General features: G+C 51.8%; 6 protein-coding genes and 2 long non-coding RNA genes across 19 annotated transcripts; 3 read left to right on the top strand and 5 right to left on the bottom strand.

Moving 5' to 3' along the window:
- Window positions 1-3,667: 3,667 nt before the first annotated feature.
- LOC107320656 lies at window positions 3,668-6,609 on the bottom strand. Its single transcript, XR_001558340.2, has 2 exons — window positions 5,689-6,609; window positions 3,668-5,097 (listed from the first exon to the last, which is right to left on the bottom strand). It is a non-coding gene; the product is annotated as an uncharacterized LOC107320656 (long non-coding RNA).
- Window positions 6,610-6,798: 189 nt separating this feature from the next.
- On the top strand, window positions 6,799-52,510 carry TNRC18 (trinucleotide repeat containing 18). 6 transcript variants are annotated; one of them, XM_015876742.2, is made up of 29 exons: window positions 6,799-6,996; window positions 8,492-8,924; window positions 17,408-17,533; window positions 17,878-19,683; window positions 21,830-21,932; window positions 22,025-22,230; window positions 22,409-22,555; window positions 22,993-23,177; window positions 23,969-24,392; window positions 24,901-25,848; window positions 26,471-26,643; window positions 27,336-27,472; window positions 27,945-28,073; window positions 29,805-29,979; window positions 31,018-31,381; window positions 33,862-34,140; window positions 40,897-41,136; window positions 42,913-43,355; window positions 43,884-44,045; window positions 44,887-45,028; window positions 45,439-45,556; window positions 45,834-45,909; window positions 46,225-46,333; window positions 47,203-47,319; window positions 47,589-47,753; window positions 47,948-49,236; window positions 49,615-49,851; window positions 50,205-50,279; window positions 50,782-52,510. In XM_015876742.2, exons 2-29 carry the CDS (start codon window positions 8,723-8,725, stop codon window positions 50,986-50,988), a joined length of 8,784 nt encoding a protein of 2,927 aa, XP_015732228.1. In that variant the 5' UTR covers window positions 6,799-6,996; window positions 8,492-8,722; the 3' UTR covers window positions 50,989-52,510. The 6 variants fall into 6 exon arrangements, with proteins under 6 accessions (XP_015732228.1, XP_015732229.1, XP_015732225.1 ...); XM_015876739.2 differs by having other exon boundaries at window positions 6,800-6,996; window positions 26,468-26,643; XM_015876741.2 differs by lacking the exon at window positions 6,799-6,996 and adding an exon at window positions 8,032-8,193 and having other exon boundaries at window positions 26,468-26,643.
- A 1,694-nt stretch (window positions 52,511-54,204) lies between these two features.
- On the bottom strand, window positions 54,205-59,827 carry SLC29A4 (solute carrier family 29 member 4). 3 transcript variants are annotated; one of them, XM_032447669.1, is made up of 11 exons: window positions 58,611-58,631; window positions 58,288-58,457; window positions 57,666-57,797; window positions 57,479-57,592; window positions 57,270-57,398; window positions 57,069-57,143; window positions 56,377-56,642; window positions 56,157-56,292; window positions 55,724-55,911; window positions 55,218-55,458; window positions 54,205-55,144 (listed from the first exon to the last, which is right to left on the bottom strand). In XM_032447669.1, the coding sequence occupies exons 2-11, from the start codon at window positions 58,445-58,447 to the stop codon at window positions 55,002-55,004; spliced, it is 1,584 nt and encodes a 527-aa protein (XP_032303560.1). In that variant the 5' UTR covers window positions 58,448-58,457; window positions 58,611-58,631; the 3' UTR covers window positions 54,205-55,001. The 3 variants fall into 3 exon arrangements, with proteins under 3 accessions (XP_032303560.1, XP_032303561.1, XP_032303559.1); XM_032447670.1 differs by lacking the exon at window positions 58,611-58,631 and adding an exon at window positions 59,675-59,827 and having other exon boundaries at window positions 54,205-55,458; XM_032447668.1 differs by having other exon boundaries at window positions 54,205-55,458.
- A 9,488-nt stretch (window positions 59,828-69,315) lies between these two features.
- Window positions 69,316-90,120, bottom strand: WIPI2 (WD repeat domain, phosphoinositide interacting 2). Of its 2 annotated transcripts, none has more exons than XM_015876855.2 (12): window positions 89,867-90,120; window positions 82,445-82,527; window positions 78,020-78,189; window positions 76,727-76,823; window positions 76,216-76,313; window positions 75,675-75,767; window positions 74,818-74,888; window positions 73,760-73,867; window positions 72,858-73,022; window positions 71,829-71,936; window positions 70,918-71,015; window positions 69,316-70,059 (listed from the first exon to the last, which is right to left on the bottom strand). In XM_015876855.2, the coding sequence occupies exons 1-12, from the start codon at window positions 89,938-89,940 to the stop codon at window positions 69,947-69,949; spliced, it is 1,278 nt and encodes a 425-aa protein (XP_015732341.1). In that variant the 5' UTR covers window positions 89,941-90,120; the 3' UTR covers window positions 69,316-69,946. The 2 variants fall into 2 exon arrangements, with proteins under 2 accessions (XP_015732341.1, XP_015732340.1); XM_015876854.2 differs by having other exon boundaries at window positions 69,320-70,059; window positions 70,885-71,015.
- On the top strand, window positions 89,243-103,297 carry MMD2 (monocyte to macrophage differentiation associated 2). Of its 2 annotated transcripts, XM_032447564.1 has the most exons (9): window positions 89,243-89,342; window positions 91,171-92,826; window positions 94,205-94,318; window positions 99,418-99,499; window positions 99,885-100,045; window positions 100,229-100,303; window positions 100,550-100,651; window positions 101,057-101,126; window positions 101,235-103,297. In XM_032447564.1, exons 2-9 carry the CDS (start codon window positions 92,399-92,401, stop codon window positions 101,436-101,438), a joined length of 1,236 nt encoding a protein of 411 aa, XP_032303455.1. In that variant the 5' UTR covers window positions 89,243-89,342; window positions 91,171-92,398; the 3' UTR covers window positions 101,439-103,297. The 2 variants fall into 2 exon arrangements, with proteins under 2 accessions (XP_032303455.1, XP_015732344.1); XM_015876858.2 differs by lacking the exons at window positions 89,243-89,342; window positions 94,205-94,318 and having other exon boundaries at window positions 92,123-92,826.
- Window positions 94,389-97,941, bottom strand: LOC107320707. The gene is made up of 2 exons (XR_001558351.2): window positions 95,646-97,941; window positions 94,389-94,884 (listed from the first exon to the last, which is right to left on the bottom strand). It is a non-coding gene; the product is annotated as an uncharacterized LOC107320707 (long non-coding RNA).
- A 463-nt stretch (window positions 103,298-103,760) lies between the features above and the next one.
- RADIL (Rap associating with DIL domain) lies at window positions 103,761-122,449 on the top strand. Of its 3 annotated transcripts, none has more exons than XM_015876805.2 (16): window positions 103,761-103,838; window positions 107,486-107,580; window positions 109,279-109,831; window positions 112,927-113,189; window positions 114,134-114,793; window positions 114,912-114,949; window positions 115,564-115,724; window positions 116,012-116,124; window positions 116,543-116,780; window positions 117,604-117,776; window positions 117,854-118,004; window positions 118,271-118,461; window positions 118,747-119,125; window positions 119,347-119,486; window positions 119,833-119,972; window positions 120,190-122,449. In XM_015876805.2, the coding sequence occupies exons 2-16, from the start codon at window positions 107,545-107,547 to the stop codon at window positions 120,293-120,295; spliced, it is 3,342 nt and encodes a 1,113-aa protein (XP_015732291.1). In that variant the 5' UTR covers window positions 103,761-103,838; window positions 107,486-107,544; the 3' UTR covers window positions 120,296-122,449. The 3 variants fall into 3 exon arrangements, with proteins under 3 accessions (XP_015732291.1, XP_032303435.1, XP_032303436.1); XM_032447544.1 differs by having other exon boundaries at window positions 119,830-119,972; XM_032447545.1 differs by lacking the exons at window positions 103,761-103,838; window positions 107,486-107,580; window positions 109,279-109,831 and adding an exon at window positions 111,938-112,724 and having other exon boundaries at window positions 119,830-119,972.
- Window positions 122,450-122,509: 60 nt separating this feature from the next.
- AP5Z1 (adaptor related protein complex 5 subunit zeta 1) lies at window positions 122,510-131,619 on the bottom strand. Its single transcript, XM_015876807.1, has 17 exons — window positions 131,495-131,619; window positions 131,284-131,421; window positions 130,863-131,049; window positions 129,417-129,561; window positions 128,863-128,975; window positions 128,218-128,386; window positions 127,717-127,857; window positions 127,314-127,351; window positions 127,071-127,233; window positions 126,652-126,830; window positions 125,991-126,133; window positions 125,133-125,282; window positions 124,782-124,893; window positions 124,282-124,379; window positions 123,944-124,076; window positions 123,551-123,765; window positions 122,510-123,231 (listed from the first exon to the last, which is right to left on the bottom strand). The coding sequence occupies exons 1-17, from the start codon at window positions 131,533-131,535 to the stop codon at window positions 122,961-122,963; spliced, it is 2,436 nt and encodes an 811-aa protein (XP_015732293.1). The 5' UTR covers window positions 131,536-131,619; the 3' UTR covers window positions 122,510-122,960.
- Window positions 131,620-132,905: the final 1,286 nt, after the last annotated feature.

Raw genomic sequence — 132,905 nt, 5'->3', positions numbered from 1 at the left:
CCTTCACCCCCCCGTCTCCATAACCTCGCCGTGTTCCCCAACATGGAATTGTGTTGGTTCATCTGCTCCCGCACTGGATTTATTGTCCCCAGGACTTCCTGTGCTCGCTTACAACATGCCCTGTTCCTTCTCGTGAGCGATAAATCAGAACTGTTTGTTTGTTTCCAGTGGCTTTTCTTTCTTTTCTTTTTTAACAGTTCTGATGATATTTTCTGTTTCTCCTCCCCAGGGCCTTCCCAGTGCTCTGGGAGCAGCTCGGGGGCAGATGGAGGTGGGAGGAGATGCTGAGAAGTTCTGAGTCCACAGTGATGGCACTCGTTGGGTGTCCATGAGAAACACTCACAGGAGTCAGGCTGGGAAGGGTGGGAAATCCTGCCTTGATGCTCCATCTCCATCACTGCTTCATCTCCATCACTGCTCCATCTCCATCACTGCTCCATCTCCAACACAGCTCCATCTCCATCACTGCTCCATCTCCAACACTGCTCCATCTCCAACACAGCTCCATCTCCAACACAGCTCCATCTCCAACACAGCTCCATCTCCATTGCTGCTCCATCTCCAACACTGCTCCATCTCCATCACTGCTCCAATCTTCCATCACTGCTGCCATCTCCAACACATGCTCCATCTCCATCACTGCTCCATCTCCAAACACTGCTCCATCTCCAACACAGCTCCATCTCCAACACTGCTCCATCTCCATCACTGCTCTATCTCCAACGCTGCTCCATCTCCATTGCTGCTCTATCTCTCTGTTCCTCCTTACTCTCCTCTTTCTTTTTAGTTCTTCAGCAGCACCTTGGCACAAAATCACCCGGTGATGCCGACCTTCCCACAGCACTTTCCTCATCTCAAGGGCTTTTCTTTCTCTCCCCCCACTCTGGCTGTTCAATCCGCTCTGGGACGTGGCTCGATGGAGCTCCAAGGGCTGAATTTGACTTGGGAGTGGATTCTGATTTTCCAGCAGCTCTCACACGGCGGCAGAGGCACCGCGGGGTTCCCACCACCCTGTGCTGCTCCGCGGGCCAGCAGCAGCACGCCAACAACGCGTCCCCTGGGGATGCAACAGCCAAGCGGATCCGCCGGGAGATGTTGGCGCAAACAGCCCCAGATGATGAATGGTGCTGAGCTGTGCTTTCTGCTCTATATTTACCGCCATTGTCTTCTTTTAATTTATATGGTTTGTCTTGGATCTGGGGGGGGAGCAGCGCTCGCTTTTCCCGCGACTTTTCGCGCTCCCGCAGAGCTCTGACCCCTCGGTGCAGCTCTGCAAAGCAAAGCTCCTCTTTGGTTTCGTTTGGATGAAGGGATGGAAAATGATTTCCAAACACCCCAAATTAGAAACAGGGCTTTGTTTTGGTGCTGGGGGCGGTGGAGGGGGGAGGGGCGGAGTGTGTCATCCCGCAGCAATGAGGAGCTGGCTGGGATTGATTTCCGCAGCGCTGCCCCGTAGTTCTGCCCCACAGCGCTGCCCCACGGCTCTGCCCCCAGGGTTTGAGCATTGAGGGGTTGGGTTTGAGCTGTGTAAGTGATGGGAGCGAATGCCTCGCAGTGCTGGGGGGGCACGAGCAGGACGGTGGTTTCTTGCTGGGATTTTATTGCAGTGTGCCCTCACAGCTATTTTGCTGTGGGTTATTCTGTTCCCCACAAAAAAACATCGGGTCCTGTGGGAGATGGGTTGGACTCTTGCAAAAAGGAGCCAGTCCTGCCCGGGACGAGCTTGTCCCCGTCCCTGCAGTGAGAGGTTCTATTGACACACCACCATGGCAGAGGCTTCCTGCTGCCTTCTGCAGCCCCTTGTGGGCCCCCAGCTGCGGGCTGTGGGGGTGCCAGGCCATACCAGGCCAGAACTCCCCATCAAACAGTGCATTAAGAAATCGCAGGGGATGCTCCGTGCGTTCACAAGCAGTGGCTGCACAGGGTGGAGAAAAATTCACCCTCTGCCTTTTTCCCCTGTGAGGCATCTCAGCTCATGCACCCACAGGGCTGGCTGCCCCCCAGCTCAGGCTGCTCAGTGCCCACCTTGGCCTGGAGCATCTCCAGGGCTGGTGACCCCCAAGTCCTGGTGATGCTGGAGCCACGTGTGCTGGGTTTGCTCCCTGCTGGCTGATGCTCAAGGAAGGAGCAGCGATACACCTCGCTCCCTCTGCTCCAGTTCTTCCTCTCTTCCATCTATCCCCCTCCTTTATTGATTCTTTATTTTTCCCAGGCCCCACTTTCCCCCCCCCCCCCATGGAGTGAAATGCTTCACCTAATTAGCAAAACATGTCAAAGAAAAATGATTAATGTCCCGGGAGGAGCTTTAGCCGCCTTTGTGCCCGGTTCGCCTGACTTCTGCTCCTAAAGGTTTATTAAAAGATAAGGCAGCTCGTGACGGACAAGCAAAGCAAAGCGTGCGCTCTGCCCGGTGCTGTGGGGTGGGAGGGGGGGGGATGCAGATCGGGGTCACTTGGGCTCGTGTTTCTGTGCCTCTGCGTGTGACCGTCACCGTGGTGTCGGGCCTTGGCAGGGGGAAAGGCGTAAGCTCTGGCTGAATGCCTCCTTTATTCTTGCAGGGCAGGTAACTCAATCCTGCTGGCCGGGCTGTGAGCGTTGCTGTGATTGAGGGGTGTTTGTACGGGGTGATGCTGTGTGTGGGGGAGGGGTGGGTGCCCCAAATTGGGGTCCTATCCAGCAGCAGGGTGCTGAGGGGACACCAGGTCCCCATCCCAGCCCTCTGCCACAAACCACAGCACGTTTACACTAAAACCTTTGCAACGAGCTCTTGTAAAACTCTGTGCCCGCTTGTTGTGAACACCCTTGGACCAAAGCTGCACCCCGGGATGTGCCCAACTCTCAGCAGAGCTCGAGGAGCTCCAACCGCAGCATTTTTGTCATTGTTATCAAGTTAAACCACGAGAAACTCCCAAACCAGCAACTGGACGGAGGCATCTGTGTGTCAGTGTGTGAGTGAGGAGCTGCGCTGTGGGACGCTCTGTGCTCTGAGGGTTCTCCTCCAGCATCGGCCCCCGGGCTCTGCGGGCTCTGCTCTGCGTAAACAAGGGCTGTGTGTCGGCTGCAGGCAGCCTTGCAGGGCTGTGTGCCGCTGGGTGGGACCTCAGCACTGAAATATTTTCAAGATAAACAGAGGAAAATGAGTGGTGGAGGAGGACGGAGCCGCTGGCAGCGCTCCTCAAGCAGATATTTCGGGGCAGGAACTTGGCGCTCTGCGGGCTGGGGTGGAAAGATGGCTTTTGTGGATTCTTTCTGCTGCAAAGGGAACTTCGAGGGCTGAAAATAAACACAAAGGGCAGCAAAAGCCATCGGGGGAGAGTAGGGATGCCATGGGGGAGAAGAGCCATGGGGACCCACCACAGGCTGCCTGCTGCAGCCCTGCACCCCATGGCCAAACAACACTGATGCTCCAGGTGGAGCATCACCCTGTACCAACCAGGGCTGCCCTTTGGCAATGCTAAATGCCAACTGTGTTCCCCTGTGCTGGGTGCCTGCTTGGGGTGCTGGGATGCTGCATCTCCCCCTTCCTCCCTCCCCACCCTCAGCAAATTTAATTAAAAGTCATTGGGATTCCTTTGAAAGCAAATGTCATCCGGCGACACAATTACACTTTAACTAACCAAAGCTGCTACAGTTCCTATATATATATATTGGAATCAGGCTGTCGTTATTAGTTCTAAGTAAGTAATTTATTCTCATTATTGTGTTCAAATTACAGGATATTACCCCCTGGGGAAATAATCCTGTGATTTGAAACGTAACAAAGAATTCACATGGACAACAATAGGGTTCCTAAATGAAACTCAGAGCGGTCCCGAACGGAGCGCAGCTCCAGCTTTGCCTGGATAGAAAAGCAAACACACCAAGTTGTGTTTAAAAGCTGTTTTCCTTTCTGGTTTTCCTCCTCCAGCCCCAAGAGAGGGGAAAAGGGGCTCCTCCTCTTCACCCGGGGGGTGGTTTGGGGCTGTGGGTCTATGTGCTGTGCGGCTCTGAGGTACATGGAGCTCATGGAGCGCGTCGGACCACCGAGAGGAAAAAAAGGAGAGGGGAAAAACCAGAAAGAAAAAGAGGAGGAAGAGGGAGGGTAGGGAGGAAAATGAGCTACACTTGTAACCTGATTACAGCAGCCAGCTATGTGTGCGAAATCACAATGCGGCTCTATAATTAAATCTCCCTTTCCCCCCCTCCTGCCGCGCTCTTTCCTCCAGCGGGCGCGGTACAAAAGCCGTCGTTAGGACACGGCATTCCAGCTCCGACCGGAGGGGACGGTTTTGTCTACGGCTGCTGGGATCGTCTTGAAGGAAATCGTAATTAGGAGCCGGGCGCTGCTGGCTGGAAGGCTTTGTTGGGCACAGGGGCTCTGCTGGAGGAGCTGCGGGGCTGTGTGTGTGTGGGGGGGGGGGAACAGCCCTAAGAGAGCCACGGGGGGTTGCATTGGATATGGGGACCCTCCTGCAGCCCATGGCACCTGTGGGGTTTGGGGTGAGGTGGTTTCTGCCCCGACAGGTGTTGCTTTAGCACCATTTTGGTACCCGGTGTGAGTCACTGCGGTGCTTTAGTGGGTGCCCAGAGGGATAAGGGAAGCATAAGACCTCCTGTGTGTGGGGAATGCCTTTGCAGTGTGCTTTTACCAAAGGTTTCTTGTAATTTGGCTTCTGGTCCCAGTGGCCCAATGCATGGCCATGTAGGGATACCAACGATGGGCTCAGCTCAGGGCAATCAGCCCCCCGTGGTCACTGCCTTGCCCACTGAGGACATTGGTTTGCTGGGTGTTCCATCCCCACCTGTGTGACACCTGAGCTGGGTGGCAGCTGTGGGTTCAGCCCCTTTCCCCGTGGGCAGGTCAGTGCTTATTGCTTTGGGGTATTTTTGGGGGACAGGCTGTGTCAGACCCACAGAGCGAGGTGTGGGTTCAGGGTATTTCCCATGCATTTCACTGCTAAAACACCACATCTGGCCCTCCAAAAGCTGACGCTGCCTTCTCCTCACCTCGCAGCCCAGTTCTGGTTAGGGCTGGCAGGCACAAATCACAGCCCCGGGACTCACGTTCAGCTCAGAGCATCCCTGCGCCAGCACGGGTGTTTGACTCATCATTTGGCACTTAAAAAAAAAAAGGAAAGAAAGAAGGAAAAAATAAGCTTTTGATTGGGTAAAAGGGGAAAGAAACAAAATAAAACGGGTGAACCAAACAGCCCCAGTAGCCTGCAGCTGGGATTGATGCAAAACGCCATCCCACACTGCTGGGAGTCCCACAGCTCTCCTGCCCCCCAAGAAAGGGGTGTGGAGGACCCCCCTCTGTCTGCAGGGCTGTGTCACAGATCCCCTTTTGCCTTCCATCCCCTGTTTGGTGTTTGATATGGGGGGGAAAAGGGGCCCCCAGCGCCGCGTCGGCGATGAGGAAATGGGGCAGAGCCGTGCCAGCTCCGTCCGTGAGTCCGGCTGATTTATGGCCTCGTTGCTAAATCCGGGCGCTGACTGCGAGCATTAAATATAGCTCCAAACAGCCTGCAAACGTGCGGGCAGCACGGCACGGCACGGCGGGCAACCCCAGCCTCTGCTTTACGTCTGCATATGGAGGGGGGGGGCAGAGGATGAGGGGGGGTCAGAGGGTGGGGGGCAGCCCCATATGAAAGCGGGGCAGGGTGACTGGGGGGGGGTTGGTTGTGTTCCCATCCCACCCCAAAGTCCTACCTGTGTGCTGGGGGGGCTCAGCGCTGCGTCCTGCCTGCTCCCCTCTGCTTCCATTGAGGGGAGTAAAGGGCGATTATAGGATAATAAAGGAGGGGGGAAGGAAAAAGAAGGAAAAAAGGGGAAAAAAGGAACGGGGAAAAAGTCAGTAACGAAGAACGGGGGAAAATTGGAATTAAAATGGAGAAAAAAATAAGGAAAAAAAGGAAATATATATATTTTTTGAGTAAATTAAACGGCGTACAACCCAAAGGGCTGTATGGGAGGGGGGGGCGGACCATCCCGGCGATAGAATTAAATGGATGGCTGTGGGGGGGGCGCAGCGCGGGGCGGCACAAAATGGCGGCGGCTGAGGAGGAGGAGGCGGGGAGGAGAAGGGCGGGTTTTATTTTCCTCGGATTTTTAATTATTATTTTTCCTCCGCCACCATTTTTAAGGACGGCAGCCAAACCCCGCTTTATAAAAAGAAACGGCGTTTGTGTGCGTTTTTAACGATAAAAAGAAAGAATCCTACAACCAACACCCAACCAAACCCGCTCCCCTCCCTCAGCGCTCTGCCTCAGCGCGGCGCTGCTTTTTGGGCTGAAAAAACGCCGCTTTTGGTCACCGCCACCCCCCGCTTCGCCCCTCATTTCAATGTTTGGAGGCAGGAGGGGGCTGTGGGGGGGTGTTGGGGGGTGGGAGTGGAGCCGCTCCCCCTCAAAGGGCGCTTTGTGGCGGCGGGGCCGTGGGAGAGGGCCCGGCGGCCGTTCCCTCCTCAGCGCATTGAGGGCTGTGTGTGTGGGGGGGGGGTGCGGGTTCACTCCCTCAGCGCGCGGGGAGCCTGGAAACGGCGCAGAGCGGCTGATGAGTGCGGGCAGAAAGCGGCGGGGGGAGCCTGGAAACAGCCGCCTGTTTACCCACGGCTGAGCGACGTGGCGGACAACCAATAGGAAGGCGGGAAGCGGCTGCAGTCCCGCCCCTCACGGAGAACAATGCGCGTTTCATGGCGGCGCCGCGCTCCGTCCGTCCCGCCCGCCCGTCCCGCGGGTTCCTTTAGACTTTATCCCTTTATCCCCCTCCCCCTCCCGCAGCCGACTCGTTTTTTCCCCTCGTTGCCGCTCGTGGCCGCTCTCCGTCTGCTCCGCCTCGCTTGTGGAACGCGCCCGATGCCGCTCAGCGGGGCCGGCCCTTCGCTCCATGGCGCGGCCGTCGCGCCGCCGCCGCCCCCCCGTCCGTGATTCCCGGCCCGTAGCGCCGCACTCAGCTCCCGCCGGGCCCCGGCCCGCAGCGCCGCCGCCATGGGCCGCGAGCAGCCGGACTGAGCGCCAGGTACGGACCGACAGACAGACAGACAGACCGACTGACTGACCGACACACCGACAGACAGACCGACACACCGACCGCTCCCCGTTCGTCCCCGTCCGCTCCCCCCGCTGTCCGTCCCGCTCGTTCCTCTCAGTCTCGTTCCCTCCGATCTCATCCCGCCGCTCCTCAGCTCTTTCCCCCCCTTTTCTCTCTTATTTTCCCCTTTTTCCGTTGTTTTCTCCCCCGTTTTTTACCGTTTCTCCCCGTACTTCGCCTCTTTTCCCTTCTAACCCGTTCCTTTTACCCCCCTTTCCATTCCCTTTTTTCTCTTTCCACCCCGTTTTTATTTCTCTCCTTCTCGTTCATTTCTCTGCCTTAATTTCCTTCTCCCCTTTTCCTTCCACGTTTCCCATCTGACTTTTTCCCCTCGTTTCTCTCCCCCTTTTCTCCTATTTCTTCCCTCTTTTCTCCCTGTTTCTTCCCCTATTTCTTCCCCCATTTTCCCCCTTCGCCTTTTTCCTCCCCGCTCTTTTTCCCCTCTTTATTTTCCCCTTTTCCACCCTATTTTCCTTTCGTTCCGTTCCGTTTTTCTCCTTTTTTACCCCCTCCATTTTCTCCTCATTTTTTTCCTTTCCCTGTTTTTTCCCCTTTTATCCCATTTCCTTCCCCCCTTTTTCCCTCTTCTCCCCAATTTCGCCCCTTTCCCCCCTTTTCTTTTCCTCCTTTCCTCCCTTTTCTCCCGTTTTTCCTTTCATTCTCCCTCTGTTTTTCCATAATTCCCCTATTTTTCTCCCCCCTTTTTATCCCTTTTTCTCCTTTCCCCCCCCCCCGCATTTTCCCCCTTTTTTCCTCATTTTTCGCCTTTTTTCCCCTTCGGTTCCATTTTTTTCCACCTTTTTTCCTTTCCCATTTTTTCTCCTTTTTCCTCCCCCTTTTTTCCTCCCTTTTTCCTTTATTTTCCCCTTATTTTCGCTCTCTTTTCCTTGCCCCCTTCCCTTTTTCCCCTCTTATTTTCCACCTCTTTTTTCCTCCCCTCTTTTCCCCCTCGATTCCCCTCCTTTCCCCTCTCATCTTTCACTTTTCCCCTCCTTTTCCATCCCTCCCCCCCTTTATTTCTCTCCATTTCCACCCGCTTTGTTTCCCTCCGATCCCCATCGGATCCGATGGCTCCAGCAGTTCGGACCGACCCGCTCTCGTTGCAGCCCCGCATCGGAGCCGTTCGTACGGAATGATCCGAGATGAGCTGAAAGATTTCTCCGTGCTTTTTCTGTACCTTCTCCTTCCTTTTATCGCTCCCTGCGCCGTTCCCTCTCCTCTCCCCGCCATTATATTTTATCCTCCTTTTGCTTTTTGTCTCTTTTCTCCCCTTTACCCTTCCATCCCCCCCCTTAATTCCTCCCTTACATTCCACGGCTTCTCTTCCCCCGCTATTAAACCCTCCTTCCTCTCCTCTCCGTTCCCCGTGTGTCTCTACCGGCCGCTCTCCCGTTCTGACCCGCCGCCCGTTGTGTCTCCGCAGGCAGCACCGAGCCGGGGGCTGGCACCCTGCACCGCGCCATGGCACGCTCGGACTCGTTGTTCTTGAAAACCATCTGATTTCGTGGGGGGAGGAGAAGCAGCAGAAGAAAAAAAGAGAGGAAAAAAAAAACAAAAAACAAATAGAGGGGGGGGCGGCGGCGGGAGGGAAGGGGGAGAAAACGGCGACGAACGACGACAGCGATCCGGGAGACTCCTGGAAGCCGGCGAGCGGATGATGGATGGCCGAGACTTCGGGCCCCCCCCCCGCTCGGCGCACGGTCCCCCCCCGCCGCTGCTTTCGGGGCTGCCCATGGACGGGCACCGCTTGGCCGCCGGCCGCCTGCCCCCCTCCGCTCCGCTGGCCGCGGGGCTGCCCGCAGCGTTACAGCCCGGAAAGTTCCTGGCGTCCGGCATCGGCCTCCACGCACACCCGGGTAAGAGCGCTGCCAACCGGGTTGGATCCTCGTAAGATTAGATTTAGAGCCGGGTTGGACGTAGCCGTGCTTTAAACCCCGCGTAGATGTGCTTTAAAATCCCGCAGAGCCGCGTTTTGCTGCGCCGACATCGGTGCGTTACAACCCCGACCGTGCTTCCTCCTGAGCCCCGGAGTCCGTGTTTTAGAGCCCCGAACAGAAGGGCTTTGAGCCCCGAATAGAAGGAAGGGCTTTGAGCCCCGAATGCCTGTATTTTAGAGCCTGTATATTCGCGCTCTCCATTCCTTAATACATCTGTTTTACAGCCCCAAATTCTGTGCTGTAAACCCCATTTCTATGCACTCCCAAGTCCCAGATATTCACGGCTCGCAGCCCCACGTATCCGTGCTTTAAATCCCATATTATCCGTGTTTTAGACCCCAAAAATCTGTGCTTTAGAGCACGGATCCCTGAGCTTTTAAACCCCGGACAGATGTGCTTTAAAACCCCAACACCCGCAATCCTGCCCTGCCGATCCCGGTGTTCGGGAGCCACAAATAAATGAGCTTTAAACCCCACGTAGCTGTGCTGCCGAGCCCATATATAAATATCTATTTATATATACATATATATATATATATATATACACACACGCTCCAGAATCGCAGATATCTGTGCTTCAGATCCCAAATATTCCTGCATTAAGCCGCACACAGACACAGTTTAAACCCCGGCTATCTGTGCTTTCAAGCCCCCGAATATTTGTGCTTTTAACCCCAAAAATTCACGCTGCCGAGTCCCGGAGCTCCACGCTTTATATCCCACATACACACACTCTGCAGTCCCAAATCCTAATGGTTTAGACCAGGAATATCTGTGCTTAAAACCCCAATTATAAGTGCTGTAGAGCCCCCAATAGCCGTGCATTGGATCTGTGTGCTCCCCAACCCCGGGCATATGTGTCTGCAAGCCCAGATCTGTGTGCTTTGGAGCCCCGAAAATAGGCATTTTTGTGCCCCAAATATCTGTGCTTTTAAGCCCAAAAACCCACAGTGTTAACATTGTAGTTGAGCGCTCCAGAATATCGAGTGTTTGTGCTTTCAATTCCATACTTTAGTGGTTTAAAGCCCAGCTATCCGTGCTCCGAGTCCCAAATACGGGTGCTCTAAACCCATATATAAGTGTGCTCTGAGCCCCGGCTCGGTGTGATTTGGAGCCCCAGCTCCATGCCCTGCATGTCGTACGGCTTTTCCTAAAGGCTTTGCTTGGGGTGAAGGGGGATTAAAAAACACCCACCGCAACAAACAGGGAATGTAAGAAAGAAAATAGTGGGAATGTGGGGAAAATGGCTGCGATTTATGGCAGCCGTTCGGGGAATCTCAGCCGGGTGGAAAATCCCTGCGTGGCTTTGGGGCCGTCCCTTCTAGAGCCGGGAATGGAGGCTGGGCTGGGGGCAGCGCAGAGGGAAGGCAGCGCTGTGGGGCTGCCCCCAGCCTGTTACCTCCGATTATTATTATTATTTTTGTTACAGTTTGCTTTTATTTTTGCTCTGTGTCCACGGGTGCCCGACATACCCATCCATTTAAAAATACACCCTGTTTCTTCCTTTTTTATTTTGCTTTTTTCCCCAGCTCTGTTTGCCCCATGGGCCGTCGGGCTCCATCTCCCTCTTTCCCCCTTGGCGCGGTGGGACTTTGCCCTTCGGATTTGCTTTACCGCCTTCTTTTCTTTCGTTCCCATTTTCCCCCCCTTTTTCTCCCTCTTTTTCCTCCCCCCTCTCCTCTTCCTTTCTCCCCCCATTTTTTTCCTCTCCCTCCCCCCTTTTTTCCCCATTCTCCTCCCATTTTCACCCCTTTCTCCCCCCCATTCTGACCATAAGGGTGGTTGCTGTGTGCTGCTGATGAGAGCAGCACATTTCCCAACCACAACCCTCTGCTTTTCTCTCGGACCGATCAGCTCCGTATCCGTGAGCACAGTGCCCAGACCTGCAGGGAGAACACCCAAACCAAGTGCTGCACAGCCCAGCAGCAGCCCTGCCTGCTTCCTCCCTTTTGCCCTTTATTTTAACCTCTTTTTAATCCATTTTTATCAATATTTTAGCTCCCTTACGCCGTGTTTTCCCACCCCCCCCGCCTCGCATACAGCAGGACTCAATCTGCGGTGTTCCAGATAGACGCTGTGTGCGTTGGGTCACTTCGTGATGGGGTTTTTTTGTTGCTGTTTCCCCCCAAATCACCATTTCTGCCCCTTTTCCCTCCCTCCACCTGCACAGCTGCAGCTTTGTCCCCCAAGGGAAGCGCTGAGCCCCCATCCCGCTCCCATTGAGCTGCAGGGATTGATCTGTGTATCATTGCAGCATCCCGAACCCATCGCTTTGGCGTTGCTCTGTGTGTGTTCCTCCTTATTCTTTGCTGCTGCTGTTGTTCCATTTGGGTTGTTTTTTTGGATGGGAGCCTTGCGCAAGGGGCGAAGGGCGGCAGGCGGCAGCCAGCGCCTTTAAATAGAGCAGCTCCGGCCCCAGCTGTGACCCCCCTCCATCCGCCGCTGTGTTGGAGCCATCCCAGCTCCCTCCTAAGATAAATACCCACAGAAAGGCTTCGTGTAGGCAACCCCCAGCCTGGGGCTTGGGGGGGGGAGGGCCATTGCTGGGGGTATTTTCCCAGGGATGGGCTGAGGGCAGGGCGATGGCGGCAATGGGATTTGGGCTGTGGATGGAGGAGGGTGCAGCCTATGGAGCTGGGGGAGGGGGTCTGTCCCAGGTCCCCACAGGGGGTGGTGTCCGGCTCTGTCCCTTCCCCGCCCCATCTCCGTGCTGTTCTTGGCAGCCGTTGTGTCTGGGGGGGGTTGTGGAGGGTTGCCTGCAGTCAGGAGCAGAGCGTAGTAATAACAATAAAAATCTGCTTTCCCTGTGGATTTGGGGTGCTCTTCTCGGGTGGGTGGCTGGGCTGTTTGTGTGCTTCCCTGCCTGCGCTGGCGGTGAAGCACGGAGATATATTGGGGTCTGTACAGTGAAACATGGAGATTGATCGGGGCACTCCTGCCTTCTGGTCCAGCTCTGCTATGGGTTTCCCAGCCTAACCTGGAGCATATAGGAGACCCTCCCTCATCCTGCAGGGGAGCATTGCTATGCCAGCAAAGCCCTGCTGGAGCCATCCTGGGAATGGGAGTAGAGCCCTGCTGGGGGTGTGGGTCCACGCGGTGCTTCTGGGGAGTTGTGCTGTGGTTTATGGCCCTGAATGGGGTGCTCACCCTGGGGGTGTGGGAAGTGCTTGGTGATGCTGCTGTGGGTCTCTGTGGTTTGGAGTGAAGCAGGGATGATGTCTTTGGGTTTGCACTGGGATTGAAATGATGGGGATAGGAATTTTGTTGCTGTTTTTGGAGGGGGTCTTCCTGCAATTTCATGCTGTGTGTTGGTGATGGGAGCCTGCCTGCCAAGGTGGGCTGGGCTGTAGGGTGGCATTTCTGTCCCGCAGGAGCTGTGTGCCACCCTCAGCCCCATCCCGAGTGCTTGGTGTGGCTGGGCTGTAGGGCTGCACAGGGCACAAGGGCTCTCCCAGAGCCATGTCCCGTAGCATCCCGCTGTATTTTGGGTTTTTTATTCCTCGAGCTGTGCACTGCTCTGCTTCTGACCCACTGCGTTGGCCGAGATGTGCTTCATTAACACAGCTTCATTACCCTGCTCCTTTAAGCCATTCTCTGCTGCATAGCCGTGCCCTCAGCCCCGAGCTCTTGGCAGAGCCCCAGTGACCCGGTGCTGGGGAAGCCCTGCCCCAGGATGAGGTGTGGGAAGGTCCCGGTGCTGCTCGCGGTGCTGGTGGGATGGGAATGGCCGGGAATTAATCTTGCTGCAGCCGTGGAGAGCAGCAGATCTGCATTCCTTGCTCCTGCCTCCATCCATCTTCCCCTGCTTCGCTCCATCCATCGCTGCCCCCGCGCCGTTCCTTTCAGCACCACCCCCTGTGGTTTGGAATATGCTTTTAATACATTTGGTTTAATTGCTTTTAATTAAAAAAAAAAAAAAAAAAGAAATGCAATAAAATGAAGCGGCTGGTGCGCTTGGGAGGGAGGGACGAAGGGTTTCGGAGGGATTCGGCTCTGGCTGCCTGCAGTGCAATGGCATCAGCTGTGTGTGGATGGAGTGGTGCCTGTATTGTGCTGCCTGGGGTCCGATGTGTGCAGGGCTTAAGGGCTGGGTGCTGTGTGTCCTGCCCAGGCTGCCCGGTGTTGAGAGAAGGGAGAAAACGGTGCTTGTGGGCTGGGAGACTGTTTCTTGTTTGGTTGTATGCACACATAGATGGATGCACACATAGATGGATATACACATAGATGGAAACCCACGTAGTGCTCCAGCGGCATCGGGAGCAGGTTGGAAATCTGTTAAGAGTCCAAAGGCTGAAATCTGAGTATGGATTTGTGGTGTTGGAATTAAAGCACAGCGCTGTGGCGTTTTCCCCTGTACTTATCTCCTGGTGTTGGGATGGGGACCAGGAAAGAGGTGTGGGTGATGCTCAGGAGAATGTGGGAATGGAAAAGGGGCTGAACAAGGGAGAAGGGGAGAGCCTGGGCACAGACAGCATGTTGGAGCCTGGGTTCATAAGGAAAAGCAGCTTATGGGAATGCAGTGTGTCTGCAGGAACAGCAGCACTGGTGCAGCACTGCGTTCCCAGCTCCGCGTTGTCCAGAGCCAGCAGCAGTTACAGGTGGCACTCACCCAGCCCAGGGCTGCCTGCTGCCCAGCTCACAGCGGTGTTGGGTTTCTCAGTGGGAAGGAGGGGCGGATAACGTGGCACGGTCCCATTTAACCTGCTGGTGACCTGGTCTGAAGTCATTGTGGCTGAAAATAGGCTGTGCTGCCTGCAGGGCATGGCTCGTGGCTCTGGGAGCTCTGTGAAGCTGCTGGAATTGCTGCTGGCAGGTGATGTGGGGCTGGTGCTGTGCCGTGCTGCAGTAATGGCCCCCACTGGGTGCCCGTGGATCTCCTGGTGCTGCCTAATGAGCTCTGCTATAACCATCATGCGGGTGTTGCTGGGTTAATTGTGCAGGAGCCCGAGCTCGATGGTTTGCCGCTTCTACACTGGTTTTGAGTAATTAAAGCAAAATGAGAATAACAGGAAGGAATTGGGTGAAGTTTCTTTGCTTAGCACAGATGCAAATTGTGCGTGCACATGGTTGGTGGGACCAGTGCTGGCCTTAGGGTCTCCATACAGGACAGCTACATCCCCAGGGCTCGTGGGGCAGTGGTGGCACCCGGCTGGTCGGAGCTGTCCTGGGCAGGGCAGCTTGTTAGCAGCCAGTGATTCATTGCTGGGGATTTCGAGGAGGAATCTGAGAGTTTGGGTGCAGAACGTGGAGTTGGAGGGTGCGGTTGGAGGGAGACGTTGTGCAGGGAGAGGTTTGATGTGGTGCCCATGGGGGTGTTGGGTTTAATTCAGCAGAAAACAGGAGGCGTGTGGTGCAGCTGGGGATTCGGGCAGGGGACTGCTGTCACCAGTGGTGGTGATGCAGTATTGACACCTCTTGGGCTGTTTTCATGCTTTGGGATTAACATGGGGTGCATGGGATCGGGCTGTCTGTGCCTGTCCAATCCATGGTGATGCCTGCATGCACCCGAGCACACCAGGGCTGCCAGCCCCGGCAGGCACAGAGCTGCGGCGGCACGTTGAGCTGACTGCTGCTTCCCCATGGAGCTGTGCTCATAATACGGCCAGAAAGAACAGAGCCAGCAGCCTGGCTCACAGCTCCTGCCCTCTGCATCCTCCGGGCTGGGTGGGACGTGTGCTGGGAGCAGTGGGTGCTGCCGGGGGGGGTCCGCCTGGTGCTGCGGTGCTGACGCAGCCGCCAGCAGTAGTAAATATTGAGCAAGAGCTGCTTTAAAATAAAACAGCCTGGACAGCGAGGTTCCTACATGGAGTAAAGCGAAGTATAAAGAAATAATAGATGTGGGTGCCAAGCTGGATTTGATTTAAAGAGGTGATTTTGCAGCTGAAGGGAAGCAGCGTGGTGGTGGGAGAGATGTGGGAGTCAGACTTAAAGGGTTGAGCTCCCAAGTCCTTCAGGGGATGGGCAGAATGGAGGCTGTAAATGTGCCTTAGGAGCAGCTGGCACGGTGGGGCTGGGCTTTGGGGCAGGGGGGATGGATGTGGTGGCACAGTGCAGCAGTCTGGGTGCATGTGATGCAGGGCTTTGGTGTCAGCGCCTGGGGGCTCGCATCGCTGCTATCTCGTGCATGGAATGGAGTCAGACCGGCTCTGGTGCCTGGGGTGTCACTGCAGGGAGGAGGTGGCAGAGATTGATGCTGTCAGCGCTGCTGGCTCTCAGCTGTTGGTGAGCTGCAACCCCCGCCGTGCAGCTGTGGGGTGGGGGGTCCCCAAAAGGGTTCATTCCAGCAGGATGCTGCTGCTGGCGCTGGGATCGGGGATGTGCAGTGATTGTAGGCTCAGATCGAGGAGTCCTGGGGACCATGTTGGGCTCAGAAACCTTCTGACCCACAGCCCCTTGCATCACAGCACAGTGCTGGGGGAGGGGGCGAGGTGGTTAGCAATATTTCATCACTGGCAGAAACCCATAACGGACAGATGGGCCCACGGGGGAGAATTACTTCACCTCTTCCAGGGCCTTCTGATGGGGCTGCGGCTTCTCGAGTGAGCAGGGCTTTCCCTTGTGATCACCCCTGGTCAGGGCTGTGTGCTTCCCTCCTGGCCAACAGCAGGGACCAGAGAGCTGAACACGACGGGTGCTTTGGGGATGCAGCTTCTTGGTGGTGCTGCCGGGTGGTTGGAAGCTGGGCAGTGTGGGGCTGAGCTCCCCACAGAGCTGCACCCCAGCAGCACTCCCCCAAGTGAGGCTCTGGTGTGTGGTTGCTGCGGTCGCTGCTATCTCAGCTCCCCATCATCCCATGCCCCGCTCGGCGGTGAGTCACAGGGCCCTGCCTGTTCCCCTCTGCCGCTTTGGAGAACCAAAGACGTTTTCATTGGGGTTGACACATCTGTGCCCACCAGGTTCCTCTAACAGCAGCCCTCAGTGATAGTGATGGATGGCTTCATTGACGGCTCCTGGGTACGTTTTACCACTGGGGAGCTGGGGCATTGGATACCCCAAGGATGTTATTCCCACCTCCCTTTGGCTTCCTCACCCCACGCCTGCCTCTCATTCCATCATCAGGCTGCAGGAGCGTGGCTCAGCCTGCCGAGCCCCTGGGCGCATCCCTGGGCAATAAGCATCTTGTGCCGGTTCAGCGACTGCCCCATCCCCGGGCACATGGCTGTGGTTTCTCCTCCTCCCCTCCCTTCCCCTTGGCAGGAGCCCATGGTTGGGGTGAGTGGTGCGTTGCTCACTGCGGTTGAGTTTCTCCCCTTGGCATCACTTTCTGGCACAGAGATGCAAGGAGGAAGCGGTTTGCCTGCGGCCACTGCTGCGTGCCCGGTGCTGCAGGACGTGCCCGGGGCTGCCAGGCAGCAGGATTTGTGTATGTGTGAAGCTTAGGGCAGCCAGAGGGCTGTGCAGAGGTAGGGATACTCTGCTGATTGTTGGGGGTTGTGTTTGCATTGGGAAGGCTTTGGCAGGGGATGGATGGGTGAATGCAGCCCGGCAGCTTCTCGCCTTGCACTTAGCAAGGGCAAGTGGTGCAGATGAGGCTGTCTAAATAACGTGCGGTATTGACTGGCTCTCACAGATGGTGCCCCACGTGCAGCTTCAGGGGCTGAACTTCTCTCTCTTGGTTTTGGTGTGGTTTTGTTTGGATCCGGCTGAATGCCTGAAGTTTGAAACACGTCATTATTGCCTGTTTGCTGTCAGTGAGACTGTAGGATTTCGGGGTGGTTTGTTGCTGCTGGGGTCTGCAGAAAAGCTTGCAGAGGGCTCCAGTGGCTCCTTCAGACTCCTGATGGCTTTTGTGCAGTTCCTAAATGTTGACACCGACTGGAGAGCTGCTTCCCCTTCTGCCCATTCCTGTTGCAGCGCGGTGCTGGGTTTGCAGTGTTGCCACCATTTGGTGGCAGTGTTGCAGAAGAATTACCTCCTGCAGCCAAGAGCTTGTTTGATTCCCGATTTTATTATGACTATTCATTTATAAAATGCTGCTGATTTCCATGAGGATGCTGGGGGCTCACTCAGTGTCCAGGACAAAAGCCAGACCTGGGAACATGCTGTTCTCTTGCTGGCTGATGGCTGGTCTGACAGCTTTCAGCTCAGTGTTGCCATCCCCTTGGATAAGGTGCTGTTTTGGATAGGTGTGGTGCTGTTTTGTGCCAGCTGATGGGGATGGTGCACTCGTGCTTCTCCCAAAAGCTGGTACCCAGTGTTGGGATGGGCTGTGTGGGCAAAGTGTGGGTTTGCAGCCCACCAGTGGGTGCTCTGTGGGGTGCTGTTGTGCATGGGGGACCTGAGCAGTGCTCCCTGCGCTGCTATGTGTCCCCACAGCTGGCCTGCAGGGGACCAACAGCTGCAACAGACAGTGCTCTGCTTGGGCTGAAACCTTTCCCTCTTCTGTTTCCATCTTCCTGCAGGCTTTTCCCATCTGCCTAATGGGCTCTACCCGTCCTACATTCCCCTGAGCCACCTCGAGCCCCCCAGTGCTGGCAGCCCGCTGCTGGCCCAGCTGGGTCAGCACAGCCTCTTCGAGTCACAGAAAGGTGAGAACATCCCTGCATGTCCGGCCCTTCCTTTGGGGATGGCTCAGCAGCTGGAGCTGCTGGGTGTTGTGACATCCCGGGCTGATAACATGCCTCAGTTTTAGCAATACCAAAGTCTTGAATGACAGTGCTGCCAGGGGGTGTGGGGGTTACTGTCTCTGGACGTGCTGAAGAACCATGTGAATGTGGCACTGGGGAACGTGGTTTGATGTTGTGGTGGGATGGGTTGGGGTTGGACTTGGTGATCTGAGAGGTAACCGTAATGATTCTACGACTGAGCCTGTGTGTAGGGCTGAAGGGGTGGGAGGCTGCTGTCATCCATCCTGTTTGCTTTTGCTTTGCAGATGGGTTCTACCTATCCAGCCACGCAGCTCAGTCGGCCTTACACCCACAGCCACCCCTTGCAAGGAGCACGGGCGGCCACACAGCGGGCGCTCTGCTGCGGGAGAAGGAGCTGGGGCAGCTGCACAAGAGCTCGAAGGAGAGCCTGAAAGATCCCGGTGTGAAGGAGCGGGGCTGCCGGACTGAGCTCTCCCTGCCCTTCGCCAAGAAGGAGGGCAGGCCAAAGGAGGAGCCGCGGCCCCGCAGCGTGGTAGACCTGACGCAGGACACCAAGCCTGACGGCGACCGGAAAGTCAGCGTGGTGGAGAAGGCGGCGAAGGCGGGCGAGCGCCTGTCGCCCTTTCTGGCTGAGCACGTGCCATGTCGGGGAGGGGGCGGCGGGGAGGCGAAATCCAAGAACCCGCTGCAGAGCTCATCCCTCAGCAACTGCAATGGCGGCGGGGATCCCGTGCTGAAGGTGCTGGGCGCCGAGCAGGACCGCTGCAACAAGGACCCCGCGCGGCACGATGAGAACGTGAGGCCTTCCGCGCACGCCCACGCCGAGCGGCTGAAGCGGGGCGAGACCCTGCTGCCCTCTGTGGGTGCCCTGCACGTCTCCTGCAGCTGTCCCTCCCCGCATCCCTCGCAGCCAGGCAAAATGGTGCCCGCTGCCACCTTCCCCCCTCAGCCCGTCCATTCCAGCGTGTACACCATCTTCCCGCCGGCCAAGGAGCTGGGAAGGGAGCACAAAGTCATTGCCCCCACCTTTGTGCCTTCGGTCGAGGCCTACGATGAGAGGAGTGGGCCCATCCAGATCGCCTCGCAGGCCCGCGACAACAAGGCCAAGGAGAAGGAGCTGGGCAAGGCCGGCGTGCTGCAGTCGCCCCCGGAGCGCTGCCTCGCTGACGCCTCCCGCGTGCTCCTCTCCCAGGACTTCTCTTGCCACAGCGATGCCAAAAGGATGGAGGCCCTGAGGGAAAAGGGTTCAGTGATCAGGGCCAACTCCATGGCTCTAAAGAGACAGGTCGCGTCGGAGCCCTTCCTCAACCGGCCGGGGCTGGGCTCTCCGGAGAGCAGGGAGTTCCTGGCCTCCAAGGACTTGCTGAAGTCGAGTCCGGAGGCGGAACACCGTCCCTGCGAGCGAGAGCGCTTCCAGCGATCCAGCTCCAAAGAAGCGACAAAGGTTTACGGCACTTTGGACTCCTCTCGGCAGCACCTGGAGCACAGCCAGCTGAAGCCGCCCGAGCAGAAGTGGAAACCCTTTGAGATGGGCAACTTTGCCACCACGCAGATGGCAGTTCTGGCAGCGCAGCACAACCACGTCACGCGGGCGGAGGAGGAGGCCAAGAAGGTCTACCTGGACCCCAGCGGCCTGCCGCGTTCTTCGGTGGTGGGCTCACGGGGCGCTGCCGATGTCCTGCACCCCACCTCCCACAGCGAAGGCTCGGCCATGCAGAGCCTCATCAAGTACAGCGGCAGCTTTGCCAAGGAGACTGCATCCCGGCAGAGCTGTGGCAAGAAAAGCCCCTTCGGCGGCTTGGGCAACATGAAGTTGGACTCATCGCAGCTGGGCACCTCCAAAGTGCAGCAGCTGCTGACGCAGCAGCCGGCCAAGCAGCTGAAGAGGGACCCCGAAAGACCCGAGAGTGCCAAATCCTTCGGCCGTGAGAGCATCGGCTCGCAGGGTGAGGTGGAGGTGAGGCACCTGCCCGTCGGCATCGCTGTGGCTGTGGCCCGGCAGAAGGACAACAGCAGCAGCAGCAGTGGCAGCAAGCTGGCACCCAGCCTGGCGGACCGGGATCGCTCGCTGTCTCTCAGCAGCATCAAAGGTGGGTTTCCACGCCTGTCCCTAGGGCTTTCTGTGTGGATCTGCAGCAGGTAGATGGGCTGCATTGGGTGTTCTCAGCTCCCTTTGCCTCGTGTTCCCAGCCAAGGTTTTGTTGTAAACGTTGGCAAAGTGAGGACTCTTCCTCCCAGTGCTGTGCTCACCATGGGGGTGTGGTTGCAGCTGCACTGTTCCCACTTTAGTGGGAATGGTGGGACGGTGCTCTGTGTGGTTTTGCTCCACTGTGGGCCATCACCTGCAGCCACGCTGAGCCGAAGCCCAGAGCCCACCAGAGCCTTGTTTGGGGGCTGCTGGCTGAGCCTGGGAGCTCAGCCACCATGTGAGCAGTGAGGAGGAAGAGAACCCATTGCCAGCACCCCATTTCCCTTCTCTGTTTACCTCCTGGCACAGCTCCTTTCCATTGCTTTGACCCCCATGGATGCAGGGAGCAACAGAAACCCCCCATCTCCCCATTCCTGTCACCTCCCTTCGCCATTGGGAGCCGCTTGGGGATGTGGTGGACAGCACAGGGCTCTGCTTGTTCTGCCTTTCCATCGCCCAGACCCTCCCAACTCAACGTTAAATGTAATTTACTGAGCCCAGCTAAAAGGCTGCAAACAAGGGTTGAATTCTGGCCGGCCTGTGGGCCCGTTGCTAAGCGATGCAGTTGGCTTTCAGACAGAAAACAAGACTGCTTTTCTCCTCCTCTCGTCCCCCAAATGCTGCTCCCCCCCCTTTGTGTGCCAGGAGATATTCGTCTAATAACATTAGCTCGCTTGCGCTGAGTGGACGGTGCTTGAATGTTTAGACCTTTTAAGAAGGAGAAAGCAGGCTTTAGTGGGCTAATCTGTAGTATTTGGCAAGTAAAATGCAAGTATTTAGTGCTGGGCATTGGTTGTCAGGGGAACGGACCTGAGCCTTTCCTCTCTGCATAACTGATTGAATTTTTCTATGCGCTCTGTGCGTCATGTTCGTATATATGGACAAAATGATCATTCAGCATCCGAACAATCGTCGGTCTGTACGGCTAAAGGAGCGTCCCATTAGAGAGGCTGGGGAGGAATGGCACAAATTAGAAAGTCTGCGTGTGTGCGTGTGGGGGATGAGAAGAGGGTGGTGGAGCTGGCTGGGAATAGCAGCTCGCAGGTAGTGGGGATGGGGGGGGGGAGATGAGGGGCAGCTGCTGACCTTGGAAGGCCCTTTGGGAGGGAGAGGTGTGCGCCAGCGTTGAGAGCATCTTTGCCTGCAGCCCTTGGAAGGAGCCCAGGGAGAGGAGCTGGGAGAGATGTTGTCTTGTTGCTGCATTCCATCTGACAGTAAAAGCTGAGGGAATTGGAGACCTGACAGCATAAAAAAACACGGGCTGTCTGGGTTTGAGGAAATACACAGCGGGGCCCTCCTTCAAAAAGCTGCTTGTCAGCTGGGTGGACTGGCTGTTAGGGGGTGTCCTTGTGCCCAAACCTTACCCAGACACCAGGGCTGGGATTTAGGGTCACCCAGCTATAACATGGATGGGGGCAGCAGGGAAATGTGGGAAATAATGCATGTGTAAAAATGTAGTTAGGGATAAAGCAGCAGAAAACCATATCCAAAGTCAGGTAGCTGAAGCCTTTAGTTGAATAAGAGTGGCGGGGCTGAGTGTTGCAGTGTTTGCTGCTGTGCAGGTTGCTGCCTTCCCTGCCAGGCTGTGCTTGTGGGAGCTGTTGTGATCTTGAGGAGCTCTCTCTCAGCCCAACAACCAGCCCTTGTTTTGGATTCCTGCCCTCATCTGCCATATGTACCCTCGCCTCACCAGACCCTTTCCTGTTGCATGGCTTGGCAAGAGAGTGCAGGTTCCCTCTAAGGGACTGGGTTGCAGAATGGAGCCTGATGTTTTTATGAGCATCTGCAGGAAGGCAGGGCTTTGGAGCGCACCCAGTGCTCCCAGTTTGTGTGAGCATGAGATGCGCTGAGCACGGCAGTGTGGTTTGGTGCAAGGGTTTAGCTGGATCTTGTTGCCTTCCAAGCGGGTGGTGCTTCCAGGAGCCCCTCTTAGCAAGAATGGGGCCATGCAGACAGCCATACTCTGTCCTCCGGGCCTTGAACTCGGTACTTTGGGCAGACAGCTTTTCCAGGCTTCTCATCCCTGATGGTGCTGGTTTGTCTCTTAGGGCACAGCCGCTCTGAAGATGACTGCGGGGACGAGAGGAGTCGTCACCGGGATGGCCACCTCCTGGCAGGGCGGCTGGAGAGGGACCAGGAGAAGCTGCTCAGGTGAGGGTTGTTCCTGCCCCACGCACTTGTGTTCCCGTCCTCCTGCAGCACTCAGACCCTCTCATTCTCTCCCTTGCCTCCCCCATGACCAGAGAAAGCAAAGAGCTGGTGGATTTCGCTCGGATCCACCCCTCCGGCTGTGCCACGAACGGTTTGAACTCCAACCTGATGGTGACGGGAGGTCCGGCCTTGGCGGGCTCCGGGCGCTGGTCCACAGACCCGGCTTCGCACTTGGCAGCGCACCCCTGGCTCCCCCGAACTGGCAGCCCCTCCATGTGGCTGGCCGGCCACCCCTACGGTGAGTGCCCTAGAGGCACCCCAGGGTGCCCACAGCAATGTAACCCACTGCTGAGTGCCCAGGGAGGCTGCTCTCTGACCACAGGGGAACGGGAACGCGGTGTTTATGAAGCTATCAAACAGCAGATGACTTCTTGTGTGCATCCCCTCAGTCGTGATCATGGTGTTTCTTCTTCCAGGACTTGGCCATCCGTCCCTGCACCAGGGCATGACTCCAGGCTTCCCCCCTGCCATGGGAGGGGCCCTCCCTTCTGCCTACCAGTTTGCCAGAGACCCGCAGTCAGGGCAGCTTGTCGTTATCCCCAGTGAGCACTTGCCGCACTTTGGTAAGGACGTGAGCGTGTCCCTGAGGGGGGGAAGTGGCTTTGGAGTTGGCTCAATGGGGATGTGCATATCCAGGGGGAGCAGAAACCCCAGCTCTAGGTGGCCGTGGGCTTGCTTCTTGTTACACTGCGCTTTGGGAATGAAGATGTGTTATCTGCAGGACCAGTTTCTCACCCTGTAGAAAAGCACATAGAGTTTGGCTCCCCAGTTAGGAGAATTTGCTCTTGGGATCAACCAAGGATGGGCAAGCCAAGGCTGAGAGAGAGCACGGCTAGTCGGATGGCTCCAGAAGTTGGGGAGAAAGATGACATGCTTTCCCCTTTGCATTTCTGGTAGCGTTTTTGCATAGCCTGATGTTTGTCATCCCCTCACCATTGAATTGGGTTAGAGACTCTTGCCCTGAGCAACCTTTAATCCTATAACCTTGCTTGTTTTGCAGCAGAGTTGATGGACCGGGCTCCCCCGCTGTGGCCTGCCATGTACCCCCCGACCAGGAGTTCCCTGCAGCACGCACATCAGCTCCAGCTCCTTTCCCATCAGCAGCTGCTGCGGCAGCATGAGCTGTACATCCTGCAGCAGCAAGCAGCACACGCCATGGAGCTACAGCGGAGTGCTCAGCTTGTGGTACGTCCTGGAGAGCATCTAGCTTAGAGGTGAAAGCCCAAGGTTGGGCTGTCTAGGGGGTTTGTTGTAGAAACCCTGAGTGGTGTCAGGAGAGCTGCTCCTTGGCACGGCTGTGATTCCTTCCCTGGGGATAGCTCTGCTTATTGAGTGCTTTCATTCGTGCTCACCTCCAGGCAGACCTCCTGCAGTGGCTCAGAGGAGCAGCTGCAGTGCTGGCAGTGACTGCTCTGGGTCCTGGAGCCAGCTCCCATTCACCAGAAGGTTTTGGCAACCTTTAGGTTTCATTTGAGTGTGTTTTGCACCCAGTTAATTTTTGTAGTGGTCATCTGTTTTTAGGCCTTAGCTTTACATTTGTGCTTGCCAAACTGGAGGCTTAGAAATAGAAACCTTTTTTTGGGGGGAGGTTGCATTTGAAAGCTGAGACACCCTTCCCATGACTCCTGGATCTGGGGCTTCGTAAGAAAAGCTATTAAAAGCCTTATGATGAGTCCCAAAGGAATCTACATCTGTTTCTGCCAGTGCTTCCTATCAGAACTTTGTTCAGGTCCAAGAGGCCTTTCCTACCTCTGAGCACTTTAACCCTTCTCTATTCCAGCACTCTCCTAGGAGATGTTAGTTTAGGTTCAGTGTCTCCCTCTGTCACATTGGCCTTAAAGTGGTGTTGCAGTTGGTAGCACATGTTTTATTCCAGTTGGTGTTGGATAAAGATATGGTTTCGTTTGGTGGTAGGTCTGTGCTGCTTTCCAGGAGCAGGTGGAGATGTGCTGAGTTCTGCTCTGTTCTTATCACAGGAGAGGTTGAAGGCAAACGAACAGCGTGCGGATATGGAAGAGAAGGTGACGAAACGAAGCCTGGACAGTGCCAAATCGAGCCTGTCCTCCTCTGCCCAGGGACTGGTACACCGAAAGCCACCCGTGCTGTCGCCCAGCGCCTCCACGTCCTACAGCAAGGCTGTGAGTCCACCTCCCCTCTCTCCCAGGGCCTCACCCGTGTCTGTGCTCAAAGCTGAGGTGATCCAAAAGATGGAGGAGCCACCTTCGCAGCCAGCCTACTCCTACCCTGCCACCCCCAGCTCCCACCCCTCCAGCCCGCCCCCTGCCTCTCCACCCCCTGCCCCTGCCATCCCTCCAAAGGAAGAGGCACCTGAGTCTGTGGAGAAGAAAGATCTGGAGTTGGAAAAAGAGGCTGCTGGTCCGTTTCAGGCCTTGTTCCAAGGTAAGAGAGCCCTGCTTTGACAGAGTCCCATTGTGTTTGTGCTTGCCTCCCTTTTTCTCCTCAACTCTTTCCTGCTTCCATCCCTTTCCCTAAAGAAAACCGTGTTGCACCTCTGTAAAAGGCAGGGGAGAGGCAGGCAGCAGGGTGCTGTGGTCGGCTGGGATCGTTGTCTGGGTTCTAGGGGCACCTGGTGCTGTGGGCTTTCTTCTTCCCTTGGGTTGAGCCTGGTTTGGTTCCTCCTGAACTGAAATCTCCATGGGAGGAGGAATGCAGGATGCAGATCCCGCTGTAGTTGCTGGAGATATGCAAGAGGGATGTCTCTGGTGCTGCGGCCTGAGACAGAGGGTGGCAGCTTGGCTGGAAGAGGGATGCCCAAGTAGCCACTGTCTGAGACTAGAAAGAGCTGTGAGTTGATGGAAGTGAAGGGGACCCATCCCTGTGCCTCCATAAGGGAAGCCACATTGGAGAGCTTGCCATTACACAACTTGTCCCTTCCAATGTCTTGCAGAGATCCCCCCTGGATATCCGTTCCAGTCCTTGCCTCCCTCCTTCGGCAGACACTATCCCTACCTCCTTCAGCCCACTGCGGCAGCTGATGCAGACGGCCTGGCTCCCGATGTCCCGCTGCCTGCCGAAGGCTCTGAGCACATGGAGCTTTCCCCTGAGGTCAAACCCATCCACCTGTCTCCGTCCAAAATGCTAGAACCCATCCCAACTGCAGCAGAAGAGGAGTCGTTGGAAGAGAGGGTGAAATCAGAAGTGCAAATGGAGGAAAGCCAAGAGGGCATCTGTGAGCAGGACATGGGGGCTCTGAACATCGGCACCGCTGCGGCTGTCCCAGTGCAGAATGTGGACAGCTGCAATTTGCTGTTGCATCAAGAAGAAACCTTGGGTGCTATGGAGCAGGACCAGGAAGATCTCCAGAGCTGCCCACCTCCTTACCAGGTTGTTGCTTGCCAGGTGGAAGATGAGGCTCAGGCAGAGAACGAGGGTGGAACAGAAACCTGCTCAGTGCACATGGACTATGACAGCTCACTAGTGCACACCGAGAACGAGACACCTGAGATGGACTTGACGCCCCAGCAGGAGGAGGCCTCGGTAGCCATAGATCTGCAGGGTGCTGACGTGCCCCGGGGCAGGGACTTTCCCAGCCTGCCCCCTGAAGAGAGCGAGCAGAGGCCAGAGATGCCCTCCTACCCTGATGAGGCAATCTCTTGCCAAATCCCAACTCTGGACATCAAGCCAGGCGACCCGCTGGCGGGGATGAACGCTTTGGTAGCTGCCACAGAAATGCCTCAGGCTTGTTCTTTGTTGACTACTGCCAGCGTCACTCCATCACAGATGCAGATGGAGGTGTTACCTGACCAGGCCTTGGAGCATTCCTTCCTGCAAGGGATCACTTTGCTGAGTGAGATTGCGGAGATGGAGCTGGAGAAACGGAAGCAAGAAATGCAAAGTAAGTGGTGGGAGCGAGGTCTGGCCTGCTTTGGGCTGAGTCAGGTCTGCTTGTGCTCTGCACGGACAGAGGAGCAGAGGCCCAGCTGAGATCTGTTGTAGGCTCAGCCAGGCAGTAAGGAGTTGTGTCCCAAACTTCAGGCACTTTGGAGGGGCTTGAGGAAGGGGTTTTGTTGTAGCAGGCTGAGCTGCACGTGGCATCCGGACTGCTCCCCCCCTTCCGATGGCCCTCTCCATGTCTAGACAGTTCGTGGTATGCATAGTGGAAATGGAGCCCCACTTGCTGAGGGCTGCCAGGTTAACACCCTTCTGGCAGGGGCTGAGCCTGCAGTCTGTCGGGGTTTGGCACACGAGGCCCTGGGAGCTCCAGATGATGCTTTCCAAGAGCTTGGCAGGTCCTGAAAGGATCTCACCTTCAGGAACTTCCTGAGATGAGACGTGGTGGGAGCTGCAGGCTGTAGCATGGTGGGGTACAACGGGACATTTCAAGTAGGGGTCAGGATGTCCCACAGGCTGCTTGAGCTGTCATGGATTGGGAAGGGACATGAGCCTTTCCTTGTGCCCCCCAGATGAGTAGTATTACGGGACCAACATCTAGCATTTTTTAATGTCCTTCCCAGCAGGTCCAGAGAGTTTCCCTGTCCGGCCAACGCTGGAGAGTTTGCTGGCTGCCAGCACCCACATGCTCATGGAAGTACTTTCCACCCCCTTTATGGAAAGTCTGAAAACCATCCGGCTGCCTCGAGAGCTGAATCCCAACAAAAAGTACAGCTGGATGCAGAAGAAAGATGAGCCTGTGAGTAGCTCTCAGCGTTGCTGAGCCTGAAAAGCCGCAGTGCATCCATTCACCACTGCTTGCACTCCCAGTCGCCGTGTGCCACCCTTCTGCGTTGGGCAGAACTTCCCTCTGTGTTCCTAACAGCACACATGAGTTGGCATGGTGCGATTCAGCGTCCTCTCTTGTTTGTGAATCAACACCATTGATCTCAGTGGGACCCTCCCTAGCCCTAGAAGTGGTGTTTGAAATACAAAGCCAGCAGGAACTCATATGTTACTGCTTTGTTGGGGAGAATAAGTAAAGATAGTGGCAGCAGGGTTTTTCCTTTCTTTTTCTTTCCTTACTCTTCCCTATGGGAGACGCTGACAAATCATTTTGTACCCAGCAAGTAAGTGTTCCAGGAATATTTTGATCTGTGTTTTTAAATAAGGGGTAAGAGACTCCATGGATATATTTCACTCTGCAGGTTATTTCCCAGGGACGTTGCTCTTTCTCAGAGCTGAATCCATGCCCAGCCACTGAGCATCTTTGCTTGGCTGGTTTTGTTCCCATACCAGTCTGGGTCTGTGCTTGGTGGGGGCAAAGAGCGCTCTGCTCCAGTATCCGTGCACAGGGTGTCATGCCAGGATGCACTGTAAAGGCACCGCAGCCTAGAATGGGGACCAGGACGTGCCCTGACCTTCTCCACCCCTCTTGCTTCCTCCCCCCAGATGTACTCTATCAAATCAGCCATCGAGAACATGGATGCGATGGAGCTGGACTACAGGATGAGGCTGGCGGAGCTGCAGCGGCGCTACAAGGAGAAGCAGCGGGAGCTGGTGAAGCTGCAGCGGCGCAGGGACTCTGAGTAAGTGGCAGGCTGTGCACTCGGTCTGTTCTTTTCCAGCTGGGCACCTACCACTGCCTCTCAGTCCAGGAGAGAAAACAGCCTTCCATCCCTCCCTGTCTGCTCTCCTCCTGGTATGGCTCGCCAGAGCTTTGCACAACACACTCCTAGGCTATGTGACACACCACCCCATCACTGGTGAACGCAGCTGGGAGACCATTGTTAGAGACATCCTTGGCTTCAGCAGCTCAGTGTAGCAGTTTGGTGACAGGCGAAGGTTCTGGGTTGGCTCCCGTTCTTGCTTGCTTTCTTTTCATTTTTTTCCCTTTTTCTTCTTTTTGGATTTATTTACTTTATTATTTTTTTCCCTGTTTGCTTTTTTTGGTTGCAAAATTTGATTTTTTTTTTCTTTGCTATTTTTTTCCTTTTTTTTTTTTTTTTTTTTTTTTTTTTGTTGCCTTGGTTAACAGTGAAGCGTGTGGTTTTTTTAAAGGGAAAAGCATGACGAGAAAAGTAGAAGCTTGGCGAGAAGAGGCCCTGGAAGGCCCAGGAAGAGGAAACTTGGATCAAGCGCTCTGTCGCCCATTAAGGAGAGAGGGAAGAGTGACAGCAAGAGTGGAAAGTAAGGCTGGAATTTGGGGAAGATGGGAAAATGGCAGGGTCGCTGCACAGGGTTGTACTCGGGGAAAGCATCTCGGATGCAGTGGGGTCTCGCCGTGGTGATGGTCAGGCAGGATGGTCTCACATCAGTGGTGTGGAAGCATGGCCTCACAGTGGGAAGGCAATGCCAGCTCATGTGTCTGTGTGTTGGCTGTGCGTAGGACAGGCAGAGTTGAGTGGTGTTGAGCCTTCGGTGTCGGGAGTGTGTCTTTGTGCCCTTTTAGGAGGACAGTGCAGTAGGGTGCTGTAGAGCTCATGGCAGGACTGCTGATGAAACTGGAAGGATAGGGCTGGTCCAGGTTTTCTGTTTTCTCGGGCCTTTCTGCTGCGTTTCTTGTGTCTTCACCTCCTGTTCCTCTCATCAGTGGGAGTTGGTTTAGCCTGGCCTCTTTCTTTCCGGTGTCTGGATCATTCTCTTCTCTGCTTTTTTTTCCCTCTTGTGCAAGTCCAACCGATCTCGTTTGGATACCTGGATTTGCAGCTGGCCATCTGACCATCCTTAGATGGCTCAGTCTCTCAAAAGGGAGGGCATCTCCAAGCTGCCTCCCTTTCCAATGTGTAGTTTTTGCTCATACCCTTTTCAATCAGACTCAGGTGCCCAGCTCCCACTGATTGTGTGCTTCTGTGAAGATCTGTCCTCTCGGTGGCTCTGTTTTGCTCCTCGTGTTCGGATGGCTGAGCAGGCTGGAGGCATCCAGAGGTGGCTGGACCTGTGCATGTGTGCATGCATGAGCGTGTTGGTATGCACACCCTTGTGTTACAGGGATGAAGGAGTGACCTGGTCTGGGAGGTGGAGGTGCACCCTCAGTATCCAGGGCAGGAGTTGTTGGTTTAGCTATGTACAGCAGTCAGCAGGGAGAGCAGAGGGGAAGGGAAGTGCTTAGAGGCTGTCGGTGGCTTTGTGGTGGCAGTGTGATGTGGGCCAGCAGGCTTAGCATGGAGGAGGTGGCAGTGAAAGCTTTCAGTGGAGGCTTGGTAGAGCTCTTCAGGTGTTGAACTATCTCAGCATCCATCAAGTAGTTCACGGAGGCAGCTGGGGAGCAGTGTACGACATGCTTCTAGTCTCATATTATTATTATTCTTTTATTATTTATTACCCTCTCCTTTCCCCACAAATCCTGGAGAAACACCAAAAACAGTCTGCCAATGCCGCTTGCAGTGGGGCCAGGCTTGTAAAGCAGATGACCTGCCCTTTTTGCAGGCTGGTCCTCATGGTGCCATTGTCCCTCCTTGCAGCCCTTAGCCCCTCCTTGCTCAGACTGAGCATCCTGGTGCCAGGCATGGTGGTACCTCGCTCAGATCTGTCTCTGCACCTAGTGACCATGAAAACAGAGGTGGGATAAAACCACCACAGCCAGCTCGACTGCCTAACCTTCCTCCTGCTGAGCTGTACCAGGTTGGGTGCTTTTTCAGTGGCTTTAACTCAAGACCCCAAACACTTCCTTTCAGAGACCATCTTCTGGGTCTCTGATCTGTGTACTGGTATCCAAGAAGGGCTCCCTGCCTCTCCTCTTTGATGGAATACGAGAATCAGGCCCTCACTGTGTCCAAACTGCTGTCACTTCATGGTGGACTTGGCTCCCATTAAGGATCCCCACTGTTCTAGGAGGCATTTTACCTCACTTTTGAGCTTGATGGGGATCACAGGGAGGAAAGCCCCCCCACCTTGACCCATCCTGTGCTTGGCTTGCAGACTAAGCAAGTCCTTGTTGCTCTCTGAAGACTCTGAGACTGGCGAGGGCATGAAGAAGAGGCACAAAGGGGCCCTCCCGGAGGAGGATGACGATGTGGAGAGCGGCAGTGGCAAGATGAAAGGGAGGAACCAGAGCTGGGAAGAACACGATGCTGCTCCCAGCTTCTCAAACGAGGTCAGTGCCCTCGTGGGGAATGAGGAGCCACAGGCCAAAAGCAGATCTTTCTCTCACATGGCCCGGTGTCGGCTTGCTTTGAACAACTCCTCCTGATCTTACAGCATCTGCTCTCAGTTCACGTGTGTTCAGCAGCTCCTCATGGGAGGGCTCTGTGCAGCAGAGGGGTGTTTGCAGAAGCTCGTCTTGGCTGATGGAGGTTGGGCCTTTCTGGTAATCAGTAGAGAGGCGAGCCCCTTCGAGCCAGCCAGGGCATTGCAGTGTTGTACTAACTCAGAATCCAGAGCAGTGGTTGTATTACTGCTCTGGCTGTTGAGGCAGAGGTGGGTGACTGACTTTTTGAGGCAAGAGAAGAACAGAGTGCAGTCTCTCTGTTTTAAATGCAGGGTTTTCCTTTGCTCCTATTGAAGCAATGAGATAATTACTGGAGCTTTAAGCTGCAGATGAAATCCAAAACACATACAGTCAAAGTACTGAATTACAGCTGCTGTTCTCTAGCTGTAACACATGTAAAGTAAACTTACTTTCTTTCAAAGCACAAGAAAATACAGAGAGAGAATGTAACAGCCCTGGCTGTAATGCAGTGGTGCTGATGCTCTTGCTGAGAGGTATCTGCCACCGTAGCTGGTTGCTTATATGAAAACCTGTATTTATTTGGCTGGAATTTGGGGTAAAGAAGATTTACAATCTCTGTGATTTAGGGAACAGCTTGTAAACCAAACTCAAACAAATCCTATAAAACAGAAAGTGTTGAGAAGAAAAGAACTCCAAGCTACGTTAATTTGTGAATATATTTATTTTGGAAGAAAACTCAGTCTTTCTGAGTTGTCTTTGACATTATGTATTACTTTATGAGGGTGAAGCTGCAGCATTTGCTACTTCTTTCTCCCTAGTGCCATGATGGGAGCAAGGATCTTCCTTTTGAGGCATTATTAATTGGCAGGCACAAGAGACTGAAATGAGGGTAGTGAAAAACCCTAGGGTCTGCCATGATACGTGCTTTGTATTCACCTGCGTCCCTTCCTTTCACCTTGACAGTTAAAGCTTAAGAAAAAGAAAGTACCATCGGATCAGGAACAGCTGGCCAGCAAGCTCGATAAGGCCCTGTCGCTCACCAAACAAGACAAACTCAAATCCCCCTTCAAGTTTGCTGACAGCTCTGGGGGGAAGCTGAAAGCTGGTGGAGGTGGCAGCAGGTACCTCTCTTCTCATGAGGCTCTGCCAAGTAAGGAGGAGAAGAAGAGCCTGGCCAAAAACCTGGGCCTGTCCTTGAAATCCACCAAGGAAGGTAAAAACAAAGTGTCTGCCAAAATGAAGAAGATGGAGGTGGGATTAAAAGTCAAAAATCAGCTGAAGGTTTCCCATTCACCAGCAATATCTGAAGTTAGCAGCTACTCCTATAGTAAGTAATCCCTCATTTATCTCTTGTTATGGTATAACCTGTTGCTTGGGCTTGTGGCAGGGGTTTCTGGCTACTTGGAAGTGGTCTTAGAGATGGGTCAGGTTTTGCTTGTGGTCGGGAGGTGACCTTCTCCTTGGCTAATCCATGCTGCTGCATCTTTGGGCTGAGTGTGAGATGTCCACCCAGCTTGCCCCCAGGTAGCAGACGTTGCTGTGTCCTTTCCTGGCTTGTCTTGTTCCAATTGGATCTGGGGAAAAACAGATCAAATCATGGCCTTGCTTTCAGTGTGAGTAGACACTCTCCATCTAGCTGCCAGATGAGTTCTCACTGCCTCTCCTCGGGAGGTGGCTAGCAGAGATAACTTGGTGAGTTGGTGAGGTTCAGCTGTGGAGGCAGGTAGGGAAGGCATAGTCTGCAGGGAGAAAACCAATGTCTGAAGGATCCTGCTGCCTTTCTGTGCTGTTGTGGCTTGATTCCTGGGTGGCTGTGTACAGCCTTCCCATTGGAATTAGTCTACTCTGTGCCATCCTGTGTACTGGTGCACTGAAAGTGCACCCAAGGCAAAGATTCCTGCAGACACCATTACAGAAGGAAAAGCCTGAATTGCAGATAGCATTAGGATGACATAGGACCAGCCATTGACAAGTCTTTAATGGCTCAGGCAGACAATGGGGCAGAGAAGCATGTGCAGGACTTGGAGTTTATGGTCTGAGGCTGGGTAGCTCACTTACATACTCATCTTGTCCTTTGCTTGCAGCTAATTAAGTCCCACGTTAAAGCTCTTACGGGGTATTCATATGCATAACAAATGTATGTGGCAGCAGTGCAAGACCAGTTTAGAAATTTCACTAATGGGGAACATGATGAGGTAGTGACTCCACACAAACAGATGTTTGGCGTGAAATCAGCCATTTACGTGGCAAAATAGGAGCCATTGTGTTCGTTGGACTTGAACACAGCCTTTGACTGGTTGTGCTTTACAAACCACCCCGTAGTGCTGCTCTTCAGCATGCTTCGGTCCCAGGAACAGACCCAGGCCTCCTCAGCTGGGAGCTCTGGAGCTGCTGGGGAGGTAAGCAGGGCAGAGGGGAGGCACAGCCCCTTGCTGGGAGATGCTTTCATAGTATTCTCACACTTGGTGCTGTGATTTCAAGATCAAAAACTCCATCCTGGACCCAAAGGGGAGCTGCTGTCCAATTCCCCTCCTTTCCAGCGAGTCTCCTGTTGTAGGACTGTGCCTGTGTCACTGCATGTATCTCAGAGCAGGAGGATTATTGTTACCGAGGAACCGACTGTGGAATGGCTCAGCTTTGATACGCGTCCTTTCAGCTGTGTGCCAAGTTCAAGGAAAGGGCCTCAGGCAGTCATTTGGTCACTCAAGCGTGGTGGATTTGGAGAGGCAGGTCGAGCATATGGCAGCACCTCCTGTGACTGGTGGGCTGCTCTTGTGGAGGAGGAGAGCGGGACCAGTGCCAGATGCTCGTGCCTCCTCCTGACCTCATGGTTCTCTAGCTGGAGTCCTGAAAACCTTGGGCATGTATCCAGAGGGTGAGCTGAGTATCCCATTCCCATCCATGCTCATGGAAGTGAGGTTCACCCCATCTTCTGTGCATTTGGGCTCTGGACCTCCTAAGCTTGCCACCCTTTGTTCCTTCCTCTCCACAACCTACACAATGGAGATGGGGAGCGATGTGCTACTGGGGGTGACAGTGGAGAGCACCTGCTGCTGCCTACATGCTGGGAAGGTCCATGTCCATAGTGTTGTGGAGTCAGCGGTGCATTCGTGAGCTGGTGTGTGACACTTCAAACCTGCTTCTGTCACATCCAGGGGCACCGTGTATTTCTGCTGCACTCATCTGATGCTGCAGAGGGTGGTTGTGTAAAACTCACCGCCTGCAGCTTGGTAAAATGGGTTTGTGGAGCAAGGAGCCTGGTCACTGTTCTGTTTTGGTGTCCTCTGTACTGTTGAATGTTTGGGGTGGTGTGTTTGGAGTTGGACGTGTTGCCCCTTAGCAGCTGGGGTTGCTCTGGCTGTGTCAGAAACCGTTCAAGGGAGTCAGTTTGTGTAGAGATGGGATTTAAGTAGGAGCATAGAACATAACCACGGCTGGGGCTGATTCGGGTTGATTGGCCAGTCGTTGTCATCGCTGTGTTTTTGGTGGCTGTTGTCACGTTGGAAATGTCTGTCTCAGCTTTCTGTTCCTGAGCTGAAAACAGGTCTTGGATGCTGCCATAGGGCAGAAAGGCTTGCTGGGTCTAGACGGAGAGTGTTTATTTCTAACCAAAAGAAGGAGCTGTGTATTTCTGTGTTTACTCAGCTCCCAGCTGAGCCTGTGGCTTGTGGCGGAGGCCTGGCAGGAAGGACACGGCAAAAAGCCCCTTCACCCAGACACACACAAACACAACCCTCTGACCCCCCCTGAAACCCACCCGGACCCCGTTCCCTGAGGTAATGCTCTTCCCACCCGCTTTGACTGCAGATACGGACTCGGAGGAGGAGGAGGGATCCCTGAGGGACGAGTGGCCGGCGCAGCCCCCCTCCGTCCCCAAGCCGCGGCCGCCCGGCCTCTACAGCACAGCAGCCAGGAAGGGCGGCCGGGCGGCCGGCGGCCCCAAGGCGGCCCCGCGTGGTGTGGCGGCCGGGCGGCCGCTGAAGGCCAAGGCGGCGGCGGGCCGCAAGCAGCCCTTCTGCCTGCTGCTGCGGGAGGCCGAGGAGGGATCTTCCTTCAGCGACTCCTCGGAGGACTCGTTCGATCAAGGTTACTAGCTTATAGCAAACGCAGCCCTCCGCCATGGCTGCGTGGGGCGGGCGGGGGGCGAGCAGGGGCCCTCAGGCCGGGGTCAGCCATTTTGATGGTCGCAGCCAGGGCGGCCATCTTTGTTCTTGGCAGCGTAGCCTGCTGTATCAGCCCGACGGTTCTTTTTTATCCTTTTTGTACCTGTATCGTTGTGATATTATTACCGACTGGCTCTTTTAGAGCTTTTATATCCACTGGGTTTTAGAGTTCACCTCCTCCCTACTTTCCTGTTCCCTTTCTCCCTTCAGTTTTTCCCTCACTTTCTTCCTTGCTGCCACCACCACCATTATATTCTTTTTTTATTACTATTATTATTATTTTATTTCTTATTATTTTGGCATGGACCTTGAAGAGGCTTTGGAAGGAGTCTATTTTTTCTTTCCCTTTTTCAGTTGCGTTCCTTCACTTTTTTATTATTACCATTCTTTTTATTTCTTTTACTGCCGGGATACTGTTGTGTGGCCGTGTGACTTGATGTTTGTACTGCGATTTTGGTATACCAAGCTTTATTAAACATATCGAGTTCATTTTTAACTAAACCTGTGTACTTGTCTCTCTTGCTGTGTCTCTTAGCAGGCGATTAGGTTGCCGCTTCACTCCATCCTGCTCTGCATCCCTCTCCTGCTCCCACTCCCCATGAGTAGAACTGGAATTAACCTAGTCTGGGTACTCTCTATTATTCAAATATCCCTGCTAGCAATTGTCGCTCGCTGCCTTTGTCCAAATCAAGGCCTCTCTCCCACCCCCTCTCCTTTTATTTCGTTTTTATTTTGCTCATCCGTTTTCTGTTATGTTGTTTATTTTAATTTACAGCTGTTTTCTTGTGCTCTTAGGCTCTCAAGGCAGGCAGGTAAATCTCAAAGGCTCTCGGTCCTCATTGCTGCTGTGCGTAAGGTCCCCTTTTTTTGACAGACTGACATATTTTTCTTTGCAGAATATACTCAGCAAGTTTTTATGCCTCTTTTGGGTGGTGATGTTTTTTCTGATGCCCGCACGTTAATCCGTAGTGCTCAAGGATGTGGTAATTACTGCATTAAATTTGACTGCAGTTTCCCTCCCCCCCCCTCACCCCAATTTTTTTTTTTGCCTTCCAGCTTCTTTTTGTCAGCCCGTCATTAGTACTTCAGTGGGAAAAGAGATTACTTGAGACTTTTCCTCCAGAGACACAAGGGGTTTCTGTTTTAGAGCGCACTCATTAAATAATAATCATGGGGAAAGGTCATTTTAATGAGCCCTCAGCTCCCAAAAGAAAGTAGCTCGTCTGGGCTGAATGCTAAGCAAGAGCATCCCTGGTTGTTATCGTCTATGTTACAGAGCAGAGCTGCATGCAGCACAGCAAAAGCCTTTTAGCGTCTCACACTGCTCAGACAGTTGTTAATTGAAAATGGGGCTGGGTAGTTTTGCTTTGGTTTTGTTATTCTTAGTTTTTGATCTTAATCTCCTCCACACACCTGTTTTTTCTTCCCTCCAAACCCATCCTCCAAAGAAAGGCAATTTGAGCTAAAAAAAACCAAACCAAACAACCCCAACATATATTTCAAACAGCAGAAAGATACGGAATGCTGATGTAGTTTGATGTGACTCTGGGCTGGACCCACCAGCGCATCTAAAAGAAAACTAAAAAGAAGTCTGGTTCAAAGAGATCAGATTTACTCCTCAGAGAACCCAAACTGTTGTGGGGCAGTGGATGTCGTGTAAGAGCTTGCCATATCTCCATGAAGAGTCTGCGTTACTTCCCTTCAGCTTGACATCTCTGTTTCTTTTTGCATCTTTTTCTTTGTTTTCTTTTGCTGCTGTTGGAAATTTTGAGGCTATCGGTCCCTTTTTGATGTGAAGTTCTTGAGTTTTTGGGGCTTTGCTTTTTGGATGGCAGATGGGTAACTTGGCCCTAGATTAGCTTTGTTAATTTCTTTTTTTCAAGTAACCTTTTTTCAAACACGGCTATCCCGGTTTTATGGGATAAAGTCTGGGGAACGGAGGGGGAAACGGGAGGAGGTTGGGAAGTCAAATGGGGAAAGGCATTGTAAATAAATCCCTCAGAGGTGTCATTTAATGGTGGGGAAACCAAAAGATGCAAAACCTCCGGGGGTGGGAGGTGTGGGCACAGGGGGGCGGTTGGGAGGGATTGCTGCTTACAGTTCTGTTTGTTCCTCAAAACGGTTTTTGATTTTATTATTATTATTTTTGTTTAGTTCTTTGTCAGAAACATTTCTTGAAGGGATATTTGGGTAATAGGGTTTCTAATGGCTTTCCCTGATACTAAACCGATTAATAACCTCAGCTTTTCTAGAAGTGCTCGCTTTCTCCTTGCAGCTGCTTGGCCAACCCTTTCACCCCTGCCCCTATCCATGATGCTTTGAATGTCTGTGTCGGTCTCTTGCATTTGCTCTCACGCTGCACTAAAGAAGCAAAGTGGTTGGCTGGTTGTAGGGCAGACACTTCTCAGCGAGGGTCACTAACCATGAACCTGAACCTTGACCATTGTTATGTAGGTAGGCAAAATAATTTTCTTTATGTCATCTGTCAGCCTCAGATGTTTCGATGTTACCTCCGTGAATAATGACACGTAGATCTTTGCATTCTCTTGGTTTCTTTTTGTTAGAATTTTCAAGATGATCGCTGTCCACTTTTCACTTTCCTCTGTCCATGTAGAGTCTCGCATGGAAGATTTGCTTGAGTGTCTGTGTTTGAGGACTCCAGAAATGCTTTCCTGTTTGCTGTTTGATTTACACATGGAGAACACCTTATCCGAGCAAAAAGGAATAGATTTAGGATAGATCCAAGATGAGAAGGCACAGAATTGCCTGCAAAGGCTCGGTGCAGCTGAAAGATTTCCTGGGCCACGATACAGACTGTTTGCTGCTGGGGTGGTGGGTGTCACAGCCCTGACACTGTGTTCCTCAGATGCAGGACTAGCTGCAGGAGAACTTGTTTTGTCTGCCTTGAGATAGTTGTAGGGACACACAGATTTCTTGCTGACCAGCACTGCTGTTAACGATAATGAGCAAAGCCTCATCCAGTGACCTTGGATAGGAAGCTGCTGGGAGAGGCTGACGCTATAGGGGGACCATAGAGGGGATGCCGTGAAGCTCCCATGGCCAAAGACCCATGTTTTTCTTCTCAATGGACTGTTTCCCTGGGGAGATGAATGCCTTCTTCCCCTCTCCCCCTAACTTAGAGGATGATTTTGCCCCTTTGAAAGAGATGATAGAATGTTTTTCTGCCCTTTTTTTCCAAGCACTGTGGATAACCATTTCCCTGTGCAAGCAATCTCGTGCAGTCATTGTAATATTTGAGCAGTTCTTAATAAGCACTTCTGGAGTCAACAGCGCAGCACACGTGGAGGAAAAAACTCTACAAAAGATGAGAATTGGTTTGTTTGGCATTAAAAATAAAAGTATAAATGAAGGACAATCTTAAATTGGAGATTTGGAAATAGGCAACCTCCAGAGTTCGGACCGATCACACAAATCAGATGTCAATGACCCAGGAGCTGTCTAAAGTCTGCCTGTACTTAGCCTGCTTTGTATGCTGTGGGCCTGCTTGGTGTTATGAAAAGATCATGCTATTTTTGTTTACAATGTGAAATGACTCTTCTAAGTGTCTGTTTTTATCCCCCCCCCTTCCGAAACCTTTCCTTCCCCATCCCTTCCTCAGTCTGTTACATCAGTCTCTACAAACCAAACTGCTTACCTGATCTCCGTTCATCCTCATTTATTCCTCTCCTACAGTAAAAATGCCATAAAAAAGAAAAAAAAAAAAAAAGCAGTGAGAAAGTTCAGTATCTTCAATTGATTTTGGTTCTGAATTTAATGCAGGTGAACATCTTGGGGGGGGGGGAAAAAGGAAACCTTTGACTTGAGCTTATCTGGCTTTACCAGCATCTCAGTATGACTTGTTGTTTGTTTTGGCTGCAGGATTGTATGCGTACGTGTGATTGGGTGTGTGGGTGTGTACACACATATACACGCTCTTCATGATGGCAGGAATGTTTCACTTGATGTGTTTTCTCCTCACCCTTGCTGGGTGTTTACAGAATTACAACCGGAAGAGAAGGGGAGGGGGTAGAAAGAAGAATAGGATATTTCAGTATGTTTTTTTGTCCCTCTGTTCATTCTTGGCAGGTGAAAAGATGAAGGCTTTGCTTGTGCAAAAGCATCTGTGCGTGCTTGGTTTTAAACCCATGGATAGGTTGGCTACAGCAGGAGTGGGACTCAGCCATGGCAGTGAGCTGCAGAGAACCAGCAGGAATATTTTTGCCACCAGGACTATGAATGTGGGGACTCGGTTTCGAAGTGGGTTTGGAGGGAAGCCCCAGCTGTGCTGTTCTGGTTTCATTCTGTCGTTTTTCAGGAGGAAGAGGAGCAGAGTGAGCAAGAGCTGTCCTTGTGGTGGGGAGGGATAGAGCTGTGAGTGAAGGCTGTCAGTGTACCCTAATGTGGGCTCCAGGCTGCGAGTTGAATCTCCTGCAGGTAGAAATAGAAGTGTTTTGCTAATAATGCTGACAAGAGACTGGCTCTGGTGGCCTTTCCATAGCGTGACACCGTATATTTGGAGGAGGTTAGAATAACTGCTGGGTGCGTTATTGCATCGTATGTTTTCTGTGGTGTGAGTAATGGCTGCTTTCAGCCTGCCTTTTAAATCTGCTTCACCTCGGTGCTTTTGAAATACAGGAGCTGCTCGGTGCCCTTGTGCCCTTGTGGTTGCAGAGCCCACGTTGGCTGGGATGGAAGAGGAGTCTTCTTTCTTTACTGCTCAGCTTACCTGGCTCTCTGGCACTAGCAGGAAGGGCTGCATGGGCTGATGTGTCTGATCTTACAGAGAAGTACTGAATTCAGAGCCCAGTTGGATGCATGGATGGAGTCTCAAGTAAGGGGCACTTGTTGGAGTAAGGCGTCCCACTTTGGAGAGCTGATAGAGGAACTCAGGCACTGTTCTGCTCCTTGTGGGCAGGTGGCTTCTGCATCTCAGAATAACAGAGTTCACCTGGATGTGTTTAATTCTTGGCAAAATGTGGTAGAAAAGCAACTCTTATGCCTCTTCTTGTGTTAGGGGAAGGAACCTGACCCTAATTTGTCGTGGATTGGGGTGTTTTTTTGCATGTGGTTTTTGTGCAAGGAGTGAACAGGGCTGTGAGTGTCTTGGTATTCACTGCAAGTTTGTTGGGTTAGCAGCAATTCTCTATCAAAAGGATCATTTGAGCCCCTGAGGTGTGGAAGGGCTTTCTGTGCAGCCAGCAGTTAGTATTCTGCAGCCATCTGATGGATGCTGTTTAAGAAGACGAAAGTGCGACCTGTTACTTCATTGGATAAAACACAATGATGAGAGCCCTGCTTTCTGATATCCTGCTATTTCTGAAGTCAGGAAAAACAACCCAAAGTGGAAAAATAACTCTTGTGTTACTGCATTTTTTTTTAACAACCAAGTGTCAAGAACATTTTTATCTATCCCTGAGGGCACCAGTGCAAAGAAAAGGATTTTCATCTTCGTTGCAGCTGATGTTGAAGGGATCTGGTTTCCTATTTGGGCAGCTGGCAGGGCTGGTGGGCAGCAGAGGCTGTGGGAGCAGAGCAGGGCTCCTGCTAGTGGTGGGAATCTCTCAGCAGCCTCAGGGATCTTATTTAAGCCTTTGTGTTTCCCAGACCTACTTTTTGCAGTTAGAAAGACCACAAACATATATATACAGACATATATATACATGTGTATGTGCTTGTGTGTGTGTGTGTTTGTGTGTGGTGTTTGTGCAGTGACTCCCACCAGCACTAACTGTGGATGAGATGGATTTAAAACTCATTGCCTTTGGGCTGATGGGCAGACCCTTGGGATGTGCTGTTGGGAAGGGAGCAATACCCCTCTCAGAGCATCTGCCCCATGTGCCTGCTGTGCACACAACGTAAAGGATAACCCCAGCCCGGTGCTCTGTGCCAGCCCAGGCTGATTTCTTGGCCATAGTTCCACATGGGGCTGTGGGCAGCTCTCTGCTTTTCCTGAGCTGTAGAGAGGGAAGCAAAAGGCACAGAGAGTTTTGAGGCAGAGCGTTTCAACACTCTCGTTGCCATCTCCAGTGCTAACTGCTGAAGCCCGCTCCCTGTAAATGCCATTTTCGCTCTTTGTGTCCTTTCATCTGCAGATACGATTTTCCTCTTTCTGCATTCCAAATCCATCACTTTCAAATTATTATTTCCCTCCCTCCCCCTCTTGGCACTTTTGCCTCCTGTCCCTTCTCCTCTCCATGTCCTCCTTGCCTCCTGCCGCGATGCAGGCTGATCTCTGGTATTCCCCTTCCATCCTGAGCTCTGGTTCTGATTACACTAATGGATTTTGTTACGGAGGAAGGAGTGGTGGGTGGGAGGGGAATCCCACAGCTTCAGGGTTGGGATTTTCGAAGAAGTTAAGCTTTTAATTCCTCCTGAAAGCTGCAGGGAAGGGGTGCGTGGCTTCCTTTTTGACACCTTGCTTTTCCCTTCCCTGCCTTGGATGAGTCCTTTACCATACCTTGTGTTGCCGTGTCCCCTATGGGTGGTGGTAGGCAGGGTGATGCCAGCTGTATGGCCACAAAGATGTGTGTGTCTGTGGCCAGCACCTTCTGGCTTAGCTCAGGGGTGGCTCAGTGCTGCTTTGGGGAGCTCAGAGCAGAGCTGTTGATTCAGGGTGGGGATGTGGCTGATGCACAGCTCTGCAAGATTTATAACAGGCCTCTTCTTTTCTGCGTGCTAGATTCCAGCTCAGAGGAAGAAGAGGAGGAGGACGAAGAAGAGGAGGAAGAGGTGGAGGACTATGGGACAGACAGCACCGACAGGCTTTCATCACCTGCTCTTGATGAGAGTGGCCTGGGCCTGCTAGCGAGGTTTGCTGCCAGCGCAATGCCCAGCCCCATCGTTCCCCCTCCGCTTTCCATCATCCAGCTGGAGGCCAAGCAGAAGGCGAAGAAGAAGGAGGAGCGACAGAGCCTGATGGGTGAGTCGTGTGCTCAGGGTTTGTGCCAGGGGAGAAGGTGGAAGGTTCAGGATCAGCTGTGCTGCAGGAAAGCAGATTCTTATCCGGACATGTCCTTGCTTTTGGCTACTTAATACTGAAGGCGGGTTCACTGTCTGGCAGGAAAAGAAGAAGCAGTCATGAGAATGGCAGTTGTAGCAGCTGCAGCTGTGGCTTCCCTAGGGGCAGTTGCCTGCGGCTTCCTCAGAGTTTCCTCTTTTCCTGCCTGGCAAACCCTTAACAGTCACGCTAACAGTGGGATGAGGTGTCCCCTTGGACAGAGTGCTGCTGCATTTGGGGGAAGGAAGCACGTGCTAAATGCAGCTGATTTTCAGCGCCCAAGAAAAGCAGAGACATCAAAACAGAAGAAAACTTGATTCTTAAGAATTCTTAACTCTTAAATTTGGTCATCCCATCCATGTCCCCATAGAAACTGGACAGAAGGACTCAAAGCAGGAGTTCCTTTGCTCATCTGTTTGCTGTGCCAGGCTCTGTGCCTCTGTCCCTGTCTCTCAGTTTCAGTGTTAGAAGGAACTGGAGTTTTATTTCATCTCCTTCCCATGCCCTGCTGCACAAATGCCCCTGGGTGACATCGTTCCCAGTCAGACAGATCTATATGGGCTCCATTTATAAATTCTCTATTAATATTTATTAAGTGATAATGGAATTTATAGCATGCCTCAGAATGGAAAATGATGTCTTCTTTGGGAGCCCAGCTTGTTTTAGCACCATTTCCATGCTATATTAGGCTTTTGCCAACTTGTTCCAACAGCCTCGCTTAAGAATTTATCGCCTTGTAACCTGCCCTCCTTGAAACTGGAAACATCTAGAAATTGTCTCAGGCAGCAGTGACGGAGGAGAACGGGTGCTGTAATTTCCAAAGGGCTTTTCATCTTGAGCATTGCCAGCTTTGATTTTGACAGCCTGGCTCTTTTCATGCTGGGGCTGTCTCAGGGGAGACTGTTTGGGTAGAAGAGGTGAGCTGCTTCCTGCAGGCTGCATTTAACCCAGGAAAGTGAGCATATTTAAAAGAGAAGGACTGAAATAAGATGCCGTCTCTCTATGCCTATGCCTTGCACATTTTCTTCTACCCATGCTGTTTAGTTGTGGAATTCCTTTCTTAAGGCTCTCCTGCACATGCTAGTTATCTTATGGAGCTGCTCACTATTGGCTTTTAGAATAACTTCTGTCAGCCTCAGACAGTGTCACACCAACAGTTGGGTGCTGCCTCAGTTTCCCTTCTGTCCCTGTAGCTGTATGATATTACTCTCCTTTATCAGGTTTGGAAGAGGGGAAACACTGTAGGTGGTCAACATCTTGGTGTTACTGCAGTATTTTGGGATGCTGGGTACTGCTGTGCTGAGCAGTGGCCAGTGTGAGGGGATTTCCATCTGCCACAGACAAAAGATCCTTTACCTGTTTTGACTTCATGGCAGTTATTTGAGCCAGTAAATATCTCTGTGGTGTCTATTGGCCAACAGGAGAAAAATAAGCTTGAAAAAGGTAGGGCTGGAGAGAAGCCCTCCCAGGAAGGTAGGAAAGTTCAGTATGTGGGGTTTGTACTTTCCTTAAAGTGAGCAGCTTCTTTTTGTGGAGGGCTAGAGAATGTTTTAAGGGTGCTAGGGTTTGTAAGTGGGATACAAGAGCGCTGTTGAACAGGCTTGACATCTCCTGTGGAGTCCAAAAGCTTCTAGCCATGTTTGGCTCCTCTCGTGCTCAGCCAGAGCATTGACTGATGATTGAATCTTTTGCATCTAGGGACGGAGTTTGAATACACTGACTCAGAGAGTGAGATCAAGATCAGGAAGAAGTCACCCTCGGGATTGCTGCGGGGGAAGAAGGGGTCTCTGGAAACAAGCAGCATCCCATCAAGCCAGACCCCAAGCAGCCTTGAGCCTGGGTCTGGAAGTGCTGACAAAGCCAAGCTTGGGTCTGAGAAAGGCCGCAAGCTGAAGAAGTTCAAGTCCCCCAAGGACTTGAGCTTTGAGTTTGGGCTGGAGGCCAGCGATGACGACCTGTGGAACCGGCGCCGGAGTGAGCGGATCTTCCTCCATGATGCCACCACATCCTCAGCCATGCTGACCCCCACGGCACCTGCCAGCTCCACTCCTGTCTCCAAGCCTGGGCGCTGTGGAAAGGGGGCTCCCATGAGTCCCAAAAAGGAGGGCAGCAAGGGGAAGGACAGGAAGGAGCTAAGCAAGGTGGGGAACATGTTCGCAGCATTGATGTGGGATGCTTGGGAGCTCAGGATGAAGGGAGGGAGGGTGATGGGCTCCACTAGACAAGTGAAGGGTTGAGTACACATTCTGTTTGGCTGCCCATGTCCCCCTTGACATCTTCACGGTGCCTTTGAAGGGCCTTTCTTGGCTGGTAGTGGCAGTGATCTTCTCCTGGTTGCTGACTCTTCCTCTTGGCTGAAAGCTCAACTGCTTTTGGCTCCAGTTCATATAATGATGGATCAGTGATAGTGGGAAAAGTTAGACAGGTTAGTTGTGGCATGAAGCCAGCTGGGATCTTCTTAGAGCTCTTTGAAGGAAGGGCTGATGGGCAGGAATTGCTCTCTGGGGTAATGAGAAACTCTTACTGAAATCTGTGAAGCTTGAATGCAAAGCTGGGAGACATAGAATGTCAGTGAATTGCTGGCTGACTGTGAATGGCCTGCTTTGCTCTACCCGTCTTCTCTATAAGCCTGGTTCTTCACTGATGGTGTTTACTTTTATTTTTGGCAGCGGAAAAAGGGTAAAGAAGCACCCTGCTGCTCCTCTTCCTCGTCCATGTCTCCTCCTGGCATCCCTAGCTCCCCATCTGATGTTCGGGTCAGCCTGGCCAATGCCCTGGGCTCCACCAAGAAGAGCAAAGCCAAGGTGAAAGCCAAGGAGGTTAAAAAGGAGGTGAGTTACTGGTTCTGAACTGCATGAGCTGGAAGGTGGTCGGCAGAGCCCTGCTTTTTCCTTGGACTGCTGCAGTACGAGGCAGGGAAGACACTGAATGCAAGCTCTGTTGGTGCACGACATTTGAGAAGCCTAAATTCCCAGGAAGGCTAGCAGGTAGAACAATGCCTGCTGCTACCATCTAGTGTTCAGTTGGGTTCATGCCCCAAATTAATGAGCAGACAGAATTTCTCTAAGGCATAGAGATGGGGGTGGAGGGAGAGCCTTGGGAAAAAGCAAAGTCCGGGGAGATGGTGATGGAGTTGTGCTCAGCGCTGGGTGAGCCAGGCCACCATTGCTTTCTGCTCACTGCAGCCTATCGTAACACACAGTACTGCATCTTCTCACATGATTTCTGAGTGTAACGCTTATGGTCTGTGTGTAACAGAAAGAAATGAATTGTGAGGCTTTGAGACAAAATAGGAATGGCGTCTGCTGCGTGTTTAGTGAAGACAGGCTCTTTGCAGAGGGGTGGTGAGCACAGAGCAGTGCTACAGCTGTCTGCTCTTTGGCACCTCTCCCAGCCTGCAGGAGTGAGATGTGGCAAGGGTATGTGAAATGGCTTTTGCTCAGCTGTCAGTGATGCTTGGCAGAAAACCCAGTGAAACAAAGATTTTTTTTTTTTTTAGTCAAAAAACAATTTTGGGTCTATCTGTTTGTCTCTCTGTGTGTTTTAATGTCATTGAGGATGGAGACAAGTTTGTCCCAATATCCTCAGGTTGGTTGTTGCTGGGGGAAGGTGAGATGGGATCAGAGTGTTGCTGGTTGGCATCCAGCTGACATGCTGCTTGCTCTCCTGCAGAACCGAGGGAAAGGAGGAGCTGTCAGCAAGCTCATGGAGAGCATGGCAGCGGAGGAGGATTTTGAACCCAACCAAGATAGCAGCTTCTCGGAGGATGAGAACATCCCACTGAGCATGCTTGTCGAGCGGCCACCCACACCAGGTGAGGGCAGGGGGGCTGGGAGGGCTAATTGTACAAGTAGCAGAGCTGGATCAGTTTCCCAGGGCTGCTTGGGGGAGAGCTATGCTGCTCTCATACATTCCTTATCCAAAGCCATGAATCCTTCCTTGAGGTAGAGAAAACACTTTTACAGTCAATTTAGCTTGCCAGGTACAAGCCTCTTCAGAGCTGCCAACTCTGTTTGACATCTAGATGAAGCCCAGACTCTGAGCTGCCCTGTTTTCATTTGCTGACATATTGTTATTACCAGGAAGGGTACATTTCTGTGAAGGGCTTGCTGGTCCTTTCCTAGGGGAGGGTCGTGCTGAGGGAATGAGATTTCCCTCTCCCTTAGCGGTTGCTTTTTCCTCTGTGGTGTTCTCTAATCCCTACCTTGCTTCAACACCTCACAGCTCCCCGCTCCTGCATAATTGACAAGGATGAGCTGAAGGATGGCCTGCGTGTCCTCATCCCCATGGATGACAAGCTGCTGTATGCTGGACATGTCAAGACCGTGCATTCACCTGACATGTGAGTTGTGGGGCTGCTGTATCTGCCTGGGTTCTGCTGATGAAAGGGGAGGTAGCTGATGCAGGGATAGATTTTGGTGCAGAGATGTCTGAAGAGCAACTGACAGAGTCTGGCAGGGAGGGATGGAGAGTTCATTCTGTTTTGTGAGTGCTCAGGAAAATCTAATTACTTTTCATTAAATCTTCACAACTGTCTGGTGGCAGGGCTCAGGGAGGTGTTATCTGATCCAGGTGATCTCTTCCACGTGCTGTGTCTAATTGGGTCCTTTATGTTCCAGATACCGTGTGGTGGTAGAAGGCGAGAGGGGAAACAGACCCCATATCTACTGCCTGGAGCAGCTCTTGCAGGAAGCGGTATGTGAGGCCACTTGGTGCCTGTTCTTGGTGCCTGGGCCTGTTCTGGGGTGGAAGTGGCTAACTGTATTGGGCTGCAGGAGTGCCCTTTTTCTGCCCACATAGACACTCTGGGCAGAGCTCCCACTGGTGTGGAGGTCCCCACTAACAGGAATAGTCCTTCATACTGTCATGTGTGCAGGCAGGAGGCCGTCTCCCAGCGGGGGAACTGTCTCTTGTCTTCTTCAGATCTGGTTTGCTACATGCTGAATGTGATGGGATGATCTGTGCTGGTGCCAAGAGTATCAGTAATCGCTTGCCTTTTGCCCTGAGCAGATCATTGATGTGAAGCCACCTTCAGTGCGATTCCTGCCTGAGGGCACAAGGATTGCAGCCTACTGGAGCCAGCAGTACCGCTGCCTCTACCCAGGGACGGTTGTCCGAGGTAAGGCTGCCCAGCTGCTGTGAGCCAGGGATGTCTCTGTCCTGAATGTCCTGACGGTTGTCAGGCTTGTCTGGAATAGTCCTGAGGTCTGCTGTGAGTGTCAGCGGTTGGCTCATTCTTCCAGGTCATGCCCAACTTGATTGGGATGCTGACTTGGTAGCATCTTATGATCCAGGAGCCATGGGGTAGGAAGGGGTCTGAGTAATTCAGGAGCTTAAAATACTGAGGAAACCTGACACATTTCAGAAAGGCAGAATTATCTCCAGTCGAGGTACCAATTATTGCAGAGGTTGTGGAGGATTTGTATCACTCTGCCATTCACAGCTATGCTTCTGACACTTCCTGATGTCTCCCCCATCTGGCCTGATAGAAAGGCCAATGAAGAAGCCTGGACAATTGTGCCATGACTGGTCTTGTTTTTAGGTTCTTGGTCATGCTTTGTATGTATAAAGGAAGGATTACTTACCAGATACATGGAATGTTGATGTTGTTACAGGAACTCTGCTGTTTGCTGAGAGTAGTTGAAAAATGCAGGTCATAAAAGATACTGCAGTGAAAAAAAAAAACCTTCAGGAAGAGAAGGGAAACAGGGAGGTGATGAGGGATGTCACACTGCAGTAGTTTTTCTCTGTGCTTTTGACAGACAGATTCTGCACTAGGTGGGATGGTTTAGTATTATGAGGGATTTTTCATTGTGGTCTAAATCTTCTGTGCTCTCCCTGGACACAACCATATAGGAAAGGTGGGAAATGGGATGTTTTGGAGTTAGTGTAGGATCTGTGCCTCCCTCTGAGTCTCCACTTTCTTAGCAAGTGTTTTGTGCTCTTGAGTTTGTCTGTTACAGCTTCTTTTTCTCTTGCAACCCACAGGAACCCTGGATCTGGAGGAAGATGGCGATCTCATCACAGTAGAGTTTGATGATGGGGACACAGGACGCATCCCACTGTCTCACATTCGACTTCTCCCACCTGACTACAAGATCCAGTGTGAGTCTTTCTGCTCCGTTTCTTTCTTGACACTTCCCACTATGAAATGTAGGGAGTTTGGAACCACCTTCCTCAGTGATTTTAGGGCAAACTTTCAATCACGAAAGTTGCACCGTCAATTATGGATATGCAAACAGGGGGTGGAACATGACCCACTGGGAAAAAGGCCCGATCTCTATAGCAAAATTGGGAGGGACAGATTTCCCATGTCTTGTCTCTGTTGTGCATGTTGTTCTACTGCTTTTCAACATCTCTTTGATCTATTCCAGGTGCTGAGCCTTCTCCAGCCCTCTTGGTACCCAGCACCAAGCGCCGCAGTCGTAAATCCAGCAAAGATGCTGGAGAAGGAAAAGAAGGGGCTACGCTGGGGTCAGAAGAGCCTGCATCAAAGGGCAAAGGGCGAGGGAGAAAGCCAAGCATCAAGGCAAAAGCTGGTAGGTTGTCATCACTGCCAGGCCTGGAGTTGAGAGAGTCCTTGCATAGTGAGGACCTGTGTGCCTCTGCAGGGAGCCTTAAGCAGTCAGGAACAATTCAGAGACTAATTGGGACTGATGTCTGTGTGTGTCTGACGTACTAGTACCAGTCTCAGTGGGTAACTCCATGCCTGTGTTTTTCTTCCGCTTTGCAGAAGAGGCTTCCCAGCCTGAAGAGAAGGATCAGGCAGAGCCTTCACCTGGTGCTTCTTCAGTCCCTGAGAAGCCAGCCTGCCTGGGCAAATCAAGTGTGAAGGGGTCACGAAAATCTCAGCCACTGCCTGCTGGAGGGTCTCCTGTCCCCACAGAGGAAAAGCGGTCAAAAGCCAGTAAAATGAAGATCTCCACTAAGCTGCATAGCCCCCCACAACCCACTTACCAGCCTGCTGTGTTTGGCAGCATCCTCAGCACAGAGCCCTACAGTGACCTCCCAGGAACACTGGCAGCCTTTGGTTCCAGTGATGCTTCAGCATCGAAAGCCAAGGCCAAGAAAGGGAGGCCCACAGAAGAGGCACAGGAATTTGGCACCATGGTCAAGGCTCAGAGGAAACATGACAATGAAATCCTGATCAAGCTGGACCACGAGGGTGTGATGTCTCCAAAGACAAAGAAGATGAAGGAGGCGATGAGGATGCTGGAGGACTCAAGTCTGGCTGGTCGCAGAGATGGCAAAAGTCTCTTGGGGCTGGGCTATTCACCTGCAGTGGGTGCAGAGGGCAAGCAGAAATCCTCACGAGCCAAAGCAGCTGAAGGAGACCCTGCCAGCTTTGGGGGAAAGTTTGATGGCTCGGCAGAAAGCCTCACTGCCTCAAAGGACCAGGAAGACAAGGCAGCAGCACCAGCAGCTGTAGAGGAGTCTGAGAGCAACAGCAGCGACAGCAGCTCTGAGTCAGAGGGAGAAGAGGAGACTGAGAAAAACCGAGGGGAGGCTCAGGACAGCAGCTCAACCAGCTCAAGAGCATCCACTCCTCTCTCTTCCTCCAACTCCTCCTCCTCTTCCTCTTCTAGCAGCAGCTCCTCTTCCTCCTCCTCTTCCTCCTCTTCCTCTGCCTCATCGACCTCCTCATCATCGAGTTCCAGCTCCTCTTCCTCCTCCACTACAGATGAAGACTCCTCCTGTAGCTCTGATGATGAAGTAGCTGAGGCCCAGCCAAGTTCCTCAGTGCAGCAAACCCTTCCTCCCAAGCAAACCAAACAGACAGGGAAATCCCGGGCATCCTCCCACCCCCAGAGCCAGAAGCAGCCTGCACAGCAGCCGGCACAGCAGCCAGCAGCACAGCAGAGCGGCAACAAGAGCAGGCCCAAAAAGCGAGAGGGCATCCACCTGCCCACCACCAAGGAGCTGGCCAAGCGTCAGCGGCTGCCGTCAGTGGAGAACAGGCCTAAGATCGCTGCTTTCCTCCCGGCACGGCAGCTGTGGAAGTGGTTTGGGAAGCCCACGCAGGTAAGCAAAGTCATTCCCATTAGTCTGGGAAAGGGAGCCTTTCCCTTTGAGGCTGGCGATGCTCTACTGCTGTGATGCGTCTCCTGCTTAGGTAGCAAGGAGGTTGGGGTTGGCCTTCACTGTGTCATGGGGAGCTGTCCCACATGGCCTGTCTCTCTGTCCTGTTTCTTGTGGGAATGCAGTTGACCTGGTGGTTGAAGACCATCATGGGCTCCATCTTTGATTCTCCATTAGTGTGTAGAGCTGAGGCTGTGGAGTGTCCTGGCGAGGTGGTGATTGTGTCATTACCAGGCTGGGTCTGGCTCTGCCAGCAGAAAAGGGCAGGATGTAGGATGTGGGAAACCTGAGATGCTCACCTATGTAATCCTCTCTTGGCAGAGACGAGGAATGAAAGGGAAGGCCAGGAAGCTCTTCTACAAGGCCATTGTCCGGGGCAAGGAGATCATTCGCATTGGAGACTGTGCGGTTTTCCTCTCAGCTGGCCGCCCCAACCTGCCCTACATTGGCCGGATCCAGAGCATGTGGGAGTCATGGGGGAACAACATGGTGGTCCGAGTCAAATGGTTTTATCACCCAGAGGAAACTAACCCTGGGAAGAAACTCAACGAAGGCAAGGTAGGCTTCTCGCCTTTGCTGAGAAGGCTGCAAAGCTGCATGTCTGTGTTCATCCCCTGAGGACAAGGAGAAGTATGGACTGGCTCATTGCTAGAACCCTAATGGGGGCAAAACCATCATTTCATGCTGTGGCTGTAGACAAGCCTGATGTCCCTCGATCCAGGGAAGGGTGTTTGTTATTCCACTTGGAAATAGTCGTGTGTGTCAGTCCAGAAAGAGTTTATCAAGAGTTTGTATTGCCTTTGGGTGGGGCTGAGGTTATAAAGGCACTGTGGTGCACAGTGGATGATAACGTGGAAGATCCAATTAATTTGCTTTCTTATTTCTGTTTTCTCTTTTCCTTCTGGGCGTAGCGCTGGGATCAGAAATCAGGCAGGAGTCTGTCCACAGCTCTGCAGGCATCCAACCAGAGGAAGGACTTCATGGAGGTTGGTGCTGTGACTGCACAACTGATGCTGCTGGGGAAAAGCCTCTGACCTTCTATGGCTTTTACTTTTAGCTCAGTTGTTGAGACTGCAGTTTCCAGGACTTTGGATGGGTGTTATTTAGGAGGATGGGAATAGGTGCTGGGTGTTGGGAGGAGCAGTGCACTCAGCCAGCACTTCTGTCTTTGCATTGCATCCTTGAAATGGAGGTGATAAACTTCAGGCTTCTGTATTGCCCTGTTAGCACACTTTGCATCTGTGGTTCCCTTCTGTGGGAGCTTTGGTTTGGGTTTGGTGTAAAGGACTGATCACGTCCATGCTGCCCTTGGGATCAGCCCCCTGGTGTTCCTAGTACCCCTGCCTGGGGCTGGTTGGGGGTTTCTGCATGAGCACAAGCCCTGGATAGTCTGGTGGATGTTTTTCTTGTGTATTGCAGATGATGCTTCAGTTGCTGAGAGTTCTAATTACTCCTTTCTGTCTGCCTCTTCCCCTTCCTGTAATGCAGCGAGCTCTCTATCAGTCTTCTCACGTGGATGAAAACGATGTCCAGACCATCTCACACAAGTGTCTCGTTGTTGGTCTGGATCAGTATGAGCAGATGCTAAAGACTAAGAAATATCAAGACAGTGAGGACCTCTACTACCTTGCAGGGACCTATGAGCCCACTACGGGCATGATCTTCAACACTGACGGGGTCCCTGTCATCTGCTGACCGCCCAGGGAGCACGTGCCAGCCCTGGGAAAGGGACAGGACAAACCTGAGGACGTGCCTGTTCAGACGACATGATTGTTTCTTTCAAAGCTCATGACTTCCTTGTCACACTACAGACAGGAGAGTGCGAGAGACATGGGGAGGAAGGAGAGGGCTGAAGAAAGGGGTTGGGAAAGCGGTTACAGCAATCATGGAAGATGCCGTGGGTGGTAGCGGCGGTGTGTGAGCCTCGAGAATCTTCAGGAAGTGGCTTTAATTAAGGTGACACTTGACCAACTTCTCCCTTCCTCCTTTTGGTCCTGGAAAGCACATGGGTCTCATGATCATTTCACCAGCGGGACCCCCCCAGCAGGAGGGATCCCTTTTGTGTCATTTGCCCCCATCAGTCACTCAGAAGCTGCCGGTATGTGGAAGGACACCTGCTGACCTTCTGCGTACGCTCCTCTCCGTCCTTATATTCCCTGCTTGTTTCACATGACCCTTTAGGAAGGACAGGGTGAAAGAGAAAGGAGATGAGTCTCTCTCAGCGCCTCGTCTCGATCCTCCCGGCACCTTTTTGCGGTTCCCCTTCCCCGCCCAGCAGTGGAGCACAAAAGGGCAGCGCTGGCCCCGCCATGGAGATGGCAGGAGGTCCTCCAGGCTGGAGGTGCCAGGTGAGCCCCTGTTACACCTGCAGTGCTGCTTTCCCATTGCCCTAGATGGGCTGAGTCCCCCTTCCCACTCTCCTCTCCCAAAAAGGAGATAGAGGAGGAGATGCATGGTGAGAAAAGGGTGATGCTTGCCGAAGAGCTCCATGTGAGAGTGCAGAGAAGCAGGGAAGGAAACGACTGGGAGACGCTGCTTTGGTGCTTGGAGCAGAGGAGGCTGCAGGTCAGGGGGTGCCTCCCGTGGTGGAGTGGATTTTATCACTGCTCACTCAGCTTCACATCTCACGCCTGCATGGAGCAGTCAGCTGGCTGGAAGCCCTCCACCTCTCATTTGAAGGAGCAGGGACAGGATGTGAAGCCGCATTTCCACAGCTGGCCAGCAGCACAGCAAGGTGGGGGGGATGCCGGAGGAGAACAGAACGATGCAACATCCTTGCACTTAAACAAAAACTCCCAAGAGACGCACTGATCTTTGCAACTGTCGACTCGCACTGCAGCGCTGGGATGCGGAGCACAGCTCTGCTCGGCCGGGAGCAGCAGCCCAGGCTCTGGTGGGGAGAGCTTGGACAGCTTGCAAACTATCATCTACCCCAGTACTGCTCCGTACCAGACCCTGGGGGCCTGGGTGTCCCTGCACAGTCACCCCTCAACTTCAGATTGAACCACAATGGTGCTGCGCTGTCCCACCTCTGCCCCGGGCACCGCGGATAGTGACAGTTTGAACCTGTACAGTTTTAATGTACCAAAAGACTCTTTAGCCCTCCTGTATTATAAATCTTTAAATGGATTCAACTTTTTAATTATAAATATAAATATATATATATAAATATAAATATAAACTTTTTAAAACTGTGAGGGGAAAGAAAAAAAAAAAAGACAAAAAAGAAAAACCAAGTTATGAAATTCTAAAAAAAACAAAACAAAGAAAAAAAAAAACAGGAGAAAAAAGAACCATCACCCAACCCACCACTGAACTTCAACCCAAACCACAACCACCAAACCACCACCCAGCCCCAACCTAAACTACCACCCAACCCAAACCACCACCAAACCCAACCCATCACCCAACCCAACCCACCACTACCAAACCACCACTCAACCCTAAACCAAACCTCAATCCTCAACCCAAAACCCAGCCCTGACCCTAAACCCAACCTCAACCCAACACACCACCACCCAACCCCAACCACCATCCAACACCAACCCAACCCACCACCACCACTGAACCCCACCAAACCTTCACCCAATCCACCACCCAACCCAACCCACCACTACCAAACCACCACTCAACCCCAACCCAAACTACAACCATCAAACCACCACCCAGCCCTAAACCACCACCCAACCCCAACCCAACCCACCGCCACCAAACCACCACCCAGGCCCAACCTAAACCACCACCCAAACCCAAACCACCACCCAACCTCAACCCAAACCACCACCACCCAACCCCAACCACCATCCAACACAACCCATCACCACTGAACCCCACCAAACCATCACCCAACCCCAACCCTCCAACGGCAGAAAACGAACACAGTCTGACATTCAGAATCTTATTTTTCACTTCCTGTTGGATTGTGATTGTAAACCATCTGGGAACAGGCACCCTCCCCTCCCCACGCTCAAAGTGTACTGTACCTGTAGAAGCAAATGGTGTGAGCTTATTGTAAAAGAGCGAGAGAGAGCGCGCGAGAGAGATTTTATGCTAATGTTAAATAGAAAGCACTTAATACCCACTGCCTTCTATGGAACACAAGGATATTTCAGACAATCGAGAGGAAAGGAGAGCCAGGTTTTTTTGTCTTTTCGTTTCTGTTTTGTTGAGAACAGTTCCTTTTTGGCATTGTTTGTTGGACAACTCCAGTGTGAGCTTTTTTTTTCATAAAAAATAATTAATTTGAGGGGAAAAAAAAAAAACAAAAAACCACAAAACACGGGAAAAAAAAAACACACAAAAAAAGAAACAACAACCAAAAGCAACCCAATGAAGCATCATCGTTCTTTGTCTCGCTTTTCCTAACTGAGAGTTATTGCCTGGCCCTGGTGATGGGCACCATGCAGCACTTTGTGGGTCCCTTGTGCCCATCCCATGGTGTGGATGGGGTCCCAATGGGGTGGCCCTGAGAGATGGGATGGGAGCCTGGGGCGGATGGTGTGTCTGTATAGAGCAGAGCCCTTCCCTGCGCTCCCCCTGAGCCCTGAAGGATGGATGCTGTGTTGAACTGCTGGCTTTGCTTGTTGTCTTGCCCGGTGCTGTGCTGTGGGCTCAGTTTGGTGGTGGGGGGCATTTGGGGTTCACAGCCTCCAGCCCCCTAGAGATGCCTTCAAAACTCACCCCCAAGGTGACTCCTGCTCCAGTAGCTGCTCCCCTCCTGCTTGCTGTGCTCTGCAGGCTGCCAGGAGCTCCTTTAGGCTCTCCCTGGGCTTCTCTCCAGCCCCTCACCAGCTGCCATAGACTTGTCCTCCCCCACCCCACAGCTGGCCCCAAGGAGCCCAGGGCAGCTGGCACACAGGGCTTCTGCTGGCCCCCAGGTAGCAGAACCGCTGCCTTAAATAAATAGAAGTATAAAGGCAAAACCAAAAAGCTTTTATTGATTAGGAAATGCTAATCCCGGTGGTGCTGGCAAGGAAGGGAGGGGGAACCCTGCAGCAGTGCCTGGCTGGCAGCTGGGCTGTAGGTGCCCTGCAGCCCATGGCTCTTGGTTTTGGGAAGGGGGAGGGCTGGTGTTTTTTGTGGCTCCGCTGCCTGGCTGAGCTGGCACCCACCTACTCCAAAGCCTTTCTCCCAGTGATGTGCCAGGGTTCCCAGCCCAACAGTGTGGCTTAGAGAAGGGATCGTTGCCAAGTATGACATACGATCTGCTTTCAGTTTGATGTACATGATAGAAGTTGAAGCTCAGCAGTCACCCCAGGGCATCACAATCCCCCCCAGCCCAGAGCAGAATTGGGGACAAGAATAGTGGGAAAAAAGAGGAACAAAAAAGCTTCCTAATTCCTTCTTGGGGATTCTACACAGCAGTTGAAATACAGGGAAGGGGTTGGGGTCATGGTTTCAGGCTGTCCTCAGCAGAAAGCTGCAGCACCATCACTAAGAGCCCAGCCCAGAGCCACCTTCCCTCCTCCTCTTCCTCTATTGCTCTCTTCCCCATTCCCTTTGGCAAGGTCTCAAACAAGAGAAGATCCCTCCCACCACCACTGCCCAGGGGGAGTCCCCAGGAACATTGGGACCAACAACATTGGGGGCCATCAGCCCAAGAATCAGCTGTGGACAGTGCCCAGGGACCACCTTGGTGGGCAGTGAGGGCCACTGGCTACAGGAGCAGTGCATGGCCCCATCCCGGCCCCATTGCCCAGCCCTGGGGCTCAGAACCCCCCCAGGAAGGAGCCGTTGGAGGTTTCAGTGTAGAAACAGCTACTGTGGGACGTACTGGTGAGGCTGTAGGCAAAATAAGCCACGGCTGAGCCCAGCGTCAAGCCCGTCATGTAGGACACGGTCATGGTGTTCCCTGCAGAGATGGACAGAGGGTCTCACCCTACATGGCCACCCCACATGGCAGCCCCTGGATGGTGCAGCCCTACCTGCCAGCTCCCGCTGCTCGGGGCTCACTTTGCCAGCAGCCAGGATCATGGGGACGCTGCCGAAGTAGCCGTTGGTGATGCCCATGAGGAGGGAGAAAATGCAGGGCCAGGCGGGGTGGCCAAAGGTGGGCTGGCCATTGGGGTAGACACACATGATGAAGAGAGGGATGAAGATGACGCGGAGGCAGGAGTAGACAAGGAGGTGTGTTCCTCTCCAGTCATAAGGCAGGGCAGCCAGGATCTGTATGAGGGGCAGAGACATGAGGAAGGGGAGAGGAGGGCAATGCAACACCCCAAATGGGGCAGCGGGGAGGAGGTGGGATGGGGGAAGGCTCATAGTTGGGAACCCAACGTTGGCCATGTTGGTGGACAACCTCACGCTGGTTGGACACCCACAGAGTGTGGATGAGTCACAGTAACTCATCCCCTCCTCCTACTAAGGACATGCAAAGGCAATAGGGATGGACAGGGTGAGCCCCCACCGCAGTGGCAGCGATGCCTCCTACCTTGCCAACAAAGTCGGAGAGGTTGAAGATGGCCATGATGAGGATGGGGAGCCATTCCCCCAGCGTGCAGTTGTGGATCTCCGACTCCAGCCCAGGGAAGAGGCACAGGGTGATGAAGTAGGTCATGGCGATGGACAGCATGTAGGCCCAGATGAGCCGCGACACGACATAGCGGTGGAGCAGCATGGCTGGTGGAGATGGGCAGTGAGGCTTAAACCCTCCCACTGCACAGCCCACACTTCTCAGCTGTGGCTGAACGATGGTGAATGCAGGAAGGACTTCCAAAGAAATGTCCCCATACTTCTCAGTGTGTATTTTCTCCCCATGTTTTTGCACACAAAGCCCCACTGATTGCCCCTCCTGCTCCAAAAAACGCTGTTGAAACACCCCATACTGGCCAGCTAGCGTGGTTCACCCCGAGCCCACCACCCACCTCTGAAACTGGGCCAGCTCCTCTTGATTTTGGGCCTGGGGACATCGAAGCGCATGTAGGTACCGCTGCCATCCAGCTCAGCTTCAGGACCCGGGCTGCCACGGGGAGATCCCAGCTGTCCTTGCAGCCGGTCCTCCTGCATGGGGACAGGGGGGGACACAAGTGCTGAGTCCCAGAGAGGGAGGGATACTGGGATCAGTGGGAAGCCCCCCCGGCTTACAAATCTGATGTCCTCGGCAGTGACATCGTGATGGACGCGGTAGCCCGTCCCGTGGTCGCTGGCCCTGCAGGGCTCAGGGTGGCCCTTACGGGGGCAGGAGGTGTAATAACGGACAAAGCGAGTGCGCTTCACCAGGAGGTGAAGGATGAAGCAGGTCAGCTCCATGCCGATGGAGATGAAGAAGAAGATGACCGTGTTCTCCTTCTCGTCCGACAGCAGCAGCTTGGTGAAGATGCGGCTGAGCGAGATGATGACCCCTGCGGTGCCTGGAGGCACAGAAGCGCTGTTGGTGCCGGGTCCCACTGGGCTCTATGGCTTAGGGACCCCCCAGCATTGGGTACAGTGTTCCATGCATAGAGGACCAACCATGGAGGTGCTCAAGAGCCGTGGAGCACTGAGGGATGTGCTCAGTGGGCACAGGATGTGTTGGGGTTAGAGGTCTCTTCTGACCTTAAATAGTTCCACGCACGATTAGACCCCACTGAACATCCTGCTTTGCTCAGGATCAGCCTGAGATGTCTCCAAGCTGCTGACAAGCCCAGAGCTACCAGAACACAGCAGCTCCTCTACTGTGAGCAGGGAGGTGGGACCAGATGGACACAGACATCCCTTCCACCCTCAGCCATGCAGGGGCTCTGTGGCTGTGTGCTGGGGGCAGTGGGTTGCTGCACACACGGGACGGCGATACTCACTCTCTCCTGTCATCACCCCCTGCGTGTAGCGCTTGGGCAGCAGCCCCGTGTAGCCATAGAAGCTGGATTGCTGCACTTCAGGAGAGAGGCACAGAGGGGAGAAGGAGGGAGATTATGGCAGCAGCTGAACCTCTGGGATCAGGGAGGGGGAAAGGGACGTGAGGGGTGGCCGGGAGGTTGTCCCAGGTGACCACAGCATACCTGTGCAGCCAAAGGCCACCACCCCAACGGCCACCAGGTTGATGGCGTAGGCTTGCCGTCGGGTGAAGAGCTCCAGCCAGACGTCGCAGATGCTGACAAAGAGCAGGGGGCCCAGGGCAAAGAGGTAGCCTGGAGGGGAGGGGAGATGGATGTGGGTAGGGGGCAATGGGGAGCCAGCACTGCCCAGGGCCATGGAGATCCCAGCTCACCCACAGAGATGCGGGTGTGCAGGCTCAGCAGCTCCACCAGCGCGTTGTTGAGGATGACAGCCACCAAGGCCACCAGGATGTAGGTGAGGCTCATGTCAAAGACTATGGAGGTCCCTGCAGAGAGGAAGGCAATGGGGCTCTGCCCAGGTTTGGGGAGCAGGAAGGGCTGCAGCTGCCGGAGCCCTACCTGGGTATTTGTGGTGCAGGTAGTCCACATCAGTGATGAAGCTGTTGTATGGCAGGAGAAATCCAACGCCAGCCAGCAGCATGGCAAAGTAGATCCCGTGGTATCGGTCCTGTGGCTCGGGGTCTTCAGAAACTGAGCCAAGAAGGAAAGAAAAAGAAAGGACGTGGCAGCAGCACTGCCACAATCACTGGACTGCACCCAATGAAGCTGTGGGGCAATGAACTCAGCTTCCATATCAGTGGGGCATCAGGGGGTCAAAGAGTCCTGCAAGCAGCCCTGCAGCTCTCGGGAACAAACATCCTCAGCCTGGAGATTGTCCCTCCAGAAATGAAAGTGTTTCAGCAGGAGGCAGAAGAACAGCAGAGCTGAGGGCTCTGAGTGCTGATGGGTTTTTATAGCAGCCCCAAAGCTGCCTGTGTGGGGAGAGACCTGCTGAGTACCCACCACAGAGAACAGTGCTACAGGATGCTGCGGTAGCTGCGATAGCAAGCCCCAAAGAGACATTAGTTGATGTCACTGCATTTCAGACCATTTGTGGCTACGAAACCATCCCAAGATCTCCTAAATGGGTGGGAAAAGCACGGGGGGAGGCAGCTCCCTCCCATCACACCCCGTCCCTCACCGGGCTCCATGAAGGTGAGCACGCCCTTGGCCTGGCTGCCCCGCTGCAGCTCGTCCTCCTCCAGCTGGTAGCTGTCGAAGCTGAAGCTCATCACCACGTTGCCTTCAGGTGTCCCCATCGGGCTCAGCTCCTTGAAGCGCTCCGTTCCCACTGATCCCATCACGGACAGTCTGGGGAGGGAGATCACAGATGAGCGACAACCCTCGTGGGTTTTAGTCCAGACCCCAGGGCTGGAGACCTCACCAAATACCTCCCAAACGCAGCTCCCAGCCCACCAGCACCACCCGAAATGCCCTCCATCGCCCGGCCCTGCTCTGCATTACCGGTGCCAGTCGCTAGATGCCAGCCTGCCCCGTGCCCGCTGCCCACCGACCGACCGCCCTGCGGAGAGAAACCTCGGAGGAGGCAGCAGGACGAGGGAGGAAAAATCAATTAAAGTGATTTGTCTGATCTCGCCCGCGAGATGCAGCGTTTGCACGGACATGGAGGTTTTGCAGCCTTTCCCGGCTGCCAGGATGGGGCGGGCTGCAAACAGAGCCTGCAAGTGAGAGCTTAAATAGCTGAAATGCTAAAACGCATCAGGCAGAGCAGCGATGCCATGGCCCTGAGGCCATGCAGGAGCCACAGCGCTGGGGGAGCACATCAGGGTCCCCAGCATAGCCAGGCTGGAGGCAGAACTCACCCTGGAGCCCCAATGGGGCACATTTCAAGTGGGAGCATCGCTTCATCTCATGGTTTATAGGGGAGCTGGATGACCCCATCCACTGGTGCTACCCCAGGAGATGATAAAACCCAACGGGGAGCAGCTCCCAGAGTGCTGGCAGAGCCCAGTGTGGGGCTTTTACCATCAAAGAGCCCCTGTCTGGGGATCACACCGGCTGGGAACACCCCATGGATGCGGTGCTGCCCCAAACTTCTCCGCGGTGCGGGATGTGCTGCACAGCCGCCCCCTGCATCCACACCCTGGGATCAATCCGTCTGATTTCCCCTTCTGGGTTTACAGGGAGCAGAGCCAGGGCCTGTCGCCTCTCTGGGTGGGTGCAGAGTGAGGGACAAAGCAGAGGATGCTCCCATAGGGGATGAGAGACAATTATAAACCATTATTTCTAATTGGGAAAAGGGCCCTTGCCAAAAGGAGCTGCTTCCGTGGAGGATGAAATTATTACCGTGATTATTTTGCGCTGGCAAGAAAAGGGTCCCCATCTTGGGAATTCATCAACCCCCACCGGGGCGAGGATGGAAACGAGGAGCGGGGGGTCTGGGGATGGGGGTGGTCTCTCCCCCAACCCCTCCCGCTCCATTCCCTCCCCCCCCGCCCAGCCCCGTTTCCCCCAGCCCCAGACAAAGCCGGTCCCGTTCTCGCCCAACAGGTCCACACGGCTCTTACCTCCCTCCTCCGCGCCAGCTCTGCGGCACCGGCCCTTCCAGCTGCCTCAACCCCCGGCGGATCCCCCCGGCCCCGCCATCGCTGAGCTCCGTTCTCGGGGTGGGGGCACCGGCAGAGGCGAACGCGGCGGCGGCTCCGAGCGGGGGCGGCTCCGTCCCCACCTCCCGCCCCTCCCCACCCCTCCGCCGCCCCTCCCCGGCAGCGATGTCCCCGAGGCACAGAAATGGCTTTTTCCCCCGAACGGAGCGTGTTCACGGCCCTGCATATAGACACAGCCCTATAGACACAGCCCTATAGACACAGCCATATAGACACAGCCCTATAGACACAGCCCTATAGACACAGCCCTATAGACACATTGCCATATTAGACACAGCCCTATATGTGACATTCAGCCATGCATTTTTAAATCAGTTACACAGCCCCTATAGTACATTTTCAGCCCTATAGACACAGCCATATAGACACAGCCCTGCCTATAGACACAGCCCTATAGACACAGCCCATAGGGGACCGCCTGTAGGCGCTGCCCGCCCAGAGGTGCGGAGCCGCAAGCAGATCATTCATCAACATGCAAAACGTACCTCGTTTCATTTAGGACACAAGCTTTTCTCCCATTGCAGGTTCTATTCTCCTCCAAACATGAGATGGGCTGAGGGGTCCAGCATTGGTTGTTCTAAAGATGGTTGGATGCAGGGATGGGATGGATGGATGATCACAGAATCAACAAGGCTGGAAAAGACTTCAGCATATTCACTACCATCCAATCCAACAGCCCATCCATCACCAGTTTTGCCCACTAAATCCTCCCTACAACATCTACATGTTCCTTGAACACCTCCAGCAAAAATTCTGCACGGTGAACAGCTGGATGGATGGGTGGGATAAATGGGTGAGTGTGCAGACAGGAGGGATGGACAGAAGTGCAGGTAGAAGGGATGGATGGAGGGATGTACAGTTATGGTGGATGGCTGGAGAGAACAACAAGTGGATCACAAAGTGGCTGAGGTTGGGAGGGGACATTAAAAATCACCCAGTTCCAACTCCCACGTTGTGGGTCGGTTGCCCCCCACATCCAACCTGGCTAAAAACGCCTCCAAAGATGGGCAGGATGGATGCAATGCAGCTCTGGTTTGCAGTGTGCAGAAAACAGAAGGGCTGTGGGGACAGTGAATGGGCAAGTCCCTTCTCCTCCCCATCACTGGGGATGGGAGTGAGGAACCAGCAGCATGGAGTGGTGGGGACACCTGCATGGTCCCAAGGAAGGTGCTGTAGACAGGGACACCACGAGTGTCCCACCCTCCTGAGCAGGGCAGGAGCCCTCAGCCCCAACTGGGTTGTAAAGATGAGGGAGGGGGGACCCCCACGGCCCCACCACCATGGCAGGGATGGAGCAGTGATGTCCCTATGAGACACCAAAGAATCCCAGCTTGGCGTCACCACAGAGTGAGAGCGGCACAAAAAGAGCAGGGCGAGATGCAGCATCTGTGCACGGCTTTTCCCTGCTGCCTCCGCACTCCCGGCAGCGTTACTCACCCAGCAGCAATTGCAGCCCTTCTGCCAAGCAGCTGAGCTGGAGGTCCTGTCAAAGCTGTGGGTCCTATAGAAGCCCCTGAGCTCACGTTGGCATCCTGATCACCCTAGAGAGCATTTGGGGCTCTGGGACGTGCTGTGAGTGCACACCAGGGCAGCACCAGACCCCCTGCCCTCCCATGGTGCCCCATCCTGCTATGGGGCTGAGTGCTGCCCCATCCTGCTATGGGGCTGAGTGCTGCCCCATCCTGCTATGGGGCTGAGTGCTGCAGATCCCGAGCTGGATGTTCCCACTGAGCTCTGCCACTCTTCAATTTTTCAGCTGGACCTGAATAATTCAGCTGTGCTGGAGCTGGTGTGAGGGCTGTGAGCTTGGATGCTCCCTGAGTTTCCGCTTGACCCACTTTACAGGCCCAAAGTCCCACCAGCTGCAGTGCTCTGCATGCACAGGGGCGATGCTGGACCGGTCCCAATGGCACTGGGAATATCCCAAGCTCAGCTCCAGCCCTGGGCCTCCCCTGGGCCATCAAACTGCAGAGCATCCTTCACCAAACGTCAGTGCTTTGGGCTGCAAAGCACAGAGGGTTGGAATAGGGAGAAAATGGAGGGCCTCACCTCACTGCTCAGAGCACTGATTAATTCCATGGGAAGCAATGAGGTGATGCCATCTCATTTGGCCGTGGAGATGCTGGATTGGGGCAGCCTCCAAAAATCCCCCATAGGGCTCTTTTCCTTCCAGCAGAGTTGGGTTTTATCAGCTGTCATCACTGCAGAGGTGAGAGAAAGGAGAGGCCTTTCAATACATCCCACAGACCCCACTGACAGAGCACACAGCCCAGTCCAGTGCTCCAGGCAGCGCAATGCTTCCATCTCTTCCACTCCATAGGACCAGGACAGTGCTTTCCCCATGCAATCCCCTCCTAAAAACCTTTATTTCACCAACTCTGCAGCCTCCGCATCCAGGGCTGCTCTAAAATACACACTGACCCCCCAGCATCACCTTTGCACAGAGACATCAGGGCTGAAGGGCAGCACTGCACTGTGCCATTATGGCACGTCCCTCTGCCCACACCGCTGCACTGTGAGCACTGCAGGAACCAGGGGGCCCCCACCTCCCCCCTTTTCCTCTTTCCTTGTTAGAACAAATTTGCATCCCTTGCTAATTAATCCAAGATGAGCTGCTAATTCAGCTCCTTGATTGCAACTCTGCATAATCGCCGCATGCACACGCAGCACAGGGGGGATGTGAAGGAGACAATCAGCACTGGGTGTGCAGGGGGGCCCCTCCAGCAGCTCCCACTCATCCCAGCTCCTTACAGAGCAGGTGGGAAGCAGAGATTCTCCTCTAAAGGGAGAAAATAGCGACAACCCCCCCAGGATCCACCTTTGAGTTGCTTTTTTCCCCCCATGCTGGGCTCCAAAGGACCTACACAGTGACCTGAGCACCTCTGGATATGGGGCAGCCACGGCACCAGAGTGCAGTGCAGAGCTCCTGAAGAGCTGCACGCTCTGCCCTCCCATCTCCACGATGCCCCACGTTGCTCCAGACTGAACCCTCTGCTGTAAGGATGATGGCAATCACACCCCGTGGCTGCTCAGCCACACACCGACTGCATCCAACACCAACCCAAAGGCCCCCAACCCAAGTGCTGTGGGGCAGCGTAAAAGATCTGAGCCCCAGTGGCACCATTTGGGGGAAAAACCGCTTTTCCTGCCACCACAGCCCATACAGAAAGCACAGCCTTGATGTTGTTGACACATTGTGCCCCACTCCACATCTCCCACCCCAACACAGACCCCCACCCATTCTGGCACTACACCCCCATCCCAGGGCTGGGCCATAGGCTCCCCATAGAGCATCAGAGCCACTTCCAGCCCCACAACCAGGGCACCCGCCCTCCACAAACCTCAGCATGGGCTCCATTGGCACACACTGCACGTTACAGCCTCACGGGGGGGGGATTTGCATTGGCTTTGGGGAGGGGGAGCGCTGCGAATAGAGGGGACAATGGGGAAGTCAATGCATTAAAGTGCTTAGGGGGGAAAAAAATCTGATAAAGGAATAAACCGGTTAAGGGAATACATAATTCGCAGCCCGGTTATTCAAATCCTGCCTTAGAGGAAATCCTCTTAGAGCGATCACCTGATTGTGTGCTAAAATCCTAATTGAATAAGAACAGAATTATGGATTTATGGCATCAGCTGCACAACCACGGCGCACACGAGGCTGTTTGCAGCCAAACCTGGGGGCGGGGGGGGCTGTATTTCTTCCCATCCATCACATCCCCTATAAACGCAGCCATTTATTCCTCTGTTTCTCCCCTCTTTTCCCACTCCGTGGCACTGCTCTGCCCGGCCCCAGCTCCATTTAAAAGCTGTTTAAAAAACCCGAAGGCACAAAACCAACCTCCCAGATCCTCAGTCCAGCCCCCTCCCCCGACTCAAATCTCTCCAACACGAGCTGGCATCGCTGACAGCGCTTCGGACGTAATTGAATATCCCAGAGTGCAGCAGCTCGCTCAGCTCCAACACAAACAAGCGGAGTGTGGGGCCGTGATCTGTGCAGCTGGGGGGGGCTGATGGGGATGGGGGGGCGAGTCCAGCTGAGACAACACAGTGAGAGCACAGCACGGCACAGCACGGCACGGCACGGCACAGCATAAAGCTTGGCTTCCTACTACACTGCACCGCCTGAAATCAGTTACTGAAAGAGAAATCGCCTTGTCCCAACCGCCTGAAATGCAAATGGAGACATGAAAGGCCGTTCCACACCTGAATGGTGAAGAAGGAAAGGGACGAGGCTCCCGTCTCCGCCTCCCTGCTCCGGGTTTTGAAGTTATTTTGGGTTAAAAGGGGAAGGAGCTGCTCGGTGCCGCCCGATGGGGGCACGGGGCGCTGAAGGGCTGCGGGGCATCGCTGGGGTTCGGAGCAGAGACCCCCGCGTCCCAGTGTCACAGCCCCCAGCTGTGCCGGACCTGCCGCATCCCTCGTTGTTCGCCAGCCCTTCTGCTTTAACCCGGGGCCGGGCCAAACACGGGGCGATGTCCCCCATCCTGTTCATGGTGCTGGGAAGGGGATCTGAGCACTAAGGGAGCAGCAGGGCTGGGATGGATGGGGAGCAAAGAGAGGTGGATGGGGGGGAGGACGGGATGCAGAAGTAGGGATGGATGCGATGGATGCGATGGATGCGATGGATGCGATGGACGCTCCCTGTGCAATGAGCCGGGCTGCTCCGGGCCGCGCAGCGCACCCCATCTAGCGGCTGCTGGGAGACAGAGCCCGGCTCCCCCCGACCCCCGGCACAGCCCCCATCGCATTCACGGTTCTCAGCGCTGCCCTCCGGGTGGGGGCACCCAAAGGTGGCAGCCTCCGCACCGTGCAGGGCTGTTGCTCTGCATCACTCATGAGACCACCAGTCTGAACACAACTGCAGCTGTTTGCTTCAATGATACGAGCCTATTATTAGCAGCATTCTGGCCTTAAGCCTCACCTTTATTGATGCTTTGCCATCTGCACGCAGGGCAGCAGCTGATCTCCTGTGGCACCAATGGGTCCAGGTGAGCACCCCCCAACCTGGATGTCACTCACTGAATGCAAACAGAGCCCTGTGCTCGGCACCTTGCTCCAGGCAGAGGAAGGGAAACGTCATCAGCAGCTGAACGAACAGTTTAGAATCACTCATCTGTGCTAACACAGCTGATTGTGCCTGCAGCAAGGGACCAAATAAACGGCACCAGCAGGAAAACATCGCTCTGCAGAGCTGGATCAGGAGAGGAAACGTCTGCAGCTTCACTGAGTTCATTGCACGACAGTCATGCAGGAGATTAAAGTCCTCCCATCACCGTGTGCTCCTCCACCAGCAGACACAGCTCCCTCTGCCCCCTGCCCTGCTTGGAAAAACCACAAACCCAAGTGTCTCAAGAAGAGCTTTAAGGAGGAGGATGGGCAAAAATGTGGTTGCAAGTGAAAGAGACCAGGAGCTGCTCAGCTGCTCCTTCCCCAGCCTCAGCTAAGCTGAGTTTGAGAGCTGCTTTGCTTTACTACTGCTGGCACTTGGGTTGTGGTCACAGCATCCAGCACCCACAGCATCACCCTCAGCTCATCCAGCGCCACGAAAGGAAGAAGACACGGAATCCTTATCACAACACATTTAATTCCTCACGCAGGTATAAAATTACAAAGAGCGACGGGGCAGCAGCGAGAGCCGCACACCTGGGGGCAGGGGGGTGGAATGTTAGGCAGGTTTTATCCACTTATTGACAGAGATATTGAACAGCGAGAGCTGCAGGACAAGGGGGTTTGGTGGGGGTTTATTGGGTGCAGAAGCAAAAGCAAACAGATCCAAGTACAGGGTTGAGCTGATGCCCCACAGGAACCCAGAAATGGGCAGGTTTGGGAACAGCGAGTTGTTCCCACTCCTCAGAAGTGAGTTGGACGCATGCAGAGGCAGCGGGGAAGGCAGCACACAACGCTGCAGCCACAGCAGCAGCACAACTGGCAACGAGCACAGCTGCAGCTATTTGCAAGCCAGGATGCAAACTTCTCACCCATTAATTTCAAGGCAGTATAAGATGGGGGTTGGTCAGTCTGAAGTGTGGTAAGAACAAAGGCATGTTACGGTTCAAAACAATTGGAATTAGCTCAGTTCCTTTGGTTGTGCAACTGGAATCTGAAAGGATTTGCTTACAGTCCGAGCTGTGCTTCCTTCACTGCCAGCCTCAATTTGTGCTGCAAGGATTCCAGAAAGACCAAGGGCTGCTCTGCACATGTGGAGATGCCCCTCGCTTTGCTCTCAGATGTTCACATGTCAAACCAAGGCGGCTGTCAGCCAGGACATCTGCAGCACAGGACAAGACTGCAGTGGTTAATCCCCAGCAATGCTTTGGACAAAGCCTCCTGTTGCTCTGCAAACAGCAGCAGAACAACTGCATGGCTAATGGTACATGGAGCAGCTTAGAGAGCTACAAGGAAGGAAATTCTACAGCCTTACTGCACGTTGCTTTGGTGTTAATGCCATTATTAGAGCCAAGAGAGCACAGCGTGGGACATAACAAAGCTCATCAAGTCTCTGCACTAACATACCCAGAGCTGGGGGCTCCTCAGTGCATCCCTCCCTCTTACTGTTACACACAATCAGACACACATTTGCTTTGTGGGGACACCCGTCCCTGCATTCAGAGCTCTGCACTGAGGCAGACACAGACAGTCCCCTCCCCTCCATAGAAACAGGTGCAAGGAACTCACCAAGCAACAGAGGCAAAGCGGTGCCAGAGGGAGCTGCTCACACAACTGGTCCTGCTGAACAGAGCAGCTGAAGAAACAGCTCTTGCTAATCTCATTGCACTTAGAACTTCCTGCTCCTCCGCCAGGCCCAGCCTTGTAGCTGCTAGATGTGTATCTGTCGCTCGTGCTTTGGAAACTCGGACATAAGATGAGTCCTGAGCAGATAAAAGCTGTCTGCCTCTGAACATGAAAGATAAGCACACAGATGTGGACATGCACACTTGCTGCCTATTAACACATCAAGTGAAATGGCTCTTTCCCGACAGTACTCACAGATCCCACTGCAATTTAAGACCTGAGTTTCAGGTTCCAAGTTTAAAAGCATTCCCCCCCCACCCCCCAACTTTCCCCAGCTTTGGTTGTTTGTTGTCCATTTCTGTCCCTAACACTCTATGAGGGTCAAGAGGTTCAGTCCATATCCAGAGAGTGATGCTCAGACACAAAATGAGCACTGTCCTTCCAAAGAAGGGCAGCCTAAAATGAGAGGTTGTGCAGCTGTTCCCACACCATAGGGCTGCCCCACACAGCCACCTCCAGGCTGCCCTGCAGTATCTGGGGCTGGAGGACCATCAGAATAGAAATGCTTGGCACCGCCTGGTTCACAGAGCAGTAGAGCTCAGCTCCACACCCAGGTGAGGGAACAGCTGCAAACAACATTTCTGGTTTATGTTTAAAGGGGAAAAACCCAAACGTATGTATTTGTGCCATTGGGATGAAACCCCATCCTGAAGGGATGGAAACTTTGGTAGCACAGCACAGCAGGGTAGTCACTGAGGGCTTAAGGCCATAGAGGGAAATGAGATCAGCTGTGTTTATCCAAGAAATAAATACATATCCTCATATAATAAACTTGAACAACACGACTGACCACCACCACCTCACTAAATACACCATCAGCTGGGACCAGACACCTCCTGCTCCATCCTACCTCCATGCTGCTCACTCACCCCAAACATTTCTACCTTCCTTATGAAAACAGGAAACAAAACCAAACCCACAACTTGAACAGGCTTCCAATTAGGAGCAAAACAAACAGGGCTCAGAGCATCACCAGTCAGTCTGTAACACAGGAGCTGGATGCTGCAGCACACAGAAGAAAACCACAGTGAACACAGAATCTCCCAACTCACCAATGGAAAATATCCAGGTGTGAGAACTAAGACAGGATTAATATCTGTATAAGCATCTCGATTTCTGGCAGTAAAAGACAGTAAACGTATTAAAGGCAATAGCAGTGTCTTGCTATGTAATATGGCCTTTGATACAACTCAGTTTGTGCTTAGTAGACCTGTGTTGCTCATGTATGCTGACTGCTTAACTCTGCTTGTAGTGCCAGGCCTCCAGGTACGTGATCAGGAATGGCACCAGCCTTAGTCTGGAACAAGCAGAAATCTGACAGCTCCCGTGAGGTTCAGTCTGCCAGCAAAGCTCACCGAGCTTATGTTTACTTGAAGACTTTTATTTTATTCGGCAGTTTGGGGCTTTGCAGCAAAGCTGATAGCACTAGCAAAAAAAAAACAACATGTAATTCCAGAGCATGGGATTCAGCTGTCAACCAGAGCTTAAAGTCAAGAGACTGTATGAGACTGCAACATGGCTCTGGATTCTGGAGAGGATGCCACAAACTGATGGAGTCGACTGTTTAGGACAGCCAAGGGTTTTCAGTAATACACAGCCCTGATCCCTTACTACTCACTGTAAGAAAGGCAACAGCAGCCTCGCTGATACAGGTAGCTCCCTTAGGCAGGGGCTATCACTGTCTTCTGTTCTAAAATGAAAAGGGAGCCCACCTAAACACAGTGCTCTGGGAAGAACAGCCACCAACTGACATGAGTTGACAGAAGACCTGTTAATGGTACCAGATCCTAACAGCACGTCACCATTTAGTTGTGGTAGGACGTTCACACACGCAGTTAAGTCCAGGTTCTGTCCCGCCCTCAAGATCTGCAGTTTCCTTGTCTACTTCTATTTTCACTGCTTTGCAAACAGTCAGCAGAGCGAAAGGCAGCATCCCGCATTGCTACACAAAAGGCAGAGCAGGTTCATTTTGGCAAAGGAAAATAACGCTCACCAAGTGCTCTGCTAATCGTTTGTTCACTAACTGTTATCCAAGACTTAAGAGAAGGCACATTACAACCCTAAAAATAGACTGCAGTGCTGCTCAGCCTTGGACAGCCCCAGTCAGGGTCAGGGCTGTTAAGGATTTATTCCAAAATTGCCAGAGACAGCCAGTCCTTGGAGAGTAACACAGGAGGAACTCTGACAGGAGGGAAATAAGAACAAGAGCACGGTTATCCGACAGAAGAAAATTCATCTTTCAAAATCATTTATATTTACAGCAGTATCTGGAAAAAAGCCCCGAACCTTCGCTATTAGAGCAGAACAGCCAGCCCTATACTGAAGAGAAACAAGGATTGAGAGTGCTGCCTTCCAGCTGAAAAACTTAAAGCTGTTTAAATAATAGGGCTGCCATACCCTGCAGGAACCTCCATCCAGGCCGGCAGAATCATTGCTTTTGATACTTAATAAAAGTATACTAAAAAAAATAAGATTATTGCTACTCTGCCAAAGAAACAGAACAACCTACAGGAGAGAAAGTGCATCCCAAGTCCTTAAAAAAGACAAAGACAAACACATCAGCCACAGTGGGCTACAGATGCTCAACCAGAGGTGACCTAACAAGCCTCAAGCAATTCCTCCTTCCTTCTAGTTTTCTTCCTGCAGCAATTCTCTTCCTCCCTGTAAAGGCACTTTCTAGATTCTATATCCTTACGCAGGGAAACATTTCCAGTTTTCAGTGCCAACAAACAGAACACTCCCACAAATACACAACATTCAGAAGGAATTTTAATTAACAAAATGGTCCAGGAAAGGGGAGGGAGAACCCAAAAAATAAAAATAACCCAACAAAAAAAACAGGCCGTTGCGTTTGAAAGATTGCATGTCAGTCACTAGGTATGCCTGCAAGCCCATGCACAGGAAACCATTTGGACCTTTGTCAGTGCAGAACTAGTCTCAGCTTCCAAAACCACTTCTCTGCTCCTTCCTCGTATAAGCTAAGTATTATATACATATGTAAAAAAAATACAAACTTGGGTTTGTTATAAAGTGGCTTCTCTCTCTCTCTCCCCCTCCTATGCTTGCTTGGCACATGAACGCATGCAAAGCTAGTAGGCTCCGAGGGCTGCACAAACAGCAGGTTTTGGCAATGAAAAAAAACAAAACAAAAAACACAGCTAAAATAGATAAGCAAGATTAAAAGCCACTGAATTGAAAACCATATATTTTTTTTTTCCAATGGTATAGAATTAGAACTACAGCTACGACTTAAAACTGTAAGAGTCTGTCATCCTCTCTCCCAACTCATGTCAAAGTTCATAGCAGCATAACACGAGATTCCTCAAGAAACATCAAGCCAGTGTTCTCTGCTTCAGGAGTGAGTTCACAGGTCAAAGTTTAATCTGTCCGAAGGATCATGGGGGGATGCTCACTGTCTTCATCCAATCTGAGTGAGTTGGTTTCGTCTTCCAGGCAAGCTCCACCCACAGCTCCCAGGTCCTCTGTATAAGCTGCAGAAAAAGGAAGAAGCAGTTCAATGATCAGCAGCATAAACTAAGGCTTGGATCCAACAAAGCAGCGATTCCAGCTGAAGTACCAGACGTTATTTGCAACAGTTTCACTGCCACCCTATGTTTGCCTTCATTATGACCACGTTTCTCCAAGCCAAGAGCAGTTTGTGATTACTCTGCATGCGTGCCATGAATATTGTTGCTTCAGGGCAGCTGATGTTTTTATACTCTCTACCCATCCATTACAGCTGCAACTGCAGCACTGATGCTGTATGTGCAGCCTGTGCTTCCTCTGCAGCTGAAGCATTAACCCAAGCGCTATACAAAGATGTTAAGAGCCTTATACACAAGCTCTACTCACTTGGGAACTCCAGCATAAACTAAATTCTCATCCACTCAACTTAACAGAGCAGCAAATCAGGCTCAAAGGTCGGAACTGCCATAAGGAACTACAGGAACACAGCATCACACACACACACACTGAGAAGTGCTACAAATTCAGATGCTCTGCTGAAGGTCTGGGTTCAGAACTCCTTCATAGAATGGTTACAGCATCTCAAGAACCATTTGACAAGTACCGCAACTATTACTGAAGTAACTGAACGCAACTCAAGACAATGCTCTACCCAGAAACTAGCAAAGATGAGAGGTCCATCTACAGAAAGCTGCCATACATTGCAAGTGCTCTTTTACCACTCACCAGTGCTTCACATCACACTCTTAGCCATGAAAAGCTCAGTGTTGAAGCAGACGAGCTCATGCAGCCATCTAGAATGAAGCAGCATGCAGAGGCACTCCCTGCCCTGTTTCCAGCCCTCTCCTTACCATGCCTTGTGGGTGAGGAAGGCACGTATGTACCTTTAGTCACAGCAGCACTGTATGTCTGTGCTACCAACGGCCGGTCGTGGGATGCAGACTCCAGGATCTCGTTGGCTGGCTCCATGCTGCCATCCAGCCTACCAAGAAGAGAAGTGTTAGTTTGAGAGGTGATCTGCCCAGACATAACACAGCTTTAGCTGACAGCTACACAAGAATATCTCATTAGATGTGCAAGAATACAACAGGAAGCATGTGGTCTCTTCTGGGAAGGCAGTTATCATTTCCAATTCCATGTGCTTCTGTCACAATGCAAGGGATACGTAGCCTCACACCATGATTTAATTTTATGATAGATCATGTAAGTAAAGCAATTACATCAGTCTATCTGTTCCCTTCAAATCTTAGAATGAAATAGCAAGGCCTCGTCATATTTCCTTAAGTATTCTGCAGTACTGCTACAAAACACTATTTGGCCTGTCTCCACACAAGGAATTTTAATAAGGACACCAAGAGAGTGAGTACACAGATAAAATTTCATAAGCCAGATTTCCCTCTATGAAGTTTGAGCAACGCTTTCTCATTTCTATAACTACTTGATTTATTGATGAAGAGAACGGTGTCAGATGGTTCAGGTTCCTGTCAAAGTAACTTAACTCAAACTGCAGAGAAAGAGGAAACAGGATCACACAGCTAACAGCAATTGATTCTTCACTGCAATTGGACAGCGTTAAGTTTCTGCTGGTAAAGCAGTGCTTAATGTAGAAGATACAAGGAAGGGTGGCACAAGGGGGTTCTCGAGTTACTCATTCATGTCAGAGGTCTGACAAAAAGCTGGTTTAAAAAAAAATGAGCTGCTTTAAGTTAGACCTCTGCAGCGTGGGCTGAACAACTGAATTCTGTGAAGCAATAAGAGGTAACAGTCACCAACAGTCACAGTAATGTGAACTTACTTGTGCTGCTTCATTAGTGTGCACTCTCCTCCTTCTTGGGGGTCTAGGTTGTACATGTAGAGATACCCATCAGCAGCTCCCACCAATAAACGAGGGATCTTCTGAATTCTAGGAACGTTCAGAGGAGATTAATAAGAACTCGAGTTCCTATCAGCACCCTGCCCTCTTCTCCTGTGATTTCAAGCCATTATTTTTCACACTTACTTCACCTAGATAGGCAATGCTGCTAACAGGTGCATAGACAGAACACCCAGGAAACAACTATGTGCAAAAATAAGGCATAACCTCAATGGGGCTAATAGGATGCCCTGGGAATCAAGCAGTTTACACATAACTCAAGAAAGCAACCTGAGAAGTTACCATCCTGCGCAATAGGTCACAGTATTTGTCTCTGGAGAAGTATTTACTTTCTTCAGAAATGTTATGAAGTTTAATTATTGCTTAAAGGGTGCTTTGAGATCACAGGAGAGAAACACAGGCATGAAGCAAACCAAGCATACCAAGCACACAACCCCCATAAAATGCATTTACTGCTGCTCAGCTTATTGCTTTGGTAGATGTGCCAAATGGGTACTGACTTTGGAAATGACAAGAAAAATTATGCTGAGGTCTCAAAATTAACTCTAATGAACACTATGCAGTTTTAGAGACAAGAACAACACGGACTTGCTTTCAAGGACTTCTTTAACCGCTAGTCCAAATTGCTTTACTTTGCAGCAAAGTAAATGCCTTAAGCCCACAGATCTGTTCTCAACAGACTTCTCTGAGAACTAAAAGACATCTTTAAACAACACTTTAGATAGTCTACTGCTTATCCAAACACTGCGTCTTTCCCTCACTGTCTCTCACAGGACCATGAGACATTAGCTCCAACACACAGCTCATAAGCCAGAAGAGGCTCTGAAAGCACTACAGCGATCCATTCCTCTGTGTACTATCTACTCAGCTGGAGATGAGGTACACCCTACAGTGCCTGCTCCATGTGGCAACCCAGCGGGTGGTGAATGCAAGCTCCATTTCTTTACTCACGTGGCAAGTGCACAGATATTTTTGTGCCCACAGAATGGCAGGCGGACTGTAGCAAAGGCTCTACCCTGGTTGAACATTTCTGTTACTTGAGAGGGCAGATAACTTGTTGAGGCCATCAGCACTTTTCCAAAGTAACCAGTCCAGGTTGTAGGCTCTTCCTGAGGTCTGCAAGTTGGGAGAAACAAGAAAGATGCGTCCAACTTTGACTTCAAAATGGAGAAAAAGGTGCGTCAACACTTCAAAACCTCTTTTCATTTTGAAAGAGATGAAGCAGTTATTTGTTTTCCTTTGGGGATTACTGACAGCCTTGAGAACTCAATGCACTCAATTTACACTGCAGGGCACAGTATGTCCTATAATACCCTCGGCCTGTTGCTAAAGCATGATCTATTGTAAATTGATACTTCTGTTTATACAGCTGCATTTCATAAAGGTTGTCATACAAAAATAAGACCTACTGCAAAGAGCTACGCTTCAAGATATTATTCACCTGTTTAATCAATAACCAAACCACTGTCTCCAACAAAAGGTATAAATAAAACTGTCTTCTCAAACTGTAAGTAGAAACATTTTACAACATGGTGCCTTTTAGAATCATGTAGGCAGCTGGAAGGTAATGCTGAGATGGAGCTTTCCTTATGGAAAATATAGGTGGGATAATATAAGTAAAAACAAAGTACCCTCACATTCCTCTGCCAAGGATGTCCAATTCCTCTTTGGCAACAACACTTATCCTATTAATTACAACAACAATATGCAGACCAGGGACAGCTGCTGATTCATTACTGATCTGTCACATCCTTTATTTTACAGAGTGTTCAAATGAAGCCTGTTCACTCTTTGATGAGCTCATCCTGTTTTCTTCGTTTCCTTGAAAAGTCTAAGGCATCTCTGAAACTTACTTTTCTTTCACAGTCTCAAGTTTGAAGATATGCACTGTCTCCGTGTTGCTGGATGCAGACAGAAACATGCCATCCATGCTGAAAGCCAATGAACAGATGCTCACACACCTGGTGGGAGGACATAAAAAGGAAAAAAAAAATCACCAAAGCATTATTTTTGACATTCTAATGCAAAAGCACCTGGTATTACAAAAAGCTGGTGTTAAGTGACTCGTTGGAATTGACTTAAATGAGAATATTTCTTCTCCACACTGGTAGGTAGGAGTCTTTCTGGACATTCACCACTAAGAAGCTCCATAGCATTCACATGAGATGTGCTGCGATAGCTGGAAGGAACTGTGGCTCTACAGCAAAATCACACGCTCCTTTTCCTCTGCCAGAAGTTACAGGTGACTTGCAGTTTACCCAAAATGACTGGCTTGATTAAAGAGATTTCTCAGTCAACACTGATTTGTAAATAATAAGGAAAAAAAAACAAAACACTTCCATAGTAAAGCGTTCCGAATCTCCCAGTACCTTCTTAGAGCTGCTCAAGAGCAAGAGCCCCATTAAGAACGTTTAAAATGACATTTAACTCTGACAAATACCAGATATGGGGGGCCCAACCAGGAACAACCTGAACTCAGTCTTACCTCTACACAAATTACAGTACAGCTAGAGTTACTACCACCACAAACTGTAGTACAATGTCAAATTGACTTTCAATGGCCATGGCATAAGCAGGGTTTAAAAGATGGAGAAAATTAGATGTATTGCTTCCATTTGCCTTAAGAATATCATATATCTTCTAAGGCTTGATCCACTTTAAACAAGTTTCCTTGCCAATGAATTTTTAAAATGCAAGAGGAAGTAAAATCCTGACAGGATTGATTTGTAGAATAGTCAAGTCTTAAGAAGGGAAGTTGGAAGACATTCAAACTGAAAACGTGGTAAGCACACAGGCAGGGTTGGAGGAATGCGACAACAGGCAATAATTAGGAAGCTAGCTCAAGAGCTGAGCACACTAGAGATCTACTATAAAGAAGGAGCTTCAGATAACTAGTTCGGATCAGCTTTACCTCTTCACTCCCCTCCGGAATTCAAAGAGTTTCTGTCCCTCTGGAATGGAAAACACTCTTATCACCGTCCCCTACAAAGAAAAAATGTCACCTTCCATTATCATTTCAAGATCTCACACGGTATATTAGCCCTGGTGAGCAGAGTACAACAAACCATTTTGCTGTTAACTTAGCACAGCTGATGCACACCACACACTAGCATGAAATATTTATGGATCTTGTTTGTAAGATGTGTTTGAAGAATGGAGAAACAACAAAGTGGGAGCTACTAATGGAGGGTACAAGCTGTGCATCAAGAACAGCTCCTCTTATTACATTTGATCATGAAAACAACCATGTTTGTTATCTGTAAGTATACTCATCTGGATGTCTTTTTGCCTTTAACAGGTGCAATCATGCTGCATCTTTATACTCTAAGCTTATTACCCAGACAGCAAAGTCTTCATGCTTTTGAATTTATACAGTTCAGACAGACCATTTGCCATCATGTGCCAAAAGCAGGCAAGACAACTCTCTCTTTTGACTTTAACTGTGTGGCTTTCATTAGGAAGACAGCATCAAAGCAATACCATCTGATTTCTAGTAGGCACCCTGCACTAACAGCAGAAACACTTAGAGGACTGCTCTGATTACAGCACGATTAAAATGTACTTATTCAAATAACCTTATTATCCAACACGTCACAGCTTGGAAGTTTAGTCAAATATAATTAACAGTTCTTAACTTAAGACTCGTTGTTATAACTCTAGGCCTTCTTTTTTGGCACTGCAAGCATAATTGTGCACGCTTGAACACAAGATTTGTTTCAGGCCACTTAAGTTGATCATTGCAGGCAAGTCAATAAAAAGACACCTTACCTTTTCTGAGGCAGTGGCAAGTTTAGTACCACTTGCATCAAAAGCCAAAGCAGCCAAGGGACTGTCATGAGCTGGGATCATATTAGCAGCTCTCTGCAGGAGTGAATCAATAAAACAGAACCTTAGTACAGCACACATTAAACACTACACATTCACAGCTTAAATCTTTGTGTGTAAGAGTATTCAAGCTAAATACAAGCCTTACTTACGGACAACAATTTCAACAACTATTTCAGTAACTGCTATGTGAAAGCACACAAAATTACTGAAGCCCATACATAGAGAATACAAGCAGAAGAAAGCTACTTAAAGACAACTCTACTAGAAGTAACTGTACTTCTATTTCATCAATTCGCCCAGCTCTCCTCAATGGTCTTACTTCTCTCTGTCAACATTCTATAATGCCTAAGTATAAAGGACACTGCCAGTTTTTTTGTGGTTGGAATTACTGGAATGTCCAGTAATTCCTCTTTGAGCAATTAGAGTCATTTCCAAAAACTGCATCTTTAGAAAGGGAAACAGTCTTCACAAATACCCTTACCAGATTGATGGTGTCAAAGACTTGTACTTCTCCAATAGTTGCACTCCCTGGATAGGCCAGATAGCAGTTGTCATTGTTTATTGATAAAGCACACAACCCTAAAATGTATTTAGAAGTAGAAAACAACAAAGCACAGTCAGAAAAAAGCAAACTCTAAACCTTAAAAGGAAAAGCTTTCTGACTCTACATTCAAATATTGCAAATGTCAACTCAATCGCTCTCACAAGGTATCAATAGACACAGAACAATAATAAGAAATCTCAAGTCAATCTGCAAGAATACTTGTCTAACATAATTACTAATAAAGTTTAGAACAAAGTAAAATACTGTCAGAGCTACACTACCCAACAAAGTACAAGGAATTTCTAAAGCAGTAACTTGACATATTTGTACCAAGTGCTGGAGAGATCTAACTCGTAAGCATCTCTATTGCTTCTTTCTGATCTAACAATCCAACACATCTGCATGGGGAGACTAGAATATAGAGGAGGCAGTTGAACAACAAACTTACCTGCTGGATTGGGTGGTGTCTCCCTGATTGTATGTAATACCTTCATGTCTCGTATATTGTGTATATAAAGAGACTCTTCCAGACATACTATCAGCCTCTAGACATGGGACAGATCAAATAGTGATATGAAAAGAGAGTTTACATGAAGTTATCAATTCTAAAAACCAGCATCCAAGTGCAGCTGGTACCTTCCAGTTTCCAGAAAAGTTTGTACCAACCTGATGGGAAGACATGAGTCTGATACAAGACACACAAGATAAACCTCTTGACAAGGGTTCAATACTGCAATACTACTCTCATACACTTCAACTGACCAGTATACTTGACTTCTTTCAACCATGCCATTGTAAATTGATTTAAATGAAAATGGTTTACTCCACTAGATTGAGTAAGCAAGACAGAAACCTTTATCTCTACCTATTTCACCCTTATTCTCTGCCTGCCCATGTGTATTTCTCTCCCTCTAGAGGCCAATTCACACGTGGGCCCCATTTCCTGCTGTGATTAGAAAGAAAAATATACAAGACTTTTAAAAACTGTTTACAGAGCCTATTACTTATTCATACTCATTGGTGAGGTACTTCAAAAACAAACAAACAATTAAGTTCTTCAACACCTCATTTGCCCTTTGGTGACTATCTGGAGACCTTACACACCTCACCGTGTCAGAAATAACACCAGTCACTGTATCCCTCACAATTTTAAACAGGAATCACATTATCTCTCATCTGATTTTGAGGGTAGACATGGACACTAAGATGAGTTCATCATTCAGATGTTATTTTCTCCACTTCGAATGAAATGGCTGAAGACAGAAAACCATATCTGTAAAAGAACCTGCCAATGACTTCGTACTACAAGTACCCAACTTCAAGACTACCCTGTATCAGTGACAGCATGTGAAGAATTCAAGCTGTTTTTAAAAATATTAAAAACAACTTGAAGTTTAAATTTTGGCCCAAGTAGAAATTGTTGCCCCCACGTACTTTCAATCAGAATCATCTTGTGATCCAAAACACCAAAGGGACCATGGCAGGTCTCCAGTCCAACCTCCCACTCAAAGCTGGGTCAGCAATGTGGTCAGATCAGCCTGCTCAAGACATTCTAACAAAACATATAAACACAGAACCAGAAATTCTTAACCAAATAGAGCTGCTCAGATGCCATAAAATGTTACAGAAGCTACATAAGGAAACAAATTAATTTCTGTCACCAAAGGAAAAACCACCCACCAGAGAAACCACTGGAATAAGCTCTGCAAGCCCACTTGTTTTCACTAAAATTACTACTCACCTGTCTATTGAGTTTGACAGCCAAGATGGTGTTGGAGTAACTGTAGTTGCAAATCTCTGTCCCCTTCTTAAAGTGACAAACCTTCAGCTTGCGTGGAGCTTTAAGGCTGACTATGGCCACCAAACTGCTGGAGAACAGCCTCTCCACGATGCACACATCTTCAGTGTCAGCTGAGGAACCACAGCAAGGGAGGGGAAACAAAACACAGAGGAGACTTCAGGGAAGGAGAATGATGTGTATTAACAGGAAATACTGTTCAAGGTAATGCAGTCTAAGAACACAAACATTCTGGCACAATGGCTGAGTTAAGTTAGGATGGATAGTTAAGTTCCAGAAACTTAGGATTTTGTTCTCTCTGTAGAAATTTAGGAAAGCAAACGTGTGTTCTTTGTTGCTTTCTCTCCTCTAAAGCAATGCTATGAGCCTGCACATTTCCCCATAAAGGAACAGAAAAAGTTGATGTAAAGAAGCTGGTGAACTCATTTGTCTTAACACTGTTTCAGCCACTGACTTATGTATTTTTTTAAATACACAACATCTTTCACCTGATACTACCTAAAACCAATTAAAACAGGGAATCCCTGGACCACAGCATGTATGCATCGCCATAAGACAGCTTTAATTTTGTCACATATTTTACTATGAGAGATACAAAGGAGGAACCCAAGTCATCATTCAAGACCTGGATATGACAGAAGGAGCAGAGCCTGGGATCTCCAGCAAAGCAGTACTGCCAGAGTAGCTGCTGTACTGGACCAAAGTGTCCAAAATCCCACTAGTAGATACCCTGGCACTTTTCTTTCTTATTCTCATGAGGTTTTGGACATAGCCTTCACAGCAGCTTTTAAGCTACCAACAGAAACACACTTCAAAACAACATGAGGGCACTTAACACTCATAGAAGACAGCCTACTCCCTTGCTGGATCATCTGCACTCAGAAACAAAGCCAGCTGCACAGATGCTTTTGAAACTAAAGCAGAATGAATTAAAAAGCTATTCCATGTCAAGAAAAAGCAGGAGTTTTCCCCATCCCACAGGCTCTCCTGTGGCTGTTGGCTATGTCTGCCCTTCCATTACAGGAAGGAATCAAGACAAGCAATGTGAGCCTCTGGCACCTCTCCAATGGAAATGACCACACTTTTCAGAAATGGGGATCTGGATGAAGTCAATGCTTAACATGTTTTAAACGACTGAACTGCCAGAAGACAAAAGCAAACAGCCAGCTTACTTCCGAAGGCTTCTGTTTTAACCAAAAGGCTTATCAAACAACTGGCAAAAACGTTCTGACATTCTCAGTGCACTACAATGCCATGGCAGTGCAATGTATCAGCTCTGAAAGTGCCTTCTCTGGGCAGTTATTTCAAGAAAAAGAACAGAAAACATTTAATTCGGTACATGAGAGCAAGAAAGCAGGAGCCTCCCCGCAGGAAAGAAGGGGGTTTATAATGAGCATTTTCAGCCTTCGTGCAAAATAATTGACTTTTATCCAAACCTAATAAGCAAGATGGTATTTTTCCAGAGAAGACAAAAGTGTTCACAGAGGCTCTGAAAATTCAATTTCCTCACTTTTGCAAAAGGGGTAATGTGCTTTAGAAATGAGTTTATTTTCAAGGAATTTCTCTCTGTTTTCCAGATGCCACAAACAACACAATGCTTGAAAAAGATGAACACAAAAATCTGTTTCAATAATCTCATGCACAGATTTCCAGATGCAGAAAAGTGACATAAAAAGATTTCCAAACATTTCACAGTATGGGTTATCAGCTTTCCATCCAAACCCACGGCCCTCCACAATAACAGCATCCTTTTAGAAGAGCCAGAGAGGACTGGTGCACAAAGACCCCAAACTACAGCCTGGTTGCCCCCAGCTCCTTGAGGCTGGGAAGGGAAAACTCAGCTTCTTTCCCCATCCAAGGGCAGCTGTGTTAAGGCAGCTGCTGGGACTTGTTCTGCTCCCAGGAAGGCGGGAGAACTGGTATTTCAGAACAGGAACAGCAGCAGAGAACAAATGAAGTGCTGTCCTACCCTGCACTGATGCAGATTAGCTAGCAGGAATCCAGTTGCTATGGGCAAGGGAAAGAAATAAAACAACAAACCTCCAAAAATGAAAGTGCCTAAAAAGTATAAACGCTCTCAGATTGTTACCACAAGGAGACTTCCCATGCTACGATACAGTAACCATTCCAGAGCAAAGCTTTGTAAGAGTCTTTTAAAGTCACTTCAAAAATACAGCATGCACCTCTGTTCCTTTGCCTTCTCCTAACAGAAAGAGATGAGAAATCTCTTCACAGCTGCCAAGTCACTTATGCTTCCTTATGAGTAACCATTCAGGAGAAGTACCAGGATATACTGCACGTCCTACACCCAGCTGACCCGAATTAATCATATTTTTAATAGATCCAGTTAAATCCTATAGCAATGCTGTTAATCAGTTTGGTTTCTTTTCCTATTTGTATCTGTGTTCTATCCGCTGTGAGTACCACCTGCAAGTCAGATTGAAAATACAGTTAAAAAACAAAGAGCTACAAAATGGTGTTAGCATCAGCAATGAGGGAAAAACAGGCAAACGTAACAAAAATATAGTTTCACACACACAACCATGCACAAGAGCTTGTTAGAAGCAGTTAGATTACTATCAGATGTGCTTTTATTCTCTTTCTAGTCCAGGTGCATGAAGAAGTTCTAAATATTCATTAGGCCTCAAAGAACCCTCCAATACAATACTCATTTTTTACAGATGGATCCACTGAGCAGGGAGCTGGGTGATCTGCACAGTCATGGTGATGTAATAGGGACAATGAAACCTTCCATTCCTTTTAGTTACACTATCAAGTAAGGGACAGCCAGACTACATGCTGTAATTTACCTCAGACATCTACATAAGAACATGCAGATCACCCAAAGAGTGAGGTCCTTACTTACAAGTGCTCACCCAAAATGACAATCTTTAGAACCATTTAATTCTAGGATTCTATGTACAAACTAAGTTGGAGGCAGGGGCCATGTGTGATGGTGAGGCCTCAAAATACCTTTCCTTTCTAAAGGGAAGTACCAGATACTGCATGCCCTATGAGCAGAGGCCAAGTCAGACTGGCTCACACAGGACAACCAGCAGGTTTTCTATTAAAAGCCACCTTGCATTCTGTGCTCCACGTCTACAGACCTAAGGGTCACAGAGGAAAATTTCTGATATGAAAGGTTAAACTAACACAGGCAGCCCAGAATAGTTTGAAGACAGGACCTGAATCAGCAGGTCTAAATTCTAATCCCAGCTGCTCCACTGCAATATTCTGAATAAAGCACTTTATCCTGTCTATACTTTTTCTTTCAAGGACTACCTCCAGACAGTTCTGCAAGTTCAGCTCAACCTCTCCCAGTATGTTTATTCAGTGTCTCATGTAACAGGAGTCCTCTCCACTGAGTCTCTTCGGGTCGTATCAGGCCAGATACTGTAAGTGCCTAACATACTACAGAAGTCAGGTACCTAATTTCAACAGCATAACATGGAATTCAAGGCACCCATTAACCAGTACAACCAGGCCATGACTCAGTTGGGCAGATGTAGCTGCAACACAATTCATCTGACCACAAGAGCCTAATTTAAACATCACAATTACTTCTTTCCATTGACTGTACAGAGAAGCAGGCTGTAACCACAGATAATAGGTGATCTGAATCATACACCATTCCCAAACTTATGATGACATAAAGTCAGGTCACTTTGGGAATGGAGTCCAAAGACAATCCTGTTGTGCAGCATGATACACCAGGATTCTTGTGTACAGGCCAACATCCTGGCTATTGGCACTATCTGCTTGCACATGGCTTATAAGAAAGGGAAGATTGCTTGCACATAGCATTCACTGAATCCTTATATCCTCAAAAAGAGGATGGAAGTTGGGAAAGAAGGAGTTACTGCTTCTCCTCCAGGCATGCCTCCATTTTATCTCACATCCCACTTAACTGTGACCCATACTTAAAAAATTACCAGCCTTTTAAATGAGTAAAGCTGCAGCTATTGTCTTTCACAGCAAAGATTAGGATTCAAAAATGATGACTTGTGTGATAGAAGTATAAGAGTGGTGGCTTGCCCCAATAGAGCCAGTATAGAGACCCCAAAGACACCCTCCAACAGGGTTTTTATATACCCAGATGCTATGTTACTTGGCTACTGGTCATAAAAATTAGAAAAGCAAAGAGAAGTTCTCTTGGCAATTAGCAAATTTCACAGCCTACCTCCTAAGTTTAAATATATAACACTGATATGGGTCTACCCTGATAGCAATCAATTGTTTTGTATCCGTGTGCTATTCCATCACAGGCTTAAGGTTCCACCCACATGACATTCAAACAACCAGTGAAAAAATTATTCTTCCTGAAGTCAACTAATGGAACAAAAAACAAACAATAAAAAAGATACTCACTGCATTCATAGATCTGTTCTAATTTGTCCACGGAAGAAAGAGAGAAGAATTTGTAGCCTGATTTACTGCCAACTGCAAGGGATCTGAAAGAGAAACCAAGTTCATCAAGAACATAAAAGACATTGGCTGTGAATTACCCTTGGAGAGATTCTTACCCCATCTCACACCTTGGGTTAACCCAGTAAGAAAAGTGATAAGGTTTGACCAAGGATAGTCATCATACACAGAATTTCCTGAACTCTTAAAAGGCCAAAGAGTTTCGGAATTACCCGAGGCGTGGAGTCCTGCTCCACATTTGCTGAGATCACCACTCACAGCTTACAGCCCAATGGATACTGATCATTTATCCAATTCCTCAGAAACAAAAAGCTTTAGTGTGGAGGGAAGATGACTTGAATAATGTAACACAAACCAGTCCCGTCATTTCCTCATCGTGAGAGGTGACCCATAGGACCTTTTAAACGGAGTTTATCTGGGGACTTTTTTGCTCTTTATACTGTAACCTTCCCCAAGCTTTCATATAAAGAAATGAAAAAGAATTAAGTACTGCCAACTCTAATTTCCTCTAGTGTCACTTGATGATCCTCTAGTATCCCCACAGAACACCATTAAGTCTCAGTTGTACAAATACTCGTGCTGAATCTTTCATCAGAGGTGCTCCCAAAAACGCTCCTCTCTGATGTTAAACAGATTTTAACAACAGCAGAACATTAAAGATGAACGACAAACCATTCTTTCCATCATCACTCAGTTTTCACTCTTTGCCCACAGAATGACTGCTTTTCCAGTAAAGACAGGTGTTACATCCTGAGCTCGAAAACCTTTAGGCTCATCTGGCAGCTCTTCTTACACCAAAGCAGCTAAAGAAAATTAACAGTAAATACATCCGTATGGAAGTATATTATTGTACTTACAGTTCATCTATTTATTACTGTCAGGACACATGGAAACTAACAGATGAACATAGAGCACAATGCATTTCAACGTGCCAAGCTGTAGAAGCCATTCAATAAAGGGCTCAGCCCCAATCCCATCACCCTATGCCAAACTGCCCTCCTGAACCCTGCAAGATGCTTCAGTGCCATTCTGAAGCACTGACAATTAGTTCCGTGGTTAGAATACAACACGGATTCATGGATTTTGTTTTTTCCCCTGTATTCTCTCTCACATTTCCAATGTCAGTCCTCTTTAGACTTCAAGGTCCTAAAACTTCTTATCCTCCTGAATTAAGATTCCAAGCTACCAAAGCAATTTCTTCACGATGGTATGATGTCTTCTCCTAGGAAAAAAACACAGCTGGAACAGTCTGCTTAAGAAATTATATTTAAGAAGACTGAAACCCTCTAATTAAAAGATTTGCCATCTAGGCAAGAGAAATGAGCCTCTCCAGAAGCAATAACCATGATATTAAAAAAAAAAGAAAAAGATATTAGGCTTGGAGACAGAGAAGCTATAAAACCAAATTTTGTTGCTGCTCTTCTAAGCCACTCCAGAAATACCAGATTTAATTTCATTCCAGGCAGAATTGCTATGTTCAGCAGACTGCATCTGATTATTTGCTGAGGACTCTTCATTGTTCCTCCTGACTTTTGTACAACTCAATGAAAATCCCAATGTCGTAGAAACACGGAACTATTATTTGGTCTAACAGAAGCTAAAGGAGAACTTTTTTTTTCATTGTTTCTCTCAAAAGAAAGGGCAATGCAGAATGGCATGAAAACTGTCACATCACAATGCAGACGAGCATTCAACTCAGCTAAAAATAAAGGAGTCACAAGACTCCTTGCAATATAAAAGAAATCCGCATAAGACATCGGATGAGTCCCTCAGTGAGAACTGCCTTTTACCAAAGAGCACGCTGATATTGCTGCATCACTGACACCAGAAAGAAAACCCATTGTTCTTACCCTGCTGACCACCTATCCTTCATCTAAGTGAGCCCTAAGCAATGGCTGAAGCGAGCTGCATCCAAGCTAAAAATCATTCAATTGAGTAGAAGCCAAAAGGAAGGCAGCATGGAACAGATCTTCCCATCCATTGGCAGCTGCTTTTTCTTACTTCTTCCTGGATCAAGGTCGTGATGAAGTCACAAAACATTTGCATACAAAGTTTCAGCTCATGTCAGCATAATTAAATTCATTTCAGTATATGAGGGTAGCCCCAAATTAACAATTTTTCTACTGGAAGAGCAATGCTGAATTTTGGAGGGTCCATTTCCTTTTTAAGTCACTCTTGAATTACTTGTTATGAAATGACTGGAAAAAGGCTTTTTAAGTGTAATAAGAGAATCCAGGAGGCTAATTTACACTGGTACCATCACAATGACTTGAATTCCCCATCCTCCATCACAGCAACATTACACTTAAGCCCTGAAGACACTCAATAGCTATCGAAATGACCAAATCCCAAAGAACGAGGATCTTGGCCTCACCTCCTGAAAATGTGCTGCCATATGGGAAGAAATACGATCAATAAACCATTCAACCGGCGCTCAAATGGGCAGTGGCCAACACGAAGATACCGCAGTTTATCATCGGAAGCTCCTTTAACATTGTGGCTGTTATGCTTTATTATCACCCATTTTCAAAAGCTGATGAGAGACTGGAATTGAAAAAAGATCAATATCCAAAAAATAGCCATTTTTTTTTCCTAACATCACTCCACACACAGGTGTTCATTCAACCCTCTGTGAGCAGCCTCTATTACAAGCCTCATATTGCACACTTTGAGCTATTTCACCATCAAGGTTTCCACTCGGTACAAAACTACCAACGCGGCTGTGATTTATGAAACTGCGTTTAGCCACTTATTTGTTTTCCTCCAACGATAATACCGGGGTTTGATTCAAGACTACCTAAATCTTGAAAGCATTTTCAAGAGCAGCTGTCATAAATAATTAAAACTAACCTCATCAAGCAAGCAGTGCTTATATTTCACACGCTCCTTTCGAGATGCTGACACTCCCTGTAAGGGCACTCACCTACAGTGGGAAATCAGCTGGGTCAATCTCTGGATAGTTTAGAACAAGCTTTTTCAGATGGGTTAGGAACTGGTATGGGTTTTCTTTTGCTCTCTTAATATGAATATAGAAGAAAGAAAACCAGTTTTGCCCTTTTCCATTATCATAGAGGGCCTGCAATAGAAACACAACTCCAGAAGTCATCACTATTTTAAATAACTGGTTAATTAAACCTCCTTTCATTACAATACAGTCTCATTATACTAATGTTCCAATTCATTTAAAATCCAATGTAAATTTCTAAGGAGAAAACATTTTGTGAACAAATGCTTATGATGAAAGAGAGGGGGAAAATAAACAAGAAAATGGAATGCTGATAGAATTACTGGAAAAGCTGACTTGGCTCCGCTTTCACCTTGTCTGCCAACATCCAAGCTGTAACATTTTCTAGACACATCTTAATAGAAAGGTCAGCAACGTTGGTGTTTTGGTGAAAGTTAATGCAGAAAGCTCATACGCTCCAAAGATTTATCAGCAGCACTAAAAACTAAAAAGGTTTTCACGTTGCTCATATATTAGAAAAGGAATTATCACAAATTTAAGTCTGCTAAAGCCAGAGAAAACCTCCCCTGCCCATCACTTAACGTGCAGCAATAAGATGGGACAACAGAAGGTTCAGAATTCAAGCACACATCACTGCTCTCAGGCCAAATTCCCATGCAAACTCACACACTGTGGAATTGCTTCTCTCATCCAGGACCATTAAGCAAGCCCACCCGAGCTGCTATCTCTCTCCACTGCAGTAAAAGCAAGCAACAAGACAAGTGGCTGCTTCTCTCAGCTCTCTCCTGAATATGAGAGCCACCTGATCTCCTTCCTTCTTTCCTCTTCAGCTCAGCTTTAAAGCCTCCTTAGCATAAAGACTCTCCTGTCCTCAAGAACCATAGATGACACCTATGAGAGAGGCAGAGAAGTGAATGCTGAGTGCCCAACACTCTGTCCCCTTAGCACAAGCAGTTCAGCAGCAGAATCAAGCAAAGACAGCTTTAACACAGAGATTCCAGCATCACAAGGTAAGGGAATAACAACACAACTCCCCTGACAAAAAGCATATTCTACAACTTCAGAACTATAAATATTTACTAAGAACGTAGAATCAAGGTGGACTGATACCCGCCACATGAACTCCATACATAATGAAGGCAGAGGCTGTGCTAATCAGGCTTCCTGATGTTTCCATTAGAAATCCAAAGGCAAGGCTTTGTTTTGTCCTCTCAGTAGCACTGTTTTCAAAACTACTGTGACTATTTGGTTTTCAAGTGTTGTTACTTAATTACTTACTGAAGTTTGCTGACTTCTGTTAGACCATAAGTTACCGATATACAGCTTGTAAATAGGTCCTGAAGACCACTTAAGTTGAACAAGTTCTCTCAAAGGAACATTTGCGTAACAGTTTAGAGACTGAGAGTTTTACCTATTTTACAGGTGTATGTAAACTTTCAGATCTTCAAGTCTTGCCTTAAAAGCCACTCGCTTCTACTAAGAGCAGGCACGGATACTTCTACAAAATATTAAGCTCCCATCTCTTATAAGCTTTAAACTTCATAAAGGAAACGTGCCATACAACAGCCCTCCCAGAGGGAACACAAACAGAGCTCAAGAGCTCTTAAATGGTGCTCTTATTGAGCATCTGTCATTAAAGATTTGCAGCTGCTAAAACATACCGATAGCACCATGATCACCGAGAGCCTTCTGCTGCTCGCTTCTGACTTCTGGTTGGTCAGCTTGCTTATCTGTAAGCTGGAGCTTCTGCCTCTCGGTCAGAGAATGCCAGTCAGGCCAAGTTGTGCAATGATTGATTCACACAGGGAGAAGGGCCAGGGCCAAACAAGCACGTTAACATCATCTGAAAGTGACCTCTGTTTTTCTTTAATGAAAATATACGATATCAAAGGGAAGCCACAAACCACCTGCTCCTGCTGCTTCATAGGTGGAGCTTTTTCAGGCAGTTCCACTCCCTGCCAATAACCCCAAACCCTGATGTAAATAAAGCTTAGGGAAATACGGAATAAATAAGCAAGACAACCCATGTAATAATGTAGATGTTATTTCAAGAGACAAGACAGCATTGCTACACAAACAAACATGAAATAGCATCCACAAATGAACATTAGGAAACAATGGAAACTGGAAAAAGCTGCAGCAACAATTATATTGACAATGTTCCTTTAAGTACCAGCAGTCCAATTTCTCAAGAGTAAAAACCATCACTAAGCACCTCTCTTTCCTATGGGAGGCAGACATTAATTACCAAACCTCCCACAAAGACTAAAAAAACACTTATTCTTACCATCTAAGTATCTTGTTCTGATGTGCAGCAATTGGCTTTGCTGTCCAGGTAAGCCAGACCAATTAGAGCATGCACGGAACTGACACTGTGATGAAGGTAAAAGCTTTAACATGAAGACAACACACTCACATCATTTATTTCCCAGTTTTGTCTGCCAGCAGTTTTTCTAATTATAAAGCACACCTTAAAATACGACGTGAGCTTTGCTAACTGGAAGGATATAAGCAAAGCTTGTCTTTCACATGCTGGCTGAAAGAACTGCACTTGCTCACTCTGCCCCTCTCAAAAAGGACTTACTCCTTATAATGCAAGTTTTAAATAAGCAAGGTTTTGGAGGCCCTGTATGGGAAAGTGTAATGCATCCCTAGTAAGAGCTCTTCACCTCTCCTCACCTGCTGAATGGTAATCTTCTAGTTGCCTAGAGGAACATACCAATAAACCCAGACAGCTGGCCTCTTGTTTCTCTATTCAAACAAGAAATTAACACATATCATAAGCAGAAAAAGATTATTTTAAAGCTCAGATCATCAGCCTGGCCAGCACAGCTTAACTTCAAGAACTCATATAAGGACTTTTATAAATTACAACAGAAACAGGTGACAGACCTCCCACTTACTGCGACTTATCTGGTAATGGGTAAAAAATGGGTGGTATCTGAGTACAACACGGGCATGCTTTATAGGCACAATGACAGAGCAAGCTCTGTATTGTACTTGATGAAAAATAGTTGCAGAAGTCTCTAGTGTGGATCAATACACTGAATGGATTACTTACAAATGATTGGAGACTCCCCCACCACTCAGTCTCTTATAAGCTCTCCTGCCTTGTGTCTATCCAACTCCACTTTATCTCCACCCCAGAACCCCCAACATAACCTAAGAAGCAAACAGAGCATTTCCTTCATGGACGTGACCCTTCTCCTCAGTTCTGGCAGCTGCCATAAGCAATCTTCTTGCCTTCAAAAATCCCCATGTGCTACAATATATGAGGAAAAGTGTTAAAGTCGCTGTGAGAGAGCCAAGCAAGCTGCTTAAAAAACACACCAACGACAAAACCTCACGACACACACGGATTACATCCAGTGATGCCAACCTGAAATCATTTCCTCTGACTCACTTCCTAAAATCAAACTCCTCCTTTCACATGCTCTTTCAGCTATTTCCCACCAGTTTCATTTCCTAAGTATTTCAAACAGGCAGATCCTTCATTAGTGTTCCAGCTCCAGCCATCAGCATTACTTTAACAGAAAGATACTGCTCTTCAACGCTCCACATAACATTAATGTCTCCTACTCCAAGAGCACTGCAATTATCAGTAATTATGGGATGTGTGGATGAGGTACCTGCCCCTTTTCAGAATTTAAATCAACTATAGAAAACAAAGTTCAAGGACCACATGAGAAGTATTTATACCAAAACCTGAGGTGTTCTGCTTCACACAGACAGCATGAGAAAATAAGAGTTGGACTGAAAGGACCACAGTGAGTATTTGGACTGGAAGATTTGGGTCTCTCCTACAGACTGGGCAGCATCAAGGAGCACACAGCCCCATCTATTCATCCCAGAGAAGTGAAGGCTGAGATGCACCAGGTCAGCATCCTAGGGACAGAGGGGGCAAGAGGACATGGGTGGTCCCCATGAGATCACCGTGTACTCCGCAGCTCCCGCACAGCCCAGCCCTGTGGGGGGATGGAACACGACCCTTCACCGAAACGATGAGGGGAACCAAGGCTCTGCATCGCAGTGCGGAGGGAGGTTACAATGGGAGAGCTTATAGGCGCAGGGGTGGAAGGAGAAAGGGGGGAGAGGAGTCCCATAAAACATACAGGGATGAAAGCCCTGCTTCAGGGCTCCCCTTCACCTCAGAACCGCCCGGTCCCATGGCCCTTTCAGCCTCCCAGGTCCATCCAGGCCCCACAGGCCCCCGCTTCTCAACACCCCTCCTGCAGGCCCAGCTCCTCCCAGACCCCTCAGACCCCCCCCAGACCCCTCACCCCCCCAGGCCCCTCAGATCCAACCCAACCCCTCAGCCCCCCCCAGGCCCCCCCAACCCCTCAGATCCCCCCCAGGCCTCTCACCCCCCTCATCCCCCCACTCCAGCACCGCCCCCTTACGTGTTGTCCTGGTTGAAGTTAGCGAAGAGCAGATGGCCGTTACCGGCGTCACCGCTCTGCCCGGCCAAGTTCATGGCGGGACAACCCTCAACCACCCCCGTCCGGCGGGGGGACACGTCCAGCAGTCAGCACAACTCAGTCCCGGCGGTCCCGGTCCGCTCCACACGCCCGCGGCCTCATCATCGCCGCCAGCGCCTTGTTTACGCTGCGGGCTGCGGACAGGCCTCGCGCAGGCGCCGTCCCACCCCCGCCCCATCATTGCGCATGCGCCACTCAGCTCCGCCCGCCCTCTCGGCCACCGTCTTGCCACCGCGCATGCGCCCGCCCACCGGCGTGGGAGGAGCTGCGCATGCGCACTGGAGGTGGCGCCGAACTCAGTTGGGAGAAGGGGGGGGAGGTGTTCGACAGGCGGATGGGGAGTGGGGGGGGTCGGGGGGGGATATGGGGTGTCGGTATAGAAGATGGCGGTGTCACTGTGCAAGTGGGGTGTCACCGCATTGTGGGCTGCCCGAGCCCTGCCCGAGCCCTGCAGTTCTGCTCCGTGCCGCGGGGGGTCCTCAGGGCACAGCCGTGATATGGGGGGGGGCTGCCATCAATTGTAGGCGATGCCCATTGTATATGGGATATTGCCATGAACCTGCCAGGACCCAGCACAGGGACCAGCACAGTGCGGGGCTTCATGTGTTTCTAGGGGGGGTTTCCTGACCTCTGTCTTAATGACCAACAATCAGTGCCTTTGGGGCACCCCAGCATCTCAGAAGCCCTCACTGTGAGCCATTATTCAGGCTCTATGCACTGCTTTAAAACGTATTTTCAATAGTGTTCTTTTCCCCCCAATATCAGAAGCAAAGCATTCACTGTATCATCTATACCCTTCCTCAGGTTTGCTTTCAGCTGCCTGGAGTGCTTCAATAATAGCCAGTGCAAGATCCATGTGTCTATCTATCTAAAAAAGCAATGCATGATGCAAGATCGTTTGCTAATTGGTAGGAAACCTCATTTAAAACTATCAAGCAGCACGTAAAGATCTGTGGGCTTGGGGGATGTGGGGCTGCTGCCGTTCATTCCCCTGCAGGATTTCGTGAGGCTTTTGTTGCCATAACAACTGGAGCCGGGCTTCAAAAATAGTAACTTATTTTTCATTCCATTCGCCTTTTGCCCTCTGAGACGGACCTATTTCGGGAGCGATGGTTCCATTGAGGTGCCCTCCGCCACTGCCCCTGGCTATGGGCTTCAGGTGGGGTTATGTGGGTAAAAAGGGGATTTCACAGTATCACAGTATCACAGTCTGTTTTCTCTTCCAGCCAAGAGCAGAGAAAGGTAAAGCGGGGAGCAGGCATCACAAAACAGGCTTTGCTGAAGCCTTGTCATCCTGAAGGTGGGGAAGGAACTTGGAAAAAACAAACCTCAAAATATAGGAGAGGGCTTGGGAGTGATCTCTGAACTTGTCACCCACAGCAAGGGCTGGCCCAGATACACTTTGAAGTCCCTCTGGAGCAGGAACACATTCATTCCTTTGTCCCCTGCTTGGTCCCAGCACTGGAAAACATGCAAAGAGGCTGAGCCCAATGGATCCCATCACATGGAGCATCCCCCTCCCACGCGTCCCATGGAGGGGCTGAAGCTGCATTTGGAGGTGGTTGCACAGAGTTAATTCATGCCTTGAGTTATGTAGCACACTCTGCCCCTCTGCTGCGGGGATTTAGTGTTCACTTGGATGCAAAAAGGAGCTTCAAAGCATGATTTGGAAAACGATGTTCTCAAGGAAGAGCTTTGGCTCTGTGGAGCTGCATGTGATTGAACAACCATATGAGTATACCCTGCAGGAGATGTTCTCCTTTCCTCCCACCACCCTTGTTACAGCATCAGTAGGGTCAAACTGTTGGGGACATGTGGGCTCTCCTCCTCCAGGTGCTGTTATCCCTATGGCCCCTTCCTTGTCCCTCACCTGCAAGCCTGAAGGCACCCTTGTCATTAAGGTTGGAGAAGACCTCCAAGGTAACCAAGTCCAACTCAAACCTGTTCCCACCACGACACCAAACCGTGTCCCTCAGCACCACATCTCCATGGTTCATGAGCACCTCCAGGGACAGTGACCCCGCTGCCTCCCTGGCATGGGGTGGACACGCTGCTGACCAGCTGCTCACAGACCTCATGTGGATATCAACCCCTCAACAACCAACCCCTGGGACTGGGAGATGATAGGGAGGATGGAGGCTTTGGATGGAGGCTCGTGGGTCCTGCACACCCCGTTGTGACAGCTGGAGCAGAGCCATCAGCCCTGCAGAGAGCTGTGGGACAGAATGAACAAAATCCTCCCGATAAAAGAAAGAAAAGCAAAACCAAAGCCAAACGTCTCCCTCGGGGGACTGGGGGCAGGAAGAGGCACCTCAAAAGGCACCCAGAGTCACCACCGCGCTCGCTGCTCCTTCCATCCCCCCCGTCCCCCGCTTTAATTACATTTTCAATTCAAATCTGCTGCTATTTGATCCGCCGGGGGTGTGTGTCTATGCGCGGGGGGTATTTTTAGCTATGCTTAAAGCTGCCTGGGTGGATAAGAGAGATTGTGCAGGTTGCCGCGACCAGGCGGAGCGGGACGGGATTTGTCCCCCCTCCTCTTCTCCTCCCCATCTTTACCCATTTGCTGGCTGTGAGCGGGGCTGGCTGCCTCTCCAGCTGCCTCCCTTTCTGTCGCCTTTGTTTTTTCCCCGGATTCTTCTCTTGTGCAACAGGGGGGCGAGGCTGCCCTCTGCTTCTCCTCCTCCCCGGCATTTCAGCCCCGACGGAACCGATGAAGTCTCTGCGGGTCCTCAGGGCACCGCCAGCCTTGCGGGGTTCGGGGTCCCCCGGGCTCCTCACCTTACACTGAATCGCCCGTGGCCGCGTCCCGGGACGCCCCATGGCACCGCCGAGATGTTGGCGTCCAGAGCTCTGGATTTCCAGAAGACGCGCTACGCCAGGTAAAGCCCTCGGCTCCGGGATTGCTTTGCTTTGTGCCCCAGCCCCTTGGATCAAGCCAGAGCCCAAATCGAGCCCTGAGAGACCTTCAAAAGGTGCTGAGTGCCTCAAAGCACAGGGCAGGTGCAGGCTGTTCCCCTCACCTGCAGGCACACGTTGTCTTTCAGGACAAGGATTCCTGTTCCTTTTTGCATCCGTAAGGGATTCAGGGCATCGCTCCATGGTAGCAGGGATGGGGTTTGCTGCCATTCGGACCTACCAACCCCATATGCCACACCAGCCTAAGGCACGCAGACCGAATAGATGTTTGAGGGGGTGCTGGGTCTAAGGACTGGTCTTGGAATTCCCTACTGGGTTTAACTTCACTCTCCTCCCACTGCTGGGGCACTGGCAGCCCAGTTCTCAGCTGGCACAGACCTGCTGCTGGGTGCTGACTCCCATGGGAATTACCAGCTTATGGGGATCCTAAGGGCTGTGTAATGCTTGGCCATAGGATGCCGGGGAAGTCCCAGGACAGGTGTTGTCCTCTGCTCCCTGTCTGGGGATGTTTCCATCGCTGTACAGAACCCCATAGACAGTGCAGTCCTGAGGGGCACCAAGGTCTGTTTCTGCCCCAAAAAAGTCCTGGTAGTGCTGTTAGGGGCAGACATCCCCCTCAGAAAGAAATGAGAAGGAAGGGTGGTGGCATTCTCACACCAAGCAGGAGAAATCATTCACTGAGGGGGACGTAGAGGAAGCCAGCACCACACACCTGGCCCCAAAAACTCCTCCTGAGAACAGAATTCAAACATTATTTTTCCCCAGCCAGCTTGTAAAGGTCCACTGGGAAATGGAGCCAAGCCAAGTTCAGTGCACCCAGAACAGGGAGAAAACAGTGCATTTGTTCCATGGTAGCCATGCTTTGAAGACTGGAAGCAAAGCACAGCTCCCCCCCCATCACAATCCATCTGCTGTCCTGGTCCCTTGATCTCACCCAAAATCAGCATCCTTAAGGTTTGCTGTGGTCCTTATGGAAACAGCTTGTTAAAGGAGTGTGTTGGACAGGACACTGCACAAGAATGGGACTATAGGGCATGGGAAGGGTCAGACCTTTGGGGTGTTCTCGATCCATCACTGCATGTAAGAGTTTGGATGAGGAGTGGGGTGAGATAAATGCTCCCCCAGCTCTCACCCCATGACACACTGATGTGGTCACCAGCACGTGATGCTCACCCAAAGCTCCCTACATCGCCACAGAGATCCTCTTACCCCAGTGCTTAAAAATAACCATTCACTAATCCCTATCCCCCTGGGCTCTGTGTAGCAGCTCTCCTTCTAAACACTCCTCCATACCATATCTCAAAAGAGACCCTAAAGCTGCTCTTTCTCTCATGCCAGCAGCTCCCCCAGCTCCATTGGGCCATGGATGATGGGGACCAGCATGAGTGGGAGTTGCAGCAGCACCTGCACTGCCCTTCAGGGCATCATCAGCATCTTGTCAGGTCTTCTCAGAGGGTAAAGAACTCTTAATTCATTGGAAAATATAGCAAAAAGTTTCCTTTGTGGCAGAAAAGCCTGGAACAGCTCCATTTTTAATGTCTTTTATCTAATTTCGAGCAAGGACCAGGAAAGGAGGAACTTGGCCATCAATACACCTGCCAGCAGGAATAAATAAAACACAGAGACCTGTTGGAGTGGAGTTAAAACCTGCAGTGGTTTTAACAGAGATGAAAGGCAGCGGGATCAATGCAGGAGCAACCTGAAAACCACAGGGAGAAAACCAGGGCTGGAGGGCACTGAGTGCTCTCAGGTGGGCTTTGGGGATGGAGCACTGCTCTTGAAAGAAGGAAAGCAGAGGGAGGTGTCCCCATTTCCCACCAGAGCAATGGATCGGTGCAGTCACATCATCTCTGGAACACATCAGGGCCAGGTCACAGGCCAGTAAGTGATCCCTCCCTTACCCTGTGCTGCTTTGGCTCACTTTTCACTGTGGGCTGTGTTGGGTGCCTGCGTGCAACTGCAGTTCAGCTCCGGTCTCCCTGCAGGCACATAAATGCTTCTCAATGTTGGGCCATCAGGAACTGTAATTGAAAGGAAACAAGATTACATGGGGAGCGGCTGCATCTGACCAGGACCTGCAGCTCTGGAGTGGAGCAGCCAGAGTGAGGGCACTGCTGGGAGCTGCAGCCTGCACTGAATCACCATAATTAAGTGGTAGAGGCTCAGGATTTGATTTGCCCACACAAGAGGCTCCATGTCTTATTGCATTTCCTTGTCTTGCCCTGCACAGATGAGCAGCAGCCAGGAGAGTCCTCATGACAGTCCATAGGTGCCTGATCCAGGCTTGTCCTTATCTGTGTGATATGCAGAATGTGAGCAGTGCCACATCCACCAGCACTGGGGGATGGAGCAAAAGGTCAGGGGAGAATTTCACTGCTCCCTGTGCACTTACACACTAAGCAAGGAGACACAGACCGGTCCCATCCTGTACATCTCTGGGAGCCATCAGTACAGAAGACAGAGAAAGCATTGGGGTGTTCAGACTCCAAATACACAAAGACTCAGCTGAGACAAAGCTACTGCACTGGGAGCATTTTCTCCCTGTTTGCTTTGTAAAGGAAGCACAAGCAGCCCTCATATGCTCCCACACACAGAACTGTTTTCCAAGATCTCTGCTTCCCCCGCAGCCCATATGATGAAGCAGTGAGAAGGGGAAAGCTTTCAGCACTGAGATGGCAGCTCTGGGCTGCTGATGGGTCACACTGTACCCACTGGGACCTGCAGTGCTGACTGTGAACACCCTGAGAGAGACCCAATGAAAAATAGGAATACCACATCTCACCAAAATATTGGCTCAGTTTAGGAGCAGTTTGACTCAGATACTCCCTGAAGTCAGCACTGGGAGGACTCATGCATGAAGTTTGTCCAGACTGTAGCCGTTGCATCCAGGTACTGGGAAGGCAGGGAGCACTCACAGCATTCTCAGCACAGCTGGCTGGAGATGGGGACATCCCCAAACAACATTTGGGAGGGACCAGGGGAGCAGGCAGCAATCACTGCATGAGCAGCAGCAAGTCCCATGGGCAGCCAAGCCATGATATGCTGCTGGGGAAGGGCAGTCTCTTTGCCAGCTGGGAAATGGATGCACCATGACCCTCCTCCAGCTGGTATTGGATATCAGCCTGATGTGATTCCTTGGCACAGCTTGCCCTGGCCCATTCCATAGATAACAGTCAGTGCAATACATGGAACACAAGGCACTGCCCAGCCTAGCTGCCTGTTGTACAGGCAACGTGGGCTCTGTAGAACTCAGGCACCTTTGGAACTTTCTAGGTAAAAATGAACCTTAAGCCTCAAGCATTTTCATGTAGTGCTCATAATCCTGAGTCAGGTGGGCTCTATGTGACATCCCTTAGTAAGGCCAAATACCACCAACATCACTGTGCTTGCTTCAGACACCAGCAGGCTGAGCAGTTCTGAGTTCCAGGAAAGCTGGGGTCCAAAACTGTGTTCCTGCACTGCACTTTGATGCAGTGATATTGTTTGAAACCATGCCATCTACATCCTGGTTGATGAAATGGTTCAAGTAGGCAGGGAATGCTCAGAATCCATAACACTGACCTCCGTGCTCACAGTGATGCAGGTATGGCAGTGAGAAGCATGTCCAATGCCTTCCCCAGCAAGCAAATAGCAAATAAGGGGGGTTTTCAGCCCTACCAACAGCCATTGAACACCTGGGGGATCAGAGTCATGTTGTGACTAATCAGGACTCACCAGGACCAAATGAAACAAGAAGTCCCAGCTCAGAAAGTAATTTGGGAAACACTCACTGATCCCATCTGCTGTGAATAAACAACAGCTCTGCTGTGGCTGCAGGGTCACGAGTTGCCTCAGAAGAGCTGGAGCTGCTGTCTGTACAGAGAGCAGAAAGCTGCCGGAGAGAAAAATCAGTATCCATACCTAGAAGAGCACCATATGTTCTGTAGGAGCACACATGGGAGCAGAGGCTCCAATGGGGCACATGCCTGCGTGGGCAGCTCCACAGATGGCAGTGCCAGGCAGAATCAGCTTCTGCGTTTTTGCTTCCCCATGGAGAATGTAAGCTCTTTTCTGAACCTTCACGTGCAGCACCCTGAGCTAATTGTGAGCTGCAAAGGAGCTCAAGAGGATGGAGCCTCTTACAGGGACTACAGCTGGGGCTTTATCAGATTATGGGACAGAAGCAGTGCACACCAAGCCTCAGCTTATAGGGGTGCTGCAGCAGCATGCATAAGCACAAGCCCAAAGACCAAGCCCTGGCATCAGCACAGGGCATTCTACCTCCAGCCTCATTAGGGCAAACACAGGCCATGCATAGAGAGGGTGTGGGGTGGTCTGTCCCGGAGGGCCACATCTGCTCCATCTCTGTCACTGCATGCATCACAGCACATACATGCTCCGAAGCCTGGCTCTATCAAGGAACACCCAGAAGGGTCTTACCAGCACATCAGCATCCAGTAAATGCTGTTGCTTTCTCCATCCATCCTCTCTGCAAGATGTCACTGTTAAAGTTCAGTCCTGTTTCTCCTTGGGCAGGATGCACAACAAAGCAGCTCCCACCTCCACAGGCATGAAACTGAGCTCTGAGCCAGCCCTGCCCTTTTATCAGCCATTCACAGGTGAAACCCACAGCCATCAGCTGCTCTGGCTCATTCCCTTCACTTGCCAGCACCCAGCATTGACTGCTGGTGCGCAGGGGATGTTCTGGTGGCTGTCACAGCTGTGGCAATGCACCCAACATCTTAATGCAGAGCTGCATGAGATGTGCAATGCATACAGCTAGACACAGGGCAGTGTCAGACACTCCAATGGACCCCCACGAGCCGTCCCAAGGAATCATGTAACTGAAACCTCTTTTCACTTTCTTGTCTCCCAGCAATGGCTAAGCAAGAGCCAGGCAGAGCTGTGTGATTTTTTGAGGTCAGAACTTTGTTCCTGGACAGAGGTCTTAAAAAATAAAACAACAAAAAAAGCAAAAACCAACATAAAAACCCGCAACTACAAAACAAGAGGAGAAAAAAACACACAGAAAAACAGAGTAGGAGAAAGAGAAGGAGAAAGGAGCAAGCCTGGGAAGCTGTCTCTGTGCTCTGGCCTGGCTGCTGGGGACAAGGGGCTCTTTGTTCCTCCGGGCTGAGCCGGGTGCTTGGGCCCTTTTCAGTCTCTCTTGCTGGACAAGGGGCCCAGGGAGGGCAGGCACAGCCCTGGGGCTGCAGCAGTGACCCACGCTTGGTCCCCACCAATTCTGGGAGCCCTGAGGGTTGTGCTAAGCCTCAGGGTGCTCTGCTTCTCATGCACTGTCCCAAGGAAGAGAATAGAATAGGCTTGTGCTCCCATCCCAGAGGTTTTAAACTTTTCTGTGCCTTTTGAGCTTTGCAGTCACACAGTGCTTGCTGAAATGCTCTGCCCAAAGGGCTGGGAGGGGGGGGGGGGGCTGTGGGAACTGATCTCCCCTCTGTGTCCCTCACAGCCACAGCCAGAGGGTCAGGATGGAGCAGCAGCCAGTGCGGGGCTCTGTTAAAAAAATAAATGCAAGGAAAGGCTGCGTGCATGTTACCCCAGCAACTGCAACGTCACGCGGGACGTCTGGGCCTGCAGCCCCACTTCTCCTGGTTATGAAAAGGGAAAAGAGAAAGAAAAGCAGAAAGCAAGGGGACCTGGGGACAGTCTCCTGGCAACGTGGGGCAGCGGTGGCCTCCTGCAGGGGGAGGATGTGGCTGGGGCATGGGGAATGCAGCCAGCCCTGGTGGCCCTGGTGGGATGGGGGGAACCTGGTGTCCCCAGGATGAAGGTGGCACCTCCAGGTGTGGAGGGGGCAGTCCCAGGGTTGCTCAGTTACATCCTGGTTGCGGGCAGCATTTGTTTCCTTCGGGTCTAGTGTGTGTTGCAAGCAAATCCTCTCTATTTGCAGAGCACAGGGAGCTGAACCCCTGTTTCTCTCCCTTAAGGTCACCCTCAACAACAAGGTCCATCCACCCCCCAGCCCCTGGCTGTGCACAGCTGTGCTGTGAAACATGTGGCAGATGTTGCGGGGCCAGGAGCAAACAGGGTCAGGGAGCAATTAGACCAACTCCTGCCCCTGCACCCGGCTGTTCTGGTCTAATCTGCAGCAGAAAGCATCTTTAAAGCACTGATTCCAAGGTGCAGAAGTGGAATGATCACTGTTTGCCCTTTTCTTATACCCTTTCTCTATGCCCACTCTGTTGGAGCAGGGAGTGGGGCATGGCTGCTTTCAGGGATGCACATTTAATTTGCTCCCAGTACAGCATCACCTACCCAGCAGTGGGCTGCTGGCACAGCTCCTTATTGCTCTGTGTGCATTGATCTGATGGGAGAAATCGATACGTTCCTCCACATGCCAGGAGCAATCCGATACTACAGGCAAAGAGAACCAGAAAATAAAGGAAGAAAGTTTCCTGGGGAGCATGGAGGGATTTCCCCAGCAGCAATCGGCACTGGGACACTTGTGGGGGCTGTGGGGTGGATGCAGGAGGTACCCAGAGACACTGGCCTCCAAAAGGGCTTTCCCAGTCCTCCCATCCCTTGATGGTGTTTCTCTTTGTGCTCCACTGCAGGTTCATGAACCACCGTGTCCCCTCCAACCGCAGGTACCAGCCGACGGAGTACGAGCATGCAGCCAACTGTGCCACGCACGCGGTGAGTCTGAGTCCCCTCTTGGGGTGAGGGACAGTGCCCGGCCTCAGGGATCACCAAAAACCATCAGCAATCAGCCCTGCAGCCCTTGAGAGTCTCGGGGTTGGGATGAGCAGCTGTGCCTGGTGCTCTGGAGATGCTTTCCTTCCTGCTCTAGCCCTTGCATGAGATGATCCTTTTGGGATGGCCCTTAGCAGAGTAGGTATATTTGGCAAAGCATGGCCAAGAGGTGTTGGTCCTCCTCATGCCCTCCTCCCTGTTCCTGCCCCTGCCTGCCTACCCTTCTGTGTGGTGAAGTGAAAAAACACCTACAAGGAAGGGCTGGGACCATAGATCATCTGCTCAGTGGAAATGCAAGTTGTGACCAGCGGGCTCCTTCTCCTCCCAGTTCTGGATCCTGCCCAGCATCCTCGGCAGCTCCATCCTCTATGTCCTCTCCGATGACCGATGGGAGACGATCTCAGCCTGGATCTACGGCTTCGGCTTGTCCAGCCTCTTCATTGTCTCCACCATCTTCCACACCATCTCCTGGAAGAAGAGGCATCTCAGGTACCAGCCCTGCCTGCTGGGGGCACAGTCCATGTTTGTATTTGCAGCACGGCCCAAATCCTCTTGATCAAAGTTTTTCTGAGCCAATGGGAAAAAGCATTTTCTTGTCTTTTTGCAAATGCATCTGGCTTTACAGAGCACAGTGCCACAAGCTCTGACTCCATCTGTCTGTCCATCCTGCAGGACTGTGGAGCACTGCTTGCACATGTTCGACAGGATGGTGATCTACTTCTTCATCGCAGCATCATATGCTCCATGGTGAGTGCCTGGTGTGCTCAGCCCTACCAGAAGGCAGAAACCAGCCCAGAAGTAATGGTCACAGATTGCACTTTCCACTAAAACTTCCCATTCTCTGCATCTCAACCACTTTCAGCTGATGTTATGGGTGGGAAGGGCAACATTGCTCCAGTACCTCCTGCCTGCAGGAGGGCTGGGGTGCAGCAGGAGGGTTGGGGTGCAGCAGGAGGGTTGGGGTCCCCCTCACCGCAGCCCTGGGTCTTGCAGGCTGAACCTACGGGAGCTGGGACCCTGGGCCTCCCACATGCGCTGGATCATCTGGATCATGGCATCTGTTGGCACCATCTACGTGTTCTTCTTCCATGAGCGGTCAGTACTTTACCCAGCCTATCTCTACCCTTCCTTCCCTGAATGCCCCAGTGCAACAGTCAAGCTGTGAGAGAGGCCAAAGATGGAGACAGACAGACAGACAGACAGACATGGGGTCCCTGGGCAGCTTCTTGGGCAGGAGGATCACATCCTTACCCTGTACGCTGTGCTTTTAGGAGGCTGCAGCTCTGAGGCAGGGATGTGGGAGTGAGGATGCACTGTCATGAGTGGGTTCTTCCACGGGGTGGCACCAAATAGAAAGCTAAAGCCCACAAAGCCTTCCCAAAGCCTTCTGTGCCAGCTCACACACTGGAAATGGGAACTCTCATGGTGACACCCATAGATGGATGAGATATAAATGCAAAATCCGACCCTGCCTCCAAGCACCTTCTCCATTGGCTGCAGGTACAAGCTGGTGGAGCTGGTGTGCTATGTGATCATGGGCTTCTTCCCCGCCTTGGTCATCCTCTCCATGGTAAGCCATGCTGGAAAGCACATGGGCTCAGCACAAAGGCTTGTTCTGTGGGGTTGGGATGCTCCAGAGGGTTGGCATGGTCCAACTGTCCCCTTGCTTTTCTCTCAGCCCAACAGGGATGGCCTCCCAGAGCTGGTGGCTGGCGGGATTTCCTACTGCCTGGGCATGATCTTCTTCAAAAGCGATGGCCGCATCCCCTTCGCCCATGCCATCTGGCACCTCTTTGTGGCCATTGGAGCTGGCATCCATTACTACGCCATTTGGAGGTACCTCTACCGGCCCAGCACTCTGGAGGCCAAAACGTCCCGATAGACGCCTTAAGGACACTTCACATCAATGGGGACATGGAAGGGGAGCAGGGAGGGGAGCCCGGCCCATGGGCTCACCCTGGAGCCACCTGCTGCCCCCTGCATGGTTTTGATTTTAAACAGATTTTTTCTTTTTTAACCTTGAGAACTGTTTATTTTTTTAGGCAATGTTTTCATAATGTGGTGACCACCCGAGGGGCTGCAGGCAACAGGGGAGCTTCGCTCACCCTGCTGACCCCAAGCATCCCAATGGGGCTCTGTCCCCACACTCACTTGGCTGGTGACACCCTGGGGACCTGCATCAAGCTCACAGCCATCCCAGCCTGTGGTGGCAGAGTGGAGCCCCCTAAAAAAAAGCCTGAGTGGGACTTCCATTGGCACACTTGCTTGTCTCATAAATGGTCAGAAATCATTTCAGCATCAGCCTTCCCCTCCCGTGCTCTTGACAGGAAGGTCCTGAGTCAACAAAGCCTTACATGCTATTGAAACTTGAATCTTTTCCAGCATTCCCCGGACTCTGAAGCACCAGAAAACCCTTTTTCCAAACCAGTATTAAGCACATGACTCGGTGTGTTCCCCCTGGACAGGCCCTCAGAGCCATCCCAGCTGTTTTCTCCTAGGGTCTCTTGGTTTCCTTGCTGCTCTCAGTGTCACCTGGCTGCCTTTGGGCTGTCCTGGAGCTTGAAGTGTTCAGGCTCAGCCTTGGTTTCTTTATGCCAGGAGAGGGCCCTGATTGTGGCTTCACATAGCTGTGCCATTTTGCAGCAAATTACCAAAGAGAAGTTTCCCAGATGCTCTTCCCCTCCTGGCATGGTGGCTGTGGTCTCCATGTAGAAAAAAACCCCACTCTTTTCCATAGGCAGAGTGTTTCAAGAAGGGGCTGCATGCCATGTGTCCCAGCTTGGCACAGGGCTACTGGGGCTCTGCCTTTGGTGTCCTGGAGGATGGAGGGCTCTCAGGGTGACAGGAGGTCTTGGGGATGGGAGGTGATGGACCAGGTGAGGTCTCTGCTGTCACTTCAACCAAGTCCCCAGGATACAGCCCTTGATCCTTTGGCCCCACACTTCTCAGCCTTGTGGGAGGGAGAAGAAGGAAGAACTGAGCACTGAGTGATGGGCAGTTTGTGGGGTGAATTTGGGGTCAGAATAGAAGGTCTGAGACTGTGAGCTGCCATTTTTTGCCATCTGGCAAGACATTACTCTGTGCCTCAGTTTCCCCACCTGTAAATTGGAGATGCAGACAGTGACCGACCTCACAGGGCTCAGTTTGGTCTCTGCGGAGCACCTGGAGGATGGCTGGTCATTCACAGACACCGTGCTCCATCTGTCACTGAGTTTGTCACCAGCAGCACATGGTGACACTGGGCTGAGTGCACCCATCTCTCCTCCCACAGGGGAGCACACCAAGGATCAGCCCCATTGCAACATTCCCTGGCAGAGGCTGCCCATGGGGTTTTGTCCCTGGGCTTTGTCCCACACCATTGATCTCAGAAGCTTGCCAGGGATGTGAAGCCCACAAGGATCTTTCTGAGGCCACCACAAGGCACACTGCGGACATCACCACTTGCCTATCCCCATGCTGAGAAGCCTCCCCTCCACGTGCCCTTTCCTTGTGCAGCGGGGCAGGATGCACAACATGCTCTCTGTTTGTCAGCCTATTTTGTACTAATTTTAAACAGTTCGTAATGTCTGTGAAGGAGCTACTTTTTAGCATCTTGTATTTTTCACCATCCCTTCTTGGTCGAGCAGTATTTTGTATTTAACACAGTACTGGATCAAATTAAAAGCAAACCTAAGGAAGATAACAGTAGCGAATGCTTGTTTCCTGTGGAGTAGGGTTGAAATAAAAACTCAAGATACCTCACTACTGCCTGTGTGTTAAGTCAGAATGAGTTTCCCAAAACAAGGAAATGAACTCGTTTTTGGTCCAGCTTGCCCTGAATAGCATCACTCAGTGGTGAAAGCAATGAGTGCAGCGATGGAGCGCTGAGCCCCGACGCACCTCTGCACAGATGGCCCCGGCATCCTCGCAGTTCAACCCACTTGGGAAAGGAGAAAAGGGAGAAGGATCTCAGTTGAGTTGGGACCCCAAAGGGATCCCCCCCCTGCATCACCGCCAGCTCCTGCGGGCACAGTCCGGCCCCATCCACGTCCAGCAGTGGCCCCGCGCACCCACACGCTGCCCTCTCCATCGCATCGCCCCGCTGTCCCCACGCTCCCCTGGGGCTGTGACGCCGCCGAACTTGTCCCCAAGCCCGACCCCATCACCCCACCCGCCCGGGGACGCTGCTCGGGGCGTTGTTGGGGCAGCGGAGGCCGCGGGGTGGCGCCGAGGGGCCGCTCCGTTCCGTTCCGCTCCGCCCCGGCCCCGCACGCGCCGCACCGCACCGCCGGGGCTGCGCCGGGTGAGTACCTTCCGCGGGGGGCAGCGGGACAGAGGGGCGTCTTGCTTCTTTACGATCATTATTTGTCATTTATTTCATCAGTGTTTGTGGAGTGGGAGGTTTAGCATCGCCGGGACCCCTGTCCCTCCGCCCAGACGCGGACCCCTCGCTTGTCCCCGCTGCTGTCTCCGGGATGGAGCCGCCGGGACACCGTTGAGATGGGGCCGTTTAGATGCCGTGTTCGGGAGAGGAGGGCAGGCGAGAGTCTAGGCTTGTCTGGTTGCCACTGGAGACCAAACCTGCCCCGCGAGCCGCGCCGGGCACGAGAGGGCTGCACCAGGGGGCACAGCACCTGGGCACCCTCATCCTAATACACACCCTATGGGACCCTTCTGCTCCTTGAGCCCTCTGTCCCACTGTCTGCCCGGTGAGATCCAACCTCTGCCCTCCCCTTTGGAGCTTTCCCCCTTCACCACCTTAGGGATTCTGCCCCCGTTGGGGTTGTGCTCGTTGGTGTTGCACGCACATTATTGTGCCTGCACGCAGCTGCTTGGCACCGTGATGGCAACCCAAAGCCTTGGCAGAGAGTCTGGGGACACTGCGCTTCGCAGCAGGCTGGAGAGGTTTCTTGCTGAGTTATAACTTTAGCAGAGAAAACTCAGGGGAGGTTTCTACTTGCTGGGGAAGTGCTTATTTTCTGTGCTCTCCAGGATCAGTTAATTATCACTAGAAAAAAAAATATATTGCTAAGGTCTCATAATTAGGCTGCCTGCTGCGACTCGGCAGCTCAGAAGGCAGTGGAAAGCAAACTCTCTTTGTGAAATGTTTTTTGGATGTGAGTGTGAATAGAGCTGCACAGGCAGAAGGCGGTCACTGGGACTTGGTACCGGAGAGCTGGAGCATGTTGGCTCAAAAGACCCTACAAAAGGAGGGTAAAAATAAAAAGCAAGGGAAAAAAGGGAGCTGCCTCCTCCTTTGTAGGTCCCAAGTCATTGTAATCTGGTTGTGAAGCTGTTGTTGCCTTTAGGAACGGTAGGCTGTCAGCTGTCCCATTGGGGCAGCCCTGGGTTGGGCTCTGGGTGCCATCGTGGAGTGGTGCTGCTAATAATAACACCATAAGGAGTTTACCCACATTGATCCGGCTCAGAACAGCAGTGGGTTGGAGCTGACATTACCAGCCTGGCCCCAGATTAGACAGATAAAAACTCACACAATAACGAGACGTGCTGCAAAGCAGAGGTTGGGTTCTGCCTTTTGGAGAGGGGGTGCAGGGATTCTCCATGGAGGGTGTGGGCAGCGGTGCTGGGCTGCAGGGAGGGGATCTGCAGAGGTTTGCAGCCAGGCTGAGTGCGCCAGCACCGGGCTGTTCTCATTTCCTCTGCTCTCTGAGTTCTAATTTGTTCCACATTGCAGTGACGGGGCGGCCTCTCCCTCCCCACAGCATCCAGGCTGCAGCCGTTGCTGCTGCACTAAAGCTGCGAGTCTGTGTAGTTTCCATTAGAAAACAAACAAAATATTTAAAAAGAGGGAAACTTTTCAAACAGGGCTCTGTGCAAATAACCTTTCTGGGATGGTCACTGCTGGAACTTCGTTGTCCATCTGTGATGTGCACACGTGGGCACTGCTGTGCAGAGCTGAGCTGGGACCAGCCCTGGGGATGTCGCTGTAATAGCAACCAAGTGCTGTAACAGCGATGGTGACCTGGTGGCTACAGGTTGGTGGGCCCAATCCCATCCTCTGGGTGGGAGGAGGGATCCAGTTTGGGCCTGGGCTGATTAAAGACCTCAGCACCAGGAAGACATTCCTGCCACCGACGTGGTGGGTGGAAAATAGCAGAAGTGGTTCCACCCCCTGATGTGCAGAGTGCCATCTCCCTTGTAGAATGGCTTTGTGAGGGGTTAGAGTTAGGTGAGGTGACACTCCTGCAAAAATCCATGCTCTGTGGTATTAAAAAAATCACTCCAGTCCGGTATTTACGGGTGGCATTACCCAGCACCAAGAAAGCCCACATGGAATATACCCGATCTGTTTGGAAGGCGGTTATCAGAGCAGATCTCACTGCTGGGCATTGCTGCCTACCACCCTGCCTCAGCATTTTGGTGCTTTGATCACTTGTTTGGGAGGAGATAGAAATGCTTTTTGGGAAACCTACAGCTCACACAGAGCACAGTGCTCATGGCTTGGACAAAGCTGGGCAAACAAAATGCATCCCAATGACGGCCAGCTGGGAAAGGGAAATCTTTCTGCTCCCAAAAATAACAAGAGGAGCTTTGAGTGTTTTCCTGTCCCTGACGTGTTTGGGGTGAGCACAGCCCGTGTCCTGCAGGAGCTGCTGGGGCCGTGTTTCTGCCTGCCTTTCTGTGCCGGAGAACTGGGAGTTTTCACATTAATGATGATTTTGCACTGGAAAAGCAAATGGAAAGGTCATTTGTTGTAAGAATACGTTGTATTTCATCATAGAAAGGCTTTGGTTGGAAGGGACCAGTCCTAGACCCATGGCGTGGCACTGTCAGACCTGGATTTTAGCTGACAGCAGCCAAAAGGAGCTCCTACATCTGGCTGGGGTTGGGCTGCAGAAAGGACCCTTCAGCCAGGGAAGAGAACAACCCCTGATCTGCCCATTTCTCATCAATTCAGGGTGGATGGGGCTCAATTAAAGCATCCAAATACTCTTGCAGGGGAGAAGATAGGTGGTAGCCAACAGCTCATTAATTGCACGGAGCAAAGCATGACAAGAATCAATGTCTGGCAGCCAGACACTGCAAAGAAGGCATAAATATTTAAGCAGCGGGAGTGATTAATCACAGCAGCAGAGGGAGGTGTGGGGGGGTGCCCAGGCTCTCTTGGTGTTGTGCATCCCAACCAGCACCTGGCAGAGGGCTCTACCATACCTAGTGATGGGTTGAGTTGAGCCCACTCCCAGCCCCTGGCCAGGGGATTTAATGGGGTGTTGATTTAGCCTTTAATTGCTACGGGCTCTTTTCTGTCTCATGCCCTGCTGCCTCATCCCAGTAATGCCCATGAAATCACGCTGCAGGTGCAGCTTCTCCCTTACATGTTTGGTTCCTGCTGGTCCCACTCCTGCAGATCTGCACTAAGTGAGGGGATGTTGCTTGGTGGCACTCCTCAATCTTCAGCAAAACACACCAAGGTTCAGGAGAAATAAATCCTGATGGGCAAACGATTGGGCTGTGGCTGCAGGACCCATTGTGTACCCATGGGTGTCTCCAGGAAGGCACAGGCTTGGGGAAAGCAGTTGAGATCAGCAGCAAGTCTGTAACCTCCATCTCCACTTTCCCTTTCTGATCTCATTTCTCTTCCTTTCACTCTCCTCTCCCTGCCCTCTTTGCTGTCCATGCCTGGGTTTCCTCCAGCTCTCCTCCTGCTGAGATGGATCCTGAGCTTGAAGCTGGGCTGGAATGTCCCACCCATGGGTGATGGATATCTGCCCCACTATGGGCGCTGCATCCTTCCTGCACAGGTCCAGCAGACCTCACCTGCAGCATGAGTTGCTTTGAAGGAAGGAGGAATAAAACTGTTAGGACTGTGGGTGGGTCAGCAGTGCTGCACGTCACCGTGGTGCATGGCATCTCTGAGCCCCCAGAGCAGAAGGGGGCACTGCAGTGTCTCCGAGCAGCCCATGACCTCTCCTCCTCTTCTTCCTACAGGCAGATGTGTGCTGGGACCATGTGTGCTGGGGGGAGGCTCACGCTGAGGAGGAGGACGGATGGAAGGACAGCGAGCCCGTGAGAAGGATGGCAAGGTATGGGCAGCAGGAGGAGCAGGACCACCGAGATGTCTGCTTGGTGGAAGGACCATGTAAATACTAAAGATGTTTGTCACAGCACTGCAGAAAGAGCACAGAATGAGCTGGTTTGGGTGTGATGTCCCATGAAAGCAGGGAGATGTGCAGTCACCCCAGTCTGGGGGCAGGCAGGGGTTGTGCAGGTGGGCTGGTCCTGATGGGCTCACCTCACTGCAGATGAGAACCCGAGGGGTTGGTCTCAGCCTGAGCTTTGTGTTTTTCCAAGCCCTTGCTCTGTGAAAAGGCTCTGCCCCTGCTCTCTGCAGGTGCTGTGTCTGATAGAGAAGGAAAATAGCAGTGCTATAAATACCAAATTGAAAGAGGCAGGGACCTGCCTGCCGCGTGGGCATGGAGGAGTGACCTCACGGCAGCAGATGTTGCAAGGTTTTCCCTCTGTGCAGTGGGTAGTGCAGGACAGAGAAGATTAAATCTGACCACCTGACCCAGTGGCTCAGTGGCAAAGCTTTATCTCCTGCATCCTCACTCGCAGCAGTTCCTGCATGCAGCAGTTGGGGTCCCAGCTGTCCTGCTCCCAGGTGGGATCTGCCCCAGTGCCCCAGGGGTGTCACACATTGACATGAAGGGGCAGCCCAGGCAGGAGCAGCCCCTGACACAAAGGAGCTGCAGCTCCAGCCCTGTCCCTGCTTAGTTTTCCCAATTGGAAGGGGGGAGCAGGAGCTGCCTCCCCAGACCCAGCAAAGGTTTTGGGGCCAGAGGGTTGTGAAGTCCCAACGACACTAAGGTGTCCCTGGGGTGAGAGAGGTGATCAGGGGTGCAGCAGCTTCGCAGGCTCATCCTGCAGCCGTGGCACTCACTGGTGCCTCAGTTTACCCATCTGCAGCACTCCAGGCTCTCCTGGCCCCGGGAGATCCCTGCCCTGCAGAAATCCTTTGTGCGCAGCAGCGAGGCTGTTCCCAGGGAGAAGGTGACCTCTTACATTAGCAGCAGGGATGCTTTTTCTTCCCAAATTAGATGGCAGCGTGGAGGCCGTCCAGGGTTGGCAGCGCTGCTGATAGTGCTAGGGCTGCACCGGGTTGGGTCTTGCTGAGCACACACAGAGCCACCCACATCCCTGGCCATGTGCTTTTTCCAGTGGAGGTGGACAACAAACGCACATTTCAGGCCCTGCTTGGCGATGCTGCCGTGTGCTTTAACATCCTCTGCAAAACAGCAGCAGGATTTGCCGGAGCAAGGACGTTTATAGAAAGGCCAATTAGAGCCTGTTTTCACCCTGTGCCTCTCAGTGAGCAGAAGCATTTAGCAGCAACCTCAGAGTAATTCAATTTGCACTCAAGCTTTCTGTTTCACCTCTAAAAAATGGGATTGCTCCACAAACTCGTTAGAGAAAGTGGCTCCGAAGCTCTGGCTCCCACCCAGGCTGGGCTCTGCGGGTCCCACTTTGCTGCTGGGCTCTGCTATCCTCCCAGTGTGTGCTTAGGCAGGAGGGACCTCACAATGCACACCGAAGAAATTAACCTCCCTGGGACAAATCCATGCTGCGGTGTCTGTGTGGTGCAGACGAGCTGACTGCTGGGCTGCATTGGGGGTACCTCCATCCCGTGCTGCTGCCCCTGGAAACTGCAGCATCACCTGCACAGCTCGTCTCCATCCCTTGCGGGTGGCTCACCCCTGATCTCTCCCTATCCCCATTCCCAGCTGCTGCCCTTGACGACATCCCACACCATGTTCTATGGGTCCTCTTCCACCATGGCTCCGCCATCCAAGAGCCGGCTGAAGCGTCAGAGCCGCCTCTTCTCCCAGGTCTTGTACCGGACACTGAGCTACAAGGATCGCAGCTCCACTTCTGCCTTCCCAGATGGGGATGACCCAGCTGAGCTCTCCACTCAACTTTCAGCCCCCGGCATCCTGAAGATTTTTGGAGGCAACATCTGTGCAGGCACCAACTACAAGAGTGTGCTGGCCACGGGCAGCTCGGGGGCGCTGGAGCTGGTGAAGGAGGCTTTGGAGCGCTATGGGCTGAGCCAGCTGAATTCCAGGCAATACGCACTGTGTGATGTCATCGGGAGGTTTGAGGGACCCGAGAAGCGGTGGCAGACGGAGGGGCTGAGGGTTCTTGGGGACCATGAGAAGCCGCTGCTCATCCAGGACCTGTGGAAGCCCCGGGAGGGATTCTCAAGGCGGTTGGAGCTGCGGCGGCGGGCGGAGGTGGAGGAGATGGCAGCCAAGGATGTGGACACCACCACTGCAGGTCAGGGGCTGCAGCTTTGGGGTGTTTGTGTTGGGGTGGTGGTGGAGTCAGGAGCTGTATTGTGGTTGCAGTGCTCTTAGGTGCTTGGTGCTCCATGGGGAATTTGGGACTCCAGCTGGGCAATGATCTTGCAGATGTCAACTTGTGGCATGGAATCGTTAAGGCTGGAAAAGATCTTCAAGATCACCAACCCCAACCCATCCCAGCATGACACCAAACCACATCCCTCAGTGCCACATCTCAGTGGCTCTGGAACACAACCAGGAACAGTGACCCCACCACTCCCCAGACAGAAATGCCAGTGCCTGATTGCTCTTTGGAAGAAGAAACTTCCCTAATATCCAACCTGAGCATCCCCTGGCACAGCTTGAGGCCGTCACTCCTCATCCTTGCAGGTGCAAGGAGCTGCTGCGGTGCTGTAGGGTCAGGGATGAGGCACAGAGGTGGGTGCCCCTCTCATTCTGCAGTGGGGATCAGTGCAATGCTCAGTGCTTTGCAAGAGCCCTGGCTCTAAAGAAAGAAAATAAAAAAAACAGTTTTTAAATAGAAAACAGGGCAAGACCTAAGTGCTAAACTCACAGTCAGATGTGGCTGCACGTGGTGGGAGAGCTGTGCCACTGCTCTTCAGAGGCTGCCGGCATGAGCCCGAGGTGACATCAGCTCCAGGTGACACCAGCCATTGTCCCCAGCTGGGACAGGGGCAGCAGCACTCACACCTCAACCCAGGCACTGTGGGGAGGGCACTGCCCTCATTTCTCATGTTTTTATCTTTTTAAATCCTTTTCTGCAGCCAGACAGGCTTTACTGAGACAAAGACCCCCAGCCACAGTTATCTGTGCTATCTGCTTGACAGATGTACTGCTAAAACCTCACTTCTGCTGCTGCCCCATTCAGCTGGGCCTGTCCCCAGCCTCCCCACCCTGTGCTGGTGGTGCTGGCCTGAGGACACAAAGCATCTGCTCCCCTCTCTTCAGCAGCACCTCAAAGAGAAATGCAGCTCCTGGAGTGGTGGGGACTGTGAGTGATACCAACAGGGTCACCCTGCCACCACCCGTATGTCCCCTTACCATGAGCTGAGCGTCAGCTGTGTGCCTGGGGCAGCAGGGAGCTGGAGTGGAAAATGTGGCTTCTGTGCAAAACTAAAGGGAGGTGGGGCTGGAGGCTGCCTGGGAGGAAAGCAGAGTGGGGCTGAGTGGGAGCCACAGGGATATACCTGTATGGAACTGCTTTCACTCAGGGCATCACAATGGGACACTGCTGCTGAGCCAGGGGAAAGGCCCCACACCCACTGGTGGCCTGTTAGCAAATGGCTTAAGAGTTTTATCTGCTCGGTTACCCATTATCCTAATTAGTTTATTAGCTGCTTCCCAGGGGGGAGGGAGGTGTGCGCTGCTGGCACTGCTCCTCAGCAATGCAGGTGGAGAAGCTCTGTGGGAAACAAGGCTTTGCTCAGCCCTGCACCTTTAGAGGAGCAATATGGGGCAGCTGGGGGGCAGAGCACCACAAAGTAGGCATGCATTCAGCTCCCCCCAGATACCCCATTGCATGCTGTGCCCTGTGCTGGTGGGACTTCCCTGCAAAGCCACAAACCAAACCACGTGCACGCTGTGCAAACCATGGGAATGAAGCCTCTTCCCCCCCATCACGCTCTGTTGGGTACCATCAAGGTCCCCCTTGGCACAGCTGCAGCCAGGGAGCATCTCCTATGCAGTAACCATCAGAAAGGAGAAGGCACAGCCGTAGGGCTGGAGGTGTACCTTGGCTAATGGATGAGCTTTGTTTCGTTCAGGAAAAGAACTGTTTATCTTTCCAGTGCAGCTCCAGGGTTGGGGGCAGCCGGTGATGGGGGCTCTGTGGGCAGTGAAAACACAGCTTTTTCCTCCATGGGTTTCCTACGCAAAGCAAACACAGTACTGACTGCCTTCAGATAAAGGAGCAGTGATAGTGGGGGGACTCTGAGCCTCCTGGGGGGAGGAGCTGCACCAGGGTTGCCCCATGTTCCTGTCTGGGGCCAGGCAGTGGGGTGACAAGGGGGAACCCTCTGAGCTCTGCATCCCCGCATTTCACATCTGCAGTGCAGTGTGATGGACCCCACTGCCTTTTAAAGGGGGCGTGGGGAGGGTCTGTCCCCCTCTTGGCAATGGCTGTGGGCCAGTGCTGTGCCCTAATCCCACAACATGCCAACACCGGGTGCTATTTTCTCCTCCCCCTCCTCCCCATCCATATCGTTTTCCCACCAAAGGAGTGCTCGGTTTAAAACAAACAAACACAGAAATGTATTTCGGTGCCGGCAGCCCGTTCCTCACCAAATAAGGCAGATGACAGGTTTGTTTTTAGTCTCTGGCTTACTGTGTGTCCCTTTAAGCAGCCCCAGGCTCTGTGCATTGCCGTCTCCAAATCCCTCTGGCTTTCCCCAAGCCCTCCATTCTGCCATTCTGTAATGCAGAGGTACGACCCTACAACTTCATCCTATCGCTGCTGCAGAGCCAGAGCCAGGCTGGCAGCACGGGGGGGTCCCATAGGAACCCCCGCTCTCGGTTTGGGGACGCTGCTGCCTTAGGGCTCTTTGCTCATTCGCTCAAATCCCATCCGTCTCGCAGCCAGCGCTGCTCGGGGGAAGGTGCTGAGCGCAGGGTCCTGCGGCGGCTCTGCGGCTCGCAGCTCCCTGACACCTTCCTTGGAGTCTGGGGGTTGCTCTCAGCCCCGCTCGCTGCCAGTGGGCAGCATCCAGGCTCTTCTTTTTCCGGGGTTTTTCTTTTTGATTTTTTTCTCTCTCTCTCTTTTTTTTTTTCTTCTCCCCCCCCTTAAAATTCAGCTTGTTTTCTCTCCAGCCCCTCTTTCCTCCGGCAGCGCAGGGGATGCTGTGGACACGGAGCTCCCCGGCTGCCCCGCGGTCAGTGGGGACGGGGGGGGGTTCGGGCTGCGGGTCCCTCTTTTTGCTATGGAGGGGTCACAAAACTCCCCTCTCTCGGGGTACATCACTCGGGAGGATGGGGGTGCGCTCCGGCGCTGCCTCCTTTCCCCACCGCAATGGTGCTGCGGGATGCAGCCGTTCCAGCAGCGGAGCTGAGCGCAGCGCATCTCTTCCCCCGCAGGCATCAACGCCCAAGCTCGGAAGCTGCAGCGGCACCGGGCTCGGGGGGCCATGCGGGTGCTGGCGGGCGCTAAGAGGCTCGGCACCCCCCCGGCCTTGCGGCGCAGCCTCAGCGAGAGCAGCTTGAGCCGCCCTCGGGACGAGGAGCTCCGGCGGCACTGCCCCGCGCTGCGCGGCCCCGAGGAGCGGAGCGGGAGCAGCATGCGGTATTCCCTCTACCACTCCCCGCACCTCCTGCTTCTGCAGGGCTACAGCCAGCAGCATGTAAGCACCGCGCAGCGCTCACCGCCCCGCCAACCTCCCTTTTGGTTTTTCTTTTTGGTTGCTCCTAAAGCAATCAAATGGGGATGGGGAGCTTTGTGCATGGCCGGGTGGAAGGGAGGGGGGGGCGGGGTTGGGGTGAAAAAGCATCCTTAGGAAAATGAGTTTGTGTGGGGCTGGGGTGTGCAGTCAGTCCTGCTCAGGATGGGGATGTGGCTGCAGGGCTGGAGGAGAGACGCCTCAGAAAAGCCCCACAGCAGCGTCCCTGCCCCGGTGCAGTGCAGAGCCGGTTCTGCAAGGATGGTGCCGAGCGCTGCCCCGTCCCCGTCTGACTGCCTCGGTACTGGTAAATGTAATGAGAGGTGGAACGAGACGGCGTGTCTGGGAGCCTCCTCTCTCCCCTGCCCAGCAGGCACTGGGAGAACTGGAAAGGACTGGGGTGGCTCTTTTGGTTGATTTGTCCAGGTGGAATATCTGGCTGATCCGAGATTTCCAGCTCTGTCCCAATGTGACACCAGCACTGCAGCTCTCCTGTCTGTGCTAATGCAGCTGGGGAAACTGAGGCACTGCTGTGCACTGCTGCAGGTGTGCAGGCAGGCTGAGGCAGCCCCCCCCAACCTGCTTGGGGGGCACCATCTGCCCACAGCTGCAGCTGGGGGGGGGGGGCTCCTTCTGCCCAGAGCAGCCCCATCTGTTACAAGCCTGGAGTTATGGTGCCCATTTACCAGCCCTATTTGTTGGGTTCGCTGCTCTGCCCATTGGCACATCTGGGTGCAGGAGCAGTGGGGTGCACACAGGTCCTGGCTGCACTGCTCACGCTTATTTGTGCTGCATGAGCTCCCCATCTGTGCAAGGAAAAAATGAAGAGGGAACCGTAGTTCTACCAAAGCCAGGTGTGGGGGTGGCAGGGGGCTGCAGGCCCCACTGACTGTGCTCCCCCCTCGCAGGACAGCCTGGTGTACCTGCTGAACCGCGAGCAGCACACGGTGGGCCAGAGGACGCAGGCGAGCAAACCCAGCATCAGCCTTTCAGCACCGGACATCCTACCCCTGCACTGCACCATCAGGAGGCTGCGAGCATCGTGGCACCGCTCGGAGGAGAAGTTGGTGCTGGAGCCCATCGCCGGTGCCGGCGTCTCCGTGAACTTCTCTGCGGTGACTCGGACTGTTGAGCTGCGGCACGGGGACCTGCTGTCCCTCGGGCTCTATTACCTGCTGCTCTACAAGGACCCCATGAAGGCACAACCGCTGCCGGCACAGACCCTGCTGAGGCTGCGGGCCCTGCACCCCGAGGGCCCCTCTGTATGTGGGACATGCGGCAGCCTGCTAAAAGAGCAGGGGGGGCTTAATGCCAACCGACAGAGCCCTGAGCCCACCGACGGCCCCAGGGCTCCCCGCAGGAGGCTGCAGCTGGAGTTTGAGCCGGAGGTTGAGGATTTGTTGCTGCGGCGCATCATGACGCTGATCGAGCCGGGGGGGGACGACCACAAGCTGACACCTGCCTTTCTGCTGTGCCTCTGCATCCAGCACTCGGCCACCAGCTTCCAGCCTGGGGACTTCGGGCAGCTGCTGCTCAAAGCGGCCAAAATGATCCAGAGGACAGTGTGGGTCAGTTGGCACTGGGGGGGGTGGGGACGATGGGGATCCCCTCGGCTCCCACTCTGCTCCCCATGTGCAGCAATGCCCACAGTCACTATCTGTGCTTTCTCCTTCTCTCCCTGCCCAGGAGCGCACACGGGAGCTGGCCGAGAAGCAATCCCAGCAGTAAGTGCCACTCTCCTTTCTTTGCCCCCAAACTGGGGGAATTCAGCCCAATTCTCCCTCCCAGCTGTGCCCACCCAGCCTGTCAGCACAGCTACACACGGCATTTTCCTGCTAAATCCCACGAATTTATGTCTATCCTCATTTTGCCACTGACTCCACTGCCAGTCCCAAATTCCAGGCTCCAAAGCAACATCTGGAGAACCCATTGATGCTTGCACTGAGGTCCCCTTTAGGGCAAGCTCCCAGCAGGAAAAAATGGTTCAGCCATTAAGAAACCTCCCAGCTGCTTTCTATTTGTTTTGCTTTATTTTGGGACAGCCCAGCGCTGGGCAGGCTGAGTTGAACCACCAGACCCAGATTTGTTGGGGAGATCTGCTCTGCAGCAATTCCCACTGATGGATTGGCTCAATCATTGGGGTCCCCCATAGAAATGGTACCAACAAAACCTATCCCGTAGAGCAGGAGCCTCCAGCTTGCTGCTTGCACAGGGCTTTCCTAAAGCTCAGCAGTGGGATGCAAAAGCTCTCTGCTGCTTTTTGGGTTGGTTTCACCCCAAATCCTCCTGCAATGAGCAGTGATGCTGCAATGCCTGTTCTGTCCCCCACCCCTCCCAGCCAGGACCCCGCTGCCCTGTCCTGTTTCACCATTGCTGATCTGCTGCCAGACCTGCAGCACATCCTCTTCTGGATGTCCAACGCCATTGAGGTGCTCTACTTCGTCCAGCAGAAGTCCCCCACCTACATCCAGAGCATGGAGGAGGAGATGGATGTCAAAGGTAGTGCTGGGGCTGCTGCTCACTCCCTGGCCCCTCAACTGATCCCTGCCTGCAGGCAGTGGTCAGTGCCCTTGAGATGAAAGGGAAAAAGGGAGGAAATAAGCTTCTAGATTTAATTTCATCCTGTTTGGGGGTGTCACACTGCTGATGTCAACCTGGGAGAGTCAGTAACCTCACCCCAGGGAACACAGGGTGCGGTGAGCTGCAGGGTTGGGGCTGTTTTGGTGCCTGCAGCCATCAGATGGCCCCGCCAGGTTTGCTCCCCTATTTCCCCTTCCATCCTATAGGCTCCAAGGAGTCTCTGTTCTCCTCGACCATCACAGCCAGCGAGGAGGCGATGACGGTGCTGGAGGAGGTGATCATGTACACATTCCAGCAGTGTGTCTATTACATCTCCAAGGTACGCAGTGCCCCGGGGCACCACCCCCAGCGTGAGCATCCCCAGCAGCTCTGCAGGAGTTGTTCAGCTTCTGCAGCACCGAGGTGTTTTCCTTGGGGCTGAAGTGCCTCGTTTTTGGGCACAGCCCAGGAAAAGTATTGGATGACCTTGGTGTGCTTCCCTGCTTGGGAGGAGGTGTTGGGGAGAACATAATGCTGCGATTCAGGGCATGGTGGAAAGCAGCCCTAGGGCTGGCGGTGAACAGAGCATGTAGTGTGCAGCCAGAGAAAGGCGTCTGTGTGCAGGGATGCTCCGTGCTCACCCGTCCCTCTGCCCCAGCAGGGATGGGTGTAAGGTGCTGCTCTCCAACCCAGGCTCCTGCACAAGCAAACAAACCTGGGTCCTGCAGTAGGCACTCAGCTCCTTCTGCTTCCTGCAGTGTCTGTACATCTCGCTGCCGGCCCTGCTGGAGTGCAACCCCTTCCAGAATGAGAGCCGTGAGGGCTGGAGGGCAGCCCCAGCGCTACCCGAGGAGCTGCGCCGTGTAGTGCTCATCTACCAGGCAGCACTGGACCTGCTCCGGCAGTATGAGGTGCACCCTGAGATCACCTCCCAGATGTTCGCCTACCTCTTCTTCTTCTCCAACACGCTGCTTTTCAACCAGCTCCTGGATAAGGGTCAGTCCCCGTCCTCCTCTTGGTTCTTCCTCATTGGGCTGATGCTGGGCACAGACCTTTGGAGACCCCCCAGCCCTTCCCAGTGCCCCCTGGGGAGTGGGGGCTTTGAGCAGCTGGAGGTGGGCAGGTCCCATGCTGGTATGGGGATGCCAGGTACAAACCCAGCTACTGAGCCCATGTTTTTGCTTTCCCAAGTGCTCCATCCCCAGCATCCTGCTTGGGTCATGTTTTGTGGCTTTGGTTTTTGCTTCCAGACTCTTACTGAGCTGTTTTCAAGCAGCTGTCCCATAGAGCAGGCACAGCCTCTTCCCACAGGGTTCCCATTTCCAGGAGGGATTTAACCCCAACCCCATTCCCATCCCCAACCTCATATTCAGCTCCAACCCCATTCTTATTCTCACACCCAAACACAAACCCATCTTCAACCCCATTCTCATCCTCATCCCCAAATCTAAACTCGTCATCACCTCCAGCTGTATCTGCATCCCCATCTCCAAACCCATCCTTGATCCCAACCCTATCCTCATTGTCAATCCCAGCCCCAACCTTTTTCAGTTTACTCCAGAGAGAGCTTCTCACTAATGACCCTGCCTTGTAATTGAGGAGCAGGATGGCGCTCGTTAGCCCTAATTATCACAGCAGCCCTGCTGCATGGCAGCCCCAGCTGCTATTACTGCCAGGCAAGGTCCAGCCACTGAGTCACAGCCACTGGGGACATTAACGCGAGGACATCAGTCAGGATGTGTTCTGTAGGATAGCCCTACTCTAGGCTCTCTGGCTGAACATGGGGATTCCATTGCCCAACCCATGCTGTGCCCTGCAGGCTCCTCTCTTGGCTGCTTCCATTGGTCTCAAGGTGTGAAGCTGAGAGCCAGCGTGCGGCTGCTGCTGGACTGGCTGCGTGGAGCCGGCTTTGAGCAGCTCTCCCAGCAGTTCTTTGCTAAGCTGGCCAGCGTGGCCAACCTGCTGGCCATGCCCGGCTCCCAGCTGCTGCAGGTGAGGTGCTGACTGCGTTGGGTTTGGGATGGGGGTGATGGGATGGTGTTCTCACCCTGTGCTGTCCCTTTGCCCAGATGACGTGGCCAACCCTGAGAGCTGAGTTCCCAGCGCTGAGCCCTGCGCAGCTGCACCGGGTGCTGAGCCAGTGCCAGGTGGCCATGGAGGTGGGCAGCGTGGCAGCATGGCAGCCCTGGGATGAGGAGAGCACGGCTGCCTTCCTACCTGGTGAGCCCCCAGCCCTGCATGCTGCTGTCACCCATAAGGTTTGATGGATCAACTAAATGGGCAGCGCCCTTCAAACCACGGGGGTCTTGTAGGTAGCTGTGGTTATCAGTGTAACCATAGTCTTATGGCATTAGGATATGAAGGATGCAAGTGTGCACAGAGGGTGTGGGGCCCTTCCTGTGTGCCCAAATGATGCTGCTTGGAGGCACAGTGTGGCTGGGGGGCAGGATCTGCTTCCCTGCCATCCCCCTGTATGTGCCCTGCAGACACAGTGCTGGAATCCTTCGACAACCACCCCCCCATCGTCCTGCCCAGCGCAGGCTTCAAGGTGGACCTGGATGTGGAGACGTTGGATGACAACATCTACCGGCACCTCCTCTACATCCGCCACTTCCTCTGGAGCCTGCAGAGCAAGAGCCCCCATGGCAGCGAGGGGCCGTGCTCAGTCCCTCCAAAGGTCAGAACATTTCTTCTCAGATGGAGCAATCAGGTATTGGAAGAAGGAGTGGTGGGGTCACCGTCCATGGAGGTGTCCCAGAGCCGTGGGGATGTGGCACTGAGTTGGTTTGGTGTCATGGTGGGGATGGTCTCGGTTATCTCAGAGGTCTTTTCCCACCAAGAGTTGCTCACAGTCACCAGCAGCACACAGACTGCTCAGGTTCCAATGGCAGGGTGATGGGGGCACCTATGGGGTGACAGCTGCCTACCCAGGTTCTCACCGAGCACTTTTCTCCTTTCTAAGAGTGAGCCGTCCATCCCAGAAGTGCTGGAAGTGAGTCCAAGCCCAGTTATGACCCCGGGGAGCACTGTGCCCCCATCGGGACGCTGCACCCCTGGGGGCTGCACTGACCTGGAGGCAGATGAGGCCCCTCTGCTCACCTCGACCACCAATGGGTGCCCCCGGCAGCACCCCACCGGTGAGCAGCAGCTCCAGGAGAAGCTCCAGCAGCTGCAGCTGGGCAGAGGCCCGGCCCCCCCGGCCCCCTCCTGCCTGCTGACACCACCCACCACCCCCCTGAACTTCGACTCAGCCGGCCCCGAGTCCCCGCAGGGCACAACCAAAGGACTGCAGGACCCGAGGAGGAACGGGATAAACAGCACCAAAAGTGGCAGCCCTGAAGGTACGGAGGGCTGATACTGCCTGAAAGGGTGCGGAAATGGGGGTGGCTCTTGTGGCACATGGCTCTTGTGGGGATTTTCAGTCCTTGGGCATGGGGAGAGCACCTAGAGCATCTTGTTCCAGAAGGGAAGCAGCCCTAGGGGCAGCCCAGGTTGGCTTTGGTGTGAATTCCTCGGTAGAGCTGATGATGGAGCAGTAACCTGGTGCTCTCCCTGCTGACAGGCTGCTCGCCAACCCCCTACGACTTCCCCACACCGGAGTCCTCCAGCCGCAGCTCGGCCACTGATGACTTCTGCTACGTCTTCGTGGTGGAGCTGGAGAGGGGAGCGCTGGGGCTGGGGATGGGGCTGATCGATGGCTTGGTGAGTGCACGGCAATGGCTCTGCCGGGAGCTGTGGGGGTGCGTGTGGCATGGAACGCTTAATTACCAGAGCTGATGGCTGTGCATGGAGCTAAGCAGCTTTGTCTGGGGGCAGTGGGGCTTGGAGTGATCTCTTGCAGCTCTCTGCTGCTGGGTTGCTGCCTGCTATGCCCGACACAGCTGCCTGCAGCTGCAGGGAGCCAATGGGGGGAGGCAAATGACACAAGTGAGGGCTTTCCTCCGTCCTTTGGTGCTTGGCAATGCAAGGCAAAGCCAAGCAGGGCAGCGGAGAGGGAGCACATGTTTCCCGTGTCCTTTCTGCTCGCTCACTGCCTCCTTCCCAGCAGCACACACCGCTGGGCTCCCCGGGCATCTACATCCGCACGCTGATTGAAGGCAGCCCCGCGGCGGCTGACGGCCGGCTGGCCATAGGGGACCGCATTCTGGCTGTCAACGGCACCAGCCTCATCGGAGCCGATTACCAAAGGTGGGTGACACCCCCTGCTGGGGTTGGGATGTCAGAGATGGGGAAGGCAGCTGCTTCGGGTGGGATGGAAGAGGGAATGGGGAGAAAAAGCGTAGGAGCACGTTTCAGAGCTGAAGATGAGCCCGGTGTGGCTGCTGCTGCCGCTGGGGGGATGAAGGAGGTGGAGATGAGTGGGTTCAGGATGCAGCTCTCACCTCTCCCTGTTGTCACTCTGCAGTGCTGTGGATCTCATCCGCTCTGGAGGGAAGAAGCTGAGGTTTCTGGTTGCCAAATCAGACATGGAAATAGCCAAAAAAATCATCTCCAGCTCTGCATCCTCTTAACTCTCGTGGTATGAGGGTCCGTCTGCAGGAGCAGCTCTGGTTAGGGCCAAACTGATGAGGCCCAGGGTGCACGAGGGAGAGCCAGGACTGCACAGCTGCCCTCCATTTGCTTCCCAGCACCTTGCCCTGCACTGCAGTGGATGGAAGGACATACTGGGGTGCTGCACGCTTCTCCCCTGATCCATTGCCCGGCCTCCCCTTACAGCTTGCACCTTACAGCTGCACCTACACCCCGGGAGCATCCCTGTTCCTTCAGCTCCTGGCAGAGGGCAGGAAGGCTGTGGGCAGCTCCTCGTCCCCCCCAGCTGATGGCCTCGCATGGCCCTCCTTGCTCAGGCACAGGCATTCAGGATGGCGTTCCAGTTCTCCTGTTCAACTTTCATATTTGCAGGTCAGGTTCAAGACAGCACTGGGATATCAAGGTTGCAGAGCCAGGCCCTGACAGCCGCAGGGTGGGCTGGAATAGAGGCAGGTGCAGGTGCCCAGCTCTGGGGTGGTAAATGCAGCACAAACATCCAGAGCAGGATCCCAAGCAGGACACCTTGCTGGGAGCCCCGGTGCCATACCCACTGTCAGGTGCCTTTCTGCTGCTGGGCTCCAATCTCACTGCCCCCAGCCCTGCTGTGGGAGGGGACACAGCTTTAGCCAAGGGTTGACACCACCAGCAGTTCCCTGAGGCAGAGCCCTGCAGAATAGGGCTCTCATCCTTGCACAGATTTATTGCCTGGCTCTGGCACTACAGCCCTGGCAGATGCCCAGCCCAGACCCCAGAGCTGGCCCAGCAGAGTGGGACATTCTGGAGCAGCCAGGTTCACTTTCCCAATACAGGAGGTGTTGGCACCGTGTCCTGTCCACTCCCTCCAGCTCTTTGGGGCCATTGCAAGTCTGCCCTGTATCCCACCCAGCTCAGAGCATCTCAGAGGTGCTACTGCTGCTGGGCTGCCAGGTGATGGGATGCAGCACAGGAAGAAAGTCAGGCTTCAAAGTCCCAGCAGCAGTTCTTTGACCCTGCAGCACGGTGTGGCAGGGCTGCACTGGCAGTTCCACCCTGCAACTGCTTGGTCCCTGCATGCACAGCTTCTAAGTGTTCCGTGTGCTTTTAGCAACATTAAAGGGATAAACCCGACCTGATTTCCGCATATAGAGACACTGAGATCTTGTTTAGCCGAACCTTATTAAAACAGCCTGCCATGAAGCCCTGCATCAAGCCCTGCACTTACAGCAGCATGGCCTAAGCTCTGGCAGCAAATCAGATATTACCATTGCATCTCACAACAACAGCTCTCTGAGGATTGTGACGCTAAAAAGGGGATGCTTAACAGGGTTGGCCTTAATTAAATCTCAGATATTTCACTGCTATAGTTTGCTTTCTGGGCTCAGTCTTGCAGTTGGCAGGAGAAAGATGTCAGAATCATCTATGCAGGAGAAACACTTCACACACCGGATTTGAACACAGTCTGGCCTGACTTTTCTCTAAGGCAAGATGGACAAAGAACCTTCACTGAGACAAGTTAGTGCCTTGCTTTTCTGCTCGGTCACAATTGTACCCACCAGCCTCCAGCAGGGACTGGGAGCTGTGTGTCACTCAGCCACTGACTCAGCTCTACCAGGCAGGTGAGCAAAGGCTCAGGGCTCCTGGGGACGCTCTGGTGATTCACTTGACTTTGACTCAGGAGGAAGCTGGTTCCTGAGCTCTGTAGAGCAGGAAAGGGGCTGCTCAGAGCCCTCAGGAAAACTGCATGCACTCCTCACTTCTCTCTTTGCCCAGGAATCAGGGCTTTGTGGTGGCCTGTTGTGCACTAGACTGAATTGGAGCTGCACTCTGTCCAGTTGAATCACACCAGAGCAAAACCCTTTGCTCTCTGGGGCCTGACTCTCTAGGCACACCTGGAGGCACCGTACAGCCCCAGAGCTTTATGTTACAGTGCAGTGAGGTATCAAATTGTGAACAAACCCTAGTATTTACTAGTGTGCATGAGGGCTTGCTTCTCCTGGGAGGAGTGGGATGTATTTACTTTTCTGTTTGTTTATACTGTACAGCTCAGATATGTATAATAAACTTCTTGTGCAGATAATAACACAGCATGGCACCTGCTTGACAGGGGGCAGATGAGAAACGCTCGTGGTGTCAACAATAAACTGGATTGATAAATCTCTCTAAGCTCCTGTCTATTAGATGTCCCTCAGATCTCAGAATGTAAGACAAAAGAACAGTGAAGGCTCACAACAGATTTAATGGAGTCACTTCTGCTTTCTCTGCTTCAGAAAGGCCTTTGCTTGGCAAGCAGAGGTGACAGAAGAATCACGTGTGTAGCCAGGGTGTAGCTGGGGGAAAGGAGAGGATATAAGTCAACACAGGGATGTGATGGGCTAGCAGGGTGGTAACGTAGGCGCTCACTTGTCATTCACACAAAGCCATTTTCAATCCATACTGGCCTGGGAGAGGTAGGACAGGAATAGGAGGTAGAAAAAGCAACAGATACTGCTAGAGAGATGCACAAACAGGCTGCAATCCAAAGAGCAGCCTCAGCTCTACTTATTCCTGCTTTCTGTTTCATTCACAATCATCTGTTCCTCATTTCCAGATCAGAGCACTCAGCCTTGGGTGCTGCCTGTGTCAGATCAGTTACAGTAGAAGCTGGAGCCTCCCACAAACCCCACAGCTTCACCCCGGCACGAAGCCAGGAGCTGGCTCTAGGAGACGGGTCACTATCCTCAGAGCAGAAGGGAGGGTGTCATTCACCTCCTTCTGAAGCCGTGTACGGGCCACATCCACAGATGGTGTGAACACAAACTGAGCCACACTTGGCATTTTTAGTAGGTTCATGAGCTCAGTTGCCCGGGTAAGGATCTCCTCACGGTCCTCCTCGCAGTACACAGAGGTGACAGCAGGGCTCTGCACGAATGTCCTCATCTTGGACAGGAACAAGGACACCCTGTGGGACAGAATGACACAGACTTCAGCTGATATGGCCTTGCACCCAGCAAGGTCACTATGTAAGCATGTGTGCCACAGAAGACTTGCAAGCAAACACCAGACACCAGTCACCCTTCGTCCTGATGCACAGAGCATTCGTCAGCAGATGAAACCCACTTCCTCAAACTGCCTCCCTACAGTTTGCTTCCTCTGTTCTCTTTCACTTCCAGGTTCCATCAGTTGCCAATATGATCATCTAACACTGCAAGCATCTGTGTTTGGATCCATCAGATCTGCAAGTTTCTGCCACTTGGCCCTTCCCTGCTATCAGTCCTCACCTGGGGATCAAGTCCTGGCTGCGAGCTGCCAGCTTGGTCAAGGCAGTCATAAGGACAGTGATGGCACGGGGTGCATAGTTGGGGATGCTGGCCTGTGGTCGGACCTGGGTGACTTCAAACAGCACAGCTTCTAGAGTCTCAAAGAACCGGTTGATCTGTTCCACAGTGCAACGCTTGTCATAGGACACAGACATGTACTCTCCAATAGCCCAGACCTGAAACAAAGGCAGATGTACTCAGGGCAGGCAGAAGGAAAGGGGATCTTACCACAGTTTAGGGAATGGCAAATCAGATCATGTAATGCTAAGATGGAAAAGGAGGAAAGAGAAGCTGACCAACAGATGGCACTGCAGCCGGGACACGGCATAGCAGAAGCAGGCAGGCCCCACTTACCACATAGGTGAAGATGGGCTCCTTGTTCTGGATGTTGCTGACAGTTCCTGAGAATTCCAGCAGCTCTTTGGACAGTTCCACGACAAGAGCAGGGCGCAGCTTGCAGAGCATCACCAGCTGTGAGCTCAGCACCCTGCAGGAAGGATGGAGAGAGCTCAGACCACAGCCAAGGCACTTGTGACCAAACCAAGGAGGTGCTGGCAGCATCCAACCACTATCACTGGCAGCTGCATGCTCAGGATGGTCACAACTACAGCAGCTCCCGGGCTGTCCTAGGAAGCCAGGCTGCAGCCAGCAGAAGGGCTGAGAGCTCGGCCAGGCCTCCTGTTTTGTCTCACCTATGCACGTCATCTTTAAACGCTGGGATCTCATAGAGCTGGTCACTTCTCTGCAGCACCAGCACCACCAGCTGGTTTATCAGAGATGCATCTGCAAACTGAGAAACAACCCTTGCTTCAGCAACACCAGTGACTTCCAGCAACCAAAACTCAAACCAATCAGGCAGAGAGGACTGTGCAAGCTCGGAGACTGCCTGATACAGCAGGAGCAGAGCAGTGCATAAAGCAGGTACCAGGCATTCATTCTGCATTCGCTCACAGCTGCCTGGGAAAACAATGTGAACACTGATACTACATCATGGAGCTCTCCCTCTTCATTGGATAAACTGAGCAGCTCAGTGCAGCTCTCTCAGTATCAGACCATCCCATTCTCTCACTTCAAGTACCCCTCTGCTGAAGTTGCAGTGTGTTAACACTCCCCTTTCTGTGACTGTTCTTCACGTAACAAGAAATTCCCACAGTATGTGTGGAAGTCAAACTGCCCAAAAAGTGCTGCTTACCTCTGCCACCACGCTGAAAAAGAGTTCCAGCAACACAGGGACAGTGTCTGCACACTGCATGATCCTTGGGCTGCTTGCGAGGGATCCCAGAAGCTGTCGAAGTGGAATCAGCCTGCAGGCAGTAAAGAAGCTATTGCTAAAGGTGTGCTCCCAACTACTCCCCAGTCTTCCCTTCCCTTTAACCCACAAAGCCTTAAAGCACTTGGCAGAACTAACACAGGGAGGGAAGGTCAAGGCCACCTCACCCCAGATGGATGCAGCTGATGCCTTCCCTAGCAATCCTAGTGCTGCCTCCCAGTCCTGGCAGGCCAAATCAAACCCTCATGGCAGTCTCCGAAAGCAACCTCCTACCTCTCCTGGAAGTCTTCGGATATGGATTCGACACGGAGAAGGTACTGGAATGCACTCCTGTAGAGGGGATTGCGAAAGGCCTCCAGACAGGCAGCTGGCTTCACAGCAGGATCACATGCAGCCCTCTCAGAGGATGGGAGGGAGGAAGACCTAGAATGAGGCACACACAGAACATGCTGAATTGTGAGAACAGGCCAGGCTGGAATACTGAGCAATGGAGTAACACATTTGCCACTGAAACAGGGACATTCACTTGGTCTAATCCAAGCTCTCCTGTGGAAGGGGAAAATAGCACTCCTACCCCTCAGACACCAAAGCCCAACAACTTCTTTTATCTAGGATGACTTCCTTCTCTGTGCACTCCAAAAAGTGCTAATGTCAGAGAACAAAAGAAAGAGCAGAAGTACAGCAGTGAGAGTCAGCTCCAATGCTTTCCCATCTCCCTGGACACTCTTTCAGTCCCTAATACGCTTAGGAAAGAAGTTCTGTCTGCCTCCAAAACAGCCAGCAAAGAGGAGCAAGAGCAAGGAAGGGAGGGACAACCCACTAGTCCACATCTGTATGTGGAGGCAGTGGCTGATGGCAGACACTCCAGCACAAGGCAATAGTCTGGATCTGTTGGTGAAATTACAACTCCCTGAGCTTCAAAAACAGTCCAGGACTGAGGAGTAAGAGCTCTCTTTCTGTGCACATCACATTACCAGGAAAACTGGGCTGATGTCTGTGCAGCTTTGTGTTAATCTGGCTGCAGCCTCTCACTCCGACAGCAGCAGCCAGAGGGCAGCTGAAGCTCAAAGAAGTGTGTAATCAACATCAAAACCCTGATAAGCAAGTGAGAGGAAGGGAAGTTAGCATTACCTCATCTGGACATCCAGAGCTGCTGTCAGACAGGGCAGGTCAAGCAACAAATGGAAGATCTCAATGGCTGTGCCTGCATCCAGCAGAAATGGAAGAATGTCTACAAACTCGGCAATAAGGGGTGGGCTGTTCCATGCCAGAAACTGTAAGAAAGTGGTACAAACTGCTGCACTTTCCCCAGTACAACACCACATGGCCAAGAGAATTCTCACACTGTGACCAAAAGTGAAATGGAACAGAAAGTCACTTCTGAAAAGCAGAAACAAAGACTAAAAGTTCAGCCAAGAACTGGGGAGGCTGCTGGTGGCTCAACACAAGCATTTAGAAGCTGATTTAGTGGTGAACAAGTTGAAATGTTTCAAGTTTTCCTAAAACAAACTGCTGTGTCCTAACTGCACCCTGCACTACGCACTGACAGTAATACTAACCCAGACTCCCCTCTCCTGGTGGTGCTAATCACACCCATAACCTTCTTTCCACCTCAAACTTACAATTTTCTAACAGTCTTTCTTACTCATTTCTCTTGCCTGTGCCTTTCCTAGCACTGCCACAGAAGTATTATGGTGTGCTATGGGGTGTGCTGAAAGGCAAACAGAAGGATCTGAAGGCATGGGAAAGAAGCACGACAGGCTGTTTCCTGTGCTGCTCTGGCAAGCTGTACCTTGAAGAGATTTGGAAAACTCTGCCTGAATATGCTGGAGGTCTCAGTGAAGAGCTGGCTGTTGTCTTTGCAGAACAGGACAAATTCAAAGGCCAGTGATGAGTTGTGGAAGAGCTGAGCTGGGATATCAGTGAATAAGTGCTTGTAGATTGCATCAGAGTCCACGGCAGCCATCTCGCCTGGGAAGATACAGCACATTCCTGAGCACAGCTCACCCAGCAGCCCTGTCAACAGGGGCTCCAAAGGCAAAGCAAAAACCAAGTCTGGGTATGTTTTTCTAACAAACACAGGACAGCTCAGCTTCTGATTCTCCACGAGCGGGATCATGAATCGTGGAGTACAGCCAAGGCTGAATTATAAATGCCAGGACAAGAGCTGTGCTGTGAATATGCCAGACTAGATTGTGGAGGATGACTTACCATGATTTAGGAAGAATTGGGCAATGGGCAGCAATGCCCTGGCATAAGTGGCATCCCCGCTGATCCTGCCATGCACGATCTTCAGGAAGGACGCTGCACGGTACACATAAGAGGAGTCCTGTTTGCAAATGATGTCCATGATCGTCACTGCCTCAATGAGACACTGCAGAAGAGGAGAGAGCCAGATCAGAGTGGGAGGAAGTCACAACACTGAGAGCTTCTGCCCCATCTCAGTGTACTTACAGCTTTCTGCAGGTCTCCATCAGCTTTCTTCAGGGCCTCTGCCAGAGAAAGATGTCTAAGTTAAATCTGGAGCCCAAACAGGAATGTTAGGCTGCAATATGAGCACTAATCCAGATGTCAGGACAGGTGGGAACACACACTGATCCAAATTCCAGGCTAGTAAGAATCAAACTCCACAGCATCCCTACAAATCAAAGTTAGGAGGCAGAACAAGGGCATTGTCTCCAAATCCCATCTAACAACCCAGCTTAAGGCTGGTCAATGACATACACAGGCAGCTGCAGCCACTCCTGTGCTTCCAGCCTCAGTGCGGATGCCAGGGAGTGAGATCCCAGCCCAAAGGAGCAGCAAAGCAGAAGCATTTTCAAGAACACTACCAAGGAGGGCTCATGGTAAGACTCACGGCGATTGCTCTGCTCTATAAGCCGCTGGCAGTACTCAAAAGCTTTCTCCCGCAGACGGTCCTTTGGGGGAAGCTGGCGACCAGACGTGGAAGAAGTTGAGACCACAGACATAACAGATCTGTCCATTTCTGATTTGTCACCTATAGAATAAAGGTTATCAAGTATCAGCTCATATCACAGGCACTGCAGCCCACCTGCTGCTGAGCGTCAGAGGGGGAGCTGTATGTCCCCAGGCACACTGTGAAGTAAAGAAGGCTGGAAAGAAGTCTATCACATAGGAATACTAAGGAAATGCCATCTCCCACAACCCACACCCTCTTCCACAGGGACATGCGGCGTTTTGTCTGAAACCAGGGAACACTGAATGAATAAATCTTTGCAAAAGGGTCAGAAAGCATCAGCCAGGAGGTTTTGTCTTAGTCCAAGAGCTCTGAATTCTTGCCCAACTTCTGGCCACTTGCTGAATTTCCAGCACAGCTGGAACACACTTTGATTGATACCTGAATTTGGTGCGTTCATCTCCTTGCTCCCATAGCACAGCAGCCATTTCCGCAGCATGGAGAAGGTTTGCATGTTGAGCCACTGATCCTCCGTGTAGTGCTGACTCAGCGAGAGCACCGTGAAGAAGTCTGTGGCAATGGCACCATCCACCTCTGTGACAGGGCCAGGCTGGGTGAAAAGATGCGACAGGTATGGCCCCCAAGGACAGGTGAGGTAAGAAGGCAAGGAAAACTCCACTGAGCCAATAGAGACTAGCAGTCCTTGTTTATATGTTCTGTAGGGCCTGCAGTAGGGCAGTCATCTGCAGCCAGAAAAGCCAGCAGCACTGAATCCTCCTCCCCACCTGAAATACCTCAAACTTTTCCCCTCCCACTCATAAAGCTTTTACTCCAAGGTACATGGCCAACTAAAGATTCTCACCCAGTAACTATTCCATGTGTCAAAGTTCTTTCTCTCCAGCAGAACTCCTAAGTTTTGAAGCTATAAATACCTTTACTCTGATTTCCTGTGCTTCCAGTCTACACATTCCCCAAGAAAGTGGCCAAATATAGCAGCACTTCCAGATTTATCAGCAGTTGATTAGAACAGCAGGCTGCTGACAAGCAAACACCCCTGTGAGATAAGCACAGCAACTCAACACTGACCTGCCTGGTTCTGGGATTGGAGAAGAAGCCTCCAGAGGGCTGAGCGACTCCTTGCTGAGTACTTGCATACCTCAGCCAGTCAGCCATCTTCTTGCTGACTACATTGGTCTGCTCTGTACAAAGACAATCACAAGTTCACAGCTAGATCAGGCAGAGAAGCAGCCTCTGCGACCCACCTGTACTGCTCTTCAGAAGTAGAAGAGCACTCTTCACTGTCTTTCTACTACTTTTAGCCCAATGCTTTTCAGAATATCTGCACTTTCACATTTCTACTGCATCCAGAGACCCATACCTAGGCTAAGGTATGTGTTAATTTGATACAAATCTGTGCAGAACAGAGACTCTGTCCCCTGGAAGTAGCCCAAGCAGCTGATGGCCCAATCTGTTTTTTAAGTGGTGGAAAGTACCTAACCCGAGTTCACTTTCCTTGTGGCAGAGATGTCACATTTAAGAGCAGTTTCCAAGTTCTTCTCCCATCCAAAGTCTTCAGAGACCTCTCTGATCACTATACACATCTAAGCTGGATGGTAATCTTGGGTCTCCTACGTACTTACCTTCAGTTAGAGCTTCTGGTGACAGACTGATGACATTTGAGAGGACAGGAAGAAGGTATCGAGAACTCTGACCCTCAGGCAATCTTCCTTCCAGGGCTTTCACAATACACTGTCCCACAGCAGACACCTCACTCTTCTCTTCTCCCTTAAAAATAAAACAGAGGTTAAGCTAGGCAGATATCTCTTAAAAGCACTATAGACCAGTGCCATACAAAACTCCTCCAGCAGGCACCAATACTAACGTCAAAGACAGAAACAACTCACAGCACAGGCTATTTTACCATACCATACAGAGTTCTTCAGCAATGTGAATTCATAGATCTCAGGAGGGGAGAGTTCTTTGATAGACCAACGTGGTTGTGGACAAACATCACCTGAGGTGGGAATCAAAAACTGCAGTGGCTGTCTTCAAATTAAACACTACTTTGATCCATCAGTTCTAGAGCAGAGAGTACAAGCATTAACTGCTCCCCTTGTGGTCATCTTCCTAGCTGTTAAATTAGAAATTCATGAACAGAAAATGGACCATTGCAACATGTTAGAGGACTCTCTGGTTAGTCCATGTCCCCACAGTGAGGAAAATAAAGCTGTTACAGCTGTGGTTCTGAGATGCCAACAAACCCTTCTGTCCAAAATGCTTTCTTTTTAACAGTAGCAGGTGGACGCAGCCTTTGGAGAGACTTTCCTTCCTCATGAGCATCATCATGCCAATAAGAACTAAACCTTCTCTGCTGCTTGGGGTCCTGGACAGCTGTTTGTTAAAGGTGGTGAACAAATATTAATTTCTGACAGTCTCCATCTAATGTCAACTTTGTACCTGATAAATGGAAGCAATTAGGAAACAACAGGCAAGCTTCCAGTGAGAAACCTCATACTAGAACCTCACCTTACTGTCTGTGCTCCCCTAGCAAACAGGTATAAACAAATGGATCAAAGGAAAGAAAAACCATATTAAAAAGGAAGATTAAGGTTTACGGTGAAGGAAAAAGGAGGGATACCCTCTCCCTGTCCCACAGATACCTTGCTGTTTCCTACTGCAAACAACAGCGCTGCTTATGGGCATTACCGATGTGTTTCCTCTTGCTGCTCAGAGGAAAACCTGGCTGGACTAAAATCAATGGCAGGTTTCCAGCTCCTAATGCAACACCAGAGGCTGTGATTTCTGGTAAGCCAAAAGCTTTATAAGAAGTTTTACAGAGCCAAGGGGGATGGGCAGGTAGGCAGAAGAAAGATGATTTCCATCCAGAACAGCAACAAATACAGACCACGTTTTTAAAGGTTCTGCTGAAGTGGGGCACGAGGGGCTGCCACTCAGTGCTCCACTTCCAGCCACCGGAATTTCTCCTGGATATCTTCTGATTTTCGCTCCCCTTGAGCTCCACACACAGGAACAGAAAACAAACCCGTATTAACAAGGGTCGATGCCTGCCTTGTGACGCCACCTACCTGTGCCAGCAGGACGGAGGACACCAGGCTGAGCAGCTTTGTGTCCCGAATCCTATGGCAGGAGAGGCGCAGCCCATGGCAGGGGGCCATGTCCCTCAGGATGGCAGCACACAGCAGCTGGATCTGCTCGGGGCACTTGGTTGAGCACAGCACATCCTGCAGCAGCTCCACCAGCTGAGCATCCAACCTGCGGGGTCAGCACAGAGTCAGGGCAAGGCAGAGCTGCGTGTTTGTGGTGTGGGGATCATCTCCCTTCACAGCGACCCTGATTAACATCTTATTATCACCTTCGCTTCTGAGTGAAGAACGGCCATTACTCTCAATGTGAAAGAGGCTTTAACTTACACCAAACGCAGAGCTCACTACACAGAGCCCTCCCCTCCCACCTCCTGGGCCCTGCCTCCCCCCATTCCTCTCTCACTGTCTGTGTTTCTTGCTGGCAGCCAGGACGAGGTGCAGCCGCTGCAGACAGTCCGCGGCCTCGGCTCCCGGCTCCGGGCCTTGCAGCTGGGCGGCGACTCGGGCTGCGAACCTGCTCAGCTCGTCGTCCTGCACCTCCCTGCGAGGGACGAGAGGACGTGAGGACCCGGCCCTCAAACAGCCCCATCCCCGAGCCGCCCCGACCCCATTACCGGGCCTGCTTTAGGAAGCTGTCGGCCGCCGCCGAGCCCATCCCGCCGGTAGGGCCCTGTGTGCTGCTACACGGTCCGTCTCCAACTCGGTCCCCCAGAGGAGAGCGGTCCGCACTTGTGGTTCCAGTCTGAGCGCTGGGAGAAGGAGCGATGGCTAATTCCGCTTTATTAATTAATTAGTTGGTGGTTACGCTGCTGTTATTCGGAGTGAAGCAGCACTCTTTTACCCTCAAACAGCAGCATCCCTGAGCACAGCTATCAGCAGCACAGCCAGTGCAGGCAGCAGGGCATGCCCCCATGCTTTTCTTTGCTGGCTGATGCCTGGTGGGTGCAGGGATGCCTCCACAACTATAAGCTGCCAAGTAAAAAAGGCTCTGGGTGAACATCTGTGCTGCACAGCACACTTTAATTAGTTATTAATAGTATTTTAAACGTGGAAGCATTAATCGAGTGCAGGTAACGTTGTGTCCGCCGTGGTTTCAAAAGCACTCCTATTCAATTTTGGAGCTCAGAATTGGCCAGAATAAACCAAGAGTTTACATTCTAGCTCCTTTATGAGGACAAGGAATAACACAGGTAATAGTGTAACTTGGGTACGGTGAGTACAGGAGTAATTTCTGTCACCATACACATCCACCAAACAATGGTTCTAAGTCACAGGCAAGGATTCTGCTGTAGTTTACGTCTCCAAATGACATTTTGTTTCATTTCCTGGTGAAATAAAAGCTAAAGCTTGAGGAGCTGCTGGTAACCCCCATGGGAGGGCATCATGGGTCTCAAACACATGCACTGCAGGCTCTGAAACAGAGCTAGGTGTGCAAACCTATCTGATTCCATATAAGAAGGGGGAAAAAAAATGGCAAAAATACTCACCCAACCAAGTTTAGCACAGGAAAAAACACCTCTTTGGTCGGTCAGAGTGGAATCGTAAAGTTCTGCACCTCATCTGGTGCCAGCCACGACTCGCTGAGACAGTGCTGCATCCAGAGGGATCAGTTGCAAGGGTGGGTGTGAGGCTCAGCCTGCTTTTAAACCCCCACAGTGCCACAGGTCTGTGGCTGGAAAGCAGCAAGTGATTTCAGGGCATCTTCTCTTTCATATATAATTTTATTTCTGGTTATAGAAACAAATGCTAAGAGGAGAAGCAACACTCCCCATCCACATACATCAAATTAAGGTAACAGAACAGTTGAAATAAACGGAAAAAAAAAAAAATAGTAGAAATTTAAAACTTTGTTATAGCTTTTAAAATATTAACGTTCTTGGTACATTAGAAATCACATTCAGATCTCAAATCACTTAAAAAACAACAACAACAAAAAGTATGGCTCCGTATTTGAAGAAGAACAACAATCCCCCCCCCCACTGTATCCCATCCGATGCAGAAATGCAGGCTCTGCTCCTCGGGTGC

Source organism: Coturnix japonica, chromosome 14 (assembly GCF_001577835.2).
Source record: "Coturnix japonica isolate 7356 chromosome 14, Coturnix japonica 2.1, whole genome shotgun sequence".
Classification (NCBI taxonomy): domain Eukaryota; kingdom Metazoa; phylum Chordata; class Aves; order Galliformes; family Phasianidae; genus Coturnix; species Coturnix japonica.
This window is presented reverse-complemented; position numbering and strand designations above follow the sequence as displayed.

Excerpts from the sequence above, each read along its gene's own strand:
- WIPI2 (XM_015876854.2), bottom strand. The coding sequence starts at position 89,940 with ATGAACTTGGCCGGGCAGAGCGGTGACGCCGGTAACGGCCATCTGCTC. Across the intron at positions 76,824-78,019 it reads CTGTCAAACTCAATAGACAG|AGGCTGATAGTATGTCTGGA; the intron begins GTGAGTAGTAAT and ends TCCCATGTCTAG. Across the intron at positions 75,768-76,215 it reads TCTTTGACACCATCAATCTG|AGAGCTGCTAATATGATCCC; the intron begins GTAAGGGTATTT and ends TCACTCCTGCAG.
- MMD2 (XM_032447564.1), top strand. The coding sequence starts at position 92,399 with ATGCTTAAAGCTGCCTGGGTGGATAAGAGAGATTGTGCAGGTTGCCGC. Across the intron at positions 99,500-99,884 it reads CCAACTGTGCCACGCACGCG|TTCTGGATCCTGCCCAGCAT; the intron begins GTGAGTCTGAGT and ends TTCTCCTCCCAG. Across the intron at positions 100,046-100,228 it reads TGGAAGAAGAGGCATCTCAG|GACTGTGGAGCACTGCTTGC; the intron begins GTACCAGCCCTG and ends TCCATCCTGCAG.
- SLC29A4 (XM_032447670.1), bottom strand. The coding sequence starts at position 58,447 with ATGGGATCAGTGGGAACGGAGCGCTTCAAGGAGCTGAGCCCGATGGGG. Across the intron at positions 56,643-57,068 it reads GGGGGTGATGACAGGAGAGA|GCACCGCAGGGGTCATCATC; the intron begins GTGAGTATCGCC and ends CTGTGCCTCCAG. Across the intron at positions 55,459-55,723 it reads TCTCCGACTTTGTTGGCAAG|ATCCTGGCTGCCCTGCCTTA; the intron begins GTAGGAGGCATC and ends CCCCTCATACAG.
- AP5Z1 (XM_015876807.1), bottom strand. The coding sequence starts at position 131,535 with ATGGGCTCGGCGGCGGCCGACAGCTTCCTAAAGCAGGCCCG. Across the intron at positions 129,562-130,862 it reads CCTCCGTCCTGCTGGCACAG|GGAGAAGAGAAGAGTGAGGT; the intron begins GTAGGTGGCGTC and ends TTTATTTTTAAG. Across the intron at positions 128,387-128,862 it reads CCAATCCCAGAACCAGGCAG|CCTGGCCCTGTCACAGAGGT; the intron begins GTCAGTGTTGAG and ends CTTTTCACCCAG.
- TNRC18 (XM_015876739.2), top strand. The coding sequence starts at position 8,723 with ATGATGGATGGCCGAGACTTCGGGCCCCCCCCCCGCTCGGCGCACGGT. Across the intron at positions 8,925-17,407 it reads CGGCCTCCACGCACACCCGG|GCTTTTCCCATCTGCCTAAT; the intron begins GTAAGAGCGCTG and ends ATCTTCCTGCAG. Across the intron at positions 49,852-50,204 it reads AGAAACTCAACGAAGGCAAG|CGCTGGGATCAGAAATCAGG; the intron begins GTAGGCTTCTCG and ends TTCTGGGCGTAG.
- RADIL (XM_032447544.1), top strand. The coding sequence starts at position 107,545 with ATGGAAGGACAGCGAGCCCGTGAGAAGGATGGCAAG. Across the intron at positions 113,190-114,133 it reads AGGGCTACAGCCAGCAGCAT|GACAGCCTGGTGTACCTGCT; the intron begins GTAAGCACCGCG and ends CCCCCCTCGCAG. Across the intron at positions 117,777-117,853 it reads CCGGCTCCCAGCTGCTGCAG|ATGACGTGGCCAACCCTGAG; the intron begins GTGAGGTGCTGA and ends CCCTTTGCCCAG.